The 107741-nt window shown below is 34.6% G+C and overlaps 5 protein-coding genes, 1 long non-coding RNA gene, 1 other non-coding gene and 2 pseudogenes across 10 annotated transcripts; 5 read left to right on the top strand and 4 right to left on the bottom strand.

The window, feature by feature from the left end:
* Positions 1–10826: 10826 nt before the first annotated feature.
* Positions 10827–14909, bottom strand: LOC142533243 (protein RTF1 homolog). Of its 4 annotated transcripts, XM_075639940.1 has the most exons (3): positions 14754–14905; positions 14416–14672; positions 10827–12869 (listed from the first exon to the last, which is right to left on the bottom strand). In XM_075639940.1, the coding sequence occupies exon 3, from the start codon at positions 12835–12837 to the stop codon at positions 10972–10974; it is 1866 nt and encodes a 621-aa protein (XP_075496055.1). In that variant the 5' UTR covers positions 12838–12869; positions 14416–14672; positions 14754–14905; the 3' UTR covers positions 10827–10971. The 4 variants fall into 4 exon arrangements, with proteins under 4 accessions (XP_075496055.1, XP_075496073.1, XP_075496063.1 ...); XM_075639958.1 differs by lacking the exon at positions 14416–14672 and having other exon boundaries at positions 10827–12855; positions 14754–14909; XM_075639948.1 differs by lacking the exon at positions 14416–14672 and having other exon boundaries at positions 10827–12886; positions 14754–14906.
* Positions 14910–33449: 18540 nt separating this feature from the next.
* Positions 33450–33560, top strand: LOC142538137 (small nucleolar RNA R71). Its single transcript, XR_012818676.1, has one exon. It is a non-coding gene; the product is annotated as a small nucleolar RNA R71 (small nucleolar RNA).
* A 19952-nt stretch (positions 33561–53512) lies between these two features.
* On the top strand, positions 53513–55868 carry LOC142533226 (clathrin light chain 2-like). Its single transcript, XM_075639918.1, has 3 exons — positions 53513–53933; positions 54992–55145; positions 55253–55868. The coding sequence occupies exons 1-3, from the start codon at positions 53551–53553 to the stop codon at positions 55664–55666; spliced, it is 951 nt and encodes a 316-aa protein (XP_075496033.1). The 5' UTR covers positions 53513–53550; the 3' UTR covers positions 55667–55868.
* LOC142533235 (uncharacterized) lies at positions 54525–54985 on the bottom strand. The gene is made up of 2 exons (XR_012816701.1): positions 54769–54985; positions 54525–54655 (listed from the first exon to the last, which is right to left on the bottom strand). It is a non-coding gene; the product is annotated as an uncharacterized LOC142533235 (long non-coding RNA).
* Positions 55869–60463: 4595 nt separating the features above from the next.
* On the bottom strand, positions 60464–61576 carry LOC142533218 (uncharacterized; annotated as a pseudogene).
* A 12562-nt stretch (positions 61577–74138) lies between these two features.
* On the top strand, positions 74139–75625 carry LOC142533211 (uncharacterized). The gene is made up of 2 exons (XM_075639894.1): positions 74139–75008; positions 75139–75625. Exons 1-2 carry the CDS (start codon positions 74414–74416, stop codon positions 75510–75512), a joined length of 969 nt encoding a protein of 322 aa, XP_075496009.1. The 5' UTR covers positions 74139–74413; the 3' UTR covers positions 75513–75625.
* Positions 75626–85799: 10174 nt separating this feature from the next.
* On the bottom strand, positions 85800–86447 carry LOC142537790 (uncharacterized). Its single transcript, XM_075643285.1, has one exon. It carries the CDS (start codon positions 86445–86447, stop codon positions 85800–85802), a length of 648 nt encoding a protein of 215 aa, XP_075499400.1.
* Positions 86448–96631: 10184 nt separating this feature from the next.
* Positions 96632–98894, top strand: LOC142533200 (uncharacterized). The gene is made up of 4 exons (XM_075639885.1): positions 96632–96848; positions 96950–97055; positions 98102–98225; positions 98530–98894. Exons 1-4 carry the CDS (start codon positions 96718–96720, stop codon positions 98781–98783), a joined length of 615 nt encoding a protein of 204 aa, XP_075496000.1. The 5' UTR covers positions 96632–96717; the 3' UTR covers positions 98784–98894.
* Positions 98895–102643: 3749 nt separating this feature from the next.
* Positions 102644–106877, top strand: LOC142533193 (calmodulin-binding protein 60 C-like; annotated as a pseudogene).
* Positions 106878–107741: the final 864 nt, after the last annotated feature.

Below are 107741 nucleotides of genomic sequence, written 5' to 3'. Positions count from 1 at the left end.
TAATTTTTTTTTAAATAATAATAAATAAATAATGCATTTACCTACCATCGAACAAATAAAAACTTCAATTGTGTGTCTTTTTTTTAATAATTTCAAAATCTTTAATAATTCAACACACGCACTTGCACGTGATTGCACTTCAATTGTTGAATTATCTTCTTCACGCTTTCTTCTTCTGATATTTTGATTTCAATTGCTGGTTACATTTCCAAATTCAGAAATTTTATTTAGTTTTCAAAACTTCAAAGTAGAATTTCAAGTGCAACCGATAACAAAATTTTCCGAAGAAATTTCCAGGTAAATTTCTTAATATTATTATGTTCGAAGTTCAAATTTCAAGTTTCTTACGCAAAACTTTCATAAATAGTTAGTTTCTTAAGTTTCATGATATTCGCTTTTCAAGAAAGAGGTATCACGACTCTAATACCAAATGTTAAATTTTTTCTGAAAAAATCATGTTTTTACACATCTATGAACATGATAAACAATATACGGAAGCATATCGAGTGTTCCTCCGGCCATCGAATAATTTGTAAGTTTTCTGTTTTCCTCTAATTGATGTCTTCTAAGCACCTCAACTCTCTGTAAATGGTGTATTTTTGTTCTTATGAGGTGTGTGCTTAGGAACCTCAATCATTGCTATTTATAGCAATTTCTCATATCATCAACGAGTTTATCAAGAGCTCAAGAGCCAAAATAAAAGGTACAAGCGGGTCTCAATTTTCTAAAGTTGAGGCGGTGCCTGTATCATTTTTCAAAAATGTAGGCTATGAACGTCGTTATTTACTACACGTCTTTTTTCTTTTGATATAAGTCATTTTTTTACAAAAAAATACTTAATATTTCGATATATTAAAGTAGATACAGTATTACTCGGTATAATATTAATGAGACTATTTAGAGTAAGATAAGCAAGCGCAGTGACTAAAGAGAAAAGAGAGTCGTATAGTGTGCAACTAAAAGGTCAAACCTTAAAGTGATTAGTTTAAGCTACATGTTGCTCGAATGTGTTAAATGTCAAAAACGGTCTAAATTAAGTTTTTTAAAATTGTATATATGAATTTGAACAATTGTCTTTCTTTAATTAGAATAGAATGCTTGCTTAAAATAAGCATTCGAAAGAGTAAAAGAAAATTGGAATATTGAATTAAATAGGACATGAAAATGTCTCAAATTAGAAGTCAAACCAAGTTTTATCTTCCTTTTTAGATCCAAGTTTGAACTATGAGATTAGACCTTAGGGAAACTAGAAGTTTTTGAAAGATAGAAGACGCTGATAGGCTAGGTCTCGATGAAACACACGTGCGTGCGGCCGACCAGCTCGGTGAGGTTTCTTGACCGTATGAAGCTTTTTGGACAAAATTTATTTAGAAAATAATTTTTATTATTATTATTTTCGAAGTATTATGTGTGCACCCATTAGGAAACTTTGTGTCCCTTGGTCTATCACGGAAGGTTGTGTCTGGACCAGGCTACTTTCAGACCAAATATTGTGTAAGGCCCGATATTTTATTATTTTAATCCGAGATTATTTAATTTATGAATTTTGGAATGTTGAGTCATATTCCATGGTGTTACAATTCCATATGATTGAAATTGAATTAAAAAGAGTTGTGAGGACCAAATTGCCAATAGTAAAGATTTCAGGGGCTAAAGTGCAATTAATGGGATTTGAGTGGGACACTTGTCTTCACCATGCAACTTAAATGTTAATCTTTCATTTCCAACTTCAGAATTCAGCGGAGAAGGCACCGAGATTCCATTGAAAACCCTCAAGCTTCATTTTATTTTAGAATCGTGATTTTGAAAGATCCGGTTATCAGATTTTTGATCCGAACACAGTTCTGTGATTCTCTCGTCGACAGTTACTACAAGACGTAAGTTTTATTGATTTCTGATATGATTTAAAATTATGATTTTGGAGGAATTGTGATTTGATTTTTATTATGTGTTCTAGTGATATCAGTAATCGTATATTCGAAGTCAGATCGAAGAATAGACTGTTTATGCAATTGTTATGATTTTCAGAATTGATATGATTGAGATATACAGATTTGGTATTGAAATTGCGATTATTGATTAATTATGGATTGTATTGGCTATTGGTTATGAATTGTAATTAATATCTCGTATTGTTGAGTTACCGGGGACATCATTCTAGTGTCGTTATGCCGTTGATTTTGAATCAGAGTAAGATTGATCAGAACAGATTTGATTTGGATGGTATATTGATATTGTACCTGTCGAATATGTCATTTCAGATTTTATTGACAACTTTGAATTCAGAACTTCCATTTCTTCAGACCGAGACTACGGAAAGAAATGTATAAATCAATGTTGAACGAGGAGAATGACTCGAGTGAGATAGAACTTGAGTTTCCCAAAACCACTTATTTATTTGCTATTGTTTTCAGATATTTGAATTCATTGCATTTATATATGCTTGTTCTATTGATTTATAGAAAGCATGGATTAGACGATTGATTTGAGATAGAGAGTCTTTGGCAGATGTGCCAAGTCGTGACAGAGTTATTGGCAGAGGTGCCAGGTCACTGGACGTTTGGTTTATATCGATGTTGCTTAGAATGAAGATCAGCTTCTATTGCAGATATTCGATATAGTGTACCAAAGTCTGGGAATAAGAACGTACCACCATCTAGCTGAGGAGAGTAGGTGAATTGTTGCGTTCTTATTCAACCAGGATCTCTAGACTAGGCCAGATTTAGTCGAGTCAAAGAATAAGAGTCAGAGCTTGATTTACAGACTTGTATCGATTATGTTTCATAGATTATGTTACATGTTTGTATCGATTTATGTTTCAGATTATGATTCATGCTTTTAATAAATGTTTATGATTTTTTACATTGCATGTATACATTGTTTATACTGAGAATTCTATTCTCGCCGGAGTTATCCGGCTGTTGTTGTGTTTGTATGTGTGCATGACAACAGGTGGGACAGGATCAGGGTCAAGAAGAGAATGAGAGATGGTGATTAAAGTGGTGATTCCGGATTTAGACGTAGAACTAGTAGTTTATCACTGGTTATGTGATTGAGATGACACTAGTTTGTTTATGATTGTACTTTGAACAGATTTTGTACTTTAGATCATGATGTAGATATTGCACTGATCGTGTATTTAAATAAAATAGAATATAACTTGTTGTATAGATTTGTACACTTGTTTATACAGGACCCAATTAAAAAAAAATTAGACCCAGTTTAATTAATTGATCCAAATATTCCCAAAGAACGATTAAGAAGATGATTAGCGTCCGGGTCCCCACAATAGGTGGTATCAGAGCGATAGATCCTTTAGATTGAGATAGAATAGAGTGAGCGGGGTAAATTGAGTTTTCTTTCCTGCTTCTGAATGGATAGCATGTTTTATAACTTTAAATATTACATGTTTACCTTATTATCTGATTTGATTGGTAACTTGTATTATTGAGAATGAATCAGAACCTATTCTTGATCAGAGGAGGACTGAAACATATTTAATATATATATATATATATATATATATATATATATATTGATTACTAATTATTTTGATAATCAGATATGCCTCCTCGAAGAGCCGCAGTTTCTTTGCGTCCTTTACCAGAACAGGGCAGTACCTCTGCGAATCCGATGGATGTGACAGCAACACCGATGGAAACATTGCTAAAGAGATTTCAGTCATTCCATCCACCGACTCTGAAGGGTACTGAGACTTCAGTTGACTGCGAGAGCTGGCTTGATGATATTGAGATATTATTTGATTCACTTGACTATACTGATGAGCGCAGAGTTAGACTGATTGGGCACCAGTTGCATGACGTCGCAAAGAATTGATGGCTCACAACAAAGAAGGCCTTGGAGTATCGAGGTACAGTGATTACTTTGAGAGTGTTTAAAACTGAATTTTATCAAAGATTCTTTCCAGTATTGTACAGAAATGACAAGGGTGCAGATTTTGCAAACTTGAGACAGGGTCAATTGAATATTGAAGAGTATGTGGCCAATTTCTCTACCCTATTACGATTTGCTCCACATGTAGCTGAGAATGACGAAGCTGTTGCTGATCAGTTCATTAATGGTCTGAATCCTGAAATATTTACATTGGTGAACACTGGGAGACCGAATAAATTTGCTGATGCCGTGAACAGAGCAAAGCGAGCCGAATCCGGTCTGATTAGACAGAAAGGAGCTTCGTATATCACACCAGCACCAAGACCACAACAACCACCCTCAATGCAGTTCCAACAACCTCCTCCTAGATTTGAGAGTGGCAGCAGCAGCAGTTGCAAGAGAGATCAGCTGAAAGTCAGAGCGAAACAGTTTAAGAAGTCAGGGAGCAGTTCATCTAGCTCCAGTGGTTCCCGACAGAGTTATACAGGGGCCTATTACAGAACTTGTGGTGGACATTTTGCCAGAGTCTGTCCACAGAGAGATTCTTAGAGATCCCAGGGTGCAGAATCATCTGGATCAGTAGCTCATACTGGTAGACAAACATCTGATGTTCACTCTTTCCAGCCAGCACCATCTACCCAGTCACAGCCAAGGCCTGGAGGAAGCCAGACTGTTAGCCAGCCTCCTAGACAGCAGGCCAGAGTTTTTGCTTTGACTGAAGAACAGGCCCAGGACGCACCTGATGATGTTGTTGCAGGTAACTATTCTCTTAGTGGTTATCCTGCTTATGTATTGATAGATACTGGTACATCTCATACATTCATATCTGAGCGATTTGCATTGATGCATTCCTTGTTTGTTGAGTTATTATCTACTGTAATATCTGTCTCTTCGCCTTTAGGGAGAGGTCTTATATCAGTGACATCTGTTAGATCTTGTATACTGTGGTATGATGAGCATGAGATTGAGTTAGATTGTATTGTACTTGGGTTGTCTGATTTTGATTGCATTATCGGTATTGATATGCTAACCAAGTACAGAGCTACCGTTGATTGTTTCCATAAGATTGTGAGATTCAGACCTGACAGGGCTGATGAGTGGAAATTCTACGATAAGGGTTCTAGAGCTAGAATTCCTTTGATATCTGCGTTATCTATGACTCGATTGTTACAGAAAGGAGCAGAGGGATTCCTTGTGTATTCAGTAGACATACTGAAATGGAGCCCAGCATTGGCAGATTTGCCAGTGGTATGTAAGTTTGCTGACGTCTTCTCAGATGAGATTCCGGGCTTGCCTCTAGTCAGAGAGATAGACTTCAGCATCGAATTGGTACCAGGTACCGTTCCGATTTCTAGAGCTCCATACAGAATGGCACCGATAGAATTGAAAGAGTTGAAAGACCAGTTGGAAGATTTACTGGCCAAGGGTTACATCAGACCGAGTGTTTCTCCTTGGGGTGCTCCAGTACTGTTTGTGAGAAAGAAAGACGGTTCAATGAGACTTTGCATTGACTACCGGCAACTGAACAAGGCTACGGTAAAGAACAAATATACATTGCCTCGCATTGATGATTTGTTTGATCAGTTGCAGGGTTCTTCTGTATATTCCAAGATCGATCTGAGATATGGATATCATCAGCTGAGAGTCAGAGACTCTGATATCTCGAAGACAGCTTTCAGAATCAAGTATGGACACTATGAGTTTATTGTCATGCCATTTGGTCTTACAAATGCTCCAGCTGTATTTATGGGATTGATGAACCGTGTGTTTCAGAAATATCTTGATGAGTTTGTGATTATTTTTATTGATGATATTCTGATATATTCGAAGAATATGATTGACCATGCTGAACATTTGAGAATTTTTTTGAGAACATTGAGGGCTGAGAAATTATATGCCAAACTGTCCAAATGTGAGTTTTGGTTGAGACATGTTGTATTTTTGGGTCACATCATATCTGGTGATGGGATTTCTGTTGATCCTAGTAAAGTCGAGGCCGTGATCAGTTGGTCGAGATCGACATCTGTGCTAGAGATACGCAGCTTTATGGGTTTAGCAGGATATTATCGACGATTCATTAAAGATTTCTCCAGTATTGCTAAACCTATTACGCAACTGACTCAGAAGAATGCTCCATTTGTTTGGTCAGAGGAGGGTGAATCCAGTTTTCTAGAGCTGAAGAAGAGATTGACCAGTGCTCCGGTGTTGACGATTCCTTCAGGTACTGGTGATTTCGTTGTTTATTGTGATGCTTCCCACAGAGGATTGGGTTGTGTTTTGATGCAGCGAGGGCATGTTATTGCATATGCTTCGAGACAGTTGAAGCCACATGAGACTCGATACCCGATTCATGATCTTGAATTGGCTGCTATCGTGTTTGCATTGAAGATATGGCGACACTATCTGTACGGTGAGAAGTTTGAGATATATTCTGATAATAAAAGCTTGAAATATCGGTTTTCACAGTCTGAATTGAATATGAGGCAACGAAGATGGCTTGATTTGTTGAAAGATTTTGATTATGAAATCAAATATTATCCGGGAAAGTCGAATGCAGCAGCTGATGCACTGAGTCAAAAGGTATGTTCTTTATCCTTATCGACTATTGGTGTTTCAAATTTAATTGAAGATTGTTGTCTTTCTGGATTAGTATTTGAGACATATTGTCAATCTTTGAGATTGTATGCTATTCAAGATGAGCCAGAACTGATTGTTTGAATCAAAGAAGCACAGAAAGTAGATCAGAATGTTCAGAACTCGATGTTGATGGTCAGATCAGGTCATCAATCAGAATATCAGGTTCATGATGATGTACTATATGTGAATAATCGTATTGTTGTGCCGGATGTTTCAGAGTTGAGACAGCAGATATTGACAGAAGCGCACAGCAGTCGATTTAGCATTCATCCTAGTGGCAAAAAAATGTATAATGATTTGAAAAGACAGTTTTGGTGGAAATAGATGAAATCAGATGTCATAGATTTTGTATCTAAATGTTTGAATTTCTAACAGGTGAAAGCAGAGAGAAAGAAACCAGGAGGTCTACTGCATAGCTTATCGATTCCAGAATGGAAATGGGATCACATTTCCATGGATTTTGTGACGCAGTTACCGCGATCCTCCCGAGGTTGTGATGCGATTTGGGTCGTTATTGACAGATTGACCAAATCATCATGTTTTATTCCGTACAGAATGACGTACAGATATGACCAGATGTCAGAGATTTATGTCAGAGAAGTGGTCAGATTGCATGGTGTGCCGAAGTTGATTGTATCAAATCATGATCCTCGATTTACTTCACACTTTTGGCACAGTTTGCAGCAGGCTCTGGGTACTACATTACATTTGAGTACTGCATATCATCCTCAGACAGATGGTCAGTCAGAGAGGACTATCCAGACATTGGAGGATATGCTTAGAGCTGTAGTGCTAGATTTTGGCACTAGTTGGCAAGATTCTTTGCCACTTTGTGAGTTTTCTTATAACAGTTATCAGACGAGTATAGAGATGACACCGTTTGAAGCATTGTATGGCAAGAAGTGCAGATCCCCTCTCTATTGGGATGATATCTCTGAGGTACCTGAGTTTGGACCCGATATGATTAGAGATATGACTGAAAAAGTGAAGCTGATTCAGAAGAGAATGAAGACAGCTCAGGACAGACAGGCCAAATATGCGAATATTCGACGCCGACCTCTAAAGTTTGAGCAAGGAGATAGAGTATTTTTTAAGATTTCTCCTTTCATAGGCATTATCAGATTTGGCAAACGAGGGAAGTTGTCTCCTCGTTACATTGGTCCTTATGAGATTCTGGAGAAGATTGGTACTCGTGCTTATCGACTTGCTCTTCCGCCTTCTCTATCTGTAATACATGATGTCTTTCATGTATCTATGCTGCGGAAATATCTCCCTGATGATTCTCATATTATTCAGCCAGACGAGGCCGAACTTGATGAAAGTCTGAGTTATGTTGAGAAACCTATTCAGATTCTTGATCGTAAAGAAAAGCAGCTCAGAACGAAGACTATTCCGCTTGTGAAAGTCCAGTGGAGTCGTCATGGCATTGAGGAAGATACCTGGGAGACTGAATCAGATATGAGACAGGAAGTCCCATAGTTATTTAACTGATGTGAGTCTTTTATTTTAGCTTCTGTTATATCTTCTTATCTTATGTGATTTGATTTTCTGCGATTTCGAGGACGAAATCATGTCTCAGGGGGGGAGGGGAGAATTTTAAGACCCGAGATTTTATCATTTTAATCCGAGATTATTTAATTTATGAATTTTGGAATGTTGAGTCATATTCCATGGTGTTACAATTCCATATGATTGAAATTGAATTAAAAAGAGTTGTGAGGACCAAATTGCAAATAGTAAAGATTTCAGGGGCTAAAGTGCAACTAATGGGATTTGAGTGGGACACTTGTCATCACCATGCAACTTAAATGTTAATCTTTCATTTCCAACTTCAGAATTCTGCGGAGAAGGCACCGAGATTCCATTGAAAACCCTCAAGCTTCATTTTATTTTAGAATCGTGATTTTGAAAGATCCGGTTATCAGATTTTTGATCCGAACACAGTTCTGTGATTCGCTCGTCGACAGCTACTACAAGACGTAAGTTTTATTGATTTCTGATATGATTTGAAATTATGATTTTGGAGGAATTGTGATTTGATTATTATTATGTGTTCTAGTGATATCAGTAATCGTATATTCGAAGTCAGATCGAAGAACAGACTGTTTATGCAATTGTTATGATTTTCAGAATTGATATGATTGAGATATACAGATTTGGTATTGAAATTGCGATTATTGATTAACTATGGATTGTATTGGCTATTGGTTATGAATTGTAATTGATATCTCGTATTGTTGAGTTACCGAGGACATCATTCTAGTGCCGTTATGCCGTTGATTTTGAATCAGAGTAAGATTGATCAGAACAGATTTGATTTGGATGGTATATTGATATTGTACATGTCGAATATGTCATTTCAGATTTTATTGACAACTTTGAATTCAGAACTTCCATTTCTTCAGACCGAGACTACGGAAAGAAATGTATAAATCAATGTTGAACGAGGAGAATGACTCGAGTGAGATAGAACTTGAGTTTCCCAAAACCACTTATTTATTTGCTATTGTTTTCAGATATTTGAATTCATTGCATTTATATATGCTTGTTCTATTGATTTATAGAAAGCATGGATTAGACGATTGATTTGAGATAGAGAGTATTTGGCAGATGTGCCAAGTCGTGACAGAGTTATTGGCAGAGGTGCCAGGTCACTGGACGTTTGGTTTATATCGATGTTGCTTAGAATGAAGATCAGCTTCTATTGCAGATATTCGATATAGTGTACCAAAGTCTGGGAATAAGAACGTACCACCATCTAGCTGAGGAGAGTAGGTGAATTGTTGCGTTCTTATTCAACCAGGATCTCTAGACTAGGCCAGATTGAGTCGAGTCAAAGAATAAGAGTCAGAGCTTGATTTACAGACTTGTATCGATTATGTTTCATAGATTATGTTACATGTTTGTATCGATTTATGTTTCAGATTATGATTCATGCTTTTAATAAATGTTTATGATTTTATACATTGCATGTATACATTGTTTATACTGAGTATTCTATTCTCACCGGAGTTATCCGGCTGTTGTGTTTATATTTGTGCATGATAACAGGTGGGACAGGATCAGGGTCAAGAAGAGAATGAGACATGGTGATTAAAGTGGTGATTCCGGATTTAGACGTAGAACTAGTAGTTTATCACTGGTTATGTGATTGAGATGACACTAGTTTGTTTATGATTGTACTTTGAACAGATTTTGTACTTTAGATCATGATGTAGATATTGCACTGATCGTGTATTTAAATAAAATGGAATATAACTTGTTGTATAGATTTGTACACTTGTTTATACAGGACACAATTAAAAAAAAATTAGACCCAGTTTAATTAATTGATCCAATTATTCCCAAAGAACGATTAAGAAGATGATTAGCGTCCGGGTCCCCACATATTGCGTCTCTTGGCTTATCACAAAAGGTTGCGTTCATATCCAGAAGGTGGTGTTCCTTCTCTGCAACTGTTGAACATGTTACAAATAATCTCTCCATCTGCATTGATAAGGACTTTTGACATCTTTGATGCATTTCCCTTTTCGTTCATTTTGTATTTGAAAGTTTCTGCATATTATCGTTCGTTTTGTCAAGAGTTTGTTGTAATGTACTCTCTCGATTTGAAGTTGTTGTATCTTAGGACGATTGTCATCACCGTAAAACATTGTTATATGGGCAATTTCATCTTGTGGATCAAAGATTCATTATTGCCTCGACTTTACTATTTTGTGTTGCTGTAAATTATTCCAGTAACAGAGATCCAGATTAATATCAATCGCAAGACAAAATCTTTATTCTTTCTTCTTATCTTTTCTTCCGTGTCATTCACTATTTTGGCTATTGCTTCTGCTCACGGCGAAAACCGTCCAAATTCTCATGTGCTGAATTCAAACGTTGGCCGCAGAAAATATTTTTCTATCTCACCACACTGATCTTTTGTGTGTGTGTGTATTGATAAAAAAACATAATGTGTGTGTATTGAACCTGTGCGACATTATGTAAAGAAAGCGGGGAAAAGAAAAAGTAAAAGAGAAAGATAGGGCCATTTCAATTAAATAAAGGCAGGAAATAAAAACAGAAGAAAAGTTCCAAAAAGAAAATTTTGCTAGTTCCTGAGCATCAAATATTGGAAATGCGATTTTAATTTTTAATTTTTTTAATTTTAAAAAAAAAAAGTGGGAACGCTATGCTATATATGTTCAAGAAAAGTGCAATCTGCACGCACGTGCTAAGCACAAAGGTGCACAATCCCATTCTCATGTAATTAATCTTAGGGACATCTCGATGTACAATTTCCAACACCCAGCAAAAAAGCCTAAACAGATTCATAACTAAAACATTTAATTACAGCAAGCATCATCAAAAATACCCAGATGAATGACGTTTCAAAGTTTACGCACATACATTGCACAACAGAAAAAAGAGAAGAAAAGAAAAGACAGCATCAACACTTCACAGCAACCCCCTTCGCCTCTTATAGTCGCTGATGGTCAATGTCAGTGCATGCCTCCTCCCATCGTTCTCTGGAACTTTACAACCCACGGTGGCTTCAATCCAGTGTTTCCTCGCCATAAATCCACTTTGGGCTCCTTGAGGCCCACCAAACTTCTGAAGCACAGCCAAAGATATGGGCAGATGAAAATTATGAAGCAAGTTAGATTCAGTGCCTTTATCTACCGGAGCACTCGTATCCACCAGCTTCCCAGCACCAGCTGCAGCTTCAAGGGCTGCTGCAGTAGCTACAATTCCAGCCTTGCTATCAGCTAAAGCAACACTTTCATCAACCTTCATTCCATCAGCTGGAACTTCTCCTCCACTGGAATTTGCCACATAATAATTTCTCGATCGAGTCCACCTCCTAGAAAAGGGATCATACCCAGCCTCACCAGCTTTTAAGCCTGTATTCACCGGCTTCATTTCGGATGCATTTTTGAAATTCTCAACCCTGTTCCTTCTGTTCATTTCTGCCAGCTTAAACGCCTTAGTATCTTTATCTTGGGCATGTCGAGCCGCATCTAATTCTTGCAGTTTGGCACTGATCTTCTCCATCTCTACCACGTCATGCTTCTCTTTGGCGATTTCCAAATTCCTCCTCAGACGATCTTTCTCTGCTGCAACATTTAGTGGCCTCAATGTGGCAGATTTTTTCTCCTGCAACATCTGTTTCACGGTGGCAGCAGAGTACACAAATGAGTTTGTTTTCTTAATGGCCTCTTTCTTTTCCATGACCTCTTGTTTTGAGAGCATGTGTCCGCCACTGCGCTCTACTTCCCTAAGCCATTGATCAAACTCTGTCTTGGCTGGTGGAGAATCAGAAACCATCGCCATCTGCCACCTAGCGGCAGAGCTTTCATTGCCCCAAACTACATTCAAGAATTTGTGAGTGGTTTTGTTGTCGAGCTTATACTGTCGATCAGGGTCCGTCGCATCAACATTACGTACCAGACAAAGTCTATAAATAGGACCGGACCGTGATTTCCCAATCCCAACTCGTACAAAACAGCCAACAATCAGTTCATCAAAAAACGGTTCCATGAACCATTTCGCTAATTTTGATCTTCGAATTGTAATGTCTTTGATGTCCTCATATGTAGGCAACTTGGACTCGGTGGACATTTTGTCTTCATCACTATCAGCCATACCACCATCACCAGTTGATTCTTCTTCATCACTCTGCGACTCACTTCCACTCCTACTAGGGCTACTAAGAGTTGCTGCAGTGAAAGTTCTCCTCTTGACAGGTGAATATCTCCTACCAGAACTCCCCTTAGCAGCATCTCTTCTTCGTTTTACTAACTCATCAAGTGCACCAGCCCTTTCAGCTTTGGAGCGCATGCCACGAGTATGCGAATTAGGAAGGATTCCTTTTCTATCTTGGCTTTTCCTTTTCTTGAATTTTTCAGTCAAATCTCGATCACTTCTCTTTGTTGCACGGGCTTCTAATATCATCTCTCGCTCAAGCTCAGTAAGCTTTGAGAGCTTTTCCCGATCATCTTCATTCTTGTACAGATCACTCCCAACAGAATCATTGTCGCTGTCACGCTCATTATCAGAATCATCGTCTTCATCACCTTCTTGACTGCCACGATCATCCCTTTCTGTGGGATCCAACCTCTTCTTTAGAGGCACCTGCGAGCCAGAAGGTTTTCTGTTTGAGTAAGCGCGATCATCATCTGAATCATCATTCTTCGAATCGCTTCCATCATCCGAATATGGACCCTTTCCCCTTCTTCTAGACGGGGGAGATGAATGGCGGCTCCTCCCGGTCTTGGTTGTCCTTCCAGCTGCTTCAAGAAGCAATTTCTCTAAGTCTGCCATTGACTCTTACCCCAAATTCTGAACAGAAAAAGCTGCATCAATAATAACACTGCACAATCAGTTGCATCAATTGAGTATTGTGTGAAGATCCATGGATCGAAATTTGGATACAGAAGCACTTGGCTTTAAAGGTGATTGATCAAGTCGACCATATTTAAGTGTTTTTTTTAAATCAAGAGATCTGTTTGGATAAAGTAGTGAAAAGAGATATAATTGATGCATAAGCCAAAACAAATTTTCTTCTAGCTTTAAGTACATTTTCTTCCCAAAAAGGCCCATCCAAGCATTATGTTTCTTAGCAAATGCAGGGTTTTTTTAAAAAAAGAAAGAAAATGCATTTACCCAAAAGTTTCTGTATCAAATCACACTCAAGATAATGTGCAACACAATCACCTAAAGCATACAGAAAACATTTCAAGAATAAAGTTATGATTCTTGGGTGTAACTGCAGAAAGTAGGTGTAATATTTAACAAAATAACACGTACTCATGACATCCTTTCCATTTTACAAAAAAAGAAAGAGAGAGAATATTAGCTCTTGTCCATTTCCTGATACAGAAAAGGTAATCGAATGGTGCCTGGATTTAATTTTCCTTTCATTTGAAACTATGCACATAAAAATGAAATCCCACACACTGATTGCAAGTTTATCGAAAATTTAAAGCATTCTATTAAACAAGTGTTCCCAGATACATACTCTCCATGCAGAAAAAAAAGAATAATCTATCGACCGAAAACTAGAAGTTTAGTTGCTCTTTCATAGGGCTTATGGATAACGCCAATACGGTTTTTCACGTTAAATCAGAGCCTCAAAACACTACAGGTCAGGAAAAAGTTTTACAAAAAAAAAAAAACAGCGAGAGAGAATATTGCTAATATCCATTTCCTGAGGCAGAAAAGGTAATTGACAGGTGCCCGAATTTATTTTTCCTTTCATTTCAAACTATGCACATAAAAAATGGAATCCCACCAGCTGATTGAAAGTTTTTTGAAAATTTAAGGCATTCTATTAAACAAGCATTCCCAGATACACACTCCATGCAGGAAAAAACAGACTAATCTATCGACCGAAAACTAGAAGTTCTAATTCTCTCTCACGGGGCTTATGGATAACGCCATAACGGTTTTTCGAGTTAAATCAGAGCACTAATGCAACACGTGTCAGCCAACAAAGCAACTGCTAGGCTGCTGTAACCAGCAAAAGTGTCAAACATTAGAGAGATCGCGAATTAAAAAATGGTAGCAAAGCCTTAATAATTTTCTGTTACAAACTCACACCCAATTGTGAATTAAATTGGACTGCTCTTCATGTATACAAACTTCACAGTAGTAAAGAGTACAAACAAAAACAATCTGGGTTGTAATTATCCTAATCTCTATTCTCATCTCGTATTAGTTACTTGTATACGTTAAAACCTACCTAAGGGGAGAGAAGTATGGGTTCAAACCCACGTAAAAGTAAAAAAAATCCCCCTCGCCCACCCCACCCCCATGTTGTAACAAAGAAAAGGTTAAAACTTGGTTCAAAAGGGTAAATCTTAGGCTACATAAAACTCCAAATAAAGATCCAAATTTCACCTGAAAGAAGAAGAGCAAAAATGCTATTGAACTCCTCTGGACAAAATGTAGAAAAAAATGAATTGCAATCAATCCGTGATTCGAAATTATACTGTTCTTCGTACGTACGTAAAGATTAAAAAACAAAATTATTTTTTTGTGATAGATAAATAAACGTAAGCAATTAAAACACATCGTATAAGTGTAAATCAACATCAAAGTATGCATGCCCTGGTATCACAGAAAAGGCTTTCTTTATCGACCCAAATGCATACGATCTAAAGAAATTAAACATCAATTTCATTTAAAAGATGCTTGAGCTTTGTATAAGATGATATAAATCAAGGAAAGGAACTTACGCGATGTATGAACGAACGAGAGAAACCTAACGAGCAGCGGCAGAAATCTGACGAAAAGTACCAAGGCTTTGTTAGAATTGAGTAATTTGGCTCTGTGCAAACCCTGATTCACAATATCAGCGTGATACATCAAATAAATAAATAATTACTCAATTGGGCTTGGGTTCAGCTTTGGCCCTTGGAAAATTTCTGGAAGTCCTCCCGGGGTGAAGCCCTACAATATACACACGTGCAACAATTTGTTATTTTCAGAAATGTAAAATGAAAATTGGTTCTATGTTTTTAAAATTTCATGTGAATCATATATTTGTTTATGTTGAACAATGTATGAATTTCCCGTTCCATTACGATATCTCTCGATTATTTATTACTCCGATGTCTGGGATTCGTCCAACCAATTCTGGGGGAGGACAACATTCTCCCCTGGTTCGTCCACCAGGTAAATCCAGACATATGACAGTTATACGCTTTCGGAGTAGTTGTTTGGAAACAAACCAAATGCAACTCCTTGCTTTACATAATATTTTATTGACTGGTTATGTAGTTTCAGATTGAATGATTGTCTTTTTCTTTCAATATTTGAGTTCTCCAAATCCTAAAATAGTTTCAGAATGTTTAGATATTATAGACACGAGTCAAATATTGGTTGAAACATTCATGTCTAATTTGGAAAATAAATAAATAAATTTATGCTAATTGGATTTTCAAAAACAATTCTTTGTTGCAGGAGTTATTGCGACATATTCAAAACAATTGTAACTCGTAATTATGAACATTTCTCCACGTTTATGATTATTATTATTATTCCATCTCTATATATGACTCATTATATCTATGCATACAAATTTTATATGTAATAAAATAAATATAATATTTTGATTGAGTTGTATTTTGGTGCGATTTTCATATTTAAGTCTAATCAGGAAGAAGTACAATAATCACTTTTACTAGGAGAGCAATCATTGTTGGTCTCACGTGCGAAATTTGAGATAATAAAACCCGAAAATAAAGAATAAACTGAACACCGAGATTTACGTGGAAAACTCCTAAAAATTATTAGGGTAAAAACTACGGGCAAGATGAAAAGAATTACACTATAATATTTTGTGGTGTACAACCCACTCACTGTGTTTCCAAAGAAAACACACACTCTCTTAATACAGGAGAACAAAACACCTCACAAATATTATAGAACTAAGCACTCAAATGCTTATAAGATGAGAGAAAACTCGAAGAAAGGATAATTTCAGAATGAAGGGGGAGCTCTATTTATAGAGCCTCTTGACCGTGTGAAGACGCGTTTTATACGCGCTTCCGTCTTCTGAATCATTCAAACAATCAAACAGCCAGTTTTTTGCCAATTCAATTCAAATATGCCAACATTGATGACCCCTCATTTAATATTCTTGTTGACAATCATCACGTATGACGTGAGACTTGAGATATTATGTAGTTTAAAATATTGGAATTTCATTGTTATTAATAGCTATAATTTTTGGTAAAACAGTAAGTTCGATCCTACAACATAATCATCATGAATGACATAAAATGTTTTATTCGTGTAAGTTAATTGTAGCATTTTAGGACACCTACTAGTCGATACGATTCTGAAACTTGTAGATTTGGATCCGAATTTATAAACCGAATAGGGAAAAGTCTTGAATTTCCCATGTGTTCATTTAGTGTTTCATTTCAGGGTAACATTTCCTAAGCCCTTAATTATTTTAGCCACTCAAAATTGGTGAAATTTAAAGATCGAGAGCTAAAATATCGTCCAGGGAAAATATTTTTTTTTTCAATTAATTTGTCCAATTTTGGGTTTTTGATTTATTAAGTTTCGAAGTTCGCTTACGATATAATAACTTTTAATTTTTGATTATTTCGATCCAATTATTAATATGTCATCAAATAAGTTAACCATTTTTTATGATATATCAGCATTTTTCGGTGTCGTATTAGGATTCCGACAAAAAATACAAAGTTAGCACACCAATCCACGAAACTCAAACTTTGGATTGAAATACAAAAAAAAAAAAAAATGAATGTACAAAATTAATTTTTTTTTTCTGTTTTACATAAACAGAATGAAAGTATGTTTTATTTTGGAAGCGTCAATTATAAAACAATAATATGGGAAAATGGAAAGTTGAATGAAAATTGGAACTGCTAGGAATTTTTCGGCTAAATGGGATATATATTCTCTCTTTTTTTGTTATAAATTTCAATAAACAATCCCCGAAAAGTATTTCAATGATATTCGAATTGGTGCTATTTATTTATATTTGATGCAGATGATGAAATTCAACGTTCTTATATGATCCCGCATTTGTTAAAATTAAGGAAGCAGGGGAGAGATTATATATGGAAAAGTTTATAAAAATACAGCAAAGGAAAATGATGATTACATTATTAATCAATATCATACAATTGATATTATATTTCATAGTGCAAGCAAGTTTAAGCCATAATAGAAAATAAGAGATCGTTTGCAAGGTTTTGCAAGGTTGAATTTTTTTGTTTTAGGGACAATGGAAAAGATGACATCATCACATGGAGACTCGTTTTTTGCATCATATTACTTTCCTAAGTTGATCTTGACTAAATTGAATTCAAATCGTCTAAATTACATATTTCGATAGTTGTCTTTTAAATTTATTTATTGGTTTTATTTATTTTGTTATTTCTAGACTTCAGTATTTGTCGTCAAATAATAGTCAACATACATCATTCAATGCATGTGTGGTGTTGATTAATTAAATAACGGGTCATATTTTGCATTCTCAGCAGATGGAAGGAAATTTCCTACACCGATTTCACACTTACAGAGAGCTCTATTTTATAAGTATTTGAGTGCTTAGTTCTATAATATTTGTGATGTGTTTTGTTATCATGTATTAAGAGAACGTGTTTTCTTTGAAAACATAGTGAGTGAGTTGTACACCATAAAATAGGACAAATTACGTTTTTGGTCCTGTAATTTGCGCTTTTTCTAATTTTAGTCCTGTTATGAGACAATTTACGTTCTTAGTCCAGTAATTTATAATATTTTTCAATTTCAGTCCTTTTTCCTCCAAAATTGAAATATTCCTCCGGAAAATGTATGTATCAGTGCAAACATTTTCCTCAGTGCAAACATTTTCCTCATTGACAACCATTCAAAACCATGGTTCGATAATGTATCAGCAATGGAATGACTTTCTTTAAGATTGAGCCACTTTCAGAGATTATGTTTAAATAATTGTTGTACTCTTTTTCTAAAAAAAAATTTGGAATATGTTTGTGTATTTATTTTTCAAAGTGATGTGGATTTAGTTTTATTTTTTCTATTATATTATTTACTTACGTGGACTTTGAAAAGGCCACCAAAAATAAAAAACCCCAATTCAAATTACAGCTCAGCATTCCGGCCGCCAGCTATGCATTTTCCGGAGGAATATTTCAATTTTGGGGGAAAAGGACTGAAATTGGAAAATATTATAAATTACTGGACTAAGAACGTAAATTGTCTCATAACAGGACTAAAATTAGAAAAAGTGCAAATTACAGGACCAAAAACGTAATTTGTCCCCATAAAATATTATAGTGGAAATCTTTTCATCTTACCCGTGGTTTTTTCCCTAATAATTTTTAGGGGTTTTTCAGGTAAATCTTGGTGTCCAATTTATTATTTATTTTCATATTTATCATCTCAAAATACCGTACGTGAGACCAACAGTATTCTCCTATAACTTTATTGAATACTTTCATCATCTCGATCTATATTAACTGTTTTCTTATCCCTAATTGCATTATTATGATTGAGAAATGATCGATGAATTCAGCTGAGAAAAACTAACAAGATCAAGTTGTAATATAGTTGAATTGGAGTCGAGTCGGTCTCACATAGACTAATGCTCAATTAGCATAATTTTTTAATCACTTAAGTAAAACCAAACAATTTAATCCAATAAAATATGAAATAAGAAACTTTAAATTTAAATTAAGTAACTAATTAATTTTGGATGTGAAAGTGCTGTTGCTAATAAACTTACAGAAAATATTCAGTAATTGATATCTCAGAATTTTGGTGTTGTGCTAAGGTGTTGTTAATACCAGTACACAACACTGCAGCGGAAATTATTTGTTAAAGAAATAGGTATAATTGCAATAAATAAGCAGAGACCAAACTTTCAATCATGCACAAGTACGAATACTTGTGCGATGCCTCATGGCAAAAATTTCACTAGTAAAATACGCAAAAACGTTTACACCAAACCAATCCTAGTGAAAAATAACAAAATCAAATTCTTTGACACTCCAAGGAACTAAAGATGCATCGAAACTAATCATATAAAAACTAGATGCATAAAGTAACAACGTATTTCTTGAAACTAATCGAAAACCACTTTTCGATCAACACTCTGCGTCAGTGTTATTCTTGAGTAATGGAAACACCGATCATCAACACGGTTGTGACGTGAGTCAATCACACAAACGACTTTGCACCGAAACCTTCAGCTCCAAGGAGGGTCCTGCAGCGATGCTCTTTTTCTCAGTTGTAATCGTCTCAAATCTTCTTCTCTCCTTATTCCCTTTTTATATATTTCTTTTTCTTTTCTCAATCTCTTTCCATAGATGCTCAAGATCCTATAATCAAGGAAAGTAAACAGTTTATTAGAAATTGATCTCTATGTTAGGCTAAGATATCAAATCTTAGAGATAAGTCTTCAATTCAAATACATGGAGTATATTCTATCATATAATCACTTTAGATTAGTCTAGAAATGCAAAATCATAATATCTCATTTAAATGAAGTATAGATTAAATAGGAATACAATATTCCTTTCAATCTCCCCCTTTTTACATTTCTGGACAAAAATTCCTAAAATAATCTCCCCCTGAGTTTTTAGCGTATAGCTCCCCCTGAGTTACAAAGTTGCCTCTCCCCCTGAATCTAGTAGTGTTGTTGACGGTATTGTCAACACAATCACACAACACATAAACAAGAGAAATCGAACTGCATTACTCAAGCGCAAGGGAGCAAGACATAAACCACCAGGAATTAAGCAACTAGAGCAATGAGAGAGAAAACCTAAGAGCAAGAAAAAAAATGAAAGAAATAAAAAATCAGTCAGTCCACAGCAGTGTCATCCCCAACAGTATCTCCATCTTCTATAGTGTCATCCCCAGCAGTATCTCCATCTCCCATGTGGTGAGGACGATCATCTTTTCCTTTTTGACCAGAATGCAATCCAACCTCAAGAAGCAGCTGATATTCTGCGATCAGATTTTCATGATAGGCAATGGTTGTCTTGGCCTGGGTAATCTGCTGAAGGACAGAGGTAATAGTGTCATGTGTCTGTTGAATTTACTGGAGTCCAAACGCAATTTGTGCTTGGACCTCTGAAGTGGTAAGCAAGATAAATCCTTCAGGGGTGGATGATGAAGAGGGTGCAGTGTTGCCAACACCAGGGGCAACACCAGTAGCAGATAAAGGAGCATTGTTCCCACCCATCGGGGCAGCATCCGTAGCAGACCAGGGGAGATCTAAAATTCTATTCCCTTTAAAGTAGGCAGGGGAGATTTCGAGTGATTCCCCAATGTGTATCAACTGTTCCTCAGCTTCTTTAACAAATCCCTGAGACTCCAGTATACCAAAAATCAAAGAGGGAAAGGAAAGCTTTGTGGATTTCATTTCTCCTTCTGCAAATTGAAGAACAGTGGTGAACACCAATTTTTCAAAATTGAAGTTACGGCCCATGCCAATGGTAAACAGGGTAAACGCTTGTGGTCTGGTAACCACAGTTGTGTTGGATGAGGGAGTCCAGTTGCGAACAGCAGTCTTGTGAAGGACAGAGTAAAATGATGTCAAGTTGGCCGCTGCAAGACGCTTTGGACGGCTTGGAAATTTCGTGATGAGTCCCCCTGTTAGAATAGAAGTAATTTCGTCAATGTGTGGGAGATCATCCTCATCATCAGCCTCAGGAGTGGTGTAAAACTTATTGATGGTGTAGGGAGAGAAATCATAAATGGTGTCTCGGACAAACACCCTCCCATACTTTGCAGATCCACCATCTCCAACACTGGAGGTCAGATTACAGTAGAATTCTAGGATTGGCTTCCGAGCATAAGGCAGGACTGAATTGACCGTTGAACTTAAACTTCGGGACTAGAGGAAGGTGGTCAAGTTGTATTTCCCGTATGCTTCAAAATCAATATTTCGCTCCTCCATGAATTCTCTATGTGCATACATGCACCATTGAGCTACAGCAGACTCAGAGTAAAATTTGGAGGAGAAAGAAGTAGTAAGATCGTAGTCCTCCGCGTCAGGGTTGTCAAACACTGGCTCAACACCGTGCACAGTTGCTTCAACATCTTCCACAGACTCAGCTAATCATTCTGAGTTTTCATCAGAGTTCTCTGCTTCAGACACAGACTCGGAAACTGGTGGCATCCTCTCGGAAGTTTCTGGTACCGACTCCTTTCCCTTCTTGGTGTCTCACAAGCTGTTCAGAAAATCAGCCAGAGATTGTTCATCTTCAGACGAAAAGTACACCTCTTGCGGAGGATCAGGAGATTTCTCCGATGGAACAGCAGAGGTAGAAGCGGAAGCGGATGCCTTTTGAGTAACAGTAGACTTCTTACGAGCAACCAACTCAAAGTTTTCATCATTGGAGTCGTCCCCTGATGAAAAATCCGGATCGAGTGTGAAATAGGTGGCAATGTGTGGTTTCTTAGGAGCAGAAATATCGGGACTGTATCCTGCCTGTCACTTTGAGCGTCTTCGATAATTTGGAGGTTGTGGAGGAAAGGCCTGTCGATAAGCCTCATAATCACGTGGATTGTCTGCATCCCAAGGATTTTCAGGTTCTCCTGGAGCAATTTCCTCCAGTGGGATGGGCTCTGGATCAGCAACCACAATCTGTAGAGGGTTATCATCAGAAGGGGCTGTTGATGGTGGTGTTGAGGCAGAGGGAGGAACATCACGACTCGCAGCCATTTCACTGCGGATATCCTGAGGATCAAATTGTTTATGTGCCATTTTATCAGAGAGAAAGTAAAATTATAAATCTAAAGATAACATGATTAACAGCGAAGGAGATGAGGATTGATTTCGGAAAATCAAAAAAGAAAGCAAGAAACGATAATTCGCATAAGAATCATAATATTGAGTAAAAAAACCCTAGCTGCAACGGTAAAAAAATTTTTTGGGATTGGCAAAAACCGCACAGTAACGGTAAAAAAATGGAACAGATTCCTCTAGGCCCAACGGTAACAATTCTGAATTTACCCGTTTACACAATTGCTATTCCGCCCTTCCTTCAAACGGTACTTTGATTCTATTCAATTCTAGAAACATTTCAAAAGTTTATCCAATTAAAAACCCACGTCAATTATAAGCCACTAACACAAGTAGTCACACATATTCAAAATTTAGGTAATCAGGATTTTCATCAACCGTTATGAGTCAAGACTGATATGTCACTGCACATGATGGATTCACGAAAAACAATATGCATGTCCTAAAATATGCGTTCAATATGATGAATTATCAAAATGTCAGGCAGTGTATAAATTGTGTTGTGTCTGAACATAGTGTTGGCAACACCTCCTGGCAACACCACTGAGTTTTATTCAAACTTCCATAAAAATTTTCTTTTGATTCAGAAATGGTAGCTCCCACCGTAGAAGAACGGTCTTCAATAGACTCCCCTAGGTAGCTTTTTTCATTACTATTTTAACTTAGAAGTGGTAGCTCCCACACTAGAAGAACGGTCTTCAATGGACTCCTCTAGTTAGCTTTTTCCATTTTCTTCTAAACAAATTTTTTTGTTATTTACCTCTTTTCTGTTTTTCTTCTTATGCTTCTCATTTTCCAAGTCACTTTTTCTCATTAGACCAGATCATGATTTCCATGAATATCCTCAGTTACTCGATGCCTTGGATTGAGCACATTTTATTCCTCAACATTTGTTTGGAAGTATGAACACTCAGATAGTACGTTTCAGTCATTGCCTTCACTGTTCAACCTTTACACAGATAAATAGGATGGTTATGATTATGCAGTAGCCTAGCATCCTAAAAATAGACATGCGAAACTGGTGTTGTGACTGGTGTTGGCAACACCAATGACAACATGTGTGTGATTATTGAAACACATACTGAGAGACTTCCGAAGATTGGAAAATCTCTCAAAATCTAAATGTTCCGTGAATATGTTAGCCAATTGATTCTCGGTCCTAACAAATTCCAGTCGAATGATTCCTTTTTCAACCAAATCTCGAATAAAATGATGCCTTATGTCTATGTGTTTTGTTAGAGAGTGTTGAACAGGATTCTTAGAAATGTCTATAGCACTTGAATTGTCACAGTAAAAATTCATTGCATCGCTGTGAAAACCATAATCTTCAACCATTTGATTCATCCAGACAAGTTGTGAGCAACAACTAACTGCTGCTACATATTTAGACTCATTAGTGGATAGAGATACACAATTTTGTTTCTTACTAGACCATGACACTAGGTTATTGCTTAGATAGAAACAACCACCCAAAGTGCTCTTCCTATCATCTAGATCTCTAGCCTAGTCAGCATCAGAAAAGCCTACCAAATTTGTGTTAGTCTCTTGAGTATACCACAAACCTAATTCTAGTGTACCTAGGATGTATCTCAGTATACATTTCACAACTTTTAGGTGTGATATTTTTGGGTTTGCTTGGTACCTAGCACACAGACACACTGAACATGATATCGGGGCGAGTCGCAGTTAAGTACAAAATACTACCAATGATGCTGCGATAATGGTGTTGTCAACACCGTCGGCAACATCGTCTTTAGAAAGTTTTTCACTTGACCCCATGGGAGTATTCATATGCTTAGAATTGTCGTTTGAAAAACTTTTAATCAAATTCTTGGCATACTTGGATTGACACATAAAAATACCATCATGCAGTTGTTTTACTTGTAAACCAAGGAAGAAGTTTAATTCACCTATCATGCTCATTTCGAACTGTGATGACATGCGCTCAACAAAGTTATTAACAAGTGTTTGAGATGAGGCACCGAAAATAATGTCATCTACATACACTTGACATATCAAAATATCATATTTGAGCTTTTGAATGAAAAGGGTTTTATCAACTTCACCTCGTTTGAAGCCCAAATTGATCAAATAATCTGCCAACTTATCATATCATGCTCGTGGAGCCTGTTTCAGTCCATACAGTGCATTCTTTAATTTGTAGACGTGGTCCATGTGGTGTGGGTCTTCAAATCCTTTTGGTTGACTCACATATGCTTCTTCTTTCAAAGTTCCATTTAAAAAAGCACTTTTAACGTCAATTTGATACAACTTGATGCGCATGTAACATGTTATGGCAAGCAACAGTCGGACAGACTCAATTCGGGCTACAGGAGCAAAGGTTTCATCAAAATCCACCCCCCTCAACCTGCGTGTATCCTCGAGCTACCTGCTACTACATAAATAATAATTCACCCAAGTGTAGGTTGTCAGTAGATGAATTTGGCCACTTGGTTCACCTCATTTGGTTAAATATTGAAATAGTTATGATTTTTTTACTATATGCTGGTCATAGTAAAAGTAAATTTGTCATCCTTTTGATATTTGCACAATTTGATCATCTTAATGAACTTTTTAGGCAATCATGTCTTCTGCAAAGTTGTAGATAATTTCTCAAGGATTCCAAACATGTTTGAGTCACCTCCATTTGAATTTTCTAGCTTGAGTTATCATTATTTTACCAACACGTAGAAAACATGAAAATAAAACATATTTAGTAAGACAATTAAATATAAACAAACAATATTAAAATAACATAATTTTATAATTTTAATGAAACTTAAATTTTAAAATACAGGTTTTAACATATAATAAATTATTAATTTTAAGTTTCATCACACCCCACACTATCTTATTACTAGTCCCTTAGTAATAAACTTTATCGGAAAATCACAACCTAGATTATTTATTCCTTTTAGATATTCAAATACAAACATATTCATTAAAAACAAAATCATATACCGATTTATATATATATATATATTTTCGTTTAATATAATAATATATAATTAGATGTGTTTTTATTATTATTCTTATTTTCACATAATATATAAAGTAACAATATATATATATATATATATATATAATTTTTTTAAAATTTTTAAATTTTTTATAATAATATAGTCAAAAAGATAATTCACACCACCCACCATAACATGTATAATATCAAGAATATTATTGTAAAAGCCTCAACTCCATATATTCTTTCAGGTCAAAATGTTTAAGAAATAGCTAGTTTTCACTCATGGAATTGAATGAATATTAACTCTCATTGAAAAAGGCTAAGTATTAAAGCAGACAATTAAATAAACTAATATTGAAAACAAAATAGGAAAATTTACAAAGAATAAAATCCCCCTTTTTTATTTTTTTTTTATTGTTTTTTTTTAAATAACTAGCACAAACAAATCTTTTTGTTTGTTTGTTTTTTGTTTTTTGTTTTTTTTGTTTTTTTTTTAACACAATATTGGTGTTTTTAGATACATCAATCAAATCTAAAAAAAAAAATTACAATGAATAAAGTATTTTGCAATCCGTTATATATTTACTTCTCTTTTTTTTTTCTTTTTTTAATAAATATTTTTTTTAGGGGAGTTATATTCTTGTAATTAACCATTTTTTAATAATCAATAAAAGTTTATAAATTGTTTTCTCATTTTTCACCACTCACTCACAAAAGATGTGTGAGTATATATTATACTTTTACAAAAGAATTCTTTCAATTATACATGTTAACAACCATACAAACCATATCTTTTAACTATATTCTCATAAAAATTTTAGAAATTATTTTATTTGAAAACACATACAATTATATATATATATATATATATATATGAACACATCTATTATATATTTTATATTAATTGATCAAAATATATAAATAAATTGGTACATATGAAAAACTAATTTTTCTTTTAGTCTGTATTTTGAATATAATGAATATTAAAATCTAGTATATTGTGATTTTCCAATAATTATTAACTAATACGTCTCAGGTGCATTTTACTGACACCTTACTCGACATTGAACTAAAAATTATTATTATTATTACTATATATAAGTATATATTTTAATTTTTATATAAAAAAACTAAGAGGAGAAGAAGAAGAAATTATTCATACCTTAAAGAAAAACATTAAAACATGCCGTTGAATCACAAGTTTAGCATCACATGAATTTTCTTTTCTTACTTTTGGATGTTGGCCAATTAAGTTGAGATAAGGATGGATCTGGTTCATGACTAAATCCTTGCAGTAAATCAATAAGTTCACCTTCACTTGTAGCAGAAACTAACATCATTCGCGAAGCTAATGAAATAAATCCATGTTCCACAACATCATCAAGAAACGTAACAGTTTATCATAATAATTGTTAACATTTAATAAACCAATTGGCTTATTGTGGATATTTAATTGTGCCCAACAAACAGTATGAAATATTTCTTCCAAAGTACCGAAACCTCCTGGCAAAGCAATGAAAGCATCTGAATGTTCAATCATTTGAGTAATTCGTTCATACATGTTGTCCACTTTCATTTCTTCTCCTATTGTTGGTCCTGTAAAATTGGCAAAGGTCATCGGAATAATGCCTAAAACTTCACATCCACCTGCATGCGCAGCCTTTGCAACTTTTCCCATGAGGCCAACTTCACCACCACCATATACCAAATGAATCTTTTTTTTAGCAAGTGTTATTACAAGATTTTCTGCTACTTCTTCATAAATTGAATCTTTTCCTGCACTAGATCCACAAAATACACAAATATTTTTGATTTTACTTACCGTGGACGTTGACATGTTGAGAAATATGTTTTTTGTAATTGTTAGATCACAGCATATGAATTTATAAGCGTAACATGCCAAAAGTCAATATTTGAACAAGAAATTATTATTATTAAAAGAAAATAAAAATGACAAAATTAAAACAAATATATACAGCGTAGTTGTGATTGTGGCTCACATCTTCCTTTGATTTTACGTTCAGTAACGGCTTCAACGCCTTCTATGAGTCGAGGATATGCTTCCCATCCAATTTTCTTATAAATTGGCAAACATGGTCTTTTAACGTCAGATTCCCAAGACGAAATTGTGCATATATATTTACTTATCTAAACAGATATGCGTTACTACAGTAGGATCTTTGTAAGGCTGATTCCACCGTCCATATTGATATTCCTCCTGTTGAAATTGCCACCATAGATTAAGAAGTTCATTTTGCACGTACCCACTAGAATGCGTATCAAGAACCTCTAGAAAATTATCCAAAGGCTCTTTACTCAGACCATTCTTAATGAATAAAATTTTATCTTCTCTATTCATTGATGTCATTCCAACATTTTTGCATTTTCCCTTACAAGTTCACCTTGCACATTTATGACATCCACCTATACGTTTAGCTCTTCGCTTTTTGGCATATGTGCTTTTACCAAATCCTGGCATATGTCTTATTATTAATTCACTTGCTTCCCCAACCAATCGGACTTTTGCTTCAATTATCAAACGGACATCATTCGGTATGCCATATGACATCATCAACCTTAGTCGCTCACATCTAGCTTTATAAATTTTTTTCAACGCATTATCAGGTAAACAAGCAAAATATTTACGAAGATTCATAATACACACATCCATATTATTATTATTATATATATTTCAATTATTTTGGGAAAACTGAAGAAACCGACTTAAACAGTCACGGAGTACCGTTATCCGTCACTTAACTGGGAAATGAACTAGAATCTGCAAAACAAAATGAAATTATCAAACAGCTATTGTGGATCATATAAAGGCATAAACTCATTATTAAGAATTTCATTTTCTATAAAAGGCTTAAGTCTTTGCCCATTAACTTTAAACACGTCATTATTTTTAGGATTTTCAATATCAACAGCACCATGAGGATAAACAAATTTGACTATAAATGGTCCTGACCACCTCGATCTTAGTTTACCTGAAAATAAATGCAAACGAGAATTATAAAGCAAAACTTTTTGTCCAATTTCAAATGACTTTTTCATAATATTTTTATCATGAAAGGCTTTAGTTTTATCTTTATAAATCTTTGAATTTTCATATGCATCATTTCTTAATTCTTCAAGTTCATTTATTTGCAATTTTCTTAATTTAGATGAATCATCTAAATTAATATTAAATGCTTTAATTGTCCAATAAGCTTTATGTTCAAGTTCAACCGGTAAATGACAATGCTTACCAAAAACTAACCTATATGGTGATATCCCTAATGATGTTTTAAATGCAGTTCTATATGCCCATAATGTATCAGTTAATCTTAAAGACCAATCTTTTCGATTTGGATTAACTGTTTTTTCTAAAATTTGTTTTATTTCTCTATTTGCAAGTTCAACTTGACCATTACTTTGAGGATGATATGGGGTAGAAACTTTATGTGTAATGCCATATTTTCTTAACAAAGAAGAAAATGATTTATTTATAAAATGACTTCCCCCATCACTAATTATTGCTCTAAGTATTCCAAATCGGCTAAAAATATTTTCTTTCAAAAATTTTATAACAACTTTATGATCATTAGTTCTACATGCAATTGCTTCAATCCATTTTGAAACATAATCAACAGCGACTAAAATGTACGTATATCCAAAAGATAATGGAAATGGACCCATAAAATCTATCCCCCAACTATCAAATATTTCAATAATTATGATTGGATTTAAAGGCATCATGTTTCGTTTTGAAATTGATCTCATCTTCTGACAGTTTTCACAAGATTTGCAAAATAAATGCGTATCTTTGAATAAAGACGGTGTTAGAGTAGGTGCCCGTCGAGCCAAGTGTTGGCCGAGGGTTCATGATTAAACTCTATGTATAAACAGTCTTTATTTTAATAATATTTGAATTTATTATTTTGGCACTTCTTTATCTGTATACACATGCTAGTTGCATAGATAAAGTCTTTGAATATACAAATAGTAGAAAGAATATGAGATGCTCATATGATGAGTATCATGAAACTCATATTTGTAATACTGTATATTTTAAATAGTTCCTAGTCGATTCAGCCGCCACTAAGAAGGATATAGGCCGCTCGAGTTCGAGACTAGTATCTGCAATGTGAGTACCATGTTTCATTGGTAGGGGACATTGTGATGTCCGAGCATGCAGATAGGTGCTCCTGGTAGAGTGCACTGAACAACCCTCCATAAAGGACTTTCCAAGAGGTTCTCACTTATCGAGTGGAAAAGTCCTAGTTTATGGTTGTACACCATTAGTCCTTATGACCCGGGACAACATTGAGACTCTATGTGCTAGAATTACACTTTGACTTGTTTACCGACTCTCATGGGGTCATCAGGTGGCAAGGTTGGGTGTTCTTTCAAAACATATAGGAGTCGATGCATTGTAGTCGGGGATTCACCGCTTACCTACGGGTATGAATATCCTATGTGTTTTTCATGTATATGTAGTTTGAAATCTCTGATCAGAGTATGGTGATAATTATGAAAAAGGTTTCATAGATTACACCATCGATGCAACTACGACATGACACATAGTATCGATTCATTGACAACTCTCGATAAACCAATGGTTGTCGAATCGGTCGGGATATATGAGTTGAAGGGACCGTACTGTACGCTAACCATAATTGAATGGTTCTTGCAGACACTATCATTTGATACCTAGGGAATCATGTAAGCGATGCTGCTAGGCGTTTAACATGATTGGTTGGGTACTATCAGACTTAAGTTCTGACGTTCTTGTTATCAAGGAGTTGATAAGTAAGAATGGAGCAATTGGGGTATGCTCATATAAGGACATGTTTAGTCCGAATCACATGGAGATGTGAACCCACGGCTAGTTGTATCAATGAACCATTGAGGGCCACACAAGTACTAGCTTTCTAGATCCCGTTGAGAAGTAAAAATAGTTCAATGTGTTGAACGGCTTATAAATGAGTTTATAAGCGTAGAGAAAAATAGAAGTATGACTTCTATGAGAGAAATGTAATTTTTAATTTATGAATGTGTTCCTAAATTAAAAATAGGCCTAGTGAATAATATACTTGAAAATTGTGATTTTCATAAACATTATTATGGACTAAATTAAATTAATTCAAGTGTTGAATTGATTTAACACTAGTGGGCCTAGTAGAGTCCAAATAATTAAATTAATTCAAGTGTTGAATTAATTAAATACCATTGGGCCTTGTAGAGCCCAATTAGAAATAATTATTTAACTAGTAGGCTTGAGTAAAATCAAGTAAACTATAAATGGGCTCAAATATGTTTGAGACAAATTTAAATAGTTCACGTGCTTTGTAAATGTTACAAGCCCACTAGGTTTTGCATGTTTGAGAGGTGAAGGGGTGTGAATACTTTTGATTAAAATATTGCATGGCATGCAATTTTTTTGGATCAACTTTTTGTACTACCAAGACAACTCATCCTCCCTCATTCAACATACTACTTGGCCAAAATTTTGCAACTTTTTCTCTCATTTTTTTGTGTTCTTCAATTGTTGAAAACACTCACTTCTCTTTGAAAAATCCTCTTAATTTTCTAGTGCAAATTAAGAGTGGATTTACCTAGCAAGTGGTGGGCCTAATTTTTGAAGGAATGAGAGCTTGTAGACTTGTCATCCTTGAAGAGCCAAGTTGTTTACAACTTGGTTGGTGCCATTCATCAATCTCTTGAGATTGATAGGTAAATTCTAAAACACCCTATGTATGATTTTTGATGTTTTATTGTATTTGCTACACAATATCATGAGGTGGCCGAAAATTTCTTCATGAAAAATCAAAATTTTTAACTTCCGTTGCGCTTCCGGTCACCGTAACCGATCCCCTTTCAGACGGCCAATAAAATCCACATTTTAAGATTTTTGTAGCTGTTTTATTGGATGAAAAATGACCTCCACATGCTTCAGAATGACAAAATTTAATAACATTACTTACTTCATTGTTGGGTATGCATCGTCGAAAAATTTGGTCAGGACAATACTTAAATAATTAAGGATCATCCCAATAAATTTTTTTAACTTCTATCAAGAATTTATTCTTATCCTGTGAATTCCAATGAGAAGGCATTTTATTTGTCATAAGAAAATTTACAATGTTAGCAAACCAGGACATAATAGTAGCATAAAACAACTGATCATCTGGAAAATTTTCATTTATTGGTATTTCATTATGAGATGATTCAGTCATTATTCTAGATAAATGATCGGCTACAACATTTTCTTTTCCTTTTTTATCTTTAATTATAATATCAAATTCTTGTAACAATAAAATCCACCGTATTAATCTTGGCTTAACATCTTGTTTATTTGATAAATATTATATGGCAGAATGATCTGTGTAAACAATAGTAGTAGAACCAATTAAATAAGATCGAAACTTATCTAATGCAAATACTACTGAAAGTAATTCTTTTTCAGTAGTTGAATAATTTATTTGGGCACTATTTAAGGTTCTACTAGCATAATAGATTGCATAAGGTTTTCCTTCTTTTCTTTGTCCTAACACAGCTCCTATAGCATAATCACTTGCATCACACATTAATTCAAATGGTAAAGACCAATCTGGAGGTTGTAAAATAGGTGATGTAACTAAAAGATTAATAATTTTTTTTAAAAGCATTTTCACATTTCTGAGTCCATTCAAATTGTGTATCTTTTCTTAAAAAATTTGAAATTGGTTTAGATATTATGCTGAAATTTTTTATAAACCTTCTACAAAATCATGCATGACCCAGGAATGATCGAACTTCTTTGACCGTTTTTGGTGATGTTAAATTAGCAATAACATCAACTTTGACTTTATCAACTTCAAGTCCTTTTTTCAGATATCACATGTCCTAAAACAATCCCAAATTTAACCATATAATGACATTTTTCCCAATTTAAAACAATATTTTTTTCTTCACATCTTTTTAATACTTCTTCTAGATTTTTAAGACAATTTTCAAATGAGTTTCCAAAAACAGTTATATCATCCATAAAAACTTTTACATATTCTTCAATCATATTACTGAAAATACTTAACATGCATCTTTGAAAAGTAGCCGGAGCATTACATAAACCAAATGGCATTCTTTAAAATGCAAAAGTTCCGAAAGGACAAGTAAAAGTAGTTTTTTCTTGATCTTCTAATGATATAGGTATTTGATAATACTCCGAATACCCATCAAGAAAACAGTAATAAGAATTTATCAACTTGAACCAACACATCTTCTACAATACCTCTAGGTATTTTGATTGACCTATCCGCCAGTAAGAGAGTAACAGAAGTGGGTTTTAATTCTCCTAAATTAAGTTTTTCATAAACTGAATAAGGAAGTAAATTCACACTTGCTCCCAAATCCAACAAAGCTTTTTTAATTTTATTTTTTCCAATAATACATGAAATTGTTGGACAACCAGGATCTTTATATTTTAAACTAGAATTATTTTGAAGAATATAACTTACTTGTTCAGCCAAGAATGCTTTTTTCTTCACATGCAATTTTTTCTTTACAGTACATAAGTCTTTTAAAAATTTTGCCTAAGAAAGTACTTGTTTAATAGCATCTAATAATGGAATATTTATCTTCACTTGTTTAAAAACTTCATAGATATCAGAATCACTTTTTTTTTATGATTTGTTAATGCATGAGGAAATGGTGGAGGTTTATTTGACTTATTTACTATTTCAGATGATTTATCATTCACCATATTATTCTTAAAATTTAAGGTATCATCATTCTCAAAAGTATCAGGATTATCATCCTTACTCTTTGATTTTAAATGATCCTTGTTTTCATTACTATATGGATCATTAACTATTTTACCACTTCTAAGGGTAATAACAGATTTTATTTGATCAATTTTTTCATTTTTTAATTCTTGATTTTGATTTTTAGGACTAGGTTGAGGTTGAGATGGAAATTTTCTTTTTTCATGAATATTAAGTGCAGATGCAAATTTTGCAAGAGTTTCTTTCAGATCACTCATAGATTGACTGTTTTGAATATTGATAGACTCTTGCTTTTGGATAAATGCGTGAATTACATCTTCAAAGTTTTTTCTTGGAGGTGTAACATAAGGAATATAACCTTGATGATTTTGGTTATTTGAAAAAATTGTTGTGACGGTTGTGCATTATTATCATTCCTCCAACTAAAATTAGGATGATTTTTCCATCCAGGATTATATGATGGTGAAAAAGGATCTAGTATTGGTTTTTTATAATTGTTAACATAATTTGCTTGTTCATGGAGACATTCTTTAAATGAAGGTAATGTTGGACAATCTTTTGTAGCATAATCATGTGTATCACATATATGACAAACAATTTCTTGAATAATTTTTAATTGACCACTCTTTTTCATTTCTAATGACTCAATTTTTCTTGCTAAAGATGCAAGTTTAGCTTGAATATCTATATCATCTTTAAGATTATAGATATCACCCCCATTTTTTGAATTATTGTTTTTAGTTGTTGTTGGTTCTATTGTGCCTATATTATCCCAATTTTGAGCATTTCTGCTGATGAATCCAAATATTCCATAGCTTCATTTGGGTTTTTATCTTCAAAAGTTCCATTACACATGAATTCTATCATTTGCCTATCTTTAGGTATTAGACCTTCATAAAAGTGAGAAACTATTCTCCATGTTTCAAAACCATGATGTGGGCATGTATTAAGTAATTCTTTATATCTATCCCAACATTGATAAAACGTTTCTCCTTGTTTTTGAGAAAAAGTTGTAATTTGTCTTTTAAAAGAGTTTGTTCTATGGGAAAGAAAAAACTTTTTGAGAAATTGTTGTTGCATTTCTTCCCATGATCTTATTGAACTTGATCTTAAATTTTGTAGCCAAGTTTTAGCTTTATCTTTTAAAGAAAAAGGGAAAAAGCTTTAATCGAACTATATCCATGCTACAATTTTGATCATTATAAGTGTTACAAACTTACTCAAATTCTCTTAGATGCAAATATGGATTTTCAGAATCTAAGCCATGAAAATTTGGTAAAAGTTGAATAATTTGAGGTTTGAAGTTGAAATTAGATGCATCAGGAGGAAAAACTAAACAAGATGGGGCACTAGTTCTAATAGGGTTCATATGGTGCCTAAGTGTTCTTAATTGATCATGTTCTTGATTATTATCATTATTATCATTATCTTGATTATTTGAATTATCATCCATGTTTAAATTATTTTCAGATACTCGAATAAGTCTACCACTTTTTTTTTCGACTCCAAATACTCATACAAAAAAAACAACACAATACTTATAAATAAAACATAATTAACAAATATAAACTTAATTTATACCTCCCCGGCAACGGCGCCAAAAACTTGCTACTACTTAAATAATAATTCACCCAAGTGTAGGTTGTCTGTAGATGAATTTGGCCACTTGGTTCACCTCATTTGGTTAAATATTGAAATAGTTATGATTTTTTTACTATATGCTGGTCATAGTAAAAGTAAATTTGTCATCCTTTTGATATTTGCACAATTTGATCATCTTAATGAACTTTTTAGGCAATCATGTCTTCTGCAAAGTTGTAGATAATTTCTCAAGGATTCCAAACATGTTTGAGTCACCTCCATTTGAATTTTCTAGCTTGAGTTATCATTATTTTACCAACACGTAGAAAACCTGAAAATAAAACATATTTAGTAAGACAATTAAATATAAACAAACAATACTAAAATAACATAATTTTATAATTTTAATGAAATTTAAATTTTAAAATACAGGTTTTAACATATAATAAATTATTAATTTTAAGTTTCATCACTACCAGCCGAGCTTTATTTCGAATAATGTTACCAAATTTGTCTGTTTTATTTTTGAAAATCCATTTTGATCTAATAACATTGATATTCGAGGGTCTAGGAGCTAAATCCCAGACATCATTGCACATAAATTGTTCCAGTTCTTCATGCATTGCTTTGACCCAAAATTCATTCTTTAGTGCATCATTAACATTTTTAGGTTTAGTTAGAGACACAAAGCATGAGTGACTTACCTGGGAAAATTTAGAGCTCATGCAAACTAATCCTATCATCTTTCGGTAGTCAACCTTCTCCTTTTTCTTTGTTTGCACATCATCATGTATTTCGCCAATGATATGTGATGATGTGTGATTTTTCTTAATTTTGCTGGGGATATCTCTCCCACTGTCGATTATCACATCATCATCATCAACATCTTCATTTTCCATGACTTCTGTTCTGTTCAGAGGTGGTGTTGTGCCCGGTGTTGCCTCACTGGACTCAACACCAGTCTCAACACCAGTGCTGGTCGATGGCTCACTTGTATCCAGTAGTCCTTCAATACTATCCTCTTTGGATTGCCCTTGTCAGATCCGCACAATCATCAAACACAACATTAATTGATTCAATAGTCGTTCTAGTTCTCAAATTAAAAACACAATACGCCCTGCTATTTATTGAATATCCGAGATATAGACATTTATCACTTTTGGAATCAAATTTTGCAAGATGATCACGATCATTTAGGGCATAACAAAAACAACCAAAGACATGAAAGTATTTGAGGTTTGGTTTTCTCCCCATAAAGATTTCATAGGATGTCAGGGTAGATCCACTCCTTAAAAAAGCACGGTTAGAAATGTGGAACACAGTATTCAAAGCTTCTGCCCAAAAATGTTTTGACACATTTTTAGAACTTAACATGACCCGAGCCATTTCTTGAAGGGTTCGATTCTTCCTTTCCGCTATTCCATTTTGTTGGGGAGTTTTAGGGGCTGAAAATTCATGAGTGATTCATTTCTTTTCGCATAAGGAAGTGAAATATGAATTCTCAAACTCCTTACCATGATCAGTTCTTATTTTAACCACTCTCATATCATACAAATTAGTTATCCCGGCATGAAATTTTTTAAAGACATTAAAAGTATCAGATTTTTCCCTAAGGAAACTTACCCAAGTGAAACGTGAAAAATCATCAACACAAACAAACGAGTATTTCTTACCACCCAAGCTCTCAACTTCCATTGGCCCCATTAGATCCATGTGCAAGAGTTCAAGGCAGCGTGTTTTCACAAAGTGTTGCAACACTGGGTGCGCAATACGGGTTTGTTTTTCTTTCTAAAATGGTCCACAAATATATGTATTATCTGAATATAAATTAGGCATACCTCTCACATCTTCAAATTTACACAGATTCTTCAATGTCTTGAAGCTCACATGACTCAGTTTTTGATGCCATAGATCCAAATTTCTTGCCTTGACACTCCGGCAATCATCATCTTCTCCCACAAGATATCAATTATCAGCAGACCGAGTTCCTGACATAACACATACATTTTCATCATTAAAGACTTCACAATTATTTTTGTTGAACCTAACATGTAAGTCATCATCACAGAGTTGACTTATGCTTATTAAGTTCGAATTAATTCCTTAAACATGTAGGACATTGTGAAGTACGGGAAGTCCATCATGTAAGGCCCGAGATTTTATTACTGTAATCTGAGAGTAATCTGAAATGATTTATTTATTAATCGAGATGATTATAAACGGAACGGATCAGACCGGAAGAGCCGAAAGAAGATTTGACATGAGATGTAAGGAGAAGTCCTCGCGCACATGCGCGACGTGTTGGGCGCACATGCACGAGGAAGGCAGAACCTTTCGCGCATATGCGCGACGTAGATGGCGCACATGCGCGGGATGGGCAGAATGTTTGGTGCATATGCGCGACGTAGATGGCACATATGCACGAGCTGACAGAATGCTGGTTCGAACTACCGACGCATATGCGCGACTTTGTGCGCGCATATGCAGAACATGCACGATGCCACTTGCCCTTGTATCATGCAGCATATGTATATATATATATATATATATACCTACATGCAAACCCTCCAGATTAAAAAGGAAAGAAACGAGGGATGAAGCTCCAAGTTCTCTCGGGTGAGAAATTGAATGTCACGTAAAATCCGCCCGTCCGATTTTAAATCCGACTTCAGTACTGTACTCCTATCAACGCAGGCTACAACTGGACGTAAGTTTTGTTACGTTTAGACATGATTTGAATTTATGATATTGTAAGAATTGAATATGAATCAGATATGATGTTTCTGCTACAGTAGACATTGTATAATTGAAGTCAGATTTAAGAATAGACTGTTTATACAATTGTTATGATTTTCGAAAGATATTGATTGAGATTTGATATCAGAGTTGTGTTGTTACCGATCTTAAGTGTACAGATATTAAGATTATGAATTGTACTGATACTGATTATGAATTTTGATATTATATTTGCGATGTTGAGATTGACGGGGATATCGAAACTGTATTGTTATGCCGTCGAAACATCAGTTGATTTAGAGTGATCAGATTCAGTAATGATTTCGATGATATCTTTGATATGAATTAGATTGTACCTTGTTCAGATATGGATCAGATATATACTGATTTGAGTATTGATCAGAACAGGTTATGAATCGAATTATATAATGATATTGTATTTATGTGATTGTCATTGCCAGACTGGGTATGGACAGATTGGAATACAAGACTTCGTCTTCGTCAGACCGGGAAGACAAAGGTATAATTCATGTTTTGTTTGGGAAAGACACAACTCAAATGAGATTCAATTTGAGTTTCCCAACAAAATCACATATTAGAATTGTGTTTATCTTTTTATATGATTATGCTTTGTTTATAGATTTATATTCAAGCATTTGAGATAGGAAAGTCATTTGGTAGATTCGCCAAATTACTAGATGTTCGGTGGTATCGACGCTTCAGATCAGAGTCACTCCGATTGTAGATATTCGATACAGACAGGGCCGAACTCTAGGAATAAGATGTACAGTCACCCCGATTGGGAGGGTAGGTGACAGACAATGACGTCTTATTCACACCTGGGATCCCTAGAGTTAGAGTTGAGTTGAGTCAAGATATGAATTGAATTGAGTTGCGTGCTTATTTTATTTTGGTTTCAGAGATTATGGAACCCATTGTTACTGCATGCTTATTTTGATTTAGTTTCATAGACTATGAAACCTATTGCTATTGATTTTATGCATGATAGTATGCTTTATGATTTATATTGTGTACATGCATGTCTACCATGTTTTATACTGGGATTTATTCTCACCGGAGTATCCGGCTGTTGTCTTGTTTTGTATGTGTGCATGACAACAGGTGGGACATGATCGGGGTCAAGAAGATGATGAGAGAAGACGAGTTTAGAGTGGTGATTCCGGACTTATTGTAGACTTGGTTTAATACTTGAAATTTAGTAGTTGAACCTTAGACTAGTTTGAATAATTGTTGTACATTATTGTACTTATATACTGAGATGTATATTAGTTACATTCCATTACGCTCCGCACTTGTGTTTTAAAAGAAAAATTTTTAGACCCTGTTTAATTTAATCGATAATTAGATCCCAACAATGATTAAGAAGATGATTAGCGTCCGGGTCCCCACACATCAACATTCAGGGTTCCCTTGCCTACAATTCTCCCTTTGGCACCATCTCCATAGTTTACACGTCCACTTTTTACTTCAAGATAATCAATAAGGTGTTCTTTGGATCCAGTCATGTGACGAGAACACCCACTATCAAAGTATCATGCACCTGCAATATTAGTTTTTAACGAGATATAAATGACATTGCATCATTTAACAGTTTTTGATACCCAAATTTTCTTAGTGATGGAAATTTTCACTGCGGTGTTGGACGTGGTGTTGGGCAACACCTTATGCAACACCCGATTCGTATGCCACCTGAGGTAGTCATTTATGAGTTTATAGCAGAAGGGTTTGATGTGCCCAGACTTATTGCAGTAGTGACACATGAAATGACGTTTTCTTGGCTTGGAGTTTGGGATTGAAGCAGGTTTCTTGACTTGTGAAACCTTTGCTGAAGAGTGAGCTTTTGAAGGTGAGGGAGATGAACTCGATGATTTTAGCTTCTGTTCAATGACCAACCTTGAGCTTTGCATCGTCTTTATCGGTGGATTTTCTGGTAAGGATTCAATATAGTCTTCAACACCCTTCACAAAAACTGTGGTCCTTGAACTGAAGTCAGACAACTCACCATGTTCATACATACTTTTCACATACCCAAGCCCAGATCTGCTGTCCTTTCCCATAGTCAGCATTGTGTCCAATTTTGATGAGCTTGAGTTGAATTTTGCAAGTGTTTTTTATGCTTTTTCAAGATCGTCCTTGACCTTACACAGTTCAAGGTCCTTCTTAGTCAGTAAGACTTCAAGACGGGACAAGTTACTCTTCAACTTAGTGTTTTCTTTTGACAGTATGGAGTTTGTCTCATTTCGTTTGAGCCAATCATTGTAAAGTTCTTCGTACATCATCTGGATGGTTTCCACAATTAGTTCTTTTTGGTCAGATTCCTGGATATTATCGAGATCTGACTTATCCAGCAATTTAGCATTAAAACATCGTGATATTGACTTAGTGTTGCGGCCTGGTGATACCAGTAGCAACACCAAAGGGATTAACTTGCAGTTTCTTCATATCTATCTGGATGGCAGTAAGAGAGGTACAATCGTCTCCTTCCTTAGAATCACGGTCTTCATCAGTGTCCTCGTCACTCAAGGTAACTGCCATGTTTTTATTTCTTCGAAGCGGTTGGCACACTCATTTGCATAATGGCCAAGTCCAGAGCATTCTTGACACTCGACTGAGTCAAGTTTCTTTCCCTCTGGACAACCCAAAACTTCATTCTTTGATCTAAAATTCCCTTAAACAGATGCAGACATTTTATTTCTTTCAAAAGGAACAAAAGAAGATTTTGGTGTTGACACAGTTTTCTTTTTGTCTCTCATTCGTTTCAAGTAGTCACCAAACTATTTAGTAATCAGGGAGATTGACTCCTCACCAAGATCAGATTCATTTGCCTCTTGAATGAGACTATTCATGGAGTCATCTGTGGTTTGTAAAGCAACGGTCTTCCCTTTATTTCTTTTCTGTAGGTCCAGATTCATTTCAAATGTTCGAAGTGAACTGATCAGGTCTTCCAAGTTAAGTGTAGAGGTGTCCTTGGACTCGTCAATGGCACAGATTTTGATATTGAAGCATTCAGGGAGGGATCTCAGGACCTTGCTAACCAGCTTTTCGTTTGACATAGGATCACCGAGACTAAAAGCCTCATTTTCAATGTCACATAATCTTCTATCATATTCTACAATAGTCTCATTTTCCTCCATTCTCAGGCTTTCAAATTTGGAGGTTAACATCCTGAGTTTGGTTCTGCGAACACTTTCAGACCCTTCGCAGTGTTTCTGAAGAATATCTCATGCTTCTTTGGCAGAGATGCAGTTGGTGATGAGGCTGAACAAGTTGACATCAACATAGGTGAATATAGCATTGAGTGTCTTTGAGTTAAAGTTCGAGGTTTGAACTTCATCATTGGACCATGAATTCTCTGGTTTACTTCTACTATCTCCATCATCATCAAGTATCCTAGGCGGAGACCAGCCGTCTAAGACTCGTTGCCATGCTTTTTCTTCAATAGATTTGATGAACATCCTCATTTTAACTTTCCATAGTGCATAGTTTGAACCATCCAAAACCGGTGGTCTAAAAGCAGTGCTAGATGCTAGCGGATCCATCAAATTATTAGTGTATTTCCTGTAAAGACAGCAAATGACCAGAAGCGATGGCTCTGATACCACTTGAAAGTGTTGTTGCTAATAAACTTACAGAAAATATTCAGTAATTGATATATCAGAATTTTGGTGTTGTGCTAAGGTGTTGTTAACACCAGTACACAACACTGCAGCGGAAATTATTTGTTAATTAAACAGGTTTAATTGCAATAAATAAGCAGAGACCAAACTTTCAATCATGCACAAGTACGAATACTTGTGCGATGCCTCATGACAAAAATTTCACTAGTAAAATACGTAAAAACGTTTACACCAAACCAATCCTAGTGAAAAGTAACAAAACCAGATTCCTTGACAGTCCAAGGAACTAAAGATGCATCGAAACTAATCATATAAAAACCAGATGCATAAAGTAACAACGTATTGCTTGAAACTAATCGAAAACCACTCTTCAATTAACACTCTGCGTCATTGTTGTTCTTGAGTGTTGGAAACACCGATCACAAACATGGTTGTGACGTGAGTCAATCACACAAACGACTTTGCACCGAAAACTTCAGCTCCAAGGAGGGTCCTGCAGCGATGCTCTTTTTCTCAGTTGTAATCGTCTCAAATCTTCTTCTCTCCTTATTCCCTTTTTATATATTTCTTTTCATTTTCTCAATCTCTTTCCATAGATGCTCAAGATCCTATAATCAAGGAAAGTAAACAGTTTATTAGGAATTGATCTCTATGTTAGGTTAAGATATCAAATCTTAGAGATAAGTCTTCAATTCAAATACATGGAGTATATCTTATCATATAATCACTTTAGATTAGTCTAGAAATGCAAAATCATAATATCACATTTAAATGGAGTATAAATTAAATAGGAATACAATATTCCTTTCAGGACAATTCAACAATAAAATACTTAATAACTAAAACTTGAGAAAGAAAATCAATCCAGACAAACAACCAAGACAAACATATGAACTAAGATTCAACTATGTAACATGTGGTATGATTCAATAAATCAAGTTTCATTCGATCATAGTGAGTTTTTGTCAATTATTCAACAAACTATTTCTAGTATTATTAAAATATTTAAAATCTAACATTCCAATTAGAAATAATTGAATTTAATTAGATCTAAATGAATTAAAAAACCATGAAAATTCAATTTTTGAACCCAATCCACGCGATAAAATCAAATATTATTTATCGTCAATTTAACTTTGCGTTGATTGATAACACGAAGCAATATGTTATAATTCACCTTTCAACTCGAAAATAACCAACAAAAAATGTAAACAATTGATCAAGTTATTCACACAACATAAGAAATGTTGATCAATCAATAACTGGAATAAATAATGAACGTTATAATTGGTCCCTTGAAATGACTTTAGTCTTCATTCTTCTCTTGAAACGATTGAGTGGAAACAAACGATTAACTATTCGGATTCTTTTCTTGAAAACCTTTGAATTGACTTTTCTCTTGTATAAACAATATCATAAATCTTATGTTTCCTACCATTCTACCATTAAGGTTTCTGTATGGGGAATAATGGAAATATTTTAGATTTTTATCAACGGTTAAGTATATGACTGTCAAAAATAATTTACGAGCTTTCTCTTTTTCCTCCTCAACTTCTTTGATAACAATCTTCAAATTTTGTCTAGTCCTAGTAATTTCTCTGTCGTTCTTCCTACTTCATATCATCTGTTGGTCCCACGTACAGAATTTGAAATAATAAAACCCGAAAATAAAGAATAAACTGGACACCGAGATTTACGTGGAAAACCCCTAAAAATTATTAGGGTAACAACCACGGGCAAGATGAAAAGAATTTCACTATAATATTTTGTGGTGTACAAACTCACTCACTGTGTTTCCAAAGAGATCACAGACTCTCTTAATACAGGAGAACAAAACACCTCACAAATATTATAGAACTAAGCACTCAAATGCTTATAAGATGAGAGAAAACTCGAAGAATGGATGATTTCAGAATGAAGCGGGAGCTCTATTTATAGAGCCCCTTGTCCGTGTGAATACGCGTTAAAAACGCGTATTCATATTTCAGTCTGAATTTCTTTCTGCTGCACCAACTTTGACAAATCAATTGCCAATCACCACGTTTAAAATTCAGCTACCCACCTTTGTTGACTTGCCGACATTTCTCCCACTTGAAGATTTGATTGAGAATCAAGCACATATTCACACATCCTTTCAATCTTGTCATTACCTGCTGCTTACGTTTCTGCTAGACCACTTGAGAATCTACATCACTCAAACTTTTCAATGTTTACTGGCTTGGTCAGAAAATCAGCTATGTTATCTTTTGTATGAATCTTTTGCATATCCAAACTTCCTTCTTCTACTACTTCCCGCACAAAGTGAAATTGTACTCCAATATGTTTAGTCCTGGAATGAAAGGCTGGATTTCTTGCAATGTGCAAGGCACTCTGACTATCACAAAACAAAGGAACATTATCTTGTTTGTATCCGATCTCCTCCAATAACCTTTTAATCCATATTGCCTCCTTGCAAGCTTGAGTAGCTGCCATATATTCTGCCTCTGTTGTAGATAACGCCACAACTGTCTGCAGTTTTGAAACCCAGCTTACTGCTCCCCTTGCAAGTGTAAACACATAACCAGTGGTAGATTTCCTTTTATCAGGATCACCTGCATAATCTGAATCGACATAGCCCCTGAGTGTAAAATCCGATCCTCCATAACATAATGCAACATTCGAGGTACCCTTAATGTATCTAAGAATCCTCTTAACAGTGCTCCAATGCTCTCTTCCAGGATTCGCCATATACCGAATGTCCAGTCTTGTACAGATCATGGCGAACATCAAACTTCCCACTGCTGATGCATATGATACTCGAGACATCTCCATCCTCTCTGCTTCACTGCTAGGACACATCTCGGAGGATAACTTGAAGTTAACAGGAAGAGGGGTCGATATTGGCTTGCTATCTTGCATGTTGAAGCGTTGCAAGACTTTCTTCAAATAATTTTTCTGGGAAAGCCAAATCTTTCTGTTACTTCTATCTCGGTGAACTTGCATCCCTAGAATCTTGTTTGCTGGTCCCAAGTCCTTCATATCAAATTCCCTAGCCAACTGTGCCTTCAATCCTTGGACCTGATCTTTGTTGGGGCCTGCTACCAACATGTCGTCCATATACAACAGTAAAATAATATAATCATCACCGGACCTCTTGAAATACGTACAAGGGTCTGCACTCAATCTGTTGTATCCAAGGCTCATGATATAGGAATCAAATCTCTTGTACCAACACCTCGGCGCCTGTTTGAGACCGTACAGAGATTTGTTCAACCTGCAAACCAAGTTCTCTTTGCCTTTTTCCGCAAAACCTTCTGGCTGGAGCATGTAGATTTCTTCTTCAAGATCTCCATGAAGAAACGCCGTTTTCACATCTAGCTGTTCTAGATGTAGGTCAAACACCGCACACAATGTCAGCACCACTCTGACTGTTGTAAGCCGAACCAAGGGAGAAAATATCTCATTGAAGTCAACGCCTTCTTTCTGAGCATACCCTTTTACCACCAATCTAGCACGATACCGTTCCACTTGGTTATTGCCATCACGCTTGATCTTATAGACCCATCTGTTTCCAATGGCTTTCCTCCCTCGTGGTAGTGTAACAAGATCCCAAGTTTTATTTATGTCTAATGCATCCAACTCTTCTTGCATTGCTATCATCCACAAGGATACATCCGAGCTTTGAGTAGCCTCGTGGAAACTCGAAGGCTCACCATGTAAAGGGCCTAAAACTCCTTTCTTGAAATTTGCGGAAGATTAAAAATTTTCTTTTTAAAAGAACTTAAATGGCCTCATTCATAAAATCACTGGGAAATCAAGTTCAATGTTTAAAATAATAGCAGCGGAAGAAATTAAGGTTTTGCCAACAATAACAACTTAAAAATTATCCAACGACTGATAAAAATTGTTTGCGGAGTAAAATAACAACTGCTGCACTGAGGTCCTCGGGTGCCACTACTGCCGACCCAAGCTGGCTCACTGGTCCCCGCCCTCGGCCCTGGCCTCATCAGTACCTACAACAATCAAGTCTAGTGAGCCTAAAGACTCAGCATGCATAAATCGCATCTAACGAGTAAAAATCGGAATTAAAATATGCATGGGATAAAATATCATGTCCTGAGGCATGCTGAAAATAATCTGTACTGAGAAATTATAATACGTGCATAAATGAACTGATAATCACAGTAAAAATGTTTGCTCCTTGGAGCCTGTACTGAAATAACTGATAAAATTTTCTGTTGAGATTATGTTTTACGCCTGTGGCCACTGCACTAAGCTGAACTGATCGGTAACTGGCTACCGGGGAGGCTGAAACTGAACTGAGCTGGCCGGTCACTGGCGACCGGGTGGTACCATACTGAACTTATCGGTCACTGGCGACCGTATAAAATAACACTCCCACATAGTGAATGACCCACAAGCCATATCGCATAAATCTCAAAAATAATCATTTTCTATTTAATGCACGTAAAATAATTAACTGGCGTAATGAAAATTCATGTAATTTTACCAACTGGATTGGATTGGATCGTCCCCAGGCTCGCTGCAACTTAACTGTGCCATGAAAAACATGCAAATGCTAAAACTTGACCAACTATGCAATTTACGTTCAAAAGATGCGACTATGACGCCTAATGACTTCGCATTTAATCATGACTCCGAGCCAACCTGAACCGACACCGAACCGACGTATAGTCATGATTAAAATACGCTGAAAAATCGTAAAATAGTGCTCCTAAAAATGATAGGGTCGAAATCTAGGTGGAATGGAGGCCAAAACACGAAACGCTCTTTCGAGAGTCAATTTGGCACATTGCACCGTAAATTCTCGTACGACCTCGGAAATGATCCGAATGACAAACGGTCAAAAACATGACCTTCCCAACTCAATGAGGCACTGTTCAGTCCAAGGCCATGGGCTAAAAGCCAACCAAGAACTCAAACGAGCCTTCTAAACGACACAGCAACATGCTGTAATTTCCAGCAGCTGCGCAACTACAAGACTTGCGTTGGTTTCGAGACTATCGGCCATTAGGGGCGTGAACCACCGACCAGAGACTCTTACCAACATCCCAAGGAATGATTTGAACCATGGCTAAGGGCCCTAGGCCAGCCACAATCCGCATCACACCAAAACTCAACCGAAGGGTCCAACCGAGAGCAACGTGCATGCGTGTGTAGTGTTTATGCTATGATCGATGTCTCGTGTCATTCCAATGGCCATTTGATTGACCATGGCACAATCTAGACATCTAGGAGCATGATATGAACCGTGGCTAAGGGCCATAGGCCAACCAAGATCCACACCAAGCAAACACAAACCGAAACCATATGCTGAACAAAGGAAGAAGCCGAATGGGGAAAGGGGCTGTTTTGATGTTTTGATTAAAAACCGAGGGGCCATGGACCAAGCCACCAAAAGGGCAACTTAGTCACGTCTTAGACATGCTAGGGGAGTGATCCAACCATGGCTAAGAGCCTTTAGGGCAGCCAAGATCAGATCCAACCCCTTGACACAAAAACTGAAATTTCGAAACACAAATCTGCGCCTATGGGAACTTGCTGTCATTCTGAATTTCGAGCAAGCATGGGGCTGGTTTGAATGGACCAACATGGTCCTAGTGCATCCTAATACATGTATATAAGCCGCCTTGGGAGCCTGGAGTCGAACCAATCACCTGAAACTCACAAACCAAGAAAAACGTGAAGCTTGCCAAGGAAAAACGAAAATTCTGCATGTGTTGTTCCAAAATGTTTTGACATGTATCTCGGTTTTTGCTTGAATAAACATGATCATGTACTGAAAAATAAATGATAATATGACTTGATTGAGGTTTGAAAGAAATCTAGACATGCCTGGTTTCGTTTCGAAAGAAAACGAACGAAACGACGACGACGCGGCACGGAGGAGATGGAGCGCTTCTTGTCTACCTTTCTTGCTCTCGATTTTTCTTGCCTTCCCTCTAGCTAAGACTCACGATTTTTCTACACTGAAAATGGATCTGAATGATGAGGTATTTCGGTGGTGAGGGAGGGGGAGTGATGGTTATGATGAAGGTGAGGAGAAGGGTGCACAATAATAGGATCATATCAAGACCAAGTCTTCCCAAATTTGAATTTTGAATTATGATTTGATATCAAATGAGTTGGTGGATGCTTCTAGGAGGTAGTGGCCGATTTTTAGCTTGTTTTCTAGTCTAGGATATGTCCATTAATTAATTAAATTGTGCTCCCAAAAATCCTAGAATTATCCTACAACTTACATGCAAAGAAATGGTCAAAAGGTTGATGAGTTGGCAATTGAGTTGCCTAGCAACTAAGGGGCCGAAATTATGCTAATAAAATGAGTGGGAAGTGATGGTTATCTAGTCAAATAATAATCCTTGAAAGCCTTACTAATCCTTTAAATAATTTAGTGAGCTAACCCCTTAATTAAATAACTTAAATGAGCTCATTTCTTAATCACCTCAAATAATTAAATTAAATCCTCAAACCTCCCTTACTAACTTAAATGAACTTACTTGCTAGCTAAATTAACTTCTGGAAATATTTCTCGAATCTTAAATTCTACCTCAAAACTCCGACTCCGGTCCGGCCTCACTGAAATAACTGAAATGCTAAAAATCAAACTACTGAACTGAAATAATGAATAATTAACTTCAAATAAATAGATTTAAAATAATTATGCAATGAAGTCAATTAAATTTAAAAATCTAGAATTATGCATGGCTTATACGTCTACTGATTTACGGGTTCTACACACCATCCTCTGATAATAGACAATATGCAATGTTGCTTTCAGTAACATAATCTGAAAGCCAACCTGGTGGTCTTCTGTCTCGAGTTGACTGTCTCACATTGGAAACTTCAGACTCAACATGTTAATGTATTTCGTGCTCTGGTACTGCTTCACAAGAAACTTGACCTTCGTCCGTCTTATTTTCCACCTGAAAAATAGCAGTTTCTGAATTCGGTGTACCTTTGTCTCCCTTTACTTTATCTTCCTCGAAGATAACATCCCTGCTGATGACAAGCTTGTGAACAGTAAGATCCCACAAGCGAAACCCCTTTACTCTATCAGCATAACCCAAGAAGATACATTTTCTGGATTTCGAATCCAACTTTGATCTTTCTTGTTCGTTGTACAGAACGTACACCGGACTTCCAAATGTATGCAAATGAGAATAATCTGTCGGCTTCCCGGTCCACATCTTCATCGGAGTCTTCAGATCAATCGCCACTGAAGGAGAACGATTGATAATATAACAAGCGGTTTTGACTGCTTCCGCCCAAAATGATTTTTCTAGACCCGCAGTCCTCAACATAGCTCTTGTTCTGTCCAACAAGGTTCTGTTCATTCGCACCGCCACTCCATTCTATTGAGGTGTGTAAGCCGTCGCGATTTGTCTTTTGATGCCCTCCTGTTGACAAAATACATCAAACTCGTCACTAATATATTCTCCTCCTTTGTCAGTCCTCAGACACTTGATTTTCTTTTCAAAATCAAGTTCAACCCGCGCTTTGAAATCTTTGAAGACTTTGAAAACATCTGATTTCTTCTTGATTGGATACACCCAACATCTCCTAGAGAAATCATCAATGAACGAGACAAAGTATCTCACTCCTCCTAGGGATACAACCGGTGCTTGCCAAACATCCGAATGAATCAGCTCTAATATGCTTTTGCTCCAGGCAGTAGAAGTTTCAAACTTTAATCTGTGTTGTTTACTGGTAACACAGTGCTCACAAAAGGGTAGTGACACTTTTGTAAGTCCTGGCAGCAGCTTCCGTTCTGAGAGAATTTTCAACCCTGGTTCTGATATATGCCCGAGCTTTCTATGCCATAACACTGTTAATTCTTCTCCTGAACCAATTGATGCAACAGCTAGTTCTGCCTCTTTGTGTTTTTCTCCCAAAAGTACATACAAATTTGCAGTAACTTTTTCCGCCTTCATAACCACAAGCGCGCCTTTCACAATTTTCATGATCCGGTTCTCGATCTGAGTTTTGCACTCGATGTCATCCAATTGCCCCAAAGACAAAAGATTCTTCGTCAGTCCTTTCACATGTCGTACCTCATGTATGGTGCGAATGATGTCATCAAACATTTTAATTTTGATAGTACCGACCCCAGCGATTTCCAAGGCATGATCATTTCTCATGAATACAGATCCTCCTGAGACTGGTTCATAATGATCAAACCATTCTCTCCGAGTCGTCATGTGCCACGCACTCCTGAATCCATTATCCATGTGTCACAAAATTTGTGTCTGCCTTCTGCAACAGTTGCTGCTTCGCTGAATAATATTTCATCACTGCCTGAAGTACTGGCCACATTTCATTGAGAATTCTTCTCGATACTCGTACATTCTTTCTTGAATTGCCCTTTACCGCCACATTTAAAGCAGTAAATATTTTTCTTCTTACTTCTTGACTTTGATCTACCTCGTCTTTGGCTCCCACTGGAGTCACGGTCCATAAATCTTCCTCTTATCATGGGCAAAGCCTCTGTCTGCTTCGAAGTTACCAACCTGTCTTTCTTATTCTTGCGTCGGCTTTCTTCTCCGAGAACCGCAGTTAAGACATCATCGAATCTTAGAAACCCCATAAGAATATTGTTGTTTATGTTGATGATAAGTTGATCATATGAATCTGGTAGACTTTGAAGTAGAAGCTCTGCACGTTTATTTTCCCCTATTTTAAGCCCCATCGAAGTCAGTTGGGAAAATAAAATATTTAGTGTGTTGATATGGTCGGTCATCGATGAGAATTCCGCCATCCGAAGAGTATAAAGCCTTCTCTTTAGGAAAATCATGTTGTGTAACGACTTGATCTCGTACATCTTTGTCAGAGTATCTTAGATAACTTTGGTTGTTTTTATCTCAGAGATACTTGACAAAACTTCGTCAGCTATAGCCAAGTGTAAATTGGCAACAGTATTATCATTCATCTCATTCCACTTTTCATCATCCGTAATCTCCACCGGTCTATTTCCAATAGTCGCCAAGCAATTTTCCTTTTTTAAAACTGCTTGTATCTTTATTTTCCACAGCATAAAATTGATTCCATTGAACTTTGTTATCTCGTACCTGCCCGCCATTATGTCTATAACAATTTTAGTAGACTGAACAAAATAATCTCGCCTTAAATAAAAAATCTCAAAAAAATCTTTTCTGATGTGGAAGATCAGTCTAGACTGCAACCACAGAGCATACTAAGTTTTAAACCAAGGCTCTGATACCACTTGTTGGTCCCACGTGCAGAATTTGAGATAATAAAACCCGAAAATAAAGAATAAACTGGACACCGAGATTTACGTGAAAAACCCCTAAAAATTATTAGGGTAACAACCACGGGCAAGATGAAAAGAATTCCACTATAATATTTTGTAGTGTACAAACTCACTCACTGTGTTTCCAAAGAGATCACACACTCTCTTAATACAGGAGAACAAAACACCTCACAATATTATAGAACTAAGCACTCAATTGCTTATAAAATGAGAGAAAACTCGAAGAAGTGATGATTTCAGAATGAAGAGGGAGCTCTATTTATAGAGCCCCTTGTCCGTGTGAACACGCGTTAAAAAAGTGTATTCATATTTCAGTCTGAATTTCTTTCTGACAAATCAATTGCCAATCACCACGTTTAAAATTCAGCTCCCACCTTTGTTGACTTGCCGACATCATCAATTGGCAAAACAAGCTAAAGTTGCATTCATATATTGAGTCTTTATTGATTGTTTTGAAAATATTAGTAGAACTGAAAATTGATTTTTACTTTGTTAATTGTTTATATCACTTTCTTCTTAGGACTACTTGGCTATCGCTGCATCAAATCATACACTGCTACACTTACCGAGATATTATCAATAGAAAATGTTGAGCTCTTCGAATCGACCATCTTATATGTTCTGCGTAACAATGTGTTTTATTTTGTAGTTTTGAAAAAGATTAAACTTAGGAATATTTAAGTTACCCTATTTTTTCTTGTTTAATAATTCAATTTGGCAATGATGCCATGCATGAAGAAGAAAAGAAATTCAAAACATCAAATGATCTTTAGCCAAAGTATTTACATAAAGCTTACTGCCGAACATGAACAGTCACCCATTGACCACATTTTTCAACTTACTACTTTTGCACAGTTTCTCAAATAGGAAAATCAGCAAAAGTATTTTTCCAAATTCTCTTTTTCTTTGTAATTAAAGTGTGACCTGCTCTTTCTTATTTTATTAATGAGATTTTTTTTCCAGGTTTGCTATCTGGAGTTATACATGTCTCCCCCACCACGTTTCGATCTCGTTGAAAGAACTAAAAGAAATTACACATGTCTCCCCACCACGTTTTCTTGAAAGAAATAAAAGAAATTTACAAGACTGTGGTTGTCAACGAAGAGTAAACCATTTTGTTTCGAAGCACAAGATTTGAATTGATGCAATTCAAAGTTTTTTCCAAGTTAGAAAACATCAAGAAACAAAGCAAGAGGGATAAAATATGTACGAAATACAATCATAGCATGTATCTCGCCATCTAAATCATCATCATCACACAGTTCCGAAGAAAAGAGCTCCCCTTTACATGTTCAAAAAGAGTTGCTGACGGATATATATATGCTTGAATCTCAAGAAAGCACTTCAAAAATACAAAACAAGCATCTTCCAACAAATTCAATTGAACATCAAATCAGCCCAACTGGTAAAAGAAGTCTCGACTCTAAAGAAGATATAACACACAAAGGCCTAAAACATGTCAAACAAGACGGATGTACTTATAATGTGTATATTTTTGAAACTTCTTTGGGGGTAATTGTTTATGTAATTGTTATTACATAAACAAATCAAGAAGCTAGAATTTCGAGAAATATAGATGTTGAAATCAATTAAAAAAATCGTATGTATATGTAAAATGTTCCTATTGCTAGCCTCGTGATAAAAACAAAGTTGCAAAATGTAGTGTTTATTTATATATTGGAAACAATCGTTCTTTTCTTGGTGTTAATTGGTTGAATCATAATTTTCTTGTTAATGTTTATCTACTCTGGTCAAACACTTACATTTTAAGTGCATGTAATATTAACTATGGATTTTGATTGCAATGTGTATACTTTGAACCAATTTCTTATAGACGCTATTACCTTAACAATTAATGTATTAAAATTTTCAAAAATATAAATGTTTAAGTCAATTAGAAAATAATGAAAATAATATGTATATATATAAAAATGGGCAAAAACTTGTATGAGACGGTCTCACGGTTCGTATTTTATGAGCCGGATATCTTATTTGGGTCATCCATGAAAAAATATTATTTTTTATGCTAATAGTATTAATTTTTATTGTGAATATCGGTTGTGTATAACACTATCATTATCTCAAAATTATTATCTATTGAAAAGCAATCGAAACTGTTTTTTTTTTTTTTTAAGTAATAACACAATAAAAATCTCAGTTAACCTTAAGCTTTGGAACATATTTGCTTCTATACACAAGTGAATACTAAACGGTTCAGTTAGATGATATGATTTCACGTTAACATGTTTATTCCTTCGAAAAATTTTGTTTTTCTTAATTACATGAAATTAATATTTTTTTTCCTATTCTTAACTAATTATTATTACATTCTTTGAATAAAAATGTTATATAATTCTACTATTTTTAACTTCTTCTAGACTGTTATCCATCTTTTTCTTATTAACCACACAAGTATTATCATCTTTTTAACTGGCTAAGAACATGGATTCTTTTATATATATAAAAAAAAATATGCATATGTCTTTTAAACATATTTTCTCAAAACGTTTCCAACTCATTACTTAATATTAACATTATAACTCACTTCGAATCTTATTCATTCTCAAGATCTCTACATAAATTTTTTAGATAAAATATTCTATATTTGAATATTTTATATATCATTTCACATATATTTAAAAGTTTACATCTTTAATTACTCAAGTAAAAACAGTACTAAACATGTATTTTTACTAAATGTACTCTTACATACTTTCATAATTAGAAGAACAAAATAAATATAAAACTGATTTGTACTCTTATACTTCTACCATTCTACAATCATGCTCTATGTTGTATAAATCTTCATTAATTCTTCTAATTTTCATATTGACTCTCCACTTTTTATCACATTTTTAATATAAGAACTCACTAATCTCTATGAAGAAAACAAATAAATAATCAACATACCTTTATATCTTTCCATTATTCTACCTTTATACGACAATCTTCTCTTTCAGATTCTTTTTTAAATATATCGAAAACCAATAATTGACGCTCTGAACATGTTCATAAAGCATAATCCTGAAAAATTATTTTTAAGATTGAACAAAATTTTATTAAAAAAATAACAGAAGTTGAATAAAGTTGCAGACGAACTAAGACGACAAGAAAAAAAAGCGACGAAAAGAAATAAATGGATTGTAGGCTCACATATTTAAGTTTTTTTTATTTCCGAAAAATTATATTATCCGTACCCGATACCCGATCGAGTATCGGTAATATATTATGTTACGCACAAGCATGTCACATGTGCATAAACTCATTTACTTCAATTTTTTTATATATTACAATACTGGCTTCTTCTTTTCTTTTTCCTTTTTTTTTTCCATATTTAACATTAACAGAAGTTATTTCTCATTTTTTGTTTCTTAACATTTTTACTCGAACATATTAATTTTAATTAATACCTTAAAAACTCAGAATTATTTATTGTTAGTTATATCAATTAATTATGAAAGAATCAATAGTTGTTTTATTTTAGTTTAGATTTAATTATTTGTCACACATTAACAAAAATTAAAGTGTAAAATAAGACATATACAAATATAAACACGGGTTTAGTTTCTTTAAAAAAAATCATATATTACACTACAAAGTTAGGTAAAAACTTCAAAAATTGAGATTCCCGTCTAGTTAGCATTAATAAATATATAAACTAATTTATAAAAAATAATGTTGAAAATATTGTTTTTAATATTATGTGTAAATGAAGTTGATTAGTCTTATATATATATATAGATAGATATATATGAGCATGAATGAATCTGCACGCCAAAGATTTTTCTGGAGAGAGAGAAATGGCATCGTTCGACGCCTTCAGCACGGACGGAGAATCGTCGGCGCGTCCTTTTGACGACGGCGGCGGCGAAGCTTACGCTGACTATGGCGATTCCTACACTACCTTCTCATCCGAAACTCCGCCATACTCAGCTGCTCCTTACACTTCAAGTTACGGCGACGCCGAGGAGGTTACGGTGGATCACGTCAACAGCTCCGATCCATTCGGTTCGAATCCTGGACCGTTTGTACAGTCAGGTCCAGTTCCGATCTCTAATGGAAATGGAAAATCGACTTATGACTTGGGGGAAGGTGCGGAGGGAATGTTGAGCTCGGATGGCCCTGTACTTCCACCTCCTAATCAGATGCAAGAAGAAGGACTAGCTCTTCGGGAGTGGCGGAGGTTATAATTTTTTAACTTGTTTCTGTCTACTTCGGTTGGATCTTTTTTTCGTACTTAATTGGGCTATAATCGGTGCAAAGTTGAGGTTTTATTGATTGATTTGTTTATTCTGTGACAAGTTTTCATCTACGATCTGAACAACTAGGACTTCGAGCGATTTTGAAATTCGATGGAAACTGTTAAACATGCAGTTAAAATCCTTTTGCAAGATGGGTTTTTGAATGGCGGATTGGGTCTTCAATGAATCTTAGCAAAGTAGGATCGCTCGAGAATATATAAATTCATTGCTACATAATTTTTAGATATGCCGTTGGAATAAGCTTTGACTTGGATAGTCAACTTTGTTTCTTGAAGATCTAGCTGCTTGAAGCTATTGTCAAGGATACGATTATATTGTTTCCACCAAAGTTCATATTCAGTTCCTTTTCAAAACTATAAATTGGTGATCATTTATAGGTTTAGCCATTCAAAAATCAAACTAGCATGGAATTAAGAGTGAATTTATGACATTTGATTATCCTAAGTTTAACTTCACTTAAAAGACGAAAATTTAACACATGAAACGGATATATTAAGATATGGGTATGTTGATCTATTACTCGAAATAATAGCCTGAGAAGAAAATCTCAAGGCAGTTGCTACTTAAGGTTTCGCCATATTCATTGTAAAGCGGTTGAGTGCCCTAGTGGGAAGATTATGTGGAAATGATTTTTATGGTAAACCTAGATGAATCGAAGTCACAAAAACCAATTGTTTGATCAGAGTTTATCTGAAGATATACCTCAATGGAATGCCCTAGTGGGAAGATCATGTGGAAATGATTTTTATGGCAAACCTAGATGAATCGAAGTAATAAACACCAATTGTTTGATCAGAGTTTATCTGAATCAGAGATGAGTTTTAGATATACCTCAATGGAGTGGCATATAAATATGGGATTCATGTAGTGACTTTGAACTCCATATCCACCATTCATGTAGTGTAGTATACATCTTTTTAACAGACTTGCTTAAAAGAAAAATCATGTGCGATATCAATATTCTTACGTCTTGATACAGGCAAAATGCCATTCGACTGGGAGAGAAGGAAAAGATGGAGAAGGAAATGAGAAACCAAATCATAGAAGAAGCCGACGAGTATAAAAAATCATTCTATGAGAAAAGAAAGCTTAACGTGGAGACCAACAAAAATATCAACCGGGAGAAAGAAAAGGTTCAGTTTTCAGTATTATCACCTTGATTTACTCGTGTTTTTGTTTCTTTGCCTCAAAATTAGAAGATATCGAATGAAAAATTTCCTCGGCATTCTATATTGAACAGTTATACCTAGCCGGTCAGGAAAAATTCCACAAAGAGGCTGATAAACAGTATTGGAAAGCCATAGCGGAGCTCATACCTAACGAGGTTCCCAATATCGAGACAAGGGGTAAAAAGAAGGATCAAGACAAGAAACCATCAATCTCGGTCATTCAAGGGCCCAAACCTGGAAAACCAACCGAGCTTTCAAGAATGCGAGGAATATTAGTGAAGCTTAAGCACAATCCACCGCCTCATATGTTACCACCTCCACCGCCACCTCCACTTCCCCCACCTGCTCCTGCTAAGGATGGAAAAGGTGGAAAAAATGCTAAAGACTCTAAAGAACCAGGTTTACCTACAAAAGATCCTGTTTCAAATGGTGTTCCACAAACATCAGAACCTGTTGCACCAGCCAAAGAAAGTCCTGATAGCTAATTTTTTCCCAATAATTTATGTACTCTTTACCCCCATGTTTTAAATATTCTTACTTTTTATTCGAAAATTTTCTTTTCTTCATGTTCCCCGTTTGAATTGTTTGTCATTTTGATTTCTAGCCCAGGCAAGTTTCACACCTTCTGTGTAGTAATTGTTTGCTGAACATATGTTTATGTTGTAATAATATTTCGCGTTTTTTCCCGAGTTGAGAAGCCAGCTGAAGATGTTATCCACTCCATTACGTGTAGCCCCAATCAGAACCAGGTGAGTGTCATTCTTGATTTTCATACAGCAGGATAGCATATAAACTAATTGTTAAGAGAATTTGTCTAATCAGTGGAAAAGCACGACAGTTTCCATTAATAACCAATTATTGAATTTTTAACCTGCTGCTTTGTCGAATAGGCGGGTTGGGTTGGAAGTTTCCTGAACCACCCAAATAGCAGGTCGCTCCCCCGTGGGTTGTGGCTGGTCGACCCGTTCTGTCAAATAGATGGATTTGATTGTCTTAATGGTTGGTTGGATGTCTCAATGGCTCGTTATGACGACTTTATTTATGTGGATATGAAATTGTGGAGAAAATGAAAACATTTAATACACCTGCGTCTCGCATAGGATGGATCATAGAGTTTACATTCTGTGGACTTTTCTTACCGACTAATAGCGACTAGCATGAAATTCGTGTAATATAGGTTTAAACTAATTAGATATGATATAAATTAAAATTTTTGATTTTAAAAAAAAAAAACATTTTGAATCATTTTGTTATTTATCTTAGTTTAATTTTTTGGTAAATTTATGAAAAATCTCTTTGCCAATTTTTGACTTCAAGAGCCATATCTCTTTGTCCTTTGACGGGTGACAATTGATTTATTTCATTTTTCCGATGATAAATAAAGAATGATTCCTACCATTCATTTGATGCCTTCTTGTTATGTTAAGAAAGTGATGGAACTTAGATCCCCTCGAAAGAAGGGGACTCAACAAGGAGTTTCGAACGACTTTGGTTTACTGGAGACATCGACATATTGATGTCAATTGATTGATACTCAGATTCCTACGAGAATGAAATGAGAGTAGGACTTCTATCATTTTTTAAGCTCTTAGCGAGAACCATGTCTTAATTACCACCCGACTTGATACCTAGCTATTATTAGCATGATATTGGGAATATCATTGCTATTACTCCCCTGCTTTTTCAGGGTAAGAAGGGGTAGAGAAAATGTCTCGAGGAAATGCATCTCATGTACATCAATTAGTATTTGTAGTTCTTCCACATTCATTTCATCAAAGAGTTCTAAGTTATCAAACCTAGGAGGAAAAGGTGACTGGCACATAAGAATTGTTGTATGTCTAACCACAATTTTTTAAGAATCAATACCTGGACAATGTTATAATTTTAATTTTAACTACCTACAAACTCAAATTTACATTTTTGCCATTTTTTATTTAAATAAATATATAATTTTATCCACAAAAATTACATGTGACTTCTCCATCTAAAATATTTTTTTTAAATATTGTTTCTCAAATATCTAGTAAATATTTATTTGACATACAAAATATCTATTTTGGAAATTTCAGATACTTGATTTATGATATTTTGAATACTCCAAATGTGAAAAAATATTGGATATCCGAACGATCACTATAAATTCAGTCATTGTTCGTAATTTTTAGTACCTGAAAAATATAAGAGAACACTTTTATGTTTACATGATTTATTAGTAAATATTTTATTACGTGACATACGGTTTTAAATATTTTATTATGTGTTAAATGCTTTTAATTATTTGCTGCGAAATATGCATGTTTAAATGTTTAAATTGTGAGGTTTTATATAAAGGTTAGTTTTTATATTTGTCAAGGTATGGGCATGATTCCGAAAACGAAGGGAAACGATATTAGTCAACGAACAAGATTTATAGATTTTATATTATGAAAAGTTTATTATGCCTGAGTTTTTTAAAGTTTAAGGTATGAAAAATGAAAAGTATTTTAACCTGTCTATTCGAGTGTCTTTTCCATCTACCAAATTGGTTCCTATTATGAGGTGCAGATACTTGATTTCGCTCATTAAATATTTCAAATATGTAAAAATATATATTATATTTTCGAGCAATCAACATAAATTTAATCATTGTTTGTCTTTTCATGAAAAATGCATTATGATGACTTATTCATGTCATTTTATTTTTAAAAAAACACAGTTCCCCACTCATCATGAAATAAGATTAAATATTTATTTTAGAGTTTCAGATGATTGATTTGACTATTTGAATACGCCAAATGTGCAAGAAAATACTTAAGTTTCAAGTAACATTAATTAACTTTTGATGGTGTCATTTGTAAAGTTAAAATGTAATACTGAAATTGGTATAAAGAGTATCTAATTCGAGTACAAATACTTGATTTTCCTCTCTAAATACTCATATCTAATTATTTGGAGATGTCAAAATATAGTTTGAAGTTAATATTGAGTGGCATTGTTGATGACATTCGTGAAGTAAAAAAGTGATACCTAATTAATACAAATAAGACAAGACATAATTCGAGGCCACAAATACTTGATTTTACCCTTTGAATACTCAAATTCGATTATTTGAAGATGTCTAAATATATAATTTGGAGTTAATATTGAGTGACATTTGATGGTGAGATTTGTGAATTAACAATGTGGTACCTAAATTGATATAAATAGTACTTAATTCGATCCACATATACTCGATTTTACCCTTTTAAGACTCAATTTTGATTATTTTGAGATATAAAAAAATATAGTTTCAAGTGATATTGAGTAACTTTGATGTGTCATTTGTGAAGTTAAAATATTGCATAAATTGATACAAAAAGCTTCTAATTCGAGTCTATCAATATTTGATTTTACTCCCTAAATAATAAAATTCAATTAAATTTTTATATCAAAATATATAATTTGAAGGTAATATTGAGTAGCCTTTGATGATTACATTCGTGAAGTAAAAATATGCTACCTAAATTAATAAAAATAATACATAATTCGAGTTCAGAAATACTTGATTTTACCCTTTAAATACTCAATTTTGATTATTTGACGTTGTCAAAAAATATAGTTTGAAGTTAATATTTTCTATGATGTCATTCATGAAGTAAAAATATGATATCTAAATTAGTATAAGGAAAACCTAATTCAAATTACAAATAGTTGATTTTATTCCATAAATACTCATATCTGATTATGTGGGGATATCAGCAACGGAAGATCAGCATAACAGGGAATTCACGTATCTGTTGGTGGTCAAAGGCAGATTTGTTTTTGTATGTCTCATTGTGAAGCTAAAATCCACAGATGCACACGTACCACTACGAGAGGTCATTGCTTCAGTTTCGTCCTGAAAATCTTTGAAATGATGTTGGTTGGTTGATGACAAATCTATATTACCATAAACCGATTCAACGGATCGGATCCGTTTTTGTCATCACATGATTTTCAGATCCATTTTTGCTTCTAGAATTGCTATCAAGACGTTAGGAACAAACGGTAGTTTTTTGTTTTTCCAAATTTCCATTCACTACAGAATCATTTGGATTCATATCTGGAAATTTTCCATTCAGTACAGAATCATCTTGATTCTTATCTTTTACAAATAAGTACAATAATTAAAATGTTACAATTTAAGTTTTACCAACAATTTTGAGCAAGAATAAATAATTAACGATTTCTTTTTTTTTTTATGTTTTGAATTAGAATTTCAAATTTTTTTGTTCTTAAAATTTGACATGCTTACTAAATGATATTGATTTTTTGTACTTTTATATGTACATATATATATAGTAATAGTGGTGTCAATGATGTTACTTTCCAAATAATGCACCAAAAACCAGTAATTGGTAAGTACTATAATTTCCATAAATAGTTTACAAAATCTCCAACTTGATATTGCCATAATGGGAGAGATTCCTCAAATCTCATGGCCCTTTCGGACCTATAAATCCAAGTGCAAACTCATCGTGCAAAAATCACCAAAAGCTTATTGATTGATTTCAATCTATGGCATCGTATAATGCAGCAGCAGCCCATTTCATTCTCTTTTCTCTCATCTTTGCAGCCCTCTTCATCCCCAATGAAGGTAATTTTATTATCCAAAGTGTTTCTTGATCGATATCTTTAATTTCTGTCTCTATTTCTTCTATTTTATACATTTTCGTCCAAATGAATCTAAATAATAATGAGACTACAAGTTTCTATCACAGAATTGGATTATAAGGGGGTGGCTTAATATAATTTCGAGGGATGATCTTGATTTTTTAGAGTTTTAATTTTCTCTTGCAATCGTCCCTCTCGTCCACCAATGGATCTCTTGGACCTCGTATGTTATGGCATTCATATACAAATATTTTTTTTAAATTTCGATTAATGTGTCTTCCGTTTGAAACCATGACAAAAAAAACCCTAAAGAATGAAAACCCAAATGTTTTTTTTTTAAACCCTTTTTGGAGAGAGTTCGTAACAACGTACTTACTATAATGAGTGTGTCCTAATTCTCTTGTTTACTCAAACGTTTTCTGTATTTTCTTATATTGAATTTTCTTGTTTCCCAACAGGCAACTACAGCGGGGGCAACCGCGCTGCAGCGGATGGAAAAATCGATGAAGAGAAGCTGATGAATACAGATATCAGGGGGGACGACGTGAAGGACAAGAAAATAAATATTACCTTTTGCAGGCATTACAACTCATGTGGTATTGTTAACAACTGCTGGTGTTGTATTTGGGGACAGGAATGTTACTTTAACGAGCAAATGTGTGAAGAACATTGTCCACCTAAACATTAATACAATTTATATTATGATAGATAAATCCGTACTTAATTTGCCCAAGTCTATGATCTTGACACTGTTCGCACCTCAGTTTTCCTTCTCATTGTCGCTCCTTGAACCTGTTATAGAGCATGAACAAAGCCAGGAAAAGTAAAATACAGTATAAAAATAGCATTACGCCCTGTCGCGAAATTTTACGAATGAAAATGAAAAATCATATCTGGCAATGATGATTCGGTTCCATTACCATCTTGTATCAACTTTGAACCCTCGTACGAGAAAAGGCTTACTGCATTTCGATAACTTATTTCAGCAAGCTCTTTTTCTTCAACTTCCAGTAGGTGTGCAACAGAGGCAAGTGCGTGATGAATGTTAGCCGGATGATTAAGGGTTCTTTCTGGCTGTGACTATGTATTTCCTTTTTCACCCGAACCATCACTACTATCCTTGTCAGTAAGCTGTTTCTTCTCAGAAACATCTCTTTCAACCAAGAACAGTGAATCTTGATTACTTAATGTTGGATGAGCATCAGGTGCATCTGTCTCAAACAAAAATCCTCTCGCGAGGAATGAACTTCGCCATTTTCCTCGCCTTGCTTTCTTGCACCGAGTTCAGGGACCATCTCGCCTAACCTAGATAAGAATGCAGCACCAGGCCGGTAGGAAATGGACCAGTAGATTTCAATATGTGAAGAAGATCGCCAAAAGCACGGACACAATGGACTGATGCTGGTCTTTTTAACTCTTTAGCGGGTTGAAGCTGCTGACGGAAAATTTCAGCTTGACCAGTAAAGTCAATCTACTTTCCGAAAGAACCTTCGTCTAAGCCGATCTCTCCAACTGCAGCTGAGGGAGTAGTAGCAAGATACTCCTTCAGCGTAGCAAGCCAAGCAGGAGTTCTCTCACGAATAAACCAGGGATGAAGGGCAAAGTTTGGAATGACAAGGATAGCTATCATTCATCTCCTTAACCAAATGCCAATCTTTCTCGGAGACTCCATTTACAGCAAAATAAACAACACCAGTATCAAGGGCCTCTTCAATTAGTTTACAGGACGGGTTCAAAATTCTCGAATCTTGAAGGTGACAGTGAGAATCAATGAGTTTAATCATAGATATAACTTCGATTTTGACCACTTTCCAATCTTCAAAGATTGATTGGTATAGCTTCAAAAGCAGGAGGAAGAAGCTGCCAATGCAGTACCAAAGGACTAACGTCAGGTTACAGCAAGGCAAGAGGATGGATAGCCAAAATTAATCACTTCCTATGAAAAAAATGTCCATTTCCTGTGCAATCTCTTGGAAAATGTAAGTTCAGCAACAATAACACACTGAGTTGTGGCTAAAGCAGTGCGGTACTTGGCCATCTAGGTGTGAATGAATCAAGTTTGAGTTGAGCTTATGAAATTTCGACCACAAACTCAACTAAAGAAAATTAAGAGGGAGCTCTACGAACTCAAATTATAGAAGCTGGAGCTTCAGTTAATGAGTTTAGCTTCGCCGGCTCACTCATGAGCTCAGTTTGGACTTACAAACTTTTTATGAAAATGTTCATGGGCTCAGAACATCAGCTTGGCTCCCAAGCTCGAAAATGTGCCCTGTATGTTTAATTTAGAATAATATATTCATATGTTGATAATAATGACAACACTGAAAATGTTTAAAAATTAACTTTGAGCTCTTGACCTGCATTACATTTGAGCTCGAGCTCGAGCTCGTGCGCAAGTTCAATCTCGAATCAAGCTGGCTTGTCGTCTGGTGACCTTCGCACCCACTCGGCGCTTTGCTAAATTTCTAAATTCCTTCCGCCGGCAATTAAGCGGCCCTCTTTCATACATGAAGGTGATTGAAAAACATATTAAGAAAATTCTTTTTATTTCCATACTCCAATTGCGTAAAATAAACCCGTTCCGGATGCTGATTTTGGCATCTACTTACGGAAATCTACGTAAGAATTAAAAACTGCATTAAAAAAACAAAATATTGAAGAAGAAAGTCAATCTGATTCTCCTACATAAATAACACTCTAGAAAGTAAGAAATTTTCAGACCCAAAACCTTAAACTACAAGCTCCTACATAATCCTATCCCTTTCTTCCCACATGCCGTGATCAAAATCGCACTAAATTTCGGAAATCATGGTACAACTAAAACAATATTCTATAACAGAGTATGATGTGATCCGGAAGAATCGGGTTCGAGATAAGTGGGCAATCAATCGGATGATGAAGATAATTTTGTGTTCTGCAAACAAGGAAAAAAACTCGTGAATGGGTGCCGGAAGAATGTCCGGCGTGGTCACTCAGATGCTTAAGTCAGCAGGTTGAAGACGAAGAACACAAGCGATATATGTGAGTGCTTGAGAATTCAAAATTCCAGAATCAGTAAATGAGAAGTATACATGTTATTTATAGTACTAAATCTCATCATTATCTTGTTTTCAGTGTCACATGCTAAGTATGGTAAGGCGGCTGCCCATACTTTTTGATTACTTATCAAACACGCCAAATATACGTTGTTCTGACAGATAAAATTACCAATATCAATACACTCGAGTGTGGTGCGCTTCTCGAGGCAGCCCGGGTAGAAGTTCTCGGGAGCTTGCATGAGAGCCCGGGCGCTCAATTGCCCGGGAAAAAAATATCCTGGGCATCCCCATGTCCGGCCAATACAGAAAGTACCCTTCATATTGACTATGGTTTGGGCTATCTAATTAACGTATCGGGTCATCCATGACCCGAGCTCTTATGGAGGTATCAGAGGAAAAAATCGATTCCGCATTAGTTAAATGTTCGGAAAAAATTGGAAATCCTGCCAAGAACAAATGATAACTTAGATTAGAGAAAATTACAAGCGCATGAGCAGCTTCCAGATGATCAGAGGGGGAAACAGTGGTGAGTGGTAACAGGGCCGTGCTTATTCAGAGCCAAGTGAGTCCAATGACTCAGGCACATCTCTTTTTTCGGTTCCAAAAATTTTTTAAAAATTTATTATATATAAAAGATAAAAAACCGTTTTTTTTAAATTTATAAATATTAAAATATAAAGAATCAATAAAATATCAAATAAAAGCCTGTAAAATTGCTTATCCCAAACTCAGCGAGAAAGAGAGAACAATGACGAAGGTGATATGACTCTCCTTTTCATCGCTCCACTCTTCTATCCTTCGTTTTCTCCATCTTCGACTCCAGCATCAGTTGCTCGCCCTTGTAACTGTGGCAACCAAAATTAATTGATTTATAGTTTTGGCCCAACTTCTTTTTTGGGCCAGGTTTACAAATATATATATTTATTAATATTTATATACACACACTCCGTGGCGAAAAGAGGATCAAAACACTAGACCAAGAGATCCGTGACAATTCATCCGTTTATTTTTAACTTTATTCCAATTTCGTTTTTTAATTTTATTTGACCAAAACCCTTAAAATCAATTTTTTTTCGTTAATTCAAAACCTTGGTTGATACATTTTAGTATGTAGTTGTTTTCTTGGTTCAATGATGATTGCATAATTCAATGAGACTTGAGAGTCGGAGATACTTCGTTGGGATTTAAAAGAACTCTGACACAATCTAACCTATTTATTTTTGTGTATGCATGTCAGTATGTTGCTGAAATCTATCAGTTGAGTACTATAATGATCCGAATATTTATTTGAATTAAGTACCAAGTAAGAAACTATTAAAGAATTGATAATTAAATATTATTAAATAATTGATTAATTGATGATCAACATATTGGGATCCGTCGATTTTAAAATAGATCATCCAATCTATTTCATATTACATTATCCCAAAATCCAACTAGACGAACGAGATTATAATATATAGATGAGTACTTTTAATTTCATTTGTTTCCTACACCGCTTTCCATCAGCTACTTTCTCTCGAGTTCTAACCGTATACTTTAGGTTTCTAGTAAGTTGCTAGGGCAGTTTAGTATCGGGAAGGAAGGGTCGGTGAACCGAGACTCGCATATCGAGACATCATCAGCGGGTTGACAACGGACGCATATATAATTCTAAAGCATTAAATAGTTCTTTAAAGATCATCAGAGAGAACTTTGAAACATGTTTAGTGATTATGGATCTGGTATGATAGTGATTTCAATATGTTGGTGTAGGACCGAGCGCTTGCCGTTTTACCAAAAGCTATAGCTAGTGGTAATGGTGCAACTCAAATCTTTTAAACCGCACAGCAGCTCAAGCACCACGGTTCAATCGCTCTACCAAGCAGGGAAAATTATTGCACCCAACAATCTTCCTCCCAATAATTGCACTCATTGCAATCAATGGGAATCGAACCCGTGACATTGGCTCTGATACCAATTGTAGGACCGAGCGCTTGCCGCTTTACCAAAAGCTATAGCTAGTGGTAATGGTGCAACTCAAATCTTTTAAACCGCACAGCAGCTCAAGCACCACGGTTCGATCGCTCTACCAAGCAGGGACAATTATTGCACCCAACAGTTGGTATTATCTAGGTTCAGACGAATAAACTTTCTGTCAGATTGTTTTAGTGAGGTACGTGATATACTGACTGAGATATCCAAATGTAGTATCTACACTTATATGATGCATATTTATATGTTTCATGATACATTTTTTTACTGTTTTGACATTTATGCATGACATATCACGTTGGTCCTGATATCTTTTGAGATATACCTCGTTTTTTAGGGCCGCTCAACCTTGTTCTGTATTGTGGACGGTTCGGTACCGAGAGCTACAGTGTCCGACGGGACCTGCGGGCTCTGATAATCCTGAAACAATGTAGGTCTACATCTTGATGACGAGTGTGGAAACCAAAACATACCTAGAACAAATCAGATATTACACACTCAGACATCTCTAGACTGAAAATGAGATTATTGACTTAATCTTTGATATCCGATGATATTGCATTTCACATGCATCATATCAATTTATATACTCATACACTCTCATATTGGGCGATTGTCGTTCACCTCCTTGTTTTCATCTTAGACAGCTCATTACACGTGACAAATCTTAGGTTGGACAGTTCGGACGCGCATGGGCTATAGTATTTGGGTTTTCTGTGACGATCTAGTTGAGGTGTTATTTAGTTCGTATTCTCGCGCATTATTATGATTTTGTCTTTGTTGTATTAACGTTTAAAACTGATATTATTGTTCTGTTTTCATTGAATTGTAAGATACTTAAACTATTTAGTTTTCGTTGTTTAATTATTATTATCAAGTTTAATTGTATATATTTAATAATCTATTAGTAGTGACTCGAGTAAAAACGTCACAAGGTATTTAAAAGTAAGTAATGGTATGTTGAGACAATTTATGACACTATACCACATCTAGGTTGCGTGACTTAGAAACCACTAAAACGTCATCACATAAGATTCTCATCATATCCTAGTGGGTGCTAAATCTCACTCTAACAATAATAATAATAATAATAATGATATAAGATTCACATTTTTATTTTATTATTCTATATTTGTATAAGAAAAATAACGAAGTCAACACGTTAAATTAAATTTCGGGGAAGTTAAATGATAGCACTATGTAAAATTGATTTTGATTTGGATTGAGTATGTTCTTTCAATAGATGTTCGATATATAAAGTTTGTTGAGTATCACATTTTTCTTTGTTTAGATATGATATAATAAAAATACCGTAACGCCATTGATTTACTGGAGATTAGAATTATATATAGTCAAATATAAAAAACAATATTTATAGGCTGTATCTGAACGAAGGATTTCAAGTTCATCATAATAAATATATTAGTTTGTTTGAATAAATTTATTTGATAATAAATTTGAAATATCAACTAGTTATTTTTGAGATATTGCGGTGAATTTCAAATCCATATAAATATAAAGTCATTTCAAATCAACATTTCAAACATTTTTTAAAATCTAAATCATTCAATTCAAACGTAATTTTAGTTCTTTTAATAATATAGCCCTATCGGTAAATACATATAGGTTATATTTGGATTGATTAAATCAATTGATTTGAAATGACTATGTTGAGGAGTGAATTCGAAATTGAAACATAAATATATACTTGGTTAACATAAGATATTTTAAATCTTTTATTATAATTTTGAACTAAATGGGATACAATGTATTTGAGAAATCAAACTCTTCAATGCAAACGCAACCTAATATTATATTTGCATTGATTACTTTAGATTTGTGGGAAGATTTAAAATCAAAACATTTGAAACCCATTAATTTGAAATGACTATATTGAAGAGTGAATTTGAAATTGAAACATTAAAAAATGTAATTGGTTAAACATAAGATATGTCAAATCTTACATTCTAATTCTGAACTAAATGGATACAATAAATCTGAGTTGTGGATTTAAAATAAAATCCATTCAAATTCTTCCATCCAAACGTAACCTAAGCGAAATTTAGAAGTAGGTTAAAGTGTGGCGGAGAAGGAGCAAAGCTAATTTGATTTTTTTTAAAAATGAAAAAACTGAATGTGTGTCACGTCACTTGTTATGTCGTTGGCGCGCATGAGGTGTCTGCAAAGAGATGTGCATCAAATATCTTCTATGCTATTTTGGGCGCCTCTTGTTTAGCATCCCGATTTATAGAATGTCACGTCTAACGTATGAATTATATATATATATATATATATATATATATATATATATATATATATATATCAGTTTTTATATGATGTACATCTATTGTGCACACCAACACATATATATGTGTGAGATATATCAGTTTTTATATGATGTACATCTATTGTGCACACCAACACATATATATGTGTGAGACTGTGAACCTTTTACAATTAAATCTCGTATTTTTAATCTAGATTTATTTGGAGTAATTGATTTCGGGTAAAATAAATCAAACAATAAAACACACTATTTTCCTCTCGACCCAGTTCACTCACTGGACTTTGAAAATACTTGGATTTCTGGATTCTTCATCTATAATTGCTATCCAATAACGCGAAATCCATTTTGTCCTAGAAAATTTCCAACAGGAAGACGTCTTACGAGATTTACATGAAATGGATGAGGCGTCTCTCTCCATATCTTCTCAATTTTCTAAGGTAAGATATTACATCATTCTTATCTTTTCGATGCTACTAATAATAATTAAATTAATTATTAAACGAGTCGAAGTGATCAATTTTTTTTTACAAAAACAAAATCGAATTGATTTAATCGATATTTATTAAAATGTTAGGTTATCGAAGTTTAAAATTTTTATTTGGACATTCAAAATTTTCTTTGGACACTGGTATTGTTTAAATTAAATAATATTCATAGGGTGTTAGAAGCTATACATTAGTGAACAATTCATTCGGCTCCGAGTACTCCGGTATTAGTGGACGTAGCTGTTGTTGTAAATCCCTACGAACTTTCTTCAAAATTCCTTTCTTTGATATTCGAATCAAGTTCACGACTGGAATATTTGTTCATATTCTAAATTGCACTAGAAATTTAGAAGAACTTTTGCGTAGAGATTAAAGAACTTTTGTGATAGAAATTCCTTTCCTTCCCCTTTTTTTTCTAGCTTGGCGGAAAATCTTGGAAGAATAAGGGTTGTGATTCTCGAAAATCACAATGAGGAATTAGTGGAGGTTATGGTTGTTTTTCATTACCTTAAAATAAGAACATTAACCTAATTTTCATAATTGTGGATTTAGGTTCTTTAATTAAATTTAATGGGCTTTGTTAATTAAATGGACTAGTCAAACTAGTTTAATTAATTATATTAAAGTCCATTAAGAACTTTAATTATTTAGTAGGTTGAACTTGTACTCCTAAAAGCCCATTAAATATACTTTTCATTATATTTAATTTAGTATTTAATAAACCCAACTTTTGAGTTTAATAATTTAAATCCTCAAATTTTATAAATTTAACTTCTTGAATTTATTCTCTCCGAATTTTAAATATCATAAATTCAACTCCTTGAATTTATTATCTTAAAATTTACTTATCGTATATGCAACTCATTGAATTTACTATATCATAATTGTATATAAATTCAACTTCTTGAATTTATTTTTCCGTCAACGTGAACAAATGATCCAATGTTTGTGTGACCCTCAATGTTTCAGAGTTACAACTAGCCATGAGTTTATGGCTCTTTGTGATTCAAGACAATTTCCTTTATTCGGGCTTACCCTAATTTGTCCACATTTCAATGCACCAACATTTGATCATGAGAATGTCACAAACCATTTTCTGATTAAACTCATCGAATCATGGTAAGAGCCTCTAGTAGCATCGCCCCATGATTCCCTACGTATCACTGATAGTGCCTGCAATAACCAATCGGTTATGATTAATGTACAATACGGTTCATTCATCTCATATATTCCGATCGAATATGCAACCATTGATTCATCTAGGGTTGCATATTAGATTAAATAGATATGTGATACAATCATGAAATATTCATAGTGTCAATGCATGCACAACTAGAGAACTCCTTCCCTAATGTACATCTCACACTCTATCCAGAGATTTTATGCGCTATTATTTCGTTAGATCATATAGGTATCCACACCCGTAGGTGAGTGGTGAATTCCCGACTACAATGCACCGGCTCCTACATATGTTGCAATTGCACCCAACCTCGCCACCTTGTGACCCTCGCGGAGTAGATAAACGAGTCAAAGCACAATCCTCGTATATAGAGCCTCAGTGTTGTCCCGGGTCGTAAGGATTAATCATGTACAATCACAACCAACAACTTGTCCTCTTGATAAATGATAACCACTTGAAAAGTCTGAGGGAGGATTGTTCGGTACAATCATCGTATGATTACTCATCTGTATGATTGGACATCTTTATGCCATTACCATGAAATACGGTACACAACATCACAGATGTTAGTCTCAATCTCAAGCGACTTTTATCCTTGTTTTAGGCGGTTGAATCGACTAGGAACGAATTTAGAATATACAATGTTTACAAATGAGTTTCAAGATCGAATTATGATTCATTTGTATTACAGTATAATCAAGAATTTTATCTACGCTGGTTGCATGAGTATAGTATATAGATAAAGTAAAATAAAACCATTAAAAGTTAAATTATATTAAAATAAAGATCGTTTATTACTCAATAAATTCTCTAACCAACCGTTGGCTTGCAGGACATTTACTCTAACATAAAATTGAAACTGAATTTCGAAGTTAACCAAATCGAAGTTCCGAGCATGCTAGACCTAGTTAACTAAGGTGAAAAATGATACAAATTACAATAAAAGTGATTATTATTATTTTTCCATCAAATTAATTGCTATAAATAGTTGGATGAAGATAAGAATTTGTGTTGAATTTGAAGTTGGGGTCGGCTGTAAGACTAATTAATTAGGCACGTTCTGCTCCCAAAAGCGCGCAATTGTCTTCCACCGCCATGTTTTGATGCATCCGTGGCATCAACTGCTTCTGCCTTAAAAAAACTGAAATATATAGCGTCTCGTTTCAAAACATTAATTTATCTAAATTATGAGTAGATTTTCTGTGAGACGGTCTCACGAATCTTTATCTGTGAGATGGGTCAACCATACCGATATTCACAATAAAAAGTAACACTTCTAGCATAAAAAGTAATATATTTTCATGGATGACCCAAATAAGATATCTGTCTCACAAAATATGACCTGTGAGACCGTCTCACACAAGTTTTTACTTTTTACTAATATACTCTTATTGAATATGAATAATTGTATTTAGTTTTCATTGGCAGTGAGTATAATTTGTTTTTATAATATAATTAAATAAGGTTGTATTAGGAAATTTGCATGCATGATTTGTTTTCCTAATATCATTCTTAATCCGTGTGAAATAACAAAGTAGACTATGTAATTGGGACAGATGGAGTGATATTTATATTTTGTGTGTCCAAATTGGTCTGTGTTAGTTGAAATATATATAATGTATATATTTTCTTTTTCAGGAGTACATTGTGATTATTCTAAATTTTAATTATTGAGATCAGATTTTATAAAATTTAAAACCCATTTAATGATGCATGTACACACTTGAGCGTTCAGGTAGATTTTGGAATTGGGAAAGATGGAATATATGATTGTAAAGAAGAAAAAACCTATACAACATTATCGACTTAATTTTCCAGTGAAGTCTTCAAACACGCAAATATGGCTTCAATTCGTCCTGTTTGTTGACTTTCAAACCGTCCATTTACTATTTATCGATTATCAGTGGATAATATTTATTTATTTAAAAAAATATCATACATATATACGAATATATTTTAAAAAACAAAATTTGTTTACAAAATGTCTCGCCTCCATCGTCGGTCGTTTGGAGGCACATGTGGTCACTTATGAACAGAAGAATATTGAGATAACTAAGTCGTGGAAGCTGCCAAAAGTCCCATTTTCACACTTTTGTTCTAACCTACTATTTGTTTTATATCCATTTCTCTGTATATTTTTTAGGTATGCCAAAGTACATGTAAAGTTCAACCATAACTTGCTTAATGTTTTATTTAAAAACCATATATATGCATGCCTAACTAATTATATATAATTCAATAATGGTAAAGGAGAAAACATAATTTTCACCCAATACGAAAGAAACTGTTTGACTCGAAAATTGCGGGGCGTGCCAGGCACGTGTTCGTGCCAAATGTGAATGATCCGACTTCGTTTACCAAGCGTTGTACGTCTCGATTCGGTCGTAAGTTCTAACTCCTTCGAAATCACTCAAAAACGCAAAAACAAAATGAGAAATATGACAAAATTACAGGAGTAATCCATTAACAACATCAAATATAATTATGTTGCTATGAACTTGATAGACATTCTACAATAAGTTTGAAGGAATGAAAAAATAGACTGCTTGGAAATTGAAAATGAGCGAATAATTAATTATAGAATTCTGCAGAGCTTTGCTGTAGATTTTTGTTGGATGTGTTTGTTGTGTTTCTTTCTGATTCCTCCTTCTGCTTTTGTCACATTTTGCACGTCAGTTTGGGCTCCTTTCCACGATCACTCCACGATCTTCCATCTTGGGTAATGGTTGTAACTGGCCGCAACTTTATTTCAATGAGCTTTATCTGTTGGGCTTTGCTTATGAGCTTCTGAAATATTTTTAAGCACAACAGAAACCACATCATTTTCCACTTCCATTGCGTTTAGCCAATGACAGTGAGTTCGATTCTTCCTACAAACACTTTATCAGGCGATAATTTCACATAATATTTACTTAATACGGTTTATCTTATTAGTTTCTCTAACATACACCAAAAAACAGCAGTTATAAGTCAAGACTGATTTATAAAAAGTCATTTCTCCTTCGAAATGGTTGCACTTCAGCGTTATTCTTCATGCGATTAATATAGAAATCATCTACGAACTCGTTATCAAGAAATGTTAAAAAGAATATACAACAAATTATGTACACCAACATGAACAAAGACATACAAGGAAACAAGAACACTACAGGGCCATGTGGGGTTGGAATGTTCCTTAAACAAAAGGATCAACCTTTCCTCTATCCTTAATTATGCCACCATTTATTTTCTTTTTAATATATATCATGTATAAAGAAAAGTGACACCTTTTTTAACTGCTCGGTCAAAAACGGGATATGGTCGGTGGGGGCGAGGGCTGGCCTGACCTCCCACTACTGCGTGGGGCTCGATGCTCCCCGCACCCGTTGGCCCCGGAGATATTTTACCCAACAAACGCTCTTGCTTCGTTTTTTAGTAGGTTTTTTGTGAGACGGTTTCACGAATTTTTATCTGTGAAACGGGTCAACCCTACCGATATTCACAATAAAAAGTAATACTCTTAGCGTAAAAAGTAATATTTTTTCATGGATGACCCAAATAAGATATCCATAAAACAAAATATGATCCGTGAGACCGTCTCACACAAAATTTTTTCTTTTTTTTTTAAATTTCATTATATGAATATAGAGCACATCAAAATTATATATATACACATACGAAAAAAATGATGATGATTTTTTACAAAGGAATACATTTTTGTGACTAATAAATTTTTTTAAAGTACCGACTTACCGTAAATTATGCTCTAACTTTTCCTCAGATAATATGATGGGTGGGTTCATTTGTAAAAAAAAAATTATTGAAAAAGAAATATATTTTCAATGTTTAATAGTTGCTTTCACAGTAAGTGCAACCGAACATAATTAATTATTTGTATGGTGCACGTACCACGAAAGTTTGCTTGACCAAGACCCGCGAGTCCTTTTTTATTTATTTATTTATTTAAGTCATATAGTGTGAACTTTCCCTGGAATGAAAAAATGATCGAGTTTTATATAGATATATATACACGACGTAATTGAATAATATAATTATTTATGATTTTAATTATCATATGAATGAAACAATTTCTAAATATAATATCAATCTAAAATTAGTCACGTCGACATAACAACTTCACGTCATATTCTAATTTTCTATAATATAATCTTCTATTCATATTATAGCTTCGGTTATTCTTATATTAAATGCGATGGATGATTCCATGGGTTAACAATTAATGCAAATGGATAAGCAGGGAAAGTAAATTGAAATTAAGAGTATGGAAATAATTCATTAATATTTTTTTAAAAATTAAAACTAAAATTTTTATATAAAGTGTATAATATCTGGAGTAGGTCTCTTGTGAGACGGTCTCACAAATCTTTTTCGTTGAGAAGGGTCAACCCTACCGATATTCACAATAAAAAATAATACTCTTAGCATAAAAAGTAATACTTTTTCATGGAGGACCCAAATAAGAGATTCACTTAACAAAATACGACATGTGAGTTGTGAGACGGTCTCACGAATCATTATCTGTGAGACGGGTCAACCCTACCGATATTCACTATAAAAAGTAATACTCATAGGTACCGTTTGGTTCATAGTATAGGATATATAGTATGAAGATAAGTAATATTTTGTAATAATAAAATAAATAGAAAATGATAGTTAATATAGTGTTTGATTTGATTGATTTAACTGATTAAATTTGAGATAATATGATATTACTATTTTGTCCTTGTTAAAAATATTAATAATATTATTTATTAAGGGTAATATCGTACTTTTATATTATTGATTTGATTGATGTGAGATAAATAATTACGAATTTGATTGATGTGAGATAAATAATTAATAATTTGATTGATTGAGATAAATAATACTTGTACAAAACAAGTGATATGATAGGACTATTTATATTAGTACTTACCAATACTTGAACCAAACGGTACCTAGTATAAAAAGTAATATTTTTCATGGATGACCCAAATAAGAGACTCGTCTCACAAAATACGACTCGTGAGATCGTATCACACAAATTTTTGTCTAATATCTATTACTATTTATTAAATTTCTTGTCGTGATTTGTTTTTAAATTTGAGTTTATTAATAAAATATCAAATTTCTAATATATGACAGTATATCTATTTATTTACATATTAAAGGTCTACAGTTCAATCATGGGTAGCAACATAGGTCAGTTTCCGGTTTTTTTTTTTAAAAAAATTCATTATTTTAATTTTTGATATTTTTTAAATTATAATAATATTATTATATAAATATGAATTAAATTAATTATAAAAAAAAAGGTCGACAACGTCTTACGAAAGTCATTAGTTTTAAAGAGTTGAGGACGCCAAGTCCAACAATATACACCTCAACTTGCAACACTACGATATTTCAGTCACCGGTGCAGCATGCGTACCCCACACCCATCTTCCAATCCAACGGCCTAGATATCACAGAGGCCCACAAACCGCGGCCCGGAACCCACGTAGCTATAATATATACGTTCCGTTTGCATGCCGAACTTCATTTCTTCTCACCTACCATCCGCCCGGAACTCACCGTACATTCGCAGCTGATTCCAATTTCCATACCACAAAAGATCTGGGAAAAACAAGAAAAAACAGTGAATTTATTGCATAGTATTCGAGTTCTGTTCGACTAGCATGTCGATTTTATCATCGAAGTTGTTCTTGATCTCGGCTGGAGTTGTTTCTTTGGCTATGGGATTCAAATTCTATGTTCCGTTCACCGTAGACGAAATTCCGTTGATATGGTCCATCATCATATCTTGGTTGAAGCCTCCGTATTTGTACGTTATCATCAACGCTATCATCGTCGTAATCATCGTTTCGTCGCGCTTCCACTGGAGTCCATCTGAGCCGTCAGTTCGATCTGAGCATTTGATTACGGTAAAAACTCCTCCGCCATCGTACTATGAGTCACTGTCAGCTCAACCGGAGATTGCATCTGTAGTTAAGGATTCCATGGAGGCTGCTTCGGTGGCGCTTTACGACAGTGAAGATAGGGCCGTTGAAGAGAAAACTGTTGTGGTGGTGAACGGTTCAAACGTCGTTTTTGAAACCGAAGATGTAGCGGAAGCTAGGGATGTGTTTGTTGACTCGATGCTGACGTACGATCCTCCTCCGCAGGAGATGGTTTCTCCTGAGCTTCCGCTGGAATTTCTACTTCCGGTGAGGGAGAAACCTCTGGTGTCTTCCAGATTCGGCAATAGGAAACCTACGAGAACGACTCCTGAAGGTAAGTACTAATTTACTTTTTGAAATTTTACCATTGAATCAAACTCCGTAATTATCTTAATTTGTGAATTTGAATTCGAATTCGAATTTGGAGCCATGTTTAGCCGTTTCTGAGATCGGAAAATCCGCAGGAATGAGAGCTCTGAAGGTGGCAAAACCAAAGAGGCAGGAAACACTGGAGAGCACTTGGAAGATGATAACGGAGGGTCGTCACGTGCCTCTCACGTGGCACACCAAGAAATCCGACGCCTGGGAGCACCACGTGGCATCCACTTCCGCCCCTTCGGATCACGTGGCCACACCAGAGAACTTCCAGGAAAGAACCAGCTACCACCCACCACCGGATGCGGCGGCGGTTAGCCGGATCCTCAAAGACCCGTCACTGGGTCAGGACGAGTTGAACCGCCGAGTTGAAGCCTTCATCAGAAAATTCAATGAAGACATGAGGATACAGAGACAAGAATCATTGAATCAGTACAAAGAGATGATGCAGCGTGGCCTATGATTTTACTTAGTTCGAAAAATATATTTACATACCATAATCATGGAAACCTTTAGATCTAGGATTTTATTTTATTTTTTTCCATAAAACTTAATAGTTTAATATATATATCTATATGTACAGTTGTTAATATAATATATATATAATATTAAAATAAATGAATGTGAATTATTAACGTTACAATATATTTTTGAAGGAAAAAAAATACTACCAACACTATAATTCTTATGTTACAATTCTTAAAAAAAATCAGAAATCAATAATCTTATTAAATTATTTGTTAACATATTTAAGAAACATTATTCAATGTAAAAAAAATAAATTTACCTAAGTTAATTTGAGTAAAATTTTTATGAAATGATCTCATATATCTATGTTCATGGGACGAATCGATTCGATCTATAAGACTTAAAATAATATTTTTTTTATGAGTTGGAACATTTGGAATATATGTCACAAATTGACTTATAAGATGATCTCATAAAAGTTTTTATGAATTAATTTTAATAATTTTTATATTTAATAAAAAATATTAAAAGTCATTTTATATTTATATCAATATTTTAAAAAATCATTTGAAGATATATTAGAAATTTTAGAGAAAAAAATTTTGAAGTGCATTTTAAAAAAGTAGAACATAAATAACACTATCTTAAATGTTTGTATTGATCATATTATTTCATTTAATTTTGGTTAAATTTTGGATTTTGTGTTATTTGTATATGTTTAGTTCTCCATACTTTTAAATTATTAAATTAAATAAACTATAAATTTTTTTGTAAAATATTATGTTTTTCAATTTTTTAATGATAATGTCATCGCGAATTTTCTGTATATTGATTGTTTATATATTGATATTATTATTATTATTTAATTAGAATTTTAGTATAAATACTTGTTGTGTGATTCAAAAATAATTAAAATATTTAATCAAAATTTTCATTAAATTTTTTTTAAAATTTTTTGAAAAATATTTATTTATTTATTTTTTAAATTTTGATAGACAAATAATACATGATATTTTAATATTTTTTATTAGTAACAGTTCAACTCAATTAATATATCGAATATAATGGTAAAGAATTCAATTCGAGAGCAACATTGTTATCTTTATTTCAATATGATCTCAAATGATATAAAAATTTGTACAATAATTAAAATATTTATTATATCAATAATTTTAAGTAATTATTTAAACATTTGTACTTTATAATTTAAATATTTCGCGCATCATACGACAGAGATACTAGTTATTTTTTAAAGCTAGCTTCAAGTATGAATGGCATTATTTTGATGGGTTGGAATGCATATGCTAATTTGTAATTTGGGCAATGAACACAAAATGTAACGTTCTTTTCTAATATTTTGTCCATTTACGAATTGCATTTAGAAACATAACAAATTTTCTAGTCCGAAATATAATAAAGATATTGGTATTAGTTTTAGAAAATCAAATGGGCTAATATAGTTTTCACATCTAGCATTTAAGTTTACTTTTTCCTTCTTTTTTAATTTTTTTTCCATGAGATTCTATTTTTCGATATTTGCTATTTCAAGATCCGCCATAAAAATGATTTTAGAGAAGATATATATAAGGCAAAAACTTGTGCGAAATAGTCTCACAGGTCGCATTTTGTGAGAAAAATATCTTATTTGGGTCATCCATGAAAAAATATTACTTTTATACTAAGAGTATAACTTTTTATTGTGAATATCGGTAGGATTGACCCGTCTCACAGATAAAGATTCGTGAGATTGTCTCACAAGAGATCTACTCTATATATTATATATATAAGGATCAATTGGATATAAATTTTCATTAAGAGATTCTTTTCTTATTTTGAGGTTTTTTATTGTATTTTTATGGTTTAAACAATAATTTCATGGTTAAAAAAGATTATCCCGCAGCATAATATTGAATCATAAAATCTCATATGAGACGATTTCATGAATCAATTGTATAAGATGGATTTCCAACTCGACCTGATTCATGAAAAATATTACTTATCATTTTAAGTATAGATCGGGTTGCACTCTTTCACGAAAATAAATTCACAAAACCATCTCATAAAATATATAATCACACAATATATACACTACCACTAGTTTTTAATGTATGTGCCGACTCGTTTAAATCCATTACCATATCGCTTAATTTATTTCCATCAACGTCAGTCGTCACATGTCCATTTTTTTAAATGTGGTTTTGTTGCTTTGCTCTAATGGATCCCACTGTAGTGTCCAAATTCAATTAATAAAGAGCGGCATGACGCTGACTACTTTTTAAAATAATATATATACAAATAATTTATATATAATAATATTAAAAAAATTTCTAGTTTATATACATATATATAACATATGTATATATTTTTTCAATTAAATAAACGATTATGATATTTGAATAGTTTATAATGCTAGGCATGGGTTGGTCGAATTATTCTCGTAACTGCTTCTCTAAGTGGGCAAAAACTTGTATGAGACGATGTCACTGATCGTAGTTTGTGAGACAGATCTCTTATTTGGGTCATCCATAAAAAAATATTACTTTTTATACTAAAAATATTAATTTTTATTGTGAATATCGGTAGAGTTGACACATCTCATAAATAGAGATTCGTTACAAGAGACCTACTCGGGTAAGTGATATGTTTGACTTGGTGACAACCTTAGAATTCAAGTCAATTATTACTGGCTGAAAATATTGTTGGACTTCAAAACCGTGGCGGATTCTTCCCCGGACTTCGAATATGGTCCAAACAAATACGCTCATGATTGTTTTTTTTTAAGTAAACATGGAGATTATACTAAACCAAGTCGGAAAAAATTACATAAAAAATAAAAGACTGGAAAATCATCGAAACAGCGCTTCTAGTTAAAGTATGAGTCGTCTGGTTGCTGATACCTTGGCAAAAACAAAAGAACACATTGGATATCAAAAGCTAGACATTTGCAGTCATCAATAAATAAACCGAAACTGGAGGAATATGAGACTGGAGAATTTAAAGCATCAATGGCTAGAAGATCGTCCGACTCAACAATGATATTTTATGAAACTTAATGGACTATATTTTAACTCAATTAAAATATAATTATTAAAGCTCATTTAAACTTTAATAAATTAGCATGATGAGCTTATATTCTTACAAGTCCATGATCCATGCTACCATTATATTAATATCATCATAATCCCGATCGACGATCCAACATCATCGATGTGACAATTTCAACTTATTTGTTATTATGATGCACAGTTTAATTTCGATATCACCAATGTCTAAATAAGACATGTATACTCCTTTTGACTGTTTTAGCAGTCATGCTCTCAAAATTTCTATAAGCTTTTATAAACTTTATTTATAGCTTATCGATTGATCATATCAAACTTATTTCTTATAAATTCAACTCATTGAGTTTATTATCTCAATGAGAACAAGTAAATCAGTGCTTGTGTGACCCTCAATGGTTCAGGGATACAGTTAGCCGTGGGTTCACAACTTTTTGTGATTCATGACATAATCCTTTATTCGGGCTTATCCTAATTTGCCCCATTCCATGCACCAAAATTTGATCATGAGAATATCAGAAACTATTTTCTGATTAAATCCATCGAATCATGGTAAGAGCGTCTAGTAGCATCGCCCCATGACTCCCTAGGTATCACTGATAGTGCCTGCAAGAACCAGTCGATTATGATTAACGTACAGTACGGTCTCTTCATCTCATATATCCCGATCGAATCTACAACCATTGGTTCATCGAGGGTTGCATAATAATTCGATCACTATGTGACACATCTTTGAGAATAAATAGTGGCATCGCATGTACAACTGGAGAACTCCTTCTCTAATGTACATCTCATACTCTGGCCAGAGATTACACGCACTATAATTTCATCAGATCACATAGGATATCCTCACCCACAGATGAGCGGTGAATCCCCGACTACAATGCACTGGCTCCTATATGTGTCGCAACTGTATCCAACCTCGCCACCTGATGACTCTTCTGGAGCCGGTAAATGAGTCAAAGCACAGCCCTAGCATATAGAGCCTCGGTGTTGTCCCGGATCGTAAGGACTAATGGTGTACAATCATAACCACGGACTTATTCTTTCGATGAATGATAACCACTTGGAAAGTCCGAGGGAGAGTTGTTCGGTATAATCATCATATGACTACCCATCTGCATGTTTGGACATCTCTATGCCCTTACCAAGAAACGCAGTACACAACATCACAGATGCTAGTCTCAAGCTCAAGCGACCTTTATCCATGTTTTAGGCGACTGAATCGACTAGGAACGAATTTAGATTATACAGTGTTTACAAATGAGTTTCAACATCGAATTACGATTCATTTGTATTAAAGTATAACCAAGGTCTTTATCTATGTTTGATAACATGGTTATACAGATAAAGAAATAACAAACCATGAAATAATGAATTACATTAAAATAAAGATTGTTTATTGCAACAGAGTCAACAAAATCCCTATCCAACAGTTGGCTTGCAGGACATCTACTCTAACAATCTCCCACTTGCCCTAGAGCCAACTACCCATAAACTTTAATCACATTGCTCCGCGATGCTTCTCAAACAATGGTCCTGGCAAGGGCTTTGTAAGTGGATCAGCAACATTATCTGTAGAGAGGACTCTTTCGACTGATATATCTCATCTTCCCATAATCTCCCGGATGATGTGGAACTTCCTCAGTATATGTTTGGATCTTTGATGAGACCTTGGTTCCTTTGCTTGCGCAACGGCACCAGTGTTGTCGCAGTACACCGGGACTGGATCAACTCCATTAGGAATGACGTCCAACTCTTGTACAAAATTCTTCATCCAAACTGCATCTTTGGCTGCAACAGATGCAGCAATGTATTCAGCTTCAGTGGTGGAATCCGAAACGGTGTCTTGCTTAGAACTTTTCCAAAAGACAGCCGCACCATTTAGCATGAATACAAAACCAGAGGTCGATTTCGAATCATCTACGTCACATTGGAAGCTAGAATCAGTGTAGCCTTCCAATTTTAATTCTCCACCCCCATAGACCATGAACAAATTCTTAGTCCTTATCAAGTACTTAAGAATATCTTTCACGGCATTCCAATGCATTGGACCAGGGTTCGCCTGATATCTGCTTGTAACACTCAGAGCGTAAGCAACATCAGGACGTGTCGATATCATACCATACATGATACTACCAATGGCTGATGCATATGGAATACGTGTCATCATCTCTATCTCTTCATTAGTCTTGGGACACATAGCTTTTGATAGAGTAACACCATGACACATTGGTAAGTATCCTCTCTTGTACTCTTCCATAGATAATCGCTTCATAATGGTATCGATATAAGTGGCTTGGGTGAATCCCAGCATCATTTTTTATCTATCTCTATAGATCTGTATTCACAATATATAGGATGCTTCACCCATGTCTTTCATGGAGAATTTACATGCCAACCATACTTTAGTTGATTGAATAATCCTACATCATTCCCAATGAGTAGGATGTCATCAACATAAATTATAAGGAATGTCACTGCACTCCCAACATTCTTGTACACACATGGTTCCTCAGGATTCTTAGCAAAACCAAACTCTTTGATAGTGCTATCAAGTCTGAGGTTCCAACTCCTTGACGCCTGCTTGAGACCATATATTGATCTCTGAAGTTTGCATACCTTATGCTCACTTCCTACTGATGTGTATCCCTCAGGTTGAGACATATAAATATCTTCTTTGATGTTTCCATTGAGGAACGCAGTCTTTACATCCATTTGCCATATCTCATAGTCATACTATGCTGCTATGACTAGTAGTATTCTAATGGACTTAAACATAGCAACTGGTGAAAAAATTTCCTCATAGTCAATTCCTTACCTTTGAGTATAACCTTTTGCAACCAGTCTTGCTTTGAAGGTCACCACCTTTGCATCCGCCCCAAGCTTTCTTTTGTAGATCCATTTGCATCCTGTGGGAACGATTCCCTCAGGTGAATCCATTAATGTCCAGACTTGGTTTGAATACATAGAGTCTATTTATGACTGCATGGCTTCAAGCCATTTGGTTGAATCAGTATCAGATATTGCTTCTTTGAAATTCATTGGACCACATCCAACACAAGGCTCGTCATGACCTTGTTCATGAAGAAGCGTATATCTTGCAGGTGGTCTAATAACCCTATCAGACCTTCTAGGAGCTTGTACTTGAACTACTGGTTCTTCGGGATTAGGTTCAACTTCTATAGTTGATGGAGTATCTTGAATTTCTTCAAGTTCTATCATCTTGCCTTTTCTATCTAATAGAAACCCCCTTTCCAAAAAGGTGGCATTTCTTGAAACAAACATTTTTGCTTCATTGGGATGATAGAAATAATATCCAACAGAATTCTTTGAATATCCTACAAAGTAGCACAAAGTGGATCTACTATCCAATTTGTCTCCCACTGTCTGCTTCACGTAAGCAGGACATCCCCATATTCTCATGTAAGAATATTTGGGAGTTTTTCTCATTCATATCTCATATGGTGTTTTATCCACTGCTTTAGTATGAACATTATTCAACAACATTGCCGCAGTTTCAAGCGCAAAGCCCCAAAACGATGTAGACAATTCAGTGAATCCCATCATGGATCGAACCATGTCCATCAAGGTTCGATTTTGACGTTCAGAAACACCATTCAATTGTGGTGTTGCTGGTGGAGTCCACTGTGAGAGAATCTCATTCTCTTTTAGATAACCCAAAAATTCAGCACTTAAGTATTCTCCACCTCAAACATTCCTTATCCCACTAGCTTGTGCATCCTTCTTTGGAAAATATGACCTAATCTAGCGTACCATATTTGTAGTGCCCAAATTCAATACACGTATAACTCATGCATTTATTTAATTATTAAAGCATTTATTTAAGTTTAAATTGAGTTTTAGCCATGCATGATTTATTTAAATGCATTATTTTAAATTAATTATGTTTATGAGATGCACGTTAAAATGTTTTCGAGTTTCATATTTCAGGCGATTACTCGAGCCGGGATCGAGGAAAAGACCGGTGACGATTTTTGGGTACTTTAAAATTGGGGTATTTTAATTTTTAGTCAAGAATGGGGCGTTTTAGATAATTTATTAAGTTTTAGTATTTTAAAGCCTAAATTATTAATTTAGGGATTTAGAGTTTCAAAACTTTTAAGTTAGCATTGCTTATTTTATCTTGCATATTAGAGAATTTTATAAATGAGTGTGTGCTTAATTTTAATTAAGGAATTGGTTATAGTTAGACGTGTATTAGCGTTTTTAATTAAATTGATAATTTTTAAATGAGCAAATTTTAGTCCCTAACTATTTTAAAACTCACGCTACACACACACACACAAAAACATTTTCACACGCCTCACACACACACACACATATTTGCAAATCAGTTTTATTATGTTTGAGAGAACAAAACTAGGGTTCTAAGAGAAGAATAGCAGCAGCCCCTTCTTCTGGAAATCCTGCGAGATTTAGTCGGGTTTTCTTCAAAGAATTTAGTGCCACGCTCGTCCCGGATCAACCTCGCTTCTTTCTCCGCTTCGGTATCGCCGTTTCGGTAAAGTTTATCATCAAAAGACACGTATATTCTGTTATTTCTGCATCGATCTCGTCATATTATGTGTCGTGTTATTTTTATGCGTAAAATTTTATGTGTGACGTTCGTTGTTTGAGCGGAAATTGGTTTGGATCAGTTTTGAAATAGTTTCTAGATCTGAAAACTCGTTTTTACTGTCTTTTTAAATACTGCGACTTTTCGGTCGTGATTCTGAGAAAACTTTCAACACAAAAATTGTAGAACTTTTCGATACCTTCGATTTGACAGTAAATTCGAAATATTTGGATAAAAATTGAGTGAGTTATGACGTTTTTTGTGGGACTGCTCAAACTGCATTTTTCAGAAAATTATGTATTGATGCGTTTTTGAGATTTTATTGTTGCAGGCTTCGTTGAGAATCGAAGGGTGATCATTGCTTCGTCTAGGTATGATCAGTATGATGTTGGGTTGTTATTTGACATGTCGTTCGGTGTTGATAGGCACTCGAATACACTAGAAGACGTAGGAACCGATTTGGTGTCAATTGCCACGTTTTTGAATTGTATGTGTCGTAAGGTGGACGTCATTGCTTTGGGTGCTTGTATGAAGTTGGTTTGATGTTATGGCATGTTAGGATGTGTCTCGAGGTGTCGGTTCATGGTCCGTACGAACAAGTCTAGAATGTAAGCAGGACATGTACATGATTTTCGTGAGTTCGCGTCCAACGAGAGTACACGGACCCGAACACGGACCCTGGCACGGGGTCCGTGTCTTTGTTTCTTCTTGACTATCCTTTTTGCGAGAGTACACGGACCCCCACACGGACCAGGACACGGGGTCCGTGCCTTTATATCCTTCGTAGTGTATTTTTACCGAGTCTACACGGACCCGGAGCCGGACCAGGGCACGGGGTCCGTGTCCTTTCCTTTTGTTGGTGCCTTCTTTGCGCACATACACGGACCCATACACGGACCTAGTCCCGGGGTCCGTGTACCTCATATATTGGGGAAAACTTAATCGTTTGTTTTGGGATTTCTTGTGATGGTTTAGTACATTGATTTAAATGAGGTCAATTCCCGAGTGTCTTAGAACGCCTTAAGTGTTGATGGAGTTTGGTGGTGAGCATGTGTACCTACGTCTAAGCAATGCAAGTTAAGCATGTAAATTCATGATTAGTATGTGCAGCAACGGCCCCAATCGAAGTCCACCGAATCCCACAACGCCAAGTAAGTATGTTCGACGTGCAAGAAAATATTTTTAAATTTTTGAGATATGCTAAATGTCTTGTGACCAATTTATGAATGGGTTTGGAAGTCGGTGAACGTGGCCGAGGACCTCTCTACCCCGTTAAATCATGAATGGGTTTAGATCGTGATTGGAAAGCGTTAAATCATGAACGTGGACCAATCAGCCCGTTAAATTATGAACGGGGATCTCATGTATGTGGCAGTGGATACGTCCCTGTCATCCCAGTACTGTGGTTAAGTCTGATAAGGCGATTATGATATGGGTCACTTGCTTGAAACATTCTCTACGCAAAATTATGAAGTTCATGTATGTTCAAGTATGTACCAGTATGCAAGCATGTTTATGAAAAGTTTTCACGTTATGGCACGTCTATGTAATGTACGTATGTTCAGTTTAGTGCAAGTTCAAGTTTTAAGTATGTATGTCCTATTTTAAAGTTGCATGTGGTTTTATTACGTAATACTTGTTATTTCCAGTTTATACGTGTTGAATCTTTAGATTCACTAGACTTGATCGATGCAGGTGAGGATGTTTATGAGGAGACAGGAGGTGGGGACCAAGGAGCAGGCTTGGACTGAGCGGGAGGCTAAACCCGAGGACCGCCCACGTTATTTTTACGATTTTTATGCAGTTTAAAATACTCTGATTTGATGTGGGTTACGATGTTTGAAACAAGCATTTTTCAGCAAATTTTTATTGGTGAACGGACGATGTAGTGACGACCGTATTGCTTTTATTTTCGCATTCCAGAAAATTTTTAATTCTTCCGCAAATTTTAGTAGTAAAAAGCACGGTACGTTACAATATTTGTGCGGGATTTGGATCTTCTATTTTTCTTTTTTTTGTTGTTGTTTTTCGTACGCACTTGGATATTGTTTAACTGAATATCATTTAATTTTAAGTTATAGAGATCGTCTGTTAATTCTCCAGTTCCAATCAAATATTCATTCTTGTATAAATTGCAAACACCTTTAGCAAAAATACAAGAATAACCATCCCTATCAAGCATAGAAATAGAAATAATGTTTTTAACCAATTCAGGGACAAATAAAACGTCTCTCAAAAACAACTTAAAATTATTGTCTAAAATTAAAGTAATGTCTCCGACGGCAGTGGCAGCAACTCTTGCTCTATTTCCTAGTCTTAGAAAAGTCTCACAATCTCTAAGCCTCTTGCTTCTTCCCATCACCTGCAAATCATTGCACAGATGAGAACCACATCCGGTATCCAATACCCAAGAAGAGGAATTAATAGAAATATTAAATTCAATATAAAACATACCATGGCCAGAACGCTTCTGGGCAAGATACTCCGTGCAATTACGCCTCCAATGTCCAGGCTTGTTTCAGTGGAAACAGACATGCTCTGACTTGTCGGGCTTTGAGGGCCCCGAAGTAGGTTTCTTGTATGGTTTTTTGTTGGGCTTGTTCTTCTTTAGAGGGGCAGAACGCTTCTTGCCTTTATTTGGGGCTCACTTTTTCGTACCAGACGAAGAACTCACAAGAAGAACATACTTCTCCTTTTTGATTGTGGCCTCATAAGTAGTGAGCATATTGAACAACTCTTCAAGGGTGGCCTCAAGCTTGTTCATATTAAAGTTAACCACAAATCCATTGAACGAGGGGAGTAGTGACAGCAGGAGAATATCAGTCGAGAGCTCACTAGGAATAACCACGTCGAGTCCCACCAACTTCTCAATGAGCCCAATCATCCTAACACCATGCTCATGGACAGAAGTTCCATCTCGCAGACGTGTAGTCATGAGTTCTTTCACAGTAGCATGTCTCTCTGAGCGAGTATGTACTCCATACAACTCTTTCAGATGAAGGTGAATGTCAGCAGCATTCGCAGCCTCCTCGAACCGCCTCTCCAGTTCATTCGACATAGAAGCCAACATATAGCTTTTAGCTTGGAGATCATGGTCCCACCATTTCTCAAGCTTAGCTAGTTCAGTCTCACTGAAGTCCGAAGCTGCCTCCTTCGGTGGCTTCTTATCAAGCACATACGCAATCTTTTCCGAGTTTAGAACAATCTTTAAATTTCGAAACCAATCATTATAGTTAGGGCCAGTCAATTTGTTTTGATCGAGAATGATTGAAAGCGGGTTACGAGCAGTCATCGTAAATATACTAAAAAATGAAAACAGATAATGGTTACTGATAATTTTAAAATAATTCTAAGATATAAAATATGGATTTTTATTTTATAAATTGTCCTCCCACTATTTTGACATTTCCACCACCCTCTGATGAAAAAGGGAAATCGTATTTCCTTAGTTGGCACGTAGAGTCCAATTAGCCAATTATAATCCCGAATAATATCAGCCAATTATAATTTCTAAAAGGTAGAATCCAATTGCATCCCTATGCAACCTCCGCGTGTTTTGCCTCACGTTTAATAAGGACCCAATAATATGACGTCGTTTATTTTCATGTGTCAAACCAACCCATCAATATTGAACTGTAATGGACGGTCGCCATGAGTTCCCCCAATAATATGAGCCGCAGTCATGGGAGTTCTACTCAATTCACATCATATGTCCGGTGGAAGTCACAGCTTTCCGGTGTCCAGGCCTTCCCAATAATATGAGCCAGACACTGTCCACGGGTAGCGATCAACATGCAACCACGATTGATGGAAGGCAAGAAAAAATTAAACTCTTTTAATTTTTACTTTTTCAGTTTGATATAAATTTTGAATCATATTCAAAATGAGGGATTTTAATTTTAAAATTGTCTCATCATTTTAATTTAAAAATCGTGTGCCATGTTTGTATGTTTACCGGATTCATGCAACTATATTATTTAATAATATACATACATGCATATTACTATATATCGCATATATCATAATATGACATTCAACAACAGATAAAGATGATCGATCGCCTACACTATTAGATCTATGCGAGCCAAACATGGATCCAGGTCCAAAACCTAGGTGAATGCAAGGATGCAAATGCAACTTATTACAAAAGCTTCCAATACTTTACATGTCTTCATCTTGTGCATTGAGCCCACCATCTTCCAGTCTTGATCTCCCAGTATTTATAATAATTACATTTAAATATCCATGGCACATGATGAATACATCTCATGGGGTGGGAACGGGCCATAAACCAGGCTCACTTTAAAAATATCAAATATTAACAAAATGAATAAAACAGTAAAATATCCTAACATACACCTAACACATTGATCAAGGCTCTCGATCATCCTTCATGCATTTAATATCAAATATTAACATCAATTAATTAAAAAAATTTAATTAACTGATAAATCATATATCTTGAAATCCACTAACTTAATTAATGTGATTAATTAAGGAAATTGCAATTAGTTGAAATAATAAAAATTATGTATTGCCTTTAAAAGGGATTGGAATGACCGAAGCTTTAGTAGAATAAAAGAAGGGGAAAGTCTCCATCGATTTTATACTATTATTTTCTCAAAAAAATTCCATCGGCAATTATTCTAAATTTTTGCTCTCAAAAGGGTTTTGAACCAATTTTGTTTCTTGCTCTCAAAAATACAAAATCTTCAACACTTTCTAGTGGAAGTTAGAAGAGGAACATATATTCCTATCGTGGACCTGATTAGTAGATCGAAAACGTTCGTAGGGATTTACAACAAGAACTACGTCCTCTAATACCGGAGTAGTTGGTGTCAAGTGAAATTATTCACCAAAGGTATAATTCTTTAACATCCTGTGAATGTTTAAGAATATTAAAACCATACGAGTGTCAAAAATATTTTGAACGTCAAAATAAAATAAAATATTATAACTTCCGCTGCGTTTTGGGCACGAAAAAACCCAGATCCAACACCAAAACCAATGTGAAATGATGGAAGAACAATGCCGCATCAACATTGTATTTTAAAAAATGTTCAGGTGGTGGCTCCAACTTCATGTGATATAGAACATCATTTATTTTTATTTTGACTTATCCTAATTAGTCTCATTCTTTTCATCAACCACTTGATCAAAAATTTCAGAACTCAAATATGATTGTACCCATTGAATCATGATAAGAGCGTCTAGTATCATCGCCCCATGATCCCCTCGGTATCCCCGGTAGTTCTTGGAAGAACATTAAGTTATGTTTAGCGTACAGTACGGTCCCTTTAACTTATATATCCCAATTGAATTTGCAACCATTGGTATATCGGAAGTTGCAAATTAATTCGATAACAATGTGATATATATTTGACTAATAATACTGACATCGTGTGTGCAGCTAAGAAAACATCTTTCCCTAAAAAACATGACTTGCTTTGGTTGGAGATACCTTGCACTATTAACTAATCAGATCACATAGAATATCTTTACCTGAAGGTAAGCGGTTAATTTCCGACTACAATACATTGGCTCCTATGTATTTTGAAACTACACCCAACCTCGTCACCTGATGACTCTCAATGGAGTTAGTAAACGGATCAAAGTGCATGCTAGTACGTAGAGCTTCTATGTTATCTCGGGTCAATGACTAATGATGTAAAATAATAATCACATATTATTCCACTCTAAGTGATAACCACTTGAAAAGTTTGGGGGATGGTTGTTCAGTGCATCATCAATGATCACACATCTGTATGAATGTATATCTTCGTGTCATTACCAATTAAACATATCGTTACCTTTATCCTTATTTTAGACAGCTGAATCGACTAGGAACCTGTTTAGAATACATGGTATGATTCCTAATGAGTTTATGATCTTACGTTGAGAGATACACCTTGAAACGTCTGCTATTCGTTTTTCTTAAAAAGTACTAGGAAATTTTTTTAAAAAAACCCTTACTTGCATCAGCTGAACACTTGCATAAAATAATAAAGTATTTTTGATGTCATTTTAAAATAACCAAACCAACTGACATTTCAAAATCCAAAAGAAATAGTTTAAAGCATAAAATCGTCAAACGTTTTATCAACCTAAAAACATTATTTGAAAAGTATAGCCCATACTATAACCTCTCAAAAACCATTCATAAATAAAAGTCATAAAATATCTTTAACATCACTTAAAATCATAAATCATAACTAGTGCGGAAAACTAGCGTCGGTTCTTGGGTTATGTGCACCTTCAGTCCAGCAAAGTCAACCATCAAGACTTCCATTATCATATACATAATCAAAATCACATGCATCAATCACACCTAGTGAGTCTAAAGACTCAACACACCATAATCTTGATAACAAATAATACATATATAGATCACATGCAACTATAAAAATACTTGTACTTAAGATATCATTTTCATGAAGATGCATAAACTTTAAGCTATAACATTTTCATAAATATTTTCATGATGCATAAACTTTAAACAATAACATTTTCACAATGATGCATCAACTTTAAACAATAACATTTTCGTAAATATTTTCATGATGCATAAACTTTAAATAAAAATATTTTCATAATGATGCATCAATTTTAAACATAAACATTTTCATAAGCTTTTCATAAACATTTTCGTAAACTTTTTTATAAACCTTTTCGTAAACCTTTTCGTAAATATTTTCACATCACCCTCAACATATTCATTACGAACATGTGTACTTTAAACCTCAACATTTTCCTTTTCCTCATTCATAACATGTATCCTTTTATCATGATCATAAACATTTCCTTTTAATTGAATTCAGATAGTTAATTGTGACTTTCTTCATCCTCAAAAGTCGATGGATCCAGCTACATGTACCACAGTACTGGGCGGCGGGAACATCATCAATGATCTCTCTTCAACTGAGCCTTGGCCTATCCTCATCGAATGGAAATACGATCGTCGGGCACCCTCTGGTCCTCCTCCCATAAATGGGCTCTCTGTGAGGCCTTTTCCCTCACGATATCCCATTCTTATCATGATATCCTCAATATTCACAATTACTTCACTTCCTTCAACGTTTAGCATTTTCATCACTTTATAAAAATCATATATTTAATATCATTTTCCTTTTAAAAACAAGCATGCAACATATCTTTTAACGTTATCGTTTTATCATAAAAATCCATAATCGTTTAAAATAAACATTTGAACATATTAAAAATCCATAACATTTAAAATAACATTTTAACATCATAAACCTTTAAAATGACATGAAAATCCCTAAACATGTAAAATTTCATAAACATTTAAAACAATCCTTTTAACATATAAAATTTCATAAACACCCATAACCATTGAAAATAATCATATTAGCACATAAACAGCATTCAGGGCACTGCCATGACGTTTACAAATTTCTAGATGTAAAATGACTGTTTTACCCCTAGACGTAAAATTTCACGTTTTTGACATTTTCTTAATTCCGTTGACTCTAACATTACATGAATTTTCTCATATTTTTATTTGGCTTAAAATCGATGACTTTTAATTTATTCTTTAAATATAACATATTACTGCGTTTTAATCCCGAATTAAACCAAACCTTAATATAAAATTCCCAAATTGAAAACTTAGACTTTTAATAATTATTTGAGCTTAAATATATTTTTTCATAATTTTATTAAGCTAATATCTAGGCGTTTCCATTAATTCTTTAATTAACATTTCGTGCAGCGATTAAATCCCGGATAAATCCGAAACTTCATATTTTGATCCCAAACTTTAAACATATCATTTTTATTATTTATTCTACCCTTCCAAGTCACGAGTCACACCCCTGGACCCATGGATTCAATTTTAGCTTTATTATTTTTGTTTTTGACACCTTATCGAACAAACCGAGCCATCTCCTAATTTACTCGAGCCACGCCCAAGCCACCTCGAGCCAAACCCGAGCCAACCCACCTAGGGAACTTACTGACCAAGCCCAGTCCGAAAAACCAGCCCTGGCCCGCTCAAAAACCTCCTGGAACTCGACCCAAATCTGTGCATTTGTGTGAGTGAGACTTCTTGCACTTCCAGGACTCCTAACCCAACTAGGACCCTTCCAACCGAGCCACCACCGAGCCCAACTGACCATAACCTTCCCTGGACCACGCCCAGCCCAGACCAACCCAAGCCCCTAGACGTGAGCAGCAAGCCATTGAACCAGTGGCAGCAGCCTCGCGCGTAACATGTTGTCCATGCTTCATCATGTTCCTTCGAGCCACAGCGCACCCAAGCCGCACTAGCCCCTACCCAGACCCTAGTGCACCATCTTAGGACCCCTAGGACCCAGCCTATCCCAGCCCCAAGCGCCCTAGCCGAGCCACTAACCCTACGCAAGCTGCACAACCATTGCCTGCACCCTTTGCTTCTCGGGCTAGGACTCCTCCCTAGCCCCTGATCTCGATTCCTAGCGTGGACTAGGACTTCTCCCCTGACCCCTCACGGACCCTAGCCAAACCCTGGTCCCAACCAAGCCGAAGCCAAGCCCTTGAACTCATAAAACCGAGCCCCCTCAACTCCATGACAGAAAAGTGTTTCCAGCTTTGTGTTTCTGTTTTGTACAGCGTTTTTGTTGCTTTCAATGACTCTAAAACTTGTGTAAATCATCCTTGATCCTATCCTATTCATGAAAGCCCCTTTAACAATCATATAAACATGTTTTGAATCCAATAACAAGGGTTCAAACACAAGCATGTGCATAATTACGAAAATTATAAATTGTGTGACTTGTTTTCATGTAAAAATTCATTAAATAAAATACTATGGTGTGATAGATGTTTGAAGGAAAGAATATGGCGTGCCTTTGCGTGTTTAACGCACGATTTAATGTTGGCGATTGAAGAACGATGACGAGGAAGGCCTTTGCTTGATTTTTCTTTGAAAGCTTCAAATTTTTCCTTCAAAATATTGCATGTGTATGTCGTGTATTTGAGGGAAACTTTGGAGAGAATTGAAAGTGTGGGGCGTGTGATGTGAGGGTTTGGGTGGGGTTTAAGACATTAAATACTTAATTAAGTTACTAATAAGACTTAAGCCTACTAAGTAGGTAAATTAGGTCCATTAGTGCTTAATTAAAACATTAAAAATAATTTTGCTTAAATAAGTTTGTGAATTTATTAGCCGGGTTGCCCATAAGTTCGTATTTTTGTTGAAAAATCAACACCGATAAAAATTACGTCCCGACATATAAAATCAGCTCAAAACCCCTTATTTTCAAAAATATGAAAAAGCATCACCCATATTTTAAATAACTAAAAACAATTATTTAATAAAAACATTTTCTATTTTTCAGCCATCAGTCTCCATTCCTCGATCGCAACTCGAATAACCTTTAAAAAATACATTTTAATGCAACCATGTAGAAAAATATATTTTAAACATGTAAATATGCACAACATAATTAATTCATGCAATTAAAATATTTAATTAAAATATAAAGGAATTTATTAACTCGAGCATGTGGTTCGCGTGGACTTTTAAATTTTCGGGGCGTTACATACCTCATGGTACCTATAATATATTCAATGATGTTATCTATGCAGCTTGCATGTGTATACAAATAAAGTAAATGTCATAATTGGATAAACTCGTAAAATATTATTAAAATAAATATTGTTTTTATATAAGATTCAATAAAGCTCAAGCCACAAGTTGGCTCACTGGACACCTACTCTAACAATCTCTCATTTGCCCTATAGCCAACTACCCATAGATTTCAAACCCATTGCTTCCAGATGCTTCTAGAAAAATGGTCCTGACAGGGCTTCGTCAGTGGATCAACAACGTTATATGTAGAGGTGGCTTTCTTTACTGATATGTCTCCTCTTCGTACAGTCTCCCGTATTATGTGTTACTTACTTGGTATATGTTGTGATCGCTAATGAGACTTCAGTTTCTTTGGTTTCGCAACGACACTGGTGTTGTCGCGGTAGACCGGATTGGATCAACTCCTTGAGGAATGGCACCGAGCTCTTGAAAATTTCTCATCCAAATAGCTTCTTTTGTTGCAGGTGATGCAGCTATGTATTGTGCACCAGTGGTTGAATCCGTTGTGGTGTCTTGCTTGGAACTTTAGCAAGAGACAATGTCAACATTGAGCTTAAATACAAATCTAGAGGTTGATTTCGAATCATTCACATTTGATTGGAATCTAGAATCAATATAGTCTTCCAATTTAATTATCAATTCCCGTAAACCATGAAAATATTCTTAGTTCTTCTTTTGTACTTAAGTTCTTAAGTACTTAAGAATATCTTTAACGGCTTTCCAATGCAGTGGATCAGGATTCAACTGATCTAATTACAATACAAAGTGCAAAGACAATATCAGGTCGAATAGATATCATATCATACATTATAGTGCCTATAACAGATGCATATGAGATGTGAATTATCTTTTCTATCTCATCGTCAGTATTAGGACACATAGACTTAGATAAAGTCACACCATGACACATTGGGAGATATTCTCTATGGGACTCCTACATAGAAAATCTCCTCTGTATGGTATCGATATAAGTGGATTGGATAAGTCCTAGCATATTCTTTTGTCTATCCTCATATATGTATCTCTAATACATATGATGCTTCATTCATATCTTTCATTGAGAATTTGCTAGCTAACCACAATATAGCTGATTAAAACATCCTTACATTATTCTCAATGAGTATTATAAAGCACTAGGAATGTCACTGCACTCTCACTAATTTTCTTGTATATACAAGGTTGCTCAGAATTCTTGACAAAATAAAAATCTTTTATAGTGTTGTCAAATATAAGGTTCTAACTCCTCAATGCCTTTTTAAGTCTATGAATGTGTATATGAAGTTTGCATACTTTATGCTCACTTCTTTCTGAAGTGAATCCTTCAAGCTGAGACGTATAAATTTCTTCTTTAATGTCGCCATTAAGGAAATATGTTTTCACATTCATCTTCCATATTCATAGTTATACCATGCTGTTACAACTAGCAATATCATAATGAACTTGAATATCACAACTGGAGAAATGTTTCAGCATAGTCAATACCTTGCTTTGGAGTATATCATTTTACTACCAGTCTTGTTTTGGAGGTCACTACATTTTCATTCACCCCAAGCTTCTTTTATATGAGAACAATTCACTCGGGAGGATCAACTAAGGACCATACTTTGTTTGAATATATGGAGTCCATCTTGGACTGCATGGCTTCAAACCATTTGGATGATTCAGTGTCTGATAATACTTATTTGAAGTTTTTTGGATTACATCTAGGAATGAGCTCGTCTTGGCCCTCTTCAAGAAGTAGGCTCATCCTTTTAGATGGCCTTGAGACCCTTTTAGATTTTTTAGGAGCTTGTGTTTCCTCAACTTACTGTTGCGGTGTGAGTACTATTTCAGAAGTGGTGATCGATTTACAATCTTTTCGAGTTCTATCATCGCGAGTTTTCTATCAAATAGAAACTTCTTCTATAAGAATGTAAAATTCCCTTAAATAAAAAATTTGTTTCTTTGAGATCATATAAATAGTATCCAGCAAAATTCTTTAGAAATCGAGTAGGACAAATTGACTCTACTATCCAATTTGTCTCTTATTTATTTGTTTCACATAAGTAGGACATCCTCAAATTCTTATAAAATAATATTTGGGTGGCTTTCTCATCCATATCTCATATAGAGTTTATCAATTTCCTTTATATGAATTTGGTTTAACAACATTGTCACAGTTTCAAGTGCAAATCCCCAAAAAGATGGAGTCAATTATGTGAATCCCATTATATATTGAACCATGTTCATCAATGTCCGATTACGACGTTCTGACATACCATGCAACCTAGGTGTGGCAGGTGGGGTACAATGTGAGAGAATCTCATCCTCTCTAAGGTAGTCTTGAAATTCAGTACTAAGGTATTCTTCACCTCGATCAAATCGAAGTGTTTTAATACTATTTCATAACTTTTTCTCTACTTCAACTCTGAATTCTTTGAAATTTTCAAAAGATTTAGACTTGTATTCATTAAATACACATATTCATACCCCGAGAAGTAATCAGTAAAGATAATGAAGTAGGACTGACCATATATCAAGCTAACACTTAGTGGACCACACACATCTGTATGTATCAAATCCAATAGATCATGTGCAAGTTTCACTTTCCTTAGAAAATGGGCTTTGGTAATCTTTTCTTATAGTGAAACAAACATGCTATGAGTTATCATGCTTTGTGGGCCTTTTAAGTATCATTTGGAGTTTGATTCTTATTGGGTTTGTTTTTCTTGTAAGGGGCATAACTTTTTTCCCCTTATCTTGTGGGTCATTTTTCGTCCATGACAAAAATACCACTAAGAAAACAACATTTTCTTTCTTTTTGGTGGTCTCATAAGTCATAAGCATATTGACTAGCTCTTCAAGGCTAGCTTCTATATAATTCATATTGAAGTTCAACAAAAACCCGTCAAATGACTAAGAGATTGACAACAATGTCATCATGTAACTCGTTGGAAATCATCAATTCCAGACCCACAACTTTCTCAATAATATGTACAACATGCTCATGGGTCGGAGCCCCGTCTTGAATGCATGTAGTCACAAACTCCTTTAAAGTAGTGTGCATCACTGTACGAGTTTCAGCACCATACAAATCTTGCATGTGCATTTGAATGTCAGCAACATTCATTATTTCTTTAAACTGTCTACACAGTTTATTTGACATAGAAACGAGTATATTATGTTATAGCCTGCATACTATTGTCCCACTATCTCGCATGCTTGACTAGTTCAACAATACTGAAATGAGTGTTTATGACATTTTTTCGAATTCAGGACAATGTTTCTTAGCCAATTTTAAAAATTACCGTTCAATTAACTTGTTTTAATAAGAAAAACAGAAATGTAAATTATACATTTCATGTAATGATATTTAGTGAACCAAGTTTAGTTTTTTTACTTTTATTTGATTATTATTATTTAATTAAGTTATACTTTATATTTCAAGATTTAATCAAAATATAACTAAAATATAATATATTATAATTTAAAATATACTTTAATTACTAACCTAAGCAAAAATCCAAACAGAATATATTGAACCGAAATAAGAATAAGTCTCTTGTGATATGTTTTCACGGATCTTTATCTGTGAGATTGGTCAATTCCTACCGATATTCACAATAAAAAGTAATATTCTTAGCATAAAAAGTAATATTTTTTCATGGATGACCCAAATAAGAGATTCGTCTCATAAAATACGACCCGTGAGACTTTCTCACACAAATTTTTGCCCCGAAATAAATAGTTCTGATATTAGATTATATATTTTAAAATCGAAAATGGAAATAAAATTGTGTAAAATTGAATCTAACCGATCAACAAACTCCTATTTAAATAACTAAAATTTTATATAATAAAATAATGGAAATAAGATGTTAACTCAATTACAACACGAGCAGCACTACGTACAAGTGAAACACCTAACCTATTTCCCACAATCCGTGCTTCTAAAACCCTAAATCGGTTAATCTCGATTTGTAGAACCGCGATGGTCATGGATGAGGAGGCGGCGGCTGACGATGGGTGTTCCCAGCCTCAGCTTGTGAGATCCCGCCACATAAAAAAGAGAGCCCTCAAGAACAAATCTCTTTCAGTATCTTTCAATGAAAAAGATCTCAAGTGCGTTTTTTTACCAATTTTCCTGTAACAAGTATGGCATGAATTTGTTAGGTTTTATTTATAGTTTAACATTTTGACCGTGAGCGACTGGGCATCTGCAGAGATTTTGTCACTGGCTTCCACAAGAGGAAGAAGAAGAGAAGAAAAGAAGCTATGCAGAAGCAGGAAGAGGCAGAACGCCGAAAGCGCATTGAGCGGCGCAAAAAGGTTAGAACTTGAAGTTTTGATGTCTGTGCATTGATGGACTTTTTCTTAATTTTTCATTGCAGCTGTGCAATTTAAGTTTTTTTCCGATAATATTGTTCGACTGTTCACAGTAACGGAATTTATTATGGTATTTTCTTTATGTGCGAGTTTGATTTAACCTGAAGATAAATGAGAATGCTAGTTGATTGCTAAAATTTTCCAAACTGGTTTTTTGAGATGTCAATGGTTTTGATCCTGATGTGAACCCCCTCCAAAATCTGGAACCATTTCCTTTCCTTATCTTTGCATTTGCTCGGTGGAGATTTGTAAAGGGAGCATTTCTAAAGAAAATTATGTCAAGTTTAACTAGTTCATATGATATCTTTTCCGAAGCTTCTATTTCAATCGGTGGCACTCCAAGATTTGTCAGTGTTGGTGCTCTTACCTCACAACTCTAAGTTGTAAATGTCCTCTCTTTAGCAGAAGGTTTACTTTCTCTCTGAAGAGTTTATGAATGCGAGTTATCAACTTTTTTACTAAAAGTTCGAGCATAGGGATATATAGTAAAAAACCAGTTATATTATTAGAATTTAACACATCCCATTACATAAATGCAGGAGACCTGAGAATATAGACCTCGATTTACTGTCCATGACCTACACTTGCATGTTGGTCAGGTATTTGGTGACAGAAGTTCATAAAGATGCAGCAAAAACACGTGAACATGAAATATTTTTTATGTTATCAGACTATCCACTCCTGAATTCACAAGGATATACACGATGGCTGAATTTCAACCCTTGTAAAGTAGCTCGGGAAATGCTTTACTTGAATGCTATACCACACCGCTTGTGTTGACTAATTATTTGAAATTTTGAAATATTTCGTGCACTTAATAAGCCTTCTAAAAAATTGCTGATGTGTTTATTGCAGAGAAAATTGCTATGACTTAGCTATGTTGCATCTGTGTGATTGCTCAACATTGTCCTTGTTGGTTCTGAAATATGCCTAATGTTATGAGAAGATTCATTTTTTGATTGAGCTAATGATAGTTCTTGTATCTACAGAGAAAATTGGAAAGAGATTTTGTTACATATGGTGGTCCTCCGCCATATTCCTGTCCAGATGCCGACAAATCTGATGATGAACATGAAGATGAGGAGGCAATAGAACCAGTTGCATCGGTTTCAGGTGCCTTCACAATTTATTACCCACTGTCTTGAATTGATGCTAGGGAATATTTAAGTGTGCACATGTAGACACGTTGTCTAGTGAAAGTACCAAGCAAACTGGTGTTGCATCATCAAAGACTTCCTTTAAAATTGAATGTGTGTGTGGCAACCTTGATTTGTAGATACTTTCGTTCGATTCTGTAGGAAAAATATATAGGCCTTGACCCCCTTCAATGGCCTCTGCCTCAACTTTGTTCATTGATGGCTCTTTCTTGGTTCTTTACAAGAAATAACAGCTTTATTATGTGCATCTTGTTTGGAAGGTACGGCAATGTATGACAACGGAGACATGCAAATCATGGTCACAACGAGTGAAATAGCAAGAGAGGTAGATTGTCCCATTGATACGCCGAAGATGGAAAGAGACCCAGAATATATGGAATCGAGCGATAAGAGCAGGATGAGGATCCCTGTGAAGAAAAAGCAACTCAAGAAGGCTCCAAAAAAGAGGTCGCACCCAAAGCCTCGATCTAAAAGAGAGAAAAAGAAGGGAAAGACACAGAAGAATAAAAACTAGACATGAGCTCTCATCTGATCCCATACTCTTTTAATTTGTTCAACTTTTTCATGTTACGGTTCAATATATATATTCACTCTGTGAAGTAAATTAACTCCCATCTCACGCCTATATGTTTCCTCCAAAATTTCTTCAGCAACTGCATTTTCACAAAAAGAAATGCACGAGAAACTAATACATGGAAGGAGAACTCAACCAATATTTCTCTGGTGATGGGAAAACTGCTAACAATAGAACATAAAGATGGAATGATATTTCATATGTTAGTTTACGGGTTGTTGGAAATATAATAATCATAATAAGAGAATGTAATTAATTCGATACGGTAATAGTTACCACAATTTATTTACAATGTCAGTATTTAAACAAAAACTTATAGTCTCACAGTTTAATTTTTGTGATACAGATTTTCAATTTGACCGAATTTCAGAAAAAATATATTATTTTTTATGTTAAAATTATTATTTTTAATTTTAAGTATAAATCGAGTTGACTCTTCTCATGAAAATATGTTCGTGATACTATCTCGCAAGAGACATATTCATTTATAAAATATATTTTATCACTTTAAATATAATTAAAAACTAGTGCCTCTTTGTATACTTTTGCATGTTTACACAATTAAAATAATGATTTAAATATGATAATTTTTGTTATTTTTAAATCATTAATTTTTTCATATATTTTTTTATTAAGTGTGATATGGTAAATTAAAATATAGATAAATATTTTTATAAATCTTTTAGAATATTTTTTTTTTTAAAATGGAAGTGGATAAGATATGTTCTATATATATACACACACACATATACATATAATATGCTTCAAATTTATTAAAATAAGTTTTATTATATTTTATTAAATAAAAATTGCTTATTTTTTAATTTAATGGGGATATTTTTGGTACTTAAAAATTGTTATACAAAGACGTACAAGTAGTTACTTTTAAGTCTCATAATATATATACACGATTGATTTTCTAGCATATTATTAAATATTTATAACAAAATACATTTTCAAATATTTGTATTTCTATTAACCCATGAATTGTCGTTTGTCTTAATTATTAACTTTAATATTCCTCATAAAATAAAATTCAAAATTACTACATCTCAAATTTATTATACTCATTTGACTTAAAATTAGAATGAATGACTTATTTTTTGTAAGTATATATATTTTTTGATTTAATTTTAAATTAGACATGATGATGAGTATAGTTCACTGAGGAACGGCTCTTGATCCGTTAAATATTGAAAGACTTGTACTTAACTCGATTATACCAGAAATTAAACGGGCTGGACCCATTAGACCCGCAAAATAATTATAATTATAGTATTTTTTTATATTTATAACAAAAATAAAAAAAATAATGGAATCAAGGTCTTATTACAAAATGAATCTAAGACAACACAAAATTGATCCTCCATTGTCATATATGAATAATATGTGTATTATAGAGAAGTTTGAAGATAGCTTAGTAAAGAGTACTCGAGATCTTTGATAAGATAGATTGTGAAAGATTCAGTATTTTTCTTCAATCTTGAATCATGTCTTTATACAGATGAACTCCTTCAAAGGTCAGATCTCCATCAAACAGATATTTGTACTGATTGTTGATAAAAAAAAAACAAGCGACCTTTTGTCTTTTTGTCCTTCATGGTACACAACAGTTAATGCATCTTGATATATATCTAAATATAACAATAAACTGGTTATGAATAGTTGATATATGAGAGAGGAAAAATCCGCGTATGTTTGTTTTATTATAACACATTTTTGGACAACTGTAATGTTAGATATTGGTCAAGTGATCTCCTGAAGTATCACGCTAATATGTACACGACTGACTTGCACATTAATAAGAAATCAAGTTGTTGCTTGAGCTTTCTAATGCAGTCAGGTTAAACTCTTGGAAACAGCTTGATAGACATGCAACATGACCATTAGTATGGCTTAGTGGTGTCAATTGTGTCGGGTGGGTCGGGTTTCGGGTCAACCCGCGAAAATTTTTTATTTTTTTTTCAACCCGAACCCAACCCGAACCCGAAGCAACCCGAAAAACCCCCAACCCGAACACGAACCCGTCTAACCCGACTTAACCCGTCTAACCCGAATTTTATTTATTTAAAAAAAAATAAATGAAAAAAATTCGAAATAATAAATAATAATAATAATATTTTAATTTAAACACATAATAACAAAATTTTCGATTTAAATTTGAAAATTTAATTATAGAAAATTAAAGTATATTTACTAAATCAAATAAACAATTGTTAAAAATTTAAAAAATATACAAAATAAATATTAAATGATGAAAATTTATCACATAAATATACAATAAATTTTGTTCAAATATACAATATATAAAAATATAGGTAATATTTTAAAAAAAAAACGTTTTCGGGTCAACCCGCGACCCAACCCGACCCAACCCGAAACCCGTCTAACCTGGCACTAACCCGAACCCCACCCGAAAAACCCCAACCCGAACCTGATTTTCTTCGTGTTGGGTCGTGTCGAATTGACAGGTCGTGTTGCATTTTGACACCCCTAGACTATGACTACACGATCAACAATATCTTGAAGATTAGCTTGTCCAACTTGACTTCATGGTATCCAACGAAAAAAAAGTAAATACATAGAAATAATAGTGGATTCTGAAACAACTTGATATTGTTCCTTTTAATCGCTAAACAAAATATTTTCAATCTAAAATAATATATTAATATTTAAAATTTAAATGGCTCGGGCCCTATAAGAGTATACTCGTAGCCCAACAATATATAAATTATAATACCCATACACAGTCAAACACCCTTTTTGCACATCCATTGTTGTGTCCTACTCCTAACAACACAAACAAATATATATATATATATTTTTATCTATAATTTGAATTTTTAAATGATAATCTCCCATAACATAAAATTATTATAAAAATCCATTTTAGAAAATTTTAATTTTATTATAATATCTATAGTTTTTCCCAAAAGCGTTTTTTATACATAAGAGTGCAACACGTGCCAATGGTTTTAATACTAAATAAAGGATAACTACATCCACATCTTCTTCGGTTTTTCATAGTTACAAAAAAATCAATTATATTTAAATATTATATACACCTTTTGAGGTTTGTGAAATGTAATAAATAAATCCAACAACTTCTAAAATTACAAACACACAACCAAGTTTATTTTGATATTATATTTTGCATCATAAAGTTTGTATTTATCTTATATTTTTAGAGATTTAAATGTAATAAAAATACAAATATGATATAGATGTGTAAAATATTAAAATTATTTTATTTATTTAATATTTTTCATAAATCTAAAAAAATTAATTATAATATTTAAATATAGTTATATATATATATATATTAATATGATAACAACTTACTAAATAATTTACAGCAAGCACATGTACATCTATACTATTTTATTAAAATACAAGCCTTTTTTTAAGTCATGGTGAATGTAGTATTGCCTTTCTTTTACGACAAAAATTTATCTGAGACGATCTCATGCGTCGTATTTTGTGAGACGAGTCTGTTATTTTGGTCATTCATGAAAAATATTACTTTTTATGTTAAAAATATTACTTTTTATTGTGAATATCAGTAAGATTAACCCGTCTAACATATAGAAATTTGTTAAATTATCTTACAAGAGACGTACTTTTTTTTACTATAGGTTTACATGCAATTGTGTAGGATTGGACACTCTCTTTGACATGTTTTGCTATTGACACTCTCTCTGGCGGTAGCACAAAGCTCTATGGTAGTCTGGTATAGTTGAAAACTCTCAGCTTTCAACGACTAACGTAGTTTCCAAGAAACCATCTGAATTTTCTTCGAAACCCCCTCCCGCTTTCCCGGATCTTTCAATTTTTTCCCGCCTTACATATACTTCGCATCCCCCGTTGTCCAGTGTCGGAATCTTCTCGAGTGACTGTGATCACTGGAACTGTTGACTTCCCGTGATTCAAGACTCAGATCAGATCTCAGAAGTATTGAACAGATCGTTTGTTGTCGTTACCGGTTCAGGCTGTATTCGGTGGGAAGGTTTCTAGATGCCGACTCGGTATGTTGAAGGATCTAACAGCGTGGCTGCGAGAGAAAAACGTGATTTGGATTCCGCCAGTGGTATCCAGGAAGGTCAGCCTGATCGGAAACGACAACGCCCTGCTCTTGCTAGGTAATTTACCTTATTAGAGTTGTTGCTATGATTGAGTTTCTGTAAGTTTTTATGTCTATTTATGGTTGATGCAGTGTTATTGTTGAGGCTCTGAAGGTGGACAGTCTGCAGAAGCTTTGCTCGTCCTTGGAACCAATTCTTCGGAGAGTTGTAAGATTGTGTAGACTTTTTGTTAAATTTTATCTCATCTCTAATTGTGATTTTCTTTTTCTGCCGGTTGAAATGCACGTACCCAACACAACATGTTGCCGCATACACGCCTCGTCTTAGAATGAATTGCAATTTAGAATTGTTTTACGACTTCCCCTTTTTATCTCTCTTTATTTGTGAAGCTGCAGTCCGATTTTTGACAGATAAAATAAGTTACTGTGAGATTTTTGTGATTCGAATTAATGACCCAGAACAAGCATTGCATGCGCATAACAGCGTTGTAAATAGTGATGAACAAGTAGTACTTCATCTTACTAGAGTTCTAATGGACATAAACATATACTTTACATAAAGTTCAACTAGTAGGATATGCTCTCTGCTACAAATTACAATTGCGTTCAATAACCTTTTTTTGATATTAAAATTATGAACCTTTTTTGCTTTATGTGCCGATTCATTTGTCATTGTATTTTCGTTTTAACCAAGCTGCTTGTGATGGCCAACCTGAGAATTCATCTGATGGTTATGATATTATGGGAATTTGAAACACTCTTAAAAAAAATAGGTAAAAAATTTGAAGTTTTACATGGGAGGAGCAGCAACCATTGTGCTCCTCAATTGTCCCATTACACAAGTAATACTTTGCGAAGATTGGAGTTCTGAAATTAGTTAAAGTTACGTAAAGTGGTCTTTGGATTGTTTCTGTTACAATCATCTCTTTTCGATTTTCCTCTGTATATACTTATACAAATCATATTGGATGCATAAATGGATCTTAATTCATTGCCTGCATGCATTCTTACCTCCTAATTACTAGGTTAGTGAAGAGGTGGAGCGTGCCTTGGCAAGATTGGCCACTGCCAAAATCAATGGAAGGTATGATTTGACTCACTGATAGACTACAAGTTTCACTGTTTCAGAAGTTCAATCTCTGTTTCTCTCTCTCTCTCTCTCTCTATCTAATTAGTGAACCAAATATATGTCTCTCAATATTTGAAGTGACCTTGCCTCCTATGTTTTGAGATGCCTTAGCGTGTTTATGCTGATCTCCAACAAAAACAGGGTTTCCCCAAAAAGAATTGAAGGTCCTGATGGAAGAAATTTGCAGCTTCACTTCAAGTCTAAGCCGTCACTACCTCTTTTTACGGGTGGAAAAGTGGAGGGGAAGCATGGTGCTGCAATCCATATTGTCTTGCTCGATTCAAACACTGGACACGTTGTAACATCAGGTCCAGAGTCCTCTGTTAAATTAGACGTTGTTGTCCTCGAAGGCGACTTCAACAGTGAAGATGACGATGGCTGGAGTTAGGAAGAATTCGAGTCTCACATGGTAAAAGAACGTGAAGGAAAGAGGCCACTTCTGACAGGGGACTTGCAAGTGGTTTTAAAGGAAGGTGTTGGAACCCTTGGGGAGATCACATTTACTGATAACTCTAGTTGGATTAGGAGCAGAAAATTTAGACTTGGTTTGAAAGTTGCCTCTGGCAGTTGTGAGGCCATTCGAGTTCGAGAAGCCAAAACAGAGGCCTTCACTGTCAAGGATCACAGAGGAGAATGTAAGCTTGTGTTGCATTGAGAAATAAACAGTAAATGACTTTCTTTGTGCATAAGTTAGGTGTTGTTTCTTAGCATTTCTGATCATGTAGTGTACAAGAAACATTACCCACCTGCACTTAGTGACGAAGTTTGGAGACTGGTAAAGATTGGGAAAGATGGATCATTCCACAAGAGGCTTAATAAAGCAGGGATATATACAGTAGAACACTTCCTGCAGCTTGTGGTGAAGGACTCACAAAAACTTCGAACCGTGAGGATCAATGGATCATAACTTAATCATCTTGTTTGGTCAATATCCCGTATCTGCACATATTCAATGCTCATGATGTATATTCCTCTATTTGTTGCAGATCCTGGGAAGTGGCATGTCAAATAAGATGTGGGATCTCCTTGTTGAGCATTCAAAGACGTGCGTCTTGAGTGGGAAACTCTATGTCTACTATCCTGAAGAGCCGAGAAATGTGGGGGTTGTGTTTAACGGTATTTATGAATTGAGTGGTTTGATTGCTAGTGGACAATATCATTCAATTGATTCTCTTTCTGATAATCAGAAGGTTAGTGATCTCGTAATACATGTTTTATCTCGAAGTGTCTAATTGTGTGTGTGGTCAAATTATCTTTACCTGCAACCATTTTAAACTAAACAGAAAACATAAAGTTCCAGCTTTTAACTCAGAACTGCCACATTGAGGGTCGGCTAGTTTAATTTATTTCCAATTCACTCTATTTGAAAGTTATGAGCTGAGTGGATTCTAAATCATACTAGTCATTGACTTTATTTCATATCTTTCCACTGTAAATTTTAGTTTGTGAATACACATATCTAGCTCTCTCCCAAGTTTGATTAGCTATTATCCGATAATCGAGTGATCAGGAACCTGGGCAAGGAATATTACTCATCATTCTATTGAAACGTGAGTAGTTGAACATGGACTATATATCGGTTTACTATTACAGGTCTCTGTTGACTCATTGGTGATGATGGCATATGACAACTGGGCGCATGTGATAGAGTATGATGGCAAATCTCTTCTGGGCTTTGGTCAGACTAAAAGATCAGATGTTTTCCATAATGATTTCAGGGAAAGCTCACAAAACCAATCAAATTCTTTCGATCAGCTTAGTATCCCTAGTCATCCAGCCTTGATTCCTTCTGAGCATCCGTCAATTAATCCCGGGTTGGCTATTGGAGGTAACTGATTGCTCAGCTTTAATCTAAAATGCAAGCTAATGGGCAGTCTGGCTATACAAATAATAATTTTTATAAACGACTTTGTTTATTTTGTAGGTGGGTAACTGCCTTTATTCGTCTCTCTGTATTTTTTGCTTATCCGAAGGGCATAGTTATATTTTTAGCTTACCAAACTGAATTTATTTTCATTACACTAAATTTACTAGCTAAAGAAATGCTACCTTTTTTCACCAGGTTACAGTGACAACAATGAGGGTCTATATTCTATACAACCGCAAAACATGAATACCAAAGTTTCCGTTCAGTTAGATGATACTTCGTTTACTCCTCAGAGTCAGCTTATCCATTCAATACAACAAGCTCAACTGTTTCAAAATCAGGATACACTCAATCTTGGTCCCCCAATCTCAAACATGCAAACCTTCCACACTGGCGGCCCATCGACTTCCACTTCATTTAAGGGATATGATGATATTCCAGTGGATGAAATTCGGGTGAGAAGTAATGAAATTCTTGAAAATGAAGATATGCAGCATCTACTTCGAATGTGTAGCATGGGTGGACATGGTCATGATTCATTTACTACACAAGATAGTAGCTATGCTTATCCAGCTTACACCCCGACTATGCCTACAAACTTTGGTTTTGACGAGGATCAAACACGTTCATCTGGTAAAGCTGCTGTTGGGTGGCTCAAACTTAAAGCAGCTCTAAGATGGGGCATTTTCATAAGAAAGAAAGTTGCCGAGAAAAGAAGAGCACAACTTGTGGAACTAGATTGATATATTCATCTCTTTTCATTCTGTGTAAATTAAACTCCATATCTTATAGTAGTATCTGGAGTTGGTGACTTACGGAAGTCATATGGGAACGTAACATAACTTTACAGAAACCATGATTTCTGTTTTATGGTAACTTGTGAATTCTTATGCATTTGCGTTAGTGTGGTCTTGTCCTCTAATAAAAGACGTGATTTGAAATAAACATTGATTTCTATTTTGTGGAGCAGAAATCTAGCACATTAGACAGCTCTGGCTTGGCTCTTGGCCACTTTGTCCACCATGTTTCAATTAGTGCGAGCCTTCAATTTTATCGGAGGAGTACTAAATATTTTCATCTTGTTTGGTTGTATATGATAATAGTATAGGAAATATTTGCAAATTGCTTTGTACTAATCCTTTTTACAAACCATCTATTTGAATCATGATTAATGATTAATTTATTAGATATATTTGTATATTATGCTCTTTTTTTCAAAAAGGTCTCATTCAATTTTTCAACATTTACATTGGTTATTTAAATAAGTTGATAGAAATGATTATTTCAATCAATTCGGTTACTCCGATTTGCAAGAATAGATAGATCAATTCAAATTGATCAAAAAACTAATTAATTTCATCAATTTAATATGAACAAAAACTAAAAGGACCAATGGAACCGAAGAAGAATAATCATGAGTATCCAATCTATTACAGGCTCAAAAACAAAATTGAAATAAAAATTTAAGTGAAATATATGTTGGATCTCGGTTTTCTCGTGCCCAAACACAGCGAAAGTTTTAAAATTTTATTTTATTTTGACAATCAAAATATTTGTTTGAGCACTTGTATGGTTTTAATAAATAAATATACATAGGATGTTTAAAACTTTTACCTTAGTAAATATTCACTTGGCTTCAACTACGCCGGTATAGACGAACGTAGCTCATATTGTAAATGCCACGTACATTTTTCGAATCTCCTTTCTTCAATTTTCGAATCAGGTTCACGACCGGATTACTTGTTCCTCTTCCAAATAGCACTAGAATATTTGGAAAAACTTTTAACGTTGGAGATTAAAAATTGAGATACGGCTCAACCA

Source organism: Primulina tabacum, chromosome 2 (assembly GCF_025594145.1).
Source record: "Primulina tabacum isolate GXHZ01 chromosome 2, ASM2559414v2, whole genome shotgun sequence".
Classification (NCBI taxonomy): domain Eukaryota; kingdom Viridiplantae; phylum Streptophyta; class Magnoliopsida; order Lamiales; family Gesneriaceae; genus Primulina; species Primulina tabacum.
The sequence above is the reverse complement of the archived record's forward strand: the minus strand, read 5'-3'. Positions and strand labels throughout refer to the sequence as shown.

Coding starts and splice junctions, on each gene's coding strand:
- LOC142533243 (XM_075639958.1), bottom strand. CDS start 12,837: ATGGCAGACTTAGAGAAATTGCTTCTTGAAGCAGCTGGAAGGACAACC.
- LOC142533226 (XM_075639918.1), top strand. CDS start 53,551: ATGGCATCGTTCGACGCCTTCAGCACGGACGGAGAATCGTCGGCGCGT. Junction 53,934..54,991: donor GCTCTTCGGGAGTGGCGGAG/GTTATAATTTTT, acceptor GTCTTGATACAG/GCAAAATGCCATTCGACTGG. Junction 55,146..55,252: donor TCAACCGGGAGAAAGAAAAG/GTTCAGTTTTCA, acceptor TATATTGAACAG/TTATACCTAGCCGGTCAGGA.
- LOC142533211 (XM_075639894.1), top strand. CDS start 74,414: ATGTCGATTTTATCATCGAAGTTGTTCTTGATCTCGGCTGGAGTTGTT. Junction 75,009..75,138: donor TACGAGAACGACTCCTGAAG/GTAAGTACTAAT, acceptor GAAAATCCGCAG/GAATGAGAGCTCTGAAGGTG.
- LOC142537790 (XM_075643285.1), bottom strand. CDS start 86,447: ATGACTGCTCGTAACCCGCTTTCAATCATTCTCGATCAAAACAAATTG.
- LOC142533200 (XM_075639885.1), top strand. CDS start 96,718: ATGGTCATGGATGAGGAGGCGGCGGCTGACGATGGGTGTTCCCAGCCT. Junction 96,849..96,949: donor TTCAATGAAAAAGATCTCAA/GTGCGTTTTTTT, acceptor GGGCATCTGCAG/AGATTTTGTCACTGGCTTCC. Junction 98,226..98,529: donor ACCAGTTGCATCGGTTTCAG/GTGCCTTCACAA, acceptor CTTGTTTGGAAG/GTACGGCAATGTATGACAAC.